This window comes from Schistocerca serialis, chromosome 3 (genome assembly GCF_023864345.2).
Source record: "Schistocerca serialis cubense isolate TAMUIC-IGC-003099 chromosome 3, iqSchSeri2.2, whole genome shotgun sequence".
In the NCBI taxonomy this organism is placed as follows: Eukaryota; Metazoa; Arthropoda; class Insecta; order Orthoptera; family Acrididae; genus Schistocerca; species Schistocerca serialis.
This window is the reverse complement of record NC_064640.1, coordinates 311,228,167-311,372,345: the sequence shown is the minus strand read 5'-3', so window position 1 is coordinate 311,372,345 and position 144,179 is coordinate 311,228,167. Positions and strand designations below refer to the sequence as shown.

Here is a 144,179-nt window from a genome sequence, read left to right as displayed (position 1 = left end):
CCATTAGAAACACTACTGTTACATTTTTAGAGGCTCAGAACTCTATCTGATCAGATCCTTCCTGGGTGACAGTAAACAAATTGTGCAGTTCAATAATTTGAAGTTAAATGTCTTGAATATAAAGCAGGGAGTGCCACAAGGTACTGTGTTTGGACATTTACTCTTCATAATACATGTAAATCACTTGCCTTGTATTATGTTGTGTAAATCCATACCCCTAGCACTTTTGTTACAGCTCGAAAAGACTTGGAAGCCAAAAAGATCAGATTGATATCAGTCGCTAGATTTAAGAAAACTCAGGATAATTACAGACACATGAGGGTTAAAATATTTAACTTGTTGCAGGCACATACTGTGTCACTGAGAATGTTTAGAAACACCACACTGAAATGGCTTAGAGAAAAAGCATTTTGTACAATCAAAGGGCTCAAAATATGCCCTAAAGATGATCTTAAGTACTAATTATAATTTCACTTACAATAAAGGAGATATAATTTCACTTAGACTAAACTTATATATTATGTTGAGTATATCATGCGTAGTATGATGGACAATTTTGTATCTTGACAGACAATAAAGATCTAAAATATCTGTTACACCACATATGTTATTTATGTAGGTGTGTGTGTACACAAAAGACATTTTTTTTACTGCTTAAAAATGCATAATAAATAAAAAAGTATTAGTTAGTAATTTACATACCCTGTAGATAATTTAAAATCTTGTATCAGAATGGTGTGAAATGAGTGAGTTTATGGGATACTTATACATGATTATTGTTAACATTAATCAACACATTATTTTTTAGTCCTACTCATGCAACTACACTTTGAAAGAAGGCTTTTTTCAGGCTGTCAGTTTTTACATCTACATGTACATGATTACTCATCAATTCAAAATCAAGTGCCTAACACTTAACACATCTATACCAGTGGTCATATAATGTCCAGAGAGGTAGATTTTGTCAGCTGGGCTTGATGACTGTGATTCATGAATGGAGATAATTAGTACATTAATTTTACTATTTAGTGCTCAAATATTTTGATGCCGTAAAGATAGCTGATATTCCCCACTGACTGAGTTGAAATTGGGTGGTAATAAAATTTCTGCTGACTGCTAAAAGTTTTGAAACAACAGCTGTTTGTGCTGATGCAATATGCCAGAATTACACTGATCGGCCAGAACATTATGACCATTGACCTACCATCGACATGAACCCATCCAGGTGAAGGCAGCATCACCTGATGAATGAATGCTAGTCAGAAATATGCACGGTGCATGTAGTATCTGTGATTGTGCTGTCTATGTGTAGAATGGGGAAGGTGTGTGATCTTCCTGAGATTGTCCGAGGGCAGATTGTTTTGGGCCAGAGGCTTGGCATGAGCATTTCAAAAACTGAAGGACTTGTCATGTGTTTGAGGAGTGCTGTGGTGAGTGTCTTCAATGTGTGGTGAAACCACATCCAGACTTGAGGGTTTGGGTAACTACTCCTCATTACAGATGTCAGAAGTCATAGGCTGGGGAGACTGGTCAAACAGGACAGGCAGTGAACTGTGGCAGCATTAACATCATACTTTAATGCTGTGCAGAGTACAAGTGTGTTTGAACACACAGTGCACCAAACACTCCTAATGATGGGCCTCTGCAGCCAACAACCCATGCATGTGCCATTGTTAATCCACAACATTGGTAACTACGATTGCAATGGGCATATGACCATTGGTACTAAGCATTGGAATAGTGACAGATTGTTGCATGGTCAGATGAATCCCAATACCTACTTCATCATGCTGATGGGAGGGTGTGAATTTGTAATCTTTTAGGGGAATAGCTCCTTGACACCTATACTATGGGACAGAGACAATCTGACGGCAGCTCCACTGTGCTCTGGGGAACAATCATGTGGGCATCCATGGGTCTAGCGGAGCTTGTACAAGGCACCATGATGCCCAAGGAGTATCACACACTGGTTGCAGCCCATGTAGACCCCTTCATGACAGCCATGTTTCCCAACAGTAGTGGCATTTTTCGACACAATAACGTGCCATTTCACAAGGCCAGGAATGTGATGTAGTGGTTCAAGAAAAACAGGGATGAGTTCCAGTTAATGTGCTGCCTCCCAGCTCACCAGATCTGGACCCAGTCAAACACATCTGGGATGTGATTGAACGTAGCATCAGAGCTCATTGCCCCCCCCCCCCCCCCTCCAGGAATTTGCAGGATTTAGGTGACTTGTGCCTGCAGATGTGGTGCCAGCTCCTTCCAGCGATCTATGAAGCCCTCACTGCTTCCATACCATGACATGTTGCTGCTGTTATACATACCAAAAGTGGACGTACCAGATATTTGTTAGGTGGTCATAATGTTCTGACTGATCAGTGTATGTTGTTTGGTTTCTTTCTCAATCTGAAGCTTTGTTTCAATCTTAACCTCTCTTAAAATTTGGTTTCTTGCTGTCCTCCCTACCCTTAAAATGCTGCTTTTTTTTTTTTTAACCCTGTAGCCACTGACATTTTATCACTCATTTAGTATACCAAGAAGAATTAATGAAAAGGGTAGACAGTTAGGTGTACATATTGATGGAAACATAAAGTGGGAAAACCACATAGTACACCAGCTGAAATGTTTAGTTCAGCTACCTTTGCCATAAAAATAATTGCATAATTTGGTGATACACAAGTTATTAAGTTAACATATTTTTATTCAATGGTGTCTTATGGGGTAATATTCTGGGGTAGCCCCTCACTTAGGCAAAAAGTGTTCATTGCACACAAGACATTAATTAGAATTATGTACAGGGTTTACAAACATACATCTTCCAGGTGTCTGTTCCAGCAGCTAGGAATATTACCCACAGCCTCCCAGCATATTTATTGACCTACAAAATTTGTTATCAACGGTCCATCTGTGTTTGAGAGTAACAAGATATCCACAAGTGCAACATTAAAAGGAAAATGACCTGCATTACCCTTCAAGGAATATAACTGTGGTGAAGAAGGAGGTGAAATATGCAGCTTAAAAAATCCTCAGCAATCTACCAATAGCAATAAAATGTATGGTGTAGGAGATTTTTTTTCATGCAAATGCAGATTAAAGATGTTTCTCATATTTCCTGAATAGAAATAATCAGTCATTTATACAGAAAAAACATGTCAATTGCCAGCATACAGTGACATCTATAATTTTTCATGTTTTTCTAAATGTGTGAGTAGCAGGGCAGTGATGATTCAGGCAAGAAAATTGAGGACATTGTGGGAGTAGTTGATTCCATTTCAAATATGTAAATGTTTTGTAAGTGATTAACATTTTATATACATATTAAATACATTCTGCATAGGGCAAAATACCTTGTCAACACAACTAAATGTGATATATATACCAGAGGAGAAATTTTATTTTAATATTTGCATTCAACCTTGGTAGGCTCTGTCTATCAAGGTCACCACATCAGCTGCTTTTGGAAAGCTGTGGCTCTTGTGGTCCTGCATCACATCACAAATTTGACCAGCACAGTTCAACTCCCTAACCTGAAAGGAATTAGAAAACCCAGGAGCTCCTCTAACCAGAAGGTATCTACAGTTTACCTACATGCTAGACTGTGAGAATACCACCTCGTTTCCTGAAGAATCTGGAACAGGCATGCATAATCTCACATGTGATGTGTCATGCAGTAAATTTTGTCACTGAGTTACAGTTCTGATGGGTCGCTCACTGCTGTAGACCGATTGTCTTGTGTGTAAGCAGGCTTGAGATGCTCATCAGATACAGTATCCCATTTACCATGCTTATCAATCACAAATGTTTTATCACTGTGGTCTATTACCTTAAAGGAGACAGTATATTGTGATATTGTGGAGAGAGTAGTGATTTAACAGTGTCATCTCTCAGTCACACAAAATCATACCTGACTAAATCTCAATGGAAGAAAATGTGTCTGTCACAATGTCAGCCTGGATTCTTTGACAAGAGCTGTTGCATGTGCTAGAGCAGTTTATGCAAGAATGCATTGGACTGCCCAATCAATAGCTCATGGTCAGGTGTGGAGGAGAAAATTCAATTAGGACTAATAACTGCTCGCCATAGATTTGCTGAACAGCCAAGCAACTGAATTCCCCTTTCAGGAAAATATGTAGCCCTAATAGTACTAAAGGCAGTACGTCCAATGAGACTTCCATACAGCAAGCCAATACCACCTCCAATGTGCAGTACATATGCTCTGCTATCCTGTTACTGGCAGGATGACAGCTTGTGGTTTGAATATATTTGCAACTGCACATTCTCAGAGCTCTCTGAACAGTAGGCTCTCAAATTGCTACTCCTGTCTGTGGTAATGGCCTGGGTGAAAGAGACTGACACCTTTTGTACCTCTCTGCCATAGTCAGCAAAATTGAAATCCATTGGTCTGGGTGGTGCGACCTTACCCATCTCGTCGTGTTCTGTGACCTTCTATAAACTATTCTGCACGCACCCATTGCACTGCCTAAACACTTGGTCCTATATGAGCAGCAATTTCCCAGATGGATGCATCATATTCTCTCATGCCAATAATGCGCCCTCGCCCCCTTTCAAACACACTGATTTGATGGTACAGTTCGTGCATACATCTGTGAGGCATCCTGCACATCTGCTCAAGTCACATTGATCCATTACCTTTGGTTTATAATTACAAAGAGATGCGCAAGCACATTCTACCAGTGGATGGTGTTGCGCCATGATATCGGTGTTGGCCTCGAACCCACGGACCAATGTGTTTCAAATGGTAATCATTTCTGCAGAACATACTAATGTACAGGTCTTGTGAATATGTATGTTCTACCTCGTTCAAGGTGTACTGTTTTTTTCTGACCATGAGTATACCTCAGCAAAATGTAACAAGTGTCACCTATAATAGTTCAAAATTCCAAGAAATCATCTATGGCCTTTAAATGTTGGAGTCAAGAGGCATCTGCACATTATTGTTGACCTTCTCAGGAAGAGGTGAAATGCCCATGAGAAAGGCTGCACAGTCTAGAAACTGTACCTCCTCCCAAGCAAAGAGGATTGTCACTGCAGTTTTATGCTCATCGTTTTGAGGCATGGGGATTTGTGAGAAAGCCCTTGCACAATCTGTTATGCTAAAAAAACACAAGTGTCCGCCACACTGTTGTTACATTTGGCAACATGGGAACCAGGTATCTGCCTGGAATGGTGCAAGCATTTAAGCCCCTATAATTGCCACACATTCTTCATGAGCTATGCTTATTCTGTACCATCTGTGAGATTGTGTCACATATCCATTATAAATCACCTTCTCAAACTCAAATTGTGCAGCATGTAACTTATTGGGATTAACCACCGAGGTCTGGCAGTGTCCAGTTGCCCTGGTGCTGTTAAGATATGGTGATGAGTTGTATGGCTTCTTTTGCTCTTCGCTAATAACTGGGTCCATTAGCACTGGGAAATCTTGCAGCAGCTGTTGGCTAAGGTCATCGACCACATTTGCCATGATGTTGGGGGCAGTAGTATGGGTAGCCACATGGTTCCGGTCTCCTGAAGTAGCAGTGAAGTGTAAGTGTCGTAACAGCTCAAGTGTTGTGTTCAACTCGTTATGCTTAGACACTTCCCTCTTCAGTTCAGAACTGCTATCTTGTAATATGTTATGATGAATTACTCCTCAGCACATAATACATTAACTTCACATATCTTTGCATTAAGTACCTTCCAGGTCTCTCAGCTCTGAAGCTTCCATGAGTTCACACAATGTAGAATGTGCAATCTTCTCACATAAAGCTGATGTGTGTTTTCTACATTTAGGCAATTGCAACACCGAGTATTCTACACCCGGCATGGAAGACACAGACAGCCCAAAAGTTTTCACAAGATGCTCATCAGCACTATCGTGCAATGCATGGCCTAATGTGGTAGAGAAGAGAGGAGAGAGACACATTTTGATCAAGCAACCATTTAATAGGCCCAGCATCAAAGAAATTTAAACTAGAACAGTGTATTAATCCCTGATTTATCCAGTGTTAAAGGTTATAAGTCTTGAGCTTATAACTACAAAATCAGTAGATGGGGAATTTATTGACTGAATACCTATGTATTTTGTGGCTCCTGCAGGCCTGAATATGATTCAAGCTGAATTTAAGGCATATAGAAAGTAATTATTGACTAAATGTTTCAGAATAAAGATGATGTGACTTACCAAACGAAAGCGCTGGCAGGTCGATAGACACACAAACATACACACAAAATTCAAGCTTTCGCAATCAACGGTTGTTTCATCAGGAAAGAGGGAAGGAGAGGGAAAGACGAAAGGATGTGGGTTTTAAGGGAGAGGGTAAGAAGTCATTCCAATCCCGGGAGCAGAAAGACTTACCTTAGGGGGAAAAAAGGACAGGTATACACTCGCACACACACCCATATCCAACCGCACATACACAGACACAAGCAGACATTTTACAAATGTCTGCTTGTGTCTGTGTATGTGCGGTTGGATATGGGTGTGTGTGCGAGTGTATACCTGTCCTTTTTTCCCCCTAAGGTAAGTCTTTCTGCTCCCGGGATTGGAATGACTTCTTACCCTCTCCCTTAAAACCCACATCCTTTCGTCTTTCCCTCTCCTTCCCTCTTTCCTGATGAGGCAACAGTTTGTTGTGAAAGCTTGAATTTCATGTGTATGTTTGTGTGTCTATCGACCTGCCAGCGCTTTCGTTTGGTAAGTCACATCATCTTTGTTTTTAGATATATTTTTCCCACGTGGAATGTTTCCCTCTACAAAAATTGTCCTTTTTTTGCAACCATATGAAAGTCCTATCAATAAAATGTTGTTTGGTCTATGCTCTGTAGTGAGAAGGTGAACCACAGAGTTATCCAGCCATAATTTATTGTTTAAAATACCCTTGAGGTACCACAAAGTTGACTGGGTGTTCTTCTGACAGGTATTCTTACTTTTCCATCTACATTTCTAATGCACACTTTTTTTTCTAGTCTCTGAGAAATGAATGAATGAATTGAATTGCTAATCCCATACTACCATAGTACTCAAAGCTTATTTATAAGTGTTCTGTGGTTTACCATGTCAACAGTTTTAGATAAATCTAAAAATACACCTGCTGTTTGTTGTTTTTCATCAATGGCTTTTAAAACAGTGGTTATATGTTCGTCGATTACCATCTTACTTGATTTCTTACTTTGCAAACCATACTGAGGACTGGCTAATAATCCATTTTTGTTTATAAACTGTATTAACTTAATGTACATTATTTTCCTAATACTTTTGAAAAACAGGCTGTTAATGTAATGGGGCGACAGTTTATCACTTTATGTTTGCCAGTAACTTTGAGAATTGGAATCACTTTGGATGTTGTTAGCTGATCAGGAAAGATGCCTGTCTGTAATGAGGAGTTGCATAATAAGTGACGGAGTCAGTAATATTTGGCAGGAAGAACTGCAAGTTTCTGCTGGGTATGCCATCAACTCCTGCTAGCTTGACTGTATCTTCCCTGCTTACATGATCCACAAACACTGATAATTTACAGCTGTTGATCTTGTTTTCTGTTGGCCACTCGATAACCACACAGTATGTGTTAGTAACAACCTGAGCACGATGGAATACTGACGAGTGCAATTAGCATATTCAACAAAATGGTGAAATATATTAACATAAGCTACTTTGACATTAAAGTTTGTGGTTGAATTGCTAGTAAGTAAGGCAGAAGACTTCAATATATTCGATACAAGGCATGGCACTGCTTGTAAATACACACACTTCGACACTGAGATGTATAAGTAAATACGATATCGTAAAATATTCTGAAAAAAGTGGTGATAAATATTGTGTGGTATATCCCCATATCCCATGTTAATCAAATAACAGACTAAAACCAATATATAGGTACTAAGTACACATTATTGGTGTGTGTGATGTCTTATAAGATTGACCGCGGTATCTCCGTAAATAAACGATGGAGAAACCCAAATAAAATAACCACAGACTTTCTAACTTTTGCAGATCACATGGCATTAATTACTGACTCACTAGATAGTGCCAAAGAACAAATCACAGAACTACAGACAGAAGCAGGCAAAATAGGGCTAAAGTATCATATGAAAAAACACACTTCATGAAAAACATCAATGATACCCTTCCACATCTTAATTTATCACAACACAACATCTAAAACAAACTTCTTTAAATACCAGTACCTAGGAGAACTGATAACAAGCAGTACAAAAGGAAAGATACCATGGAAAGCAGAGTATCGTATATAAAATAGTAAGGGCATTCCAAATGACAAAAAATATATAGAACTATAAATAGCTCTATTTGAAAGTGGAAATGCTAATTGATGTGATGAGAAAAAGAAGATTACAATTTTATGGGCACATATACCGAATGGATACTAAGAGACCAACGAAGCTGGCCTTCAACTTACTAACCAGCTACAAATCCAAACCTACACTGTTCACTGAAATTGACAATGATATGAAATACACTGGACTTAGAATGAATGTAATAGATAACAGAATACTTCTTAGGGAAGCAATAATAGATAACAGAATACTTCTTAGGGAAGCAACCCAAAAGGCAGAATTTCATGGGAAAAAAGATGAGGTCTGCAATCGGAAGAAAGTGGACTCAGGAATAAATGGAATAACAATCTGGAAGGATGAAGGAAGTCTGGAAGTAACGAAAATTAACACAAAGAAGCTGTCGACATTGATTTCCTTGAAGAATCTGCTTGAAAGTCCCAATTAGTAAATTTAATGATGTCATTCAACTTAAATATGAAAGTTATATGTCCTACGAGATTAAACAGCTGTCTTGATCAAGTTGCTACTAACACTGATTGCACAGTAAAAATTATATTGGTTTTTCAGATCACAGTGCACTAAAAATATATTTTAATCCACCATTCAATGTACTCCCATCAGGAGAAACAGTTATTAAATGTAGAAGTTATAGTGATAGCAACATAAACAACTTTGTACTTAGCTTAGAGAAAGAAGACTGGCAAAGTGTATTTACTTCCTCAACAACAAATGAAAAATATGACAATTTTCTGCAGATATTTGAATATTACTTTAATTGCCATTTCCCAGAGAAAACAAAGACTATCACTAACAAAAAACAGAATGTTTGGGTCACAAAAGGTATTAAAACTTTATCAGAAAAGATGAGGCTGCTGCAGAGACTTAGCAAACTCGACAGTGGCAAATCCAAAGAGTTCAAGGTATACTATAAAAATTACAAAAACACATACAGGAGATTTATAAAATGCGCTAAAAAAGCTCATCATGATAAAACAATTAGGTGCTCTTCCAATAAATGTTGGAAGAGCACCTAATTGTTTTAGCATTACGAGCTTTTTTAGTGCATCTGGGGTATAATAAATGAACAGACTGGTAGAAAGTTAAGGATAGAGGATAAAATCACACTAAATATGGAAGGACAAAAGACTGAAAATGCACATAAAATTGCCAATAAATTCAACTACTATTTTTCAGAAAGTTTCACAAATCTCCTAACCAACTCTTTACATACTGTTCACTCTCCTCCCACAAATCTCCTGACTAACTCTCCAAACACTGCACAGTCTTGTCTCAAAAATAATACTCCTCTGAACTCCTTTTTCCTATCTCCTACAACACCGCATTAAATTGAAGATATTATTAAAAAAAAGAGTCAAAAAGATTTATTCTGCAGGGCATGATTTGATACCCTGCTTCTTACTTCATAAGTGTTCAAATTACATCAGTGGACCCCTGTCAAATATCATAAATACCTCATTTCTAGAGGGAACATTTCCAGACCAGCTAAAACTTGCTAATATTATACCTCTCTACAAGAAGGGAGAGAAAACGGACGTGACAAACAATAGGCCAATTGCTATACTATATGCCTTGTCAAAAATATTTGACTACTGTATTTTAACTAGATTACAAATATGTTTAAATTCTAACAACATAATCACATCTTCCCAACACAGATTTCGGAAAAATAGGTCCACCACACATGTTCTGTATGCATTTCAAGAAAAGTGCTCAAGTTTCGTTGACCATAAACAACCTGCTGTCTGTATATTTCTTGATCAGTCCAAGGCCTTTGACATGGTCGACCACAAGCTGCTGCTTATGAAACTCCATAAGACCATATGTATGGGATTAGAGGTGTAGTCCACAATTGGCTCCATAGCTACCTTCGTCAAAGAAAGCAATATGTAGAAATAAGAAAATCAGAGACATTCAGGCACTGCAGGTCAGATATACTACATACAACAAATGGCGTCTCTCAGGGATCTGTCCTTGCCCTGTTCTTTTCATATTGTTCATAAGTGATCTCCCAGAACACATACCAAATGCCAGTTCCTTTCTGTATGCGGACGACACAAATATCCTGATAACCAGTAGAGGTGACACATTGCAAGATGCAGTTAATGAAACTACTTGTCATTTACAATCGTGGTTTGAAGCAAATAGACTACTCATAAATACTCAAAAAACTGTAAGTACGAACTTCCATACTAGACAAAATAAAACCCCCTTCAATGCAGTTATAGTTATCGGCAAAGATGACATTATGAACAGGCAGGACACCAAATTTCTTGGACTTACCATCAGTAACACACTAAATTGGAAACCACATATTGAGGCATTGTCACAAAAGCTTAGTAAAACCTGCTATCTATTATGATCATTAAAAGACACAGCCATTGTAGATACCTTGAAGCTGGTGTACCATGCCCTGTATGAGTCTGTCTTGATCTATGGCCTAATCTTCTGGGGAAAGAGCTCTGAGTCTCTCACAGTTTTCAAGTTACAAAAACAAGTAGTAAGAATAATGAAATGTAAAAAAAGAACTGAACACTGTAAACCACTATCTCAACACCTAAAAATCCTGCCACTGCCATGCCCTTATATATTGGAACTAGCTTGTTTTACAGTACAGCACTTGGATGCCCTCGACAGAAATGCAGACTGCCACACGCATGACATCAGAAACAAAACACAGTTACAAATTATAGCCCACAACACAAAATTATATGCGAATGGGGTTAAATGTATGGGCATTAAAATATACAACCACCTCCCAACAGACATAAAAACAATCAAAAACCCAGAAATAATGAGAATTAAATTAAGGAAATTGCTACTAAATCAGTTTCTATTCCGTACATGAATTTCTTGAAACAAAATTTTAATTATTTGCAATAAGCTGTTTATTCAGTTGTAGATGTTTCTACTTAGTAAGATAATTTAATTATTGTATCTTATCTATATTCTGTCTGTATCTCATATATGTATTCTGCTATGTGAACTATGTACAATATTTTAATTACCGGTACTTGTAATAAGCTGTATATTCACTTGTAGATATTTCTACTTAGTAAGATAATTTAATTATTGTTTGTCACTCATACTCTGTCTGTATCTCTTATATGTATTCTGCTATGTGAAGTATGCACCACCTCTTTTATATTTTGTCTATATATCCTATATGTATTCTACTATGTGAGTTACGTACCACTACTGTCATCTCTCGTCGTATACCTTATTAACAAAATTTTTCAAATTGACTTGTCCTATATCATGATGTGCTTTGTTGTACAAATTGTATGACCTACAGGACCAATAATAAATCATTCAAATCAAATCAGTCCATTTATCGTATCCTCAAGGAGAGCTATTCGTGCATATAAATAAATAATAAAAAGGCAAATAGAAAAATTTGCTGGACGTGTCCAGTGGTTCTTGTCTTTGCGTTTCATCTGGACGAACATTTATTTAAAAGATGTGGTAAATATCCTGAAATCCGATGAGCTCCGCGAAAATATAGTTGTACCACAGATGTACATTACGTCTGTTACTCAGTGATCTCTATACTATGGAGATCACTGCTGCTAGTTGTCAGAGATAGAGGACACTCGTGCTGCCATCTCGTGCAGACGTTACGAAACACGTAGTAACGAGTGCTTGCTGAGCTGTCATTGTAAAATTTTATTAAACTACTGAAGTACCACACTATTTCTGTAGAAAACTAAAGACAAAAAATAAATTATTTATGCCAGGAACTGGTACCGTTACGCCCACAGGAATAAAAGAGCTATAAGTTTCATTGCATTGGTTCCACACTCGTTTGTCTCTGCATTCTTTCTCCTTTAAATAACCGACTCTGTACCGCACGCGCTTTGAGAGGGAAATACAAATTAAATACAAATATGTAATATCTTTGTTGTTAAGCGTATAGATAAATGGTTGTTAACACCTTTAACTCCGCCTGCAGCTTCTGTACAGTGAGTTAACTGCGGAAGCTGTTGCCGGTCCCAAGCCCGGATAAAGGAGGAGGGTTGGCCATTAAAGAAAGCTGTAAAAGGGATGACTCAAGTTGTTTAGGGACTGATTTTGCGAGGGGAAGGTTGTAAGCAGTCATTGCCGCAACCATGGCTGCAGTATAGTTATAAAATTTAGAATTTAATAAGCAGCCAGCCACAATTATGGTTCAAAAAAGTTTATTGAAATCAAACCATCACCGATTTCGGATTTATTACAAATCCGTGTAAGATGGCGCCTACAGATTTTCTTACTTTCCTGCTAGGGCCTCGTTTCGCAGTGTACATTTTCTGCCATAAAATTAAAAGTTCTTCATTCGAAATCCGATTAACTGGGAAGAGAATTTTTTTCATTTTAAGCTACATATAAACAAATGGAATGATATTAAGTTAAATAAAGCATGCAGTGTGCCGAAAACTTACGCACACCAAGTATGTTTTCGATATCTTTCATGTTTTATTTTACTTTACGGTCATGTCTTGTGTGTTCCTATTACGGTTAAAAAGAAAAAAAATCTGTTGAAAGTTCACAAATACAAAACGTTTTGTTTATAGTGGTGCGCAATAACGATTGCAGAACGAAGCGATAGCAGAAAAGTAATAAAATCTTTCACAAACATCGTAATATGGAATTGTGACAAATCCAAACCGGCATTGATGTGCTTTAAATAACATTCTTTAAATTATGCGTGTGGCTGGTATCTGTTTTAAATAATAAACCGTATAATTAACAGAGGCATCCTCTAAGACTCGATACCATAATGAGATCGTTTACATTTGATTATCCCACCCATCTTCAACTTAGGAGCATGGTGGAAACCTTCGCAAATAAAGCATCTACACAGCCCCACAGCGGTGATAGCTATATGGAAATCGCGAATCAACTTGTGTGTTTCCTTTTGTTTCTTTAAATACGACTGATATGTCATCAACAATTGTTTCTAGTGAATGTAGTAAGGAATTTTGCGTCTTTCAGAATAATCCACTCAAGAAATTGACGTTGAATACTACTATAAATTCCGGGGTTTTTCATCTGCATGTTACGTAGAAAGTTAACAATAAGTATTTCTACAGATTTCCAAGACAAACTAAAGAGTTGCATCTGATGTGGAGTAGTCCTTGTAAGCTGTGAAGGCAGAGGGAGCTTTGGCTAGTGTAGTTTCAATAGCAGACTTAAGACTCAGATAATCGAAAAAGTCCAAGATTCATAGGAATGCTTTAACAGGGCTACCAGAACTTAAAACAAAGCTACATCATGGGAAAAATGAATGAGAACCGCTTAAAGCTTTGTATGATAGCAGCAACAAGAGCTAGGTAATGGACATACAAAGACAAGGTATTTGCTCTGTCCTTATACAAGCAAAACCCTTGCCCATACAGGTATTTGTTAGTTCATTTTTGCCTTCCTTCTGTGACTCATATGAAACCTCTGTTGTGTGTTGCACCTTCCAAGCCAGGATTGAGTCCTGCAGTGATGAATGTAATAAAAGCAGAAGCCAAGGTAGTGCACAACAATGATAAATATTTTGCTTTGTTCCTTGATGAAGTGTCTTTGGAGACAATTTTTTTTATTATGATGTGCATAAACAGCAAATCAGTGGGTTTCACGATATAAGAAGGGCAAATATATGTGCAGACCATGACGTGTTGGTAGTCTGGTCAGAGGCATATGCAAAATTTGGAGGCAGGTAGCCGCATATCTCTTCACTCAGAGCTCAGTTTCAGGTACTACTTTAAAAGTTCTTATTATCTATGTTATAAGCAACTGAAAATAGAGCTGATGGCAGTTCATACAATTTGTCATCAGAGTGCAGCCAACCGGGGAGCACTGAAGGGATTCTGCAGTCAGTAAACAAGTGAATCCAGTCCATTTCATTTTTTACCTATTGCAGTCATTTATGTCCCACACCTATTAAAGTATATTAGAAATACTCAACTAGAAATAAAGTTCAGTTTGGGTTTAAAAAGGAGGCCAGTTTTGAATTTATTCAGAGGACTTTTCTTCTGCATCAGGACAAAATGTTTAAGACTTGCCAAAATTGCAGAGGAGTCATTTTGACTTTAAGAATTCTTTTACTAAAATGGAAGTTACAACACATGCAGCCCAGCTTAGTTAGAATTGCTACTGTTATTGAGACATGCAGATGTTAATATACACTGCACAATTTGTTGAAAAGATAGATTGTCTCTTCAATTCACTAGACAGCTCCCATTATTATCCACAAGGTATTAAATTTTGTAAGCGTGCCCTGTCTCCAGGGGCACCACATACTGAAATGTGGTACAGTGTATTAAAGGAATTGGATAAATAGAAAGTGTTGCAGTTAGGAACAGGGAGAGGCAAGACAAAATATCCAGTTTCATAAGTGGGTGGCAAACTACAATAATCACTGATGTTCATTTAGTGCAGATTTTTTTTTAATGGCTTCAATTTTTTAAGCATGAGGACCTTTATCAAGACCCACTGGAGAATGTTTTCTGTAGTATGAGGCAACATGGTGTTTCAAACACCAACCCAACCTGCCTTCAGTCTGTAGCAACACTGAAAACAGTTACAAACAATTACTTATCCTTACCTATAAATTCATTACATAATTGTGAATATGTTAGTTGTATGCCATTATGCAATTTAAGGCAATTACATGACAGCTTTCTTGACTCCACAAAAGATGTTTTCATAACTGATGAAAATGTTTTATATAGTGTCCTTGCTGATAATGCAGCAGTGGTGTCAGTGATGGTGAAGAGGCTGATGTAAGCAATGACAGACAAGCATTAACGTATGTAGCTGATTACATTTTGCAAAACATGGGAGGAATACCTGAAATCAACTCTGTGATGACTGTGAAACAACTGTTTTCATCAACAATCACAGAGGATCACGTATTTAAAAATTTCTGGGCATCTGATACCTTAAACATAAAATTATTGTATGGAAGTGGCGGCCCGATATTCTTTTTAACAGATGTCCACAGTCACTTGTATGCATTTTTAGTGGACAACCAGAAAAATTGGAATACAAATTCTATTCACTGTCTTGATTTCCAGAAGGGATAACAATTTGTAAAGCCCACTTTTCTGAACAGTATATATTAAGTAAATTTGCACCAATTTTGATTTACATGTATCTCAAAAATTGAAAACAGACTATCTGTACTAAAAGAATAAATGTGGTTAAGGAGAAATTGAAGAACAAGTTTAAAGCTGTTTGACAGTTCAGAGATCAATTTTGCTGTGTACTTCGAAAACAAAAAATGTAGAAGTCAATGTTTGTCTTTATTAATTGCTGCTATCCCCATTTACTATCTGTGATACTTCTCTCTCAATCTTGATGTTGTATCTGCTATTGTGTTGAAGCATTTACTCTCCTTTTATGTAGGAACATTTTAGAGGAAGTCAGTGATTAAATAATGCAAGTTACCTGAAATAGGCCTACAGGTGTGAAAAATATTTGATAACACGTAGGTCTACATGCTTTGCCCACTTCTACTGGAAAGCTATAATAATCCTTGTGATTTTCCAGATGCAGTTCCCTCCGTGTCTAAGTATCTACATTACCTGGGAGAGAACATCCTGTAGACGTAGATTGTAGGGAATGCCTGAGTAGGCATACTCTGTTTAAAACAGCGATAACTTGAAGCGTAAGTATTCAAAGTGATTGTGAGTATCTGAACTCGAGTTGCCAATGTGATCTGAAAGAGATTATAGATAATGTTTTGCGTTACTTGTTCTGGTAATGAAAATTCTATTTGTCTTGTGAAACACATACAATCCCACAAAATCTTATGCCTTGTAGTAATTAGTAATGATTTCCTTATATGTGGTTGTAGATGTAGTAGATGCATTAAGACTGATTACATCCAGTCAGATGTATATCTAGATGTGTTGAGGTTGATTAGGTGCAAGGAAGAGAGTGGGACTTACAGATATTCCAGTTAAAAATTTGACAATTTGTATATTATGTTAGCTGAAGTGTAGGCCTAATACTTGAGGATATATTTAAAAAGTTTAGCTGTACAATTGGTTGTAATATTGAAGAAAATATCTTTCTTGGAAGTACTTTAGTGCAATAAATTTCATTGCAACTGCAGGTAAATAAGTTTGGGTAAAACGTCTTGCAGGTAAGACTGGCGCACTGAACTGCTGCAGAAACAAAGCGATGTATAGATGTCAGATGATAATCTTGTGTTCATTATCAAAATGAAAGTTGTAACACACTCAGGAAATGAGCACAGGAGAGCAGATGTAGGAATCAAGTGTCACTGCACTCGGTGAGGTTGTAATGGAGTTTGTTTGCGGTAGGATGAAACCCAGTGCTGGTCCATGGGCCTACTGTTCTCAAAAAGTACGTTGCGGCTGCTGAGCTTAACTCTAAATCTGAAGAACAGAAAGTGTCACATGCCTTCACATCAAGAGACAGTGTAAGAAGGTACAAATGTAATCCAGGACATTAGCGCAAAATGTGATCACGAACTTTACGCCATCACCTCTCATCCCTTTGTCACCCAAATACTGGCATTGAAAATTTTCCACCACCAGGATGACTTGCATCCAAGTTGAGAGCCACCACACAGAACTTTGTTAGCAACCTTGGTTATGAAGATGGGGCCATCTCACCACAATCGTAGAAATTTCAAAGCAATAGGCCTACTGCTGTGTTAACATTGCCAAGTTCTGTAAACATTCTCCTGTTTGTTTTTACCCCAAATGTCATATAAGAGTGGGATCCAACACACTCTCTACATCATTTTTCCACTAAATTCAAATGGTCGGTGGAGGAAAGATGTTTGTTTATGTTCATCCGTAAATAAACATTTATTTGCACTCAATGTCATCAAGATTAAAGCTGATAACTGAAGATCTAGCTGAAGCCTCTTCAGGCTTCTTATACTTAAATGCCAGTACATATATTCCCTAACGGTATTTGTGGACAACAGAAACTTTAATGAACTCGGCAATTCACAACCACAGTACTACAGGTAGAAATAATTTACTTCTCCTGGTTTAAAAGGGAGTTTTATATTCTGGTGCAAAAGATTGTAACAGGTGGACTGTAGAAAAGAAACTAAACATTCCCACCCATCCATATAAACGGCAAGTTGACATATCCTGAGCATGTGAATTTGTTGAAAACAAGTGACCAGTCAGTGTGTAAAAAAGAGTCGAGCTAAGACACTAAAAGTAAGTTGTCAGTCAGTGTGTGAAAATAATCAAGCTGTATACGGAAAAAAAGAGGAAGTATCCAGTCTATGTGTGAAAGCAAACAAGCTACTGCATGTTTGTTTTGCTTCACAATTGCTAAATATGTATGGGAATTGGACATACATCCTAATCTCCTTCTCCCCTACGTATCTGTTTCCTCCTATCGCCTACCATCTCCTTCCCCCTCTCTCTGTGCATCTCCTCCTCTGCCCTCTCTATATCCATTTCTTCCCTCCCTGCCAATGGCCATCTCTTCTCTCCCCGAGCTTGAGCCTTGCTTGTTATTACAATTTTAGTTTCCATAGTAGTATTCTAATCATAAACCATAAATACAATGTTCCTGTTTCCTGTGAAAACAGACTGCAAGGAATAAAACAAAACAGTATAGTTTTGTGTTTACAGTTTGCATTTAAAATATATATAATGAGGTAGAACATATATGGAAGAAATAATTTGTCTAGCAGTTTAAGAGCCCAGCTATCATAATTGAAACTGATTGTGAGAAAGAAAACAAAACTATACATTTTCACAGCAGAGCATGGCAAACATTTTCTTTGGCACAGTCAGTTTTAACAGAAAACTGGTAGTTGGTCTTTAAAAGAATATATGGCCTGTGTCTCTCTGAATGTTTATAAGGGTATCATGTAAAAATTTGAAATAAATTGGTCAAGACCTTTTTGAGATTTCTGCTAACAGTGTTTCCCATTACCATATACAATTAAAAAAATGTAGCCTATATCCATCTAAGCATTTATTAGGGTATTGTGCAAACATTTCAAGTAAATCAGTCAAGTACATTTCCAGATTTGTCTTTTTACAGTAATATAGATTAATGAACACTGGACAAGCGAATATCAATTGCAGTTATAATTATGTACAACCAGTGTTTGATTTAATAATAGTTTACTGTAGATGGATACAAAACTGTGAAAAGGGGGGGGGGGGGAGTGCTCAATGTATGTTAGTAGTGGCATAGACTTGCAGTGCCCTTGCTGTGTATGATTACTGTACAGAAAATTTACTGGAAACAGTAGTGTTGTTCTGTCAATGTAAAATCTTACAATTGTACGTGTATAACTGCACAACAGATGGTGATATTGGTATATCTGTGCAGGTTACAGAAACTGATTGTACACTTTGAGAAATGGCCTAAATATACAATTTTAATTTTTGGTGGCTTGAGTACTGATACAAGACTAAGGACACATACACATTAACCTACTCAGTATGCTATGATCACATGACCTGTTCTGTATTAACGATCACTTGACAAGACAAACTGCTTGCCTTGACAATGTAATTACTAATGTTGATACAAATCAGTTATCAAGTAGGGTTGTTCAATACACATTATATCAGTGCATAAAGGTGTTCAGTTAAATTAAATACTAAAAAGTCTATATCTGATTCCAGTGAAATTAAGTCCAGAACCTTGCTAAAGACAACAAACTGGAATGGCATTCTGCTTGGAAGCAGGCCTACTCACATTGAAAATGCATTTACATTAACTGTCAGTGCACTGTCAGATACATTTAAAACTAATTGCCCTAAAGTAGTGAGAAAAAATAAGGGAACTGACAGGATATATGGTCTCACATCTGTGCATTACCGGTTCACACACTATCTACGAAAGCTATTAACTTTGTTAATAATTTCCTATGACAAATCAAGGGATAGTGGAGCAGAAAGAGCAAGCCACATATAGTTAAAGAACAAATATAAGGCAGAAATCAGTCAGATTAAGCAAGTGCAATGTTAATGACGTTTATATTAATAAGTTGCAAAATAAATGTAAAGTAGCCTGAATTGTTGTCAGGACTTATGTGGGCAGAAGTAAAGATATTAGCAAAAATAATTCCTGTGATGCTGGTATCGCACCAGATGATTTCAACACATTCTTTGTTCATGCTGGCAGTATGAATAACACTGCTGCAGCCGAACACAATCGTAAATACGACAACATCCATGACTCAAAACATGAAAACTCTTTTCCTACAAAATATTGAAGATTTAGTTCCTGGCACTAAAAGATAAGAGGTAAAAGTAACCAATAATAAAAGTGCAATAGCAAAACTAAGTTACTCAAAATCAGAAGACATTTATGGACTCTCTATTTTCGAGAGAAAAAAACTGAGGATATAATAGCACATCCATTAAATTCTCTTATAAACTGGATGTTTGTTAGTGGTTGTTTCCGTATATCCTTAAAAATAACAGTCATTACTTTTCTGCTAAAAAATTTATCGTGTTTTGTTTTAATACTTACCGCCCAACCTGTGTTGCACCCATCCTTTTTTCCTTTCTGCACGACCGTGTGTGTAAGCGTACTAATTACCAGATTTGCAGAAAACTATGACTTTTTAAACCTTGTGTGTGTGTGAAACATAGTAATAAGATGAAATGTGATGTCAAGTTATGTTTGTGGTCCCAAAAATGGATCTATTGCAAATGTTTAAATACCTTAGAAGAGAGAAACATAATCCGTGACTGTGAAAATGTGCACTGCAATTTTCATGATATTCTATGTTTGCAACAGGAATACTGAGAGGAAAGTGTGACTGCCTTATTAAAATATGGTATATTAGTTATGCTGTAGTCTGATAAAGTAACAGAAGACTATTCAAAGTGTAGTGAAATTGTCATAACCGAACAAAATGATAGTCATATCAACTAAGTACTCTCGCCATACTTGCACTGTACATGCTTGAGCACTGTCCTGCAAAATGATGGTCAGGTCCTGCAGAAAGTGTCATTACTTCTGTCTGTAAGCTGGTCAAAGGTTGTGTTCCAAAAACGAACAGCACAGAGACAGAAGTGATGACACTTGATGCAGGACCTGACCATCATTTTCCAGGACAATGCTCAAGCACGTACAGTTCAAGCTGTTACTGATTTCTTTGACTGATGGGGCTGCTAAGTGGTATACCACCTACTGCACTCCCCTGACTTAAGCCCTCATAAGTTCAACTCAATTTCTAAACTGAATACACTTCACAGCATTTGCTTCAGAACTGCTACAAATTCGTTGGGCAATAGACCGTGCCGCTCGTACGGTCAACACAACTGGCACTGCTAAGAGTATCCTACAACTTCCACATCATTGGCAATGGGTTATGCACAATGCTGGTGACGACTTTGAAGGCCAGTAAAACTTTGAAACACATATCTATTTTGTACAAGCTGTAAATAAATAGTTGCCAGCATGTAAGTTCCAACCCTTGTATGTAGTTCCATAATGGAAAACGTTATAAGCCCATTCAACAATCTCTGGTGGCTTCTGATGTTTACCTGCTTAAGAGCTCTCGAAATCCCTAAATATATTTAAAACAGTTACTGTACAGGACAAGATACCGAGCAGAAAGCTGGGCAGTTATAGGTGAGCTGGTGCATTACTAAACTCTTCCCTCTTGGGACTGAACTGTATCCCCCTGTTGACATTGCTGGACAGGAATTGTAATGTAGACACAATTGCCACATATGAAGACACATACTGGATGTGGTCACAGGAAACACAAGAGAAAAGCTGGAGGCAAAAACAACAAATGTTATTTTGCTGATTAATGCAGATTCTTAGGTATTCTTGTGGATAATGAACTGAAATGGAAAAAACATATTAATAATGTCTGTAAGAAACTGGGCTCTGTCATATTCTTAATGATGCAGCTATCACAGTATTCAGACAAGAACCTTCTGTGTACAGTGTATCATGGACTTTTCGAACCATACTTACAGTATGGAGTGACTGTGTGGGGAAACTCAAACAAACAAGAGACAAAACGAGTGTTCACATTACAAAAAAAAGCAATTTGGACCATTTTAAGAAGAAAGACCTCTGAAACGTGCAGAAACTGTTTCAAGAATTTAGGTATCTTAACTTTTTCATCGTTGTATATATACAAAACAATAATGTACATCACAAAAGGTAGTGAGGACTGGATTACAAATGCTAGTGTACACACCCACAATATAAGAAGGAAGAATGAAGTACGGAGCATACCCACCGACTGGCAATGCTAGAAAAAGGACCCCAGTACTCTGGTATCAGACTACTAAGAAGTCTGCCCAAAAACCTGCAAGATAGTGTACTTCATAATGACTGTCCAAAAAAATTTAAAGGCTATCTCATTGAAAAAGAGTTTTACAGTGTTGCAGAATACTTATGCCATTAAATTTGTATATATTGTTACTCATTATCAGTGATGTAAAAATGTAAGCTAAAGGTGTAGAAAAATAAGTGATAAAGAATGTTAATACTTTGACGTGTCCTATACTACACGTACATTTACTGTACACAATGTAATCTTACAGGATCAAATAAAATTCAATTCAATTCAATTCAACAGAAGCTGTGCACAATATAACCTACTTACTACTGCTGGAGAGCTAGTCCCAAACAATAAATCCTACCACTAAAGTAGGAGGAATTTCAATTTGCTGGTGCCATGTGTGTTAATATTTTGGTCTATACTTTAACAAGAAAATTATTGTTTTATTATTCAAGTAAAGTAACTAAGAAAGCTTGCAAAACTGTGTATGAGGTAGCTCAGACTGAAATTGACATGAACTATCAATTCCAGTGAAAAGATTATATAGTAGCGCCATTGCTGTATTTGCAGCAAACATGCAGGCCAAACAGTTGCACAGTGATCATGCAAAAGGACACCTTGGACATATGCAGAGAGATGTGCTTCTAAAACTAACTGTAGCATTGGAACTACATCAGCAAAAGCATTATTAGTAACTTATTGTTGTTTTCTTTATATGATAACTTTAGTCAACAGAAATATACTACATTACTGAAACATCAAATATGAGGAAATTGAAGAGGTCGCATTTCACATGGACATCGTACTTTAATTCTATCAAATTCCACAAAAACAATGCATCATACAGATGATAAAACAAAAAAGAAAAGCAAGTTATGAACCACAAAGTATGTGCCAAGACTGTAGTTTTTCTGAGGCCAGCATAAAACCAGAGGACACTAGTGTTCAAGTTCATAGATGATGAAGGCTTGTACAAGGTGATTAGAAACAGTCTGAAAAGCTTGTAATGGTGTTTTAGTGCAGGTTGTGCTGAGAAATAATTGTTAAGAAAAAAATTCAATATGTTGTGCCACTTCAAAGTTAAATAGCATTGAGGTTAGCCAATCAAGGCATCATGCATGAAAATTCAAGCAGTCCACTAGTTACAATTAGTGTCAGTTGTTCCCAGAGTGCAGCTGATAGTGAATGTGACTGCTCAGCCTTTGGTTTGGGTTTGATCCTTACTACCATCCCATTTCCAATTTTTGTAAAGCTCTCTAGTTTGGTTTGGGGAAACCAAATGAAGAACATATTTTGTGACACCATCTCTGTTGGGCCACTTGAATTTGCACATGCAACAGCCTGATTGGCTAACTTCAATACTAATTAACTAGGAAACAGTGCAACACACAGAATTTTTTCCTTAATAATTATTTCTCAGCACAACCTATCCTGGGACACCCTGCAAGCTTTTCAGACTGTTTCTGACCATCCTCTGTATATTATATTTGAACATGTTTTTGTATTTTTAGAAATGTATTTACATTTTTATACTTTTATATTATGCTGAAAAAATTAGAAAAATTGTCAATGTAATATGGCATCTGTTATACAGAGTGATTATAATTAAACTTCCAAGTACAAAAAGTTGTAGAAAAAAAAAAGGACCAGTGCTTGGAAAGACGTCAAATTTGAACGGAATATTATTAAAGGAGGATGAAATGTTATGGGAAAAAAAATCTGAACGAAAATTTTACCACTATGTGTCACAGTAAGCAGCAGAATATGCAAAATAAAAGATGGGAGGTATACAGCTGTTCCCCAGTTCGTATCTGAGATGCTCTGCATGACTCTCAATGCAGGATCGTTTGCTGCTGGTAAAGCTCTTTTGTGACTGACCATACACCAGTAGTTCTGCAGAAACTTCAGGCGCTCAAGGGTATGAAAAAAAGGTGCAGGTCCAATGTCTGCCAAGGATGTGGAGAATATGATTGCCAAATTCATAAAGATAGGTTTGCTTGAACTGCAGTTTGCAACAGGGAGGAAAACAATTGATCCAACATCAGTAGAAGGTGTGGCCACAACATTGCAGGAGGGGCCGAGAAGTGGTGTGAAAATATGCAGTGCACAGGGAATTGCCCAAACTCTGGACATGCCTTTGAGCATGGTGCATGAAATTCTTCGATACTTCCTGCATTGCTATACAAAATTACTCATGTTCAGGAGTTGTTTCATACTGCCCTGGCAGTAAGACAAATGTTTGTTCTAGAATTTCTTACTTGCATGGAAGTGGACAGTGAATGACTATGGAACATTCTGTGGACAGATGAAGCCCATTTCCGCTTCTAAGGACGTGTCAGTACACAGAACTGCAGAATATGGCCAGTGGAAAATCTGCTCCCACATCAGCTGGCATCTCTTTATTCTGCAAAGTGAACAGTATGGTGCAGGTTGACAGCATTGTTTACATAGGACTGTATTTTTCTGAGGAGATGGGTTGTGGAGGTCCTGTTACCTGTACCATCACTGGCAAATTTCATTATGTCTCTAAGTTTGTCATCAAATATGTGAAGTCCAGGAATCCTACTCAGTTCACTAGAAAAACAATTCAAACAAATCATATTAATGAGTTTTATTACAAAAAATTAAAAGACAATACTTAAATCTGACAATTACACAGATGTGTCACAAGCAAAGAGTGACATACAAAATAAGCAATTTCTTCAGTATAACAGTTCCCATGTCTGTGTTACATAGAGTGTACAAGCAAAGTAATGAGCACTGACGCTTCTATCCAGCCGCTGGTCGTGAAGTGGCTATTCAACTGGAGCATCACCAGTCAGTCATGGCACTTATGTCCTCTTCACATAGGGGCTGCTGTTGTCGTGTAATCATCCTGGAGAGGGGTCAGTCAGCGTGCGACTGGCTGACGTCTTCTCACAGCCACCTCTTTTCTATCATTCCCAAATAGCATGCTGGTGCTTGACTTTATGCCGTTACATTGCTCCCCACCAAGGTGATGGACTGTCATTGTATATGGAGCATGAAAACAGTGGGGGAGGCAGCAGGGTGGACACACTAATGGACTGGAAGCTGTGGCTGCAGGGGACGTGAGACTTCCAGTCATACCCCACTATCTGGCCTGTGCACTGGTGGTTTGTCCACCTCCTGAGGCCCATACCACAATGTAGAAGGCGTTGGCTACTGCGGCATTTGTGGGTCCAGCTCCATTGGTAGGACGAGAGCAGGCAGAGGAGGCAAAGGCTCCATCTGGATGGGGTTGTCCTGTGGTGTTGTGATGACACCCTCTGGCAGCTGCTGTGGCCACACTGTCCTCGGGATCTGTGAATCTGGAGGAAGAGATACAGAAGGATAACCATGCACATGGCAGTGGCGAATTTTATTGTGATGTCGGTGCTGCAATCCGTCTGGGCCTGAAATGAGATACATGCATAGGCCAATTCGACAAAGGATCTCGCCTTGCACCCACCATCTGCTGCTCCTAAAAACCCCGTAAAACACAAAATCGTGCAGTTCGAAGTGATACTTCCAGCCTTCTTTTGATTCTGATAAAATGTTCCACTTCACAGTTCGACTGTGGATGGAATGGTGCACTAGTTAGGTGCTGTATGCCATTGTGTTCACAGAATGATTCAAATTCATTTGATGTGAACTGAGAACCATTGTCCAACACTATGAGTTTAGGCAAATCTTCAAAGGAAACAATTGAGGACAACACCTAAAAAGTGCTATGTGACGTCGTTGAGTTCACTGGCACAGCAAAAGGAAACTTGCTATAAAAGTCAACCCAATCAACCAACGAGTGTTCCAAAAAGATCCCGCAAAGTCTATGTGCACACATTGCCATGATGATTGTGACTTAGGCCAAGCAGAAAACATTTGTGGCTGAGCAAACTGATTTTCAACACATGCATGGCACTGTGACATAATCTGTTCTATTTGGGTGTCCATACCCAGCCAAATGCAGTGTCGACATACTAACTGTTTCATACAAGCAATCCCCCAGTGTCCTTGGTGAAGTAACTGCAATACTTCTTTTTGCAAAGCTTTGGGGATCAGCACATGTGACTGTCCACTGTCATTTTGAACAAGAATCACTCCTTTCTGTATAGCGAGGTTATGCCGACATGCAAAGTATCAGCGCGCTACTGCAATGAGTCAGGCCAAGATGTGCGAATATATTTTAGCAAAATGTTCAAATTTGAATGAGCTTCCATGGCCTGAGGAATTTTCCTATAATTCAGAGGAAAGGACTGAAGCAATTCAGAATTGTGAGCATTGATGTGACAACAAGATGCACCAGAAGCATCAAAGTCTGTATCAGGGTCAATCGGAAGACGTGAAAGTGCATTTGCATTACCATGTCGAGCTGTTGGACGATACACTCTCTCATATTGTTATTGAGGCAACAACAAAGGCCATCTTTACAATTTTTGGACAGTTTGTACAGGAACCAGCTTCATAGGATAAAACGAGGACTGCAGTGGCTTGTGATCCATTTACTAAGTAGAATTTTCTGCCATACAAATAGTGGTGGAATTTGGTGACACCATACACAATAGCCAATCTTTCTCTATTTGTGAATAGTTACACTGAGATCTGGACAGCACTTTTGATGCAAAAGCAATATGCCTGTCTTTATCACCAAATCTGTGCAAAAGCACTGCACCATTTCCATAGCACTGCACTATTTCCATAAGCGGAAGCGTCAACTTGCAACACAACAGGTAGGTCAAGATAAAAGTTTACCAAGCAGTGATCACTGAGAAATACATCTTTATATTTTTTAAAAGTTTCTTGGCGCTCATCTATCCAAACAAAGGGGATGTGCTTACGATGAAATTGATGCAATGGAGCTGTGATTTGTGTAGCATTTGATATGAACTGAACATAATAGTTCATTTTCCCTAAGACTGACTGCAATTCTGTGACGTTGTGAGGAACTGGCAGGTCCTGTATGGCTAACAAATGTGACTAAAGAGGATGTACACCTTGACTGTTTATGACATGACCAAGATACTGCAACTCAGGTTTAAAACTGTCACACTTGTCCAGTGTACACTCTAGTCCTGCATCAGATAACACACGAAACAAACTATACAAATTTTCAGTGTGTTCTTCAGGTGTATGACCTGCTACAACAGTATCATCCAAATAGTTTGAACAGTTTGGTACTTGAGCAGTCAGCTGTTCCAAATACTGTTGGAAAATGGTGGGTGCAGAAGCACTGCCAAAAGGCAAATGCAAATATTTAAACAAGCCCAAATGAATGCTCACGACACGTTTTGAGATGCTTCGTCTACTAGTATTTGAAGATAGGCATCGCGCAAATCAATTTTTGAAAAGTAATGACCAGTGCCTAATCCATTCGTGAGATCCTCTGGGGTGGCAATGGATAATTATCAATCACAGTTTGTAGGATGACTGTAGATTTAAAGTCAACACAGAGGCGAATGTGAGCTGAATGTTTGGGGAGCAAAACCAGTGGACTTGCCCATTGACTAGCTTGTATGGGCGCAATAGCTCCACTATCTTGCAATTCTTTAAGTTCAGTGGACACTTTGTCCCATAATGCAATGGGAACAGTTCTGCCCAGCAAAATTTCGGCTGAGCATTGTCTTTCATAGTAATATGTGCAATAAAATAACAAAATTGTTAGCCTTGAATAAAGCTTCAGAAAAAGTTCAGGGAATTTTTTCAGCAAGCTACCTACACTGTCTTTGGCACTGAATGCAGTCATTGACAACAGTGTTTCCTGAATGTTAACACCAAAAAAATAAAATAAATCAAGGCCAAATATGTTCTGACAATCGCATGATTGTAGCACATGAAAGTCATAGTTTGCGTACACAAGTGATACATGGCAGGCAAAGTACATTTTCTGAGAACAGGGATGTCTTGTCTATTATAAGCTGTGAGGTGTGTGCTACTTTTAGAAAGGTGAGGAGCCTAACAGTTCATATGTGTCACGATTCAGCAATGTAACAGAGGCACTCATGTCCAACTGAAATTTCACATGCTTCCCACTTATATGCAATTGAACAAAAAGTTTGTTGGACTGGCATAGCACTGAAGAAAGTGTTTGTTTGCTAGTTTTGCTAATGACTGCAGCAGGCTTTGAATACACTGCATTGATTACGTGAGTGGGCAGAATTCTTTTGTTTGTTCCGTTGCAAACATACGGATTGTACGTGACCTTTCTTGCTCCAAGTGCAACACTGTGCTTGTCTGGGTGGGCAGTCATGGCATTTGTGCCACGAATAGCACCGAAGGTATGACTTAATTCTATTTGCCAGGTTGGTTGGTTAGTTTAAAAGAGAGGGGAAGGACGAAACTGCTAGGTCATTGATCCCTTGTTCCAAATAAAACAATGCCACAAGAATGAGAATAAAACAAGCGAGACTGACAACACAAAACGAAGAGAAAGGAAAAACCACAAGGATGAACAAAGGGCGACAAACACTTAAATGGACAAAAGGGGACAAGAAAACCACAGAAACACAATAAATAGGTAGAAGATATTAAAACGACAAAGCAGATTACGAGATGCCAGCCACTCTGCAGCACATTAAAACCTCCACCCTATGAGCACTAGGGTGTAGGACACAGAGGGACAAAGGACATGCGCTAAAACTTAGATCAAATGATAAAACCCACCCTCAGGTATAAAAAGTATAATTAAATCACCCGATAAGGCATTGTGAGATAAAATAAGTGGCAACGAGTCCGGTAACCGAAGATTTCGTCACAGGGCAGTCAAAGTGGAACACTGCACCAGAATATGGGCCACTGTCAACCGGGTGCCACACTGACACTGAGGCAGGTCTTCACGGTGCAGGAGGTAGTTGTGCCCAAGCATGGCCCATGTGGAGCCAGCATAGAACCACAGAGTCCCTGTGAGAGGCCCGCATGGAGGACTGCCACACATTCATAGTCTCCTTAATGACACACAGTTTGATGTGGTTACTAAGACTATGCCATTCCGTCTCCCAAAGCCGGAAAACCTGGTGGCACAAAAACAAATGCAGGTCAGTAATTGGAATGCCAATCTCCATAAGTGGTTTCCGTGTAGCCTGTTTGGCCAGCCTGTCAGCAAGTTCATTGCCTGCGATTCCGACATGTCCTGGGGTCCACACAAACACCACTGAACGACCGGACTGTTCCAGGGCATAGATGGACTCCTGCATGGTTGCTGCCAGAGGATGATGAGGTTAGCACTGGTCGATAGCTTGTAGGCTGCTCAAGGGGTCAGTACACAGAAGAAATGACTCCCCAGGGCCTGAACAGATGTGCTCAGGAACACGAGATATAGCCATTAGCCCTGTAGTGAAAACACTGCAGCCATTGGGCAAGAAATGCTGTTGAATATGTCCTCCATGGACATATGCAAAGCCGACGTGACCGTCAGCCATCAAGCCATCGGTGTAAACCCCTTCATGGCCTCAGTACATGTCAAGAATCGAGAGGAAGTGACAGCGGAGATCTGCGGGGTGAACTGAGTCCTACGGGCCGTGCGAAAGGTCCAGGCAAAGCTGCGGCCTGGGTGTAAACCATGGAGATGTATGTGAATGGACCTTAGGTATAGGTGGTAAAGGCAAGGACTCCAGTTCAGACAGAAGGGATTGGACGCGAACTGCAATTGTAAGCCCTGACCTCGGCTGCCGATGTGGGAGATGAACCACCATTTGTGGGAAAAGGAGATGGTAATTTGGTTGAGCAGGAGAACTACAAACGTGTGCAACGTAACTGGCGAGCAGTTGCGCATGCCTGACCTGCAATAGAGGGACACCAGCCTCTGCCAGGACGCTGGTCACCAGACTCGTCCTAAAAGCTCCCACCACTAGTCGAACGCCACAGTGGTGCACTGGCTCGAGTATACACAATGCTGAGGGCGCCACCAAATCATAAACCAGACTCCCATAGTCAAGGCAGAATTGAACAAGGGCTCTCAGAGCTGCAGCAGCATACAGTGATCTGCACCCCAGTTGGTGTTCCTCAGGCAGCGGAGGTGCTGCCAGCACTTCCGCTTAAGCTGGCAAAGGAGAGGAATCCAAGTTAATTAGGCGTCGAAAACCAGTCCTAAAAATTGATATGTCTCCACTACAGTGAGGGAATCATCAGTAAGGTAGAGTTCTGGTTCCGGATGAAAGGTACAACGCTGACAGAAGTGCATAAAACATGACTTTGTGGCTGAAAACTGGAAGCCATGGGCTAGAGTCCATGACTGTGCCTTGTAGATGGGTCCCTGTAGGCGCCTCTCAGCAACACCAGTACCGGATGGAGCAGTACGAAATGCAGAAGTCGTCTGCATACAGAGAGGGTGAGACGGACGGCCCTACAGCTGCTGCTAGACTGTTAATGGCCACTAAAAATAGAGATATACTCAATACAGAGACCTGCAGGACCCCATTCTCCAGGATATGGGGGGGGGGGGGGGGGGACTATGGGAGGCGCCAACTTGGACACGGAAAGTACGAAGCGACAGGAAATTCTGGATAAAAAACGGAAGCGGGCACCGGAGACACCACTCGCATAATTTGGCAAGGATATGATGTCGCCAGGTGGTGTCATATGCTTTTCGTAAATCAAAAAAGACGGTAACAAGGTACTGGCGTCTGGGGAAGGCTGTTTGGATGGCGGACTCGAGGGACACAAGATTATCAGTGGTACAGCGACCCAGGTGGAAACAGCCCTGGCATGAAGCCAGTAGGCCACGTGACTCCAGGACCCAAACCAACCATCGACACACCATACATTCCAACAGCTTACAAAGAACATTGGTGAGGCTGATGGGCTGATAGCAGTCCAAATCAAGCAGGTTTTGGCCAGGTTCGGGGACTGGTATTATGGTGCTCTCCCGTCAGTGCAAGGGAAAGATGCCATCGCACCAGATCCAGTTGAAGATCACAAGATGTCGCTTGTAGTCAGATGAGAGATGTTTAATCATCTGACTGTGGATCTGATCTGGCCCCGGAACTGTGTCAGGGGAATGTGCAAGGGCACTGAGGAGCTCCCACTCTGTAAATGGGGCATTATTGGGTTCACTGTGGCGTGTAGTGAACAAGAGGACTTTCCCTTCCATCCATAGTTTGAGAGTGCAAAAGGCTGGGGAGGGGGAGGGTGTAATTCTCCAACACAGAGGCACGAGCACAGCGCTCAGCAAAGCACTCAGCAATCGCGTTTATGTTGGTAGATAACACGCCATTTATGTTGACACCGGGAACACCTGTTTGGGTCTGGTACCCAAAAACTCGTTTGATCTTTTCCCAGACTTGGGAAGGTGACACTCCTGTTTCTGTCTTTTGATAAGCTGGCAAATGTGGGACCGAAGCCGTTTAAAGTCTATGATGTGCTCCAGGGAATGGTGTCGCTTATGCCTCTGTAGAGCTCTCTGACGCTCCTTAATTGCCTCAGCGACTTCTGGTGACCACCAATGGACTGTCTTTCGCCGGGGGCACCCTGAAGAACGAGGGATCATGTTTTCCGCCGCAGAAATGATCACTGTAGTTACCTGCTCAACCAACACATTGATGTTACCATGTGGGGGAGATTCAGCGGTGACAGCACAGGTGAAAGCATCCCAGTCTGCCTTGTTTAAAGGCCATCTGTGCAGGCATCTGTGGGCCTGACGCTGGAGCAGTGACAGGAAGATGGGGAAGTGGTCACTACAACACAGCTCGTCATGTGCTCTCCTGTGGATAGATGGGAGAAGGCCAGGACTGCAAACCGAGAGATCAATGGCCAAATATGTGCCATGTGCCACACTGAAATGTGTGGGGGCACCTGTATTTAAAAGGCAGAGGTCGAGTTGTGACAGTAAATTTTCGACATCTCTGCCTTGACCAGCAAGCACGGTGCCACCCCACAAGGGGTTATGAGCGTTAAAATCTCCCAAAAGTAGGAAAGGCTTAGGGACTTGATGAATCAGTGTAGCCAATGCATTCAGGGGTACTGCACCATGTGGAGGAAGATATACGTCTCAGACAGTCATTTCCTGCGTCATCCTTATCCTGACAGCCACAGCTTCAGGAGGGATTTGAAGTGGCACAGGTTCACTGCATACTGAGTTCAGGACATAGACACAAACTCCACCTGACACTCTGTTATAGTCGCTATGGTTCTTGTAATGCTGGGGACCAGATTTCCTGGGGGGCATTGCAGAAAGCAGATGTAAAGCTTAAGAGTTGCTGTAGCTCAGCCAGGTGGTGGAAGAAACCGCTGCAATTCCAATGAAAGATGATTTTATAGTCAGGCTGGGAAGGCATGAAGAGCGCAAGGAGGCAGGTTATGTCTCAGGGTCACCTTCTGCCACCAATCGTGTAATTGTAGCCATTGTGATGGTGGATGAGGTGTCAGTGAGATCCAGGTCCACAGGGGATGCTAAGATCTCCACTGCATCCTCAGATGCAGAATTGGTAGGGAGTGGTGGTGCTGCGGCCACCAGAGAGTCCTGTTTCTTAGCAAACTTCTTCTTAGTTTGCTTGCTGTCTCGCTTCCCTTTAGGAGTTTGCTGGAAAGCTGTCTCCAAAGCAGCTTTAGGCATGGAGGAAGACCATGAAGCTCTTCATTCAGCAGCTTTTGGCTCCTTGAGCCACTGGCGAGTGTCCATCGTGGCACTATTGGAGACCTTGGGAGAGAGGGCCCCAAGGGACCCCTTCTGCACAACACAAGAGGAGCCGAAGGAGGCTGTCGCTTCTCTGGCAGGGGGGAAGAGACCGATATCCCCTGCGTTCAGGGGGGCCTTGATCCCGAAGTAGGTGCTTTGGGAGCAATGGAGGAAGATTTGCCACCTACCACAAAGGGGGCAGATGTATTCTGGTGGCTTAGAGGGCCCACTGTTCGTGGCACAGAGTGAGGAACCACTGGCACTTGGGATAGCAATGGTGATGTAGCTGCAGCATATGTTGACATCAGATGAATGGGGTGTAATCTTTCAAATTTACGTTAAGCCTCTGTGTAAGTCAACCGGTCCAGGGTCTTGTACTCCATAATTTTCCAGCCCTTTTGGAGTACTGGTCAGTCTGGTGAGCAGGGAGAGTGGTGCTCTCCACAGGTGATGAAAGTGGGAGGAGGCGCACATGGAGTACGTGGGTGCAGTGGACATCCGCAGTCTCGACATGTGGCACTGGAAGTGCAGCGGGAAGACATGTGCCTGAACTTCCAGCACTTAAAGCACTGCACAGGGGGAGGGGCATATGGCTTAACATCACAGCAGTAAACCATCAACTTGACCTTTTCAGGCAATGAATCACCCTCAAAGGCCAAGATGAAGGCACCGGTAGCAACCCTGTTGTCTTTGGGTCCCCTGTAAATGCGCCAGGTGAAATGAACACCCCACCACTCTAAATTGATGTGGACTCATTGTCAGACTGCAAGAGGAGATCGCAATGGAAAATGATCCCGTGGACCATGTTGAGGCTTTTATGGAAAGTGATGGAAACAGGAATATCACCCAGCATGTCACAGGCGAGTAATACTCGGGATTGGGGTGGGGATGCTGTCTGATTCACAACTGCACTGTTTTGAACCTTGGACAGTGCTATCACTTCTCAAAACTTATCCTCAAGGTGTTCAATGAAAAATTGAGGCTTCATAGGTAGAAAGGAGTCCCCATCAGTTCTGCTCCAGACTAAAAACCGAGGCGAATATGGCTCTGTCCGTTCTGTAGCCCTACGTTCTTCCCATGATATAGTGAGGGAGGGAAACGGTTTAGGCCCCACAGGCACCACCCAGCCACAGCAAAGGCCAACTGGCATGATGGCCATTGCCGGGAGTCCTGATGCCCCAGGAAGGCAGGCATCTACTCCTCAGCATACATAGGCATCAGCAGTGTGATCCCTCTGTTGTCAGAAGGCTACCACCAAATGGGTAAATGACAGCCCCACCACAATGGACTGGCTACCATGCTGGATATTGGGTGCAGAGAAATCCAATATTGTTACAGGGTGAAAGAGGACAGGAGACAATGGAAGAAGATGACATACTCCGGAAAGTGTCCACACCCAAATAGTTGAATCGCTGGTGGAGATGCAAAGCCATGACAAGAGATTCAGGAGATCGAATCTAAGGGCACTATTGATAACTCATGCACCACATAAGGCATCATTCCCCATATGGCCTGCACTTCTGTAGAATTTTGAAAGTGGCTGGTCAAACTATAGAAAGGGACCTCAACTCATAGGGCCGAAAAGTGTGAGACTCCTTTTAGTCACTTCTTACGACAGGTAGAAATACCTCGGGCCTATTCTAACCCCCAGACCCACAGGGGATCTATTAACCCGTTTAGAGAGCTGTTTACATGGCATGGTGCACATGAACTGTTTCTGCCTAAAGAGCCAGTCACGAGCAAGGGACGACTCAACCTGGCTGCTCAAATTTATCGGCAAACACGGTACCTGAATCATACTCATCTTGTATTTGCATGTGTTGAAATGATGGATATGACTGTTTCAAAATCTTTTCTCTAAGTCTGACATCAGTTACATTGTACACGATCGCATCACATAACATAACATCAGAATATAAAGCACCACAAGCACATTTGAATTTGCATTTCTTCGTCATACCCATCAAATCTGTTACACACTGACGATAAGTTTTTTCTGACCTTTTCTTGTAATGAAAGAATGGTACCTAGCTGCCACTACATTCACTTGTTGGTCATAATAGTTAGAGAATCTACAACCTGATCATAGGAAAGTTTACTCAGAGTGGCATTAGGGAACAATTTCTGAATGAAGCAAAAAACTGCGCTTCCTACTGTTGGTAAAAAGTAATGTAGTTTCACAGTAACTGGTACTTTCGTCTCTGTGGCAATTTCAAAGCCACTGTAAATGCTCAATGCCTCGACCTGAAGAATTGTTCACTAAACTTGACCTGTCAGAAGCTTATCATCAACTTCCTCTCGACGCTGCTTCCAGGCAGTTTCTGGTCCTTAACACGCCTTTCGGCCTCTATCAATACCAACGATTGCCATTCGGGGCTGCCGGCGCCCCTGCTTTCTTTCAGCGATTCTTGGAACAATTATTGCTCACTATACTTGGGTGTATAAATTACCAGGACTACATTGTTGTCACTGGCTCCACCACTGACAAACATCTTCAAAATCTCCGCACACTTTTTCATGTCTTACAGACAGCCGGCCTTAAGTGTAATCTTCAGAAATCAAAATTTTTTCAGGCATCTATCACGTACTTGGGGTTTCAACTCTCTCGGGATGGTATTCATCCGCTTCAGCAAACTGTCGCTGCGATCGATGCCCTTCCTCGTCCTACATCTGTTAAGGAACTGCAGGCCTTCTTGGGGAAAATAGCATACTATCACAGGTTTTCACCGTCTGCTGCTTCGGTGGCTCAGCCGTTGCATTGCCTGTTGCATAAAAACATGCCTTTTCACTGGTCCTCGCCATGCGATGCGGCTTCCCAGAAATTGAAGACTATGCTATGACTTATCGACCTGGCCAACGTCTTGTTCTTGCCACGGACGCCTCTCAATACGGGGTTGGTGCAGTCCTTGCGCACTGTTTTTCTGACGGTTCTGAACAACCCATTGCTTATGCCTCCAAAATGCTCACGGATGCCCAACAAAAGTATTCTCAAATTGAAAAAGAAGCTTTGGCCATTATTTATGCTCTTCATAAGTTTCGTGTTTTTCTATATGGATCCAAATTTCATCTTGTTACAGATTACAAACCACTTGTTTCCTTGTTTCATCCATCAACATCACTTCCCGACAAGGCTGCACACCGCCTCCAGCGTTAGGCTCTTTACTTGTCTCGTTGTAATTATGAGATTCATTTCCGGTCGACGGCTCAACATGCAAATGCTGATGCACTGTCTCGCCTTCCCATGGGACCTGATCTGGCATTTGATAGGGACGAACTTTTGTGTTTCCACCTGAATGTTGCCAAGCAGCGGGTTGTGGACGGATTCCCATCACTGGGGACCGGCTGGCGGCTGCTACGGGTTCTGACCTTACCCTCTCCCGGGTTTTACGCTGTATTCAGAAGGGTTGGCCAGATCGTCCATCCGCTAAGACTTCTGATCTTGCGGAACTACTACACTTTGCGTTACCGCCTCACGGCTAGGGATGGTGTTATCCTCCTTTCCACCGAAAATGCTTCTCCGTGAGTTGTGGTACCTGCGTCTTTGCGTGCTTCGGTCTTGCGCCTCCTTCACCAAGGGCACTGGGGTGTCTCTCACAGAAAATTTCTGGCGCGCCGTCATGTGTACTGGCCCAGCATCGACTCTGAAATTGCACACATGGTCGCTGCCTGCGGCCCTTGTGAGTCACAGGCTGCCACCCTGAAGTCATCTTTGTCACTGTGGCCTTCGCCTGAGAAGCCCTGGGAGCGTATTCATGCTGACTTCGTGGGACCTTTTTTCGGTACACCTACTCTAACTTTCCTTTCATTGTCCGTTGCATGTCGCCTACCACCGCAGCAACCACCAATGCCCTAGCTCGCATTTTCTCTTTGGAAGGCCTACCCTCTACTCTTGTCACTGATAATGGTCCACAATTTGCCTCTTCCGATTTTTCGGATTTTTGTGCCCGTCATGGCGTCATGCATGTCACGGCCCCTCCGTTCCATCCACAGTCAAACAGTGAGGCTGAATGACTGTTCGCACATTTAAAGCTCAGATGAGGAAACTCCTGACTTCTTCTGCTGCTGATGATGCCCTTCTCCAATTTCTGGCTTCTTACCGTTTCACCCCCATGGGCGACCACAGCCCGGCTGAGCTCTTACACGGCCGACAGCCCTGCACGCTACTTCATCTTCTGCGGTCTTCCACTTCACGTCTGCGGGTGCCTTTGCTTGACCGGTTCACCGCCAGCTACCTTGTATGGGTACGGGGATATGGCAAGCGGCCAAAATGGAGTCCTGGCTGCATCTTACGACACCGTGGCCGACGCCTGTATGAAATCCAGACGGACACGGGTGTTGCAGTGCGTCATTCGGACCAGCTTCAGCCTCGTGTGCCGACGACGCCTGTTCCGGATGCCACTACACCACCTTCGGCTCTACCTGACGCTCGGGATCCTGGAATCTCTCATTGCTCACAACGCAGTCCTCTCACCATCATATCGGTGCCAGCACAAGAACTGACGCCAACAGGAGACGTGCCCATGCAGGAACCAGATGACCATCATCTGTCGGAGCAACGCTACTTGCCTCCTTCTTCCACGGACGCGGACACATCACCCATGTCTCCTGTTATAACAACCGGACTTGCCGCAATGGGCAGATTGGTGCACGGGGCCCCAGCAGATTCGACCCCCACGTCTCCTGTCATCTCGACCCGTTATCATCGGGGACACTTCCGTCCGTATGGGAAGCCTCCTCCTCAAGAATTTACGGCTGGTCAAACAACACCTATGTACGTTAGCAATCTACAGGCCACCTCAATCAAGACCTGTGCAAAAACTTCGAAGGGGGGAAAGTGTTGTGACTCGCCGATCTTTCAAAGTGCCACCGTGCAGTTACACGCCTCCTCTACACACGGTGCTGTCTGCCAGCCATGCAGCAGCACTGCCACCTAAGCGGCCAGCCAGCCAGCGGCCACTAGACTCGGACTCAGTTTATGATTTGACTGTTAAAGTGACACACGTCTTACTCTGTTTACTTGATCTGTGACTTTCATGTATTGTGTCGTCCTTGAAATATATTTGTTCAACTTGAAGTTATAACACGACCCCTCACATGGTTCCATTGCTAGCAGTTATCTTTGCAGACATGTACAGCTGTGCCTGCGGTAATGAAAGAAGTGATGATTGACATAGATCAGCATATGAATCCTCTTCTGCTAATCACTCCTTATTCACAGTGTCTTCATCTAAACTTGTGTCATGTACATAATCATCATCTTCGTCAGTGAAGTCAATTTCCAATTCAACTTCATAATTTTCTTTGTTTTCCACTTACTGTGTCTAATGTTTGCTGTAATCTGTCATTCTAACCACATATGTGTAATGCAAACATGGAATATTACTTTAGTATGATTGACTGCTTTAATACTACCTATGTATATATTGTTTACTGACACACTCTATACCCTCATGAGTTTGTCACAGTTGGATCAATGAAGTAAGAAATAAATAAATAAGAGATGTAACACTTTTTCATCAGAAAGTCTACGCTGATGACGCATGTTCGAAAACGTGCTTTGTGGACAAAAAAGATATAAACTATGGTTGACTGGAATTTCCATGTGCCAAATTGCAACACTGAGAAGCAAATGCGCTGCATGACTGCTGACTGTTGCCACTCCATTGTTGGGTGATCTACATACATTAAAAAAGGAAATTACAGTGGGTTCGAATTGACCCCTTCCGCCATTCTAGGTATATCGAATGAAATGTTGAAAAAAATATAAATATTCTGCAAATCCTAATACATGACTGCAAAGAGGAGAAAAAAATTAGGAAAATTCATTTGATTTTGTTAATGAAGTAAATAAATCAGATACGACAATGAAGGAAAAAATATGACAGATGTCTTTTGACCACTTCCACTGTTGTACTGTCAAATGTCACACTTGAGAGCAGTGATACACATTGCACAGTACAGTTGGTTTAATGTGGAACTCACACCATAGCTATCATATTGCAATTCTTCTGTAATTTGTAGCTGAATCCATTTACGTTATGACATTTTCAGCACCATATAGTGGGAAAATTTTCATAAATTTTTATTGTTTCCATCACATTTCTGTAATAACTTCAAGTTGAACAAATATATTTCAAGGACGACACAATACATGAAAGTCACAGATCAAGTAAACAGAGTAAGACGTGTGTCACTTTAACAGTCAAATCATAAACTGAGTCTGAGTCTAGTGGCCGCTGGCTGGCTGGCCGCTTAGGTGGCACTGCTGCTGCATGGCTGGCAGACGGCGCCGCATGTAGAGGACATGCGTAACTGCGTGGCGGCACTTTGAAAGATGCAACAGGCGATGCAACGGCTGAGCCACCGAAGCAGCAGATGGTGAAAACCTGTGATAGTATGCTATTTTCCCCAAGAAGGCCTGCAGTTCCTTAACAGATGTAGGGCAAGGAAGAGCATCGATCGCATTGACAGTTTGCTGAAGCGGATGAATACCATCCCGAGAGAGTTGAAACCCCAAGTACGTGATAGATGCCTGAAAAAATTTTGATTTCTGAAGATTACACTTAAGACCGGCTGTCTGTAAGACATGAAAAAGTGTGCGGAGATTTTGAAGATGTTCGTCAGTGGTGGAGCCAGTGACAACAATGTCGTCCTGGTAATTTATACACCCAGGGATAGTGAGCAATAATTGTTCCAAGAATCGCTGAAAGAAAGCAGGGGCGCTGGCAACCCCGAATGGCAATCGTTGGTATTGATAGAGGCCGAAAGGCGTGTTAAGGACCAGAAACTGCCGGGAAGCAGCGTCGAGAGGAAGTTGATGATAAGCTTCTGACAGGTCAAGTTTAGAAAAATACTGGCCTTCAGCAAGTTTAGTGAACAATTCTTCAGGTCGAGGTATTGAGCATTTACAGTGGCTTTGAAATCGCCACAGAGACGAATATCACCATTTGGCTTAGCAACGAAAATGACAGGAGAGGACCACTCACTGGAAGTGACAGGAAGCAAGACCCCTGAAGCAGTGAGACAATCCAGCTCCCGTTTGACCTGATCACGAAGGGCCACAGGAATGAGTCACGCCCGAAAAAACTTAGGCCGAGCAGTGGGTTTGAGAGTGATATGAGCTTCAAAGTCGTTTGCATGGCCTAACCCAGGACAAAAAAGGGACGACGATGTCGTCAACAAGGAATCCAGTTGAGAATAAGGAATAGCATCAGAGATGATATTGACAGAGTCATCTATGGAGAACCCAAAAACACGAAAGGCATCGAAACCAAAAAGATTCTCCGTGTTACTATGGTCGACCACAAATATGGGAACAGTGCGAATGACAGATTTGTAAGATACCTCAGCATCAAATTGTCCCAAGAGAGAAATCTTCTGTTTATTGTAAGTCCGTAATTGCCTAGTGACAGGTGACAGGATTGGAGAACCCAACTGAAGATACGTCTGAGAATTGATGATAGTGGCAGCAGAACCAGTATCCACCTGCATGCGAACATCTTGACCAAGTATTTGGACAGTGAGGAATAACTTCCCTGAAAGGGAAGAAGTACAATTGACAGACAACACAGAATCAGAATCAGTGTCATGTTCATGAACATCATATATGCGGTCGGATTTGCAAACGGATGACACATGACCCCTTTTTTTTGCATTTGTGACACACGGCCCAACATTGTGGACAATCTTCTCGTGAATGTTTCGTAAAACACCACGGACATGAAGGAAGTTGCGGGTTTTGCTGTAGTTTCTTAGAGGTTTGTTTACGGTTAGGCCGAGGCTGCGTTTGGGAGCGTACTGCGGCCACGTCGGCCGGCGGGGACACGCCACACGTTTCGTCAACAGTGCACAGAGGTTGTATTCCCACGACGTCACCCCAGGCCTCTATTTGCGCTCCAGCAATGCGAGGAATTTCAAAAGACTGAGCGATGGATAGGACTTCATCTAGAGTCGGATTTGCCAACTGAAGGCACGTTGCCAAACTTCTATGTCGGGCGCCGATCGGATAATAGCATCCCGTACCATGGAATCGGCGTAGGACTCTTTGTGAACTTCAGTAACAAATTGACACTTTCTACTGAGGCCGTGAAGTTCAGCAACCCAAGCGCGATAGGATTGATTTGGTTGTTTTTGACAACAATAAAAGGCAACACGAGAGGCTACCACATGCGTATGCTTTTGAAAATAGGCGGACAGAAGTGAGCACATTTCAGCAAAGGACAAAGACGCAGGATCTTTCAAAGGAGCCGATTGCGACAACAACTAATACATTTGAAGTGAAGTCCATTAAAGGAACAGATACTTACAAGTTTGTTCGTCCGCGACATGAAATGCCAAGAAGTGCTGTCAAAGACCAGTCTGCCGCCATCTCGTCATAAGGAGGAAAAGTAGGTAGAGACATCGGCGAGAGACGCCCTGCATTTGATGCCACGACAAAATCACGAATCGCATTTGTGAGAAGCGTTCGCTGTTCTATAAGACCTAGCAATAGTTGCTCTAAAGTAGCCATGGAAACATGTGGATCAACGATGGAAAAGAAAAATCACTACCTCATCACCAATTGTAATAACTTCAAGTTGAACAAATATATTTCAAGGAAGACGCAATACATGAAAGTCACAGATCAAGTAAACAGAGTAAGACGTGTGTAAACTTTAACAGTCAAATCATAACTGAGTCCAAATCTAGTGGTCGCTGGCTGGTTGGCCGCTTAGGTGGTGCTGCTGCTGCATGGCTGGCAGACAGCACCACATGTAGAGGATGCGCGTAACTGCACGTTGGCACTTTGAAAGATCAGTGAGTCACAACAATTTCCCATTTCTTTGATAATATTCCATTCAAATTTGACATCGTTCTGAGTAGCTATTCTTTTTTTATGGCATTTTGAACCTGGAACTTTAATTATAATCACCCTGTCGTATGAAAATAAACATAAGTCTGATATGACCTGCTGATGACAAAAAGGGAAGAGGACATATACTTTCATAGGGCCAATCCACAGAACAACTTATAGGAAGCTACAGTGAGCATACTGTTACCTTCTCATAAACATGTATAATGAGTGAAATTGTTTGCAAATCTGTGATGAGGAGAACAAGTAAGACATGATGTTCATCACTTTATTAATAAAGGTATTACCTAACCAGGTAGCTGAGCATATTAAAGCAGCCCTTCTGGGATGTGAGGTGGTGAGCTTGATCCAGATTTAATCTGACTTGTGGATTAATGATGAGGACTGCTGAGTTGGCCAGACAGGATGTGGTTTTTAGACTGTTTCCCACATCGGATTAATGATGAGGGCTGCTGAGTTGGCCAGACAGGATGTGGTTTTTAGACTGTTTCCCACATCCAATGAGGTAAATGCTGGTCTGGTATGCACATTCTGCCTCAGCTACATGCTATGCAAACTTTTAGCAAACATTCTTACACTTGAACATAAATCTAGATGCAGGTGGTAGGTGGGGTACACCAATTCTATCTTGGTGGGGGGGGGGGGGGGGGATGGGGGGGCATTTGGAAGGGCATCTGGCCAACACTTACCACTAACATTGCTCAAACACTTATAAATACTGACCCTGTAGAAGAAATGGGAAAAGGGGAAAGAAGAAGAACAAGAAAAGTAAAGCTATTAACCCTTTAACAGCTCTCTTGTAAGTAAGTTAATCTTTTTTTGTGGATGGTGTAAACACTCTCCACAGGAGTGTTGCAATACATCTCTTGGAGACAAATGCAAGGAGATTTTACCTGCATTTGTATCCTCGCTCCTTCCATATGGATCTCGATCCTGTTCGTGTTGAACGGTAACACTGGAACAATCTTATTAATGTAGTCTAGGTATCATTCTCCCATTTACTTTGTGCTTAGGAACCTGTTGCAGTTGGGGGAGGAATTTGCAGAACTAAGAGATTTCTGGGAAACCTCTAAAGCCATTCAACTTGTATTTATTGAACTGTGTTCAGCATATGGTAAAACCTCAATTCTGCAATTGGACAATTTATGCCCTGGTCTCTTTGAAGTACCTTTCTACAATTTTAAGCTCTTTCATAGTTGACTGTTTATTTCTAGATGGGAACACACTGTTTTATACCATTCATGTGATAGTGGAGGAATTTGCACAGTTTTACTTTGCTCATCATTTTATTGGAGAAGACAGAGTTCTTTCAATGGATACATTTTTTGTTGGTACATGTACATATTTTACTACTCAATCCAGAACACTCTGTATTGCTGAATTCAATGTGGAAGACTGTACCTTATAATTCCTTTTCATGTGCACTTTATATTTGATGGGTAAGTTTTACCTCTTTTATCTTCTGCCTTACAATATAAAACAACTATCCAATTAAAACCACTATCTCTACTTTACACTGTTAATTACTTGGACAGTTAAAACAAGTAAGCTACGTTCTCTTCTATATTTATGTAGGAATATACTATATTTACTTGAAGCTGCATGTCAAGACAATATGGTCACTGAGCTAGAACAGTTTGTCGTAATACAAGCACAGAAGAAACAGGCACAAACAGATGACACACAAAATTAATATGAAGGGAAAAAGTGCAAGTACTAAGACTGGTTGCTTACAGGCAGAATAGAATAAAATGCAAAAGAATGAATGGGAGATCGAAATAGTAGTAATTGTTCCCTGTCACTCAAGGAGAAGGAAGGCTAATGCAAAACAAGGAGATGATATAAATAAGAAAAAAGAAATGAAGATTAGGTTTTAACATCCCATTGATGACCATAAAGAGGGATAATGTCTGGGGAAGAAACAGAAAGTATGAAGACGAAAATATAAGAAAGAATTCTGTAAAAATTCAGATGGCAGTAATCACATCAGCAAAGAGTCTAAAACACAGTATGCATCTGCAAAACATTTTAAAAATGTAGGAAACCTCAAGTACGCAGCTGGGATGTTCAACAGAAAGTAAGCAATTCAGTAGACATGAGAGGAGGTCTGAAGGAAGAAGCGCAGACGGAAATACGGAAGCGTCCGATCCCGCCCGTTTGCTTTGACCCATGACGTCACAAATATGGCGGAAACGACCGTAAACCACGATTCCAATATGGCGCATATAAAGTAGTTACGTACACATTATGAGGACGAAAATACATCGAAAAGCAAACATACACACGTTCCACAAAAAGTCTGACACTAACGGGACAGGCGCGGGAAATAGGGGGTTTCTGGGTGGGGACAAACTAAATATAAACAAATTTAGACACCCACCCCCATACAAAACCACACAAAACGAGGAAAAAAACCAACATCACAAAACTCCCCAAATACCACTAAACACAATATTATCTGGAATCGGACACTTCCCTTGACCTATATAGCTCAACAGCAGCTCCCGATCTCATAAATTAGGACCTAACACTTCCCTTGACCTATCTAGCTCAAAAACATCTCCCGATACCAAAACCAACATTCCCAGCCACACATTGGGATCGAACACTTCCCTTGACCTGTTATCCTTACAACATCTCCACATACAGCTGTCCCTAGTCCGAGACGCCGGAACTTTAAGTAAGCCTCATTTCTTCACAGCATACCGAACACTTCACGACTTCATCCAAAAATCCGAATAGTTGAAGAAATTTTATTAGATACAACGCACTGTCCCCCATCGTAGCTGACAACCAAAAACTGTTGACCCTGTCAGTCATATCCATACCTACCAAAGACATAAAAAAGCAATTTACCAAAATTCACACGACGCCACACTCGCAAACTAAAACAGAAACATCACCTAACACACCACCAGAGAGCACCACCGATCGCATCAAAACAACACCTACAAACACGCCACTCTCACTAAATTCCGCGCCATCGTGACGTCATACCCAACAACAGCCTTATGTCACAGGTCAAAGCCGACGGGTGGGATCGGACGCTTCGGTCGACTCGTGTAGACTGGTAAATCATGATTCATGGAGTTACAAATTTCTTGATAGTAATTAAAGCACCGATTGTATGAGACAGCATGGCACATTAGTAAGAATGCATCACTTGCTGACAAGATAGAAGAGGACAAACCATTCCATCCAGCTAAATGTCAAAAAACTAATTGAGACTCTTACTGTCTCAGAGTAATGCTTGTAGTATGTGTGACTACATACCGGTGTGACTGTGCTATAGAGAGTAGTTTATAAACAAAAGTGAAATTTTATAAACTTTATTTATTTGTGTAGTCAGACCACATTGGACTACTGCAGCATTGGAAGACCTAGTGACAGGAACAACCAAATGAAAAAACAATTGATTCAGTTGGTTACTGGAAAACAGTCATCTAATTTGGTTGTAGTTTCACGTGTCAGCAGAATTATTCATTCATTATTTTGAGCAAAACTACTCTATGTGAGCAAACAAATGAAAACAATTTAATCAGTCGGTTGTAGCTTTACGAATTGATTGGACTAAACATTCAGTTTTTTGAGTGAAACCAGTATGTGGGAGCAACCAAATGAAAACCGTCATTGCAGACCAGCATATTCAGTTCTGAACAGACACATTCAATCAATTTGCCATTGTTAAAGCATTATTGTTGTGTTGTACCCTGATGGAGGTTGCAACATACATACATGAATCCCTCAGTTAGACAGCAAGTGGTGTGGGATTTTTCAGATCCACCAATGCTTTGGCACACTAGAGGCTTCATGCAAAGGAATAAGTTGACAACAGGGTTCAGGGTTTAGCTGAGGTTTATCAGGTCTCTATGGTTGGAGACAGCATACAAACTCGGGTATAAGGCTAGGGAGGTACAAATGAAGAAATGAGCTTCTGGTTTGGTACCTTGGTCTGATTTTATTGCTTCTTCCTGAGCTTACATGAACATGCTGAAGAGCACAGTCACTGGGTCACAATTTTAATGAGTGGAGAACATAGATGAGGCTTACTAGACACTCAAATTACTAGAACAAAGAACCTGCCTGCCCTATCACTTAGACTAGAATCATGAAAGGAAGCCAGTTTCTTATTGCTCAAATTGAACCCTCAGGTCCTGCATACATCACACTGTAAATGACAATAGTCATAGCTACAAGTAAGCCATGATAGACAAACTACCCACAGGTATGTACAGGCAAGAATGCAAGTCTTTCTTAGGGGACAAGCTTAATTGAATACACGTATTTCCCTTGCATAATTCTCTGCTGTCAGTTGTTGGTCACCCAAGACTCATCTGCTGTCAGGAACTCTTGAATCAACTCCGTCCTACTCGTCAACTGGTGGCATCTTTATACTGTGTTGTGGTTGTTTGCTTATAGATGGTACGTGATCATGTCACATTTTTACCCACAATTTGCAACCATCCAGCTTGAAATTATTGGTTTCTTAATGCTCGTCACCTCATACTGATATCGCTACAGTTTCAAGCACTGTACATCTCTGCCTAGGTTTCCAGACTGTAATTGTTAAAATTGTTACCAAGTGACTTTTTTGCTGGCAATCCTTTCATGATTTAGTCATTACTCATTTCTTAATGCTTGTGACCTCATATTTGTCTGGTGAAAGCATTAAGCCCGATACATCTCCATCTAGGTTTCCAGGCTTTCCTTGTTAAAATTCTTACCCAGACGACTTATTATATTTTTGTTGATCATCCCTCTATGAGTCGGTTATTACAGTTGACTGAACTCTGTTATTGCCTCACACACACACACACACACACAGGATTTAACTTTTACAAGCTTTAGGGGCCAGTGGCTCCATTTTCTGGCAGAAGAGTTGAAGAGGAAGGAAGAGGGGTGAAGGAAAAGGACTGCAGAGATGTAGGGAAACGGGTGTAGTTCAGAAAAGTCACCCAGAACCTCGGGTCAGGGTAGACTTACAGGACATGATGAGAAAGAAACACTGATTGTTGGGGACTGTAACGGGCAAGATTTGAAAATCTGGGAGCTTAAAGATGGAAGACAGGGTAATACACAAGACAGAGGTTACTACGAAAACATCATGCATGCCTTAACAAAAGTGAAAAGCTAAGTGCATTGTATGTAACAGAGGTGGCAGGCAGGACAGCAAAAAATAAACAAGCCAGAAAATGGAAGATGTAGAAAACTAAAATGGAGTGAAGAAAGGACAAGTTAAAGGAAAGAAATGCTGAGATGGAAGGAATTAATGTAAATTAAGGCCAGGTGGGTTGCGACAACCAAGGACATGTACTGCTAGTTCCCACCTGTGGAGTTCTGAGAAACTGGTACCTGTGTGGTGCAACAGGCACAGAGATCACGATTGTCATGTTGTACAGCACACTCTGCAACAGGATATTGTTTGTTGCCTGTATACACCCTCTGCCTGTGTCTATTCATCCTGACTGATAACTGGGTAGTAGTCATGCCACTGTGTAAGGCTGAAGAGTGTTTAAACAACATCTGGTATATGACATGTGTTGTTTCACAGGTGGCTCGCCCTGTGATAGTATATTTTTGCCAGTTACATGGTGGGAATAGGTGGTGGTAGGAGGGTGCATAGGGCAAATCCTGCAGCGGGGACAGTCACAGGAGTAGGAGCCACAGGGTAGGGAGATGAGTGCAGAAGGAGCATAGGGTCTGACAAGGATATTGCGGAGACCAGGTGACGAAAAGCTATTCTAGGTGTGGCTGGCAAAATCTCACACAGAATGGATCACACTTCAGTCCATGATTTTAGGAAGTCATGGCCTTGGCGAAGAAGCTGATTGATACATTCAAGACCAGGATAATACTGGGTGACAAGTGGAGTGTCCCAAAGTGTGACATACAGTATTTGCAAGGATGATTCATATTATGAAACTATATTAACTAAAAAAATTCAACGAAAATTAATTAATGATGACACATTTTTCTTGCTAAGAAAATACTTCCAATAAGTTACAGTATATGGTTTAAAAGCAAGTGAGTAAATCACTAAACAATTAAAAAAATGTATCTTATATGATTTGTCCTCATGTCACCTCAGCATTACCAAAATAGAATTATCGGTGGTGGGTGTAAATCAATAGGAAAAGGAGAAGAGCTTCAATAAATTTAAACAGAAAAGTAATTGTTAATTTATTTAAACATAGATTTATAATGTAGTACCAATTACTAAGCTCTTTTAAAAAGTCCCAATTGATTGAAAGTAGAATGAAAAAGTCATATCCATCTTTGGTTTGCAGCTCCTTGTAATGGCCATGTTTGCAGTTAACATTTTTGGGATTTGAGGTCCGCCTGTTACGCAAAACACCGTTTTTCTCAGTACCCAAACATGTTTCGGCACCACTGTGCCATCATCTGTGGGTTTTCGTTTTTATTTATTCTGCAATGTGAACATTTTTGTTACATGATTATAAAATTAAGTGCATTTTTAGTTCAAACAACAGATCGTTTCTTTTTGTAAATACCTTTACATTTGGTGAGCATGAATTTACTGGACCACTCTTGTGTTAATTATTACAGGTAGCTTGTCATCTGCAACCAAACGATGTTGATGAGAAAGTTTTTTGCTGAGAGTTAACCTATATTTTAGAGTGTAATTTAGTTTTTCGCGCCTATTTTCGTATTTACTTACGTTTTCGTGTGACAAGCACTTCCATTCTCCGCATCATGCTCAGATGTTGTGATGCATACGTGACTATAGTAAGTATTTTCCACAAATTACGTAGTAAAACGCTTTTCACTACACCAGAACACAGTGTGATTGTGATGTGTTGTGTGTCCCAGCCCAGTCAGTGTTCATTTGTTTACCAGAGAGTTTGGCGCCAAATTTGAATTTTATTTGCATTTTATCTTTGTGTGTGTTTCTTAGCTGTGCTTGTTGTCTTTTATATGGTATTCCTATTTGTGTGCAAATGGTGCGTCTTTGCAGATTTTAGTGTATTTATTTTTCGTGTGTGTGTGTGTGTGTGTGTGTGTGTGTGTGTGTGTGTGTGTGTAGGATTTATCTGTTTGTGCTGTTTTCATTTGTAAAGTTCCTTTTAATGTGTTAAATAGTGTGCCCTTGCAGAGTGTAGTGTATTCGTTTAAGACCTGTTTTCCTTCCACTATTGCCTTCTTTATATGGAAGTTTTCCTCAATGGTCAGTTTGCTGTATAGGCTGTGGCTGGGTTTTAGTATTCTAAGTCTGTTTCTATTGTGGTTGGGTGGTGGTTGTTGGCTATAAAGTGGTCAGCAAATGTGCTATGGGAGCTGTTGCTTTTTAAAGCTCTGAGATATTCTGAATATCTTGTTTTGAAGTTTCTGCATGTTTGTCCTATGTATACTGACTGGCAAGTGTTGCATGTGAGTTCATATATTCCTGACCTGTTAAATTTATCCAGGAGTGTTTCTTGTGTTCTGGTCTTTTTCTGTCTTGTGTTCTCCATCCTGTATCCTATTTGGAGTCCCTGTTTCTTTAATATGTTGCCTATTCTGTGAACAATCTTGTTATTGTAGGTGAGTATGTGCCATTTTGTTTTGTGTGTGTGTTGTTGCTCTTTTGTGGCTTGTGTGTGGTCATTGTTTGTGTTTTGTGTTGTTCTGTGCTGGGTAAGGATTTGTGTGTGTGTGTGTGTGTGTGGTGGGTTCATTTTTGTACTATTTGCATGTTTTTGGTTTAACTTGCCTACCATATGGGTAGTGTAATCATTTTCTACTGCTATTTGTTTTTTTGTGTTTAGTTCTTGTGTTCATGCAGGCGATGGCGTGATGAACCATCCCTGTTTCTTCTTCTCTTCCTAGCAAATCTATTAATCAAGAATCAGCAACATTAATGGCCATGGGTCTCTTTGAAGTAAAATATTCCGGAGGTAAACTAGGTTCCCATTCGGATCTCTGGGCGGAACCTACTTCGAAGAGATTCAGGCCGAAATGAACTTTCAGGTTGGGAACATGGAACGTTAAAAGTTTGAACAGGCCAGGAAGATTCCAGACATTATTAGATGAATTATATAGATATGATGTAGACATTACAGCTATTCAAGAAACTCGGTGGCAGCGGGAGGGTAGCATAAAGAGGGGTAACTATACATTTTTCTAGAGAGGTGCGGAAGCTCACAGTTTTGGAACAGGTTTCGCAATACAGGGAAAAGTGCTTCACGCAATCAGAGATATAAGGTTCATTAGTGACCAACTATCAGTTATAGTGTTGTCCGGCAGGTGGAATGGACTAGTAGTAATTAATGTACACGCACCAACGGAGGACACTGAAGAGGTTGTTAAAGACAGCTTTTATGAAGCACTAGATCAACTGTGGGATGAGTTCTCCTCGTATGATACAAAATTAATCATAGGTGATTTTAATGCGAAGATAAGGAAGGAGGAAGCATTCCGGCCTACAATTGGGAAAGAAAGTTTGCATAACATTTCGAATGATAATGGCACAAGGGTGGTTAATTTTGCTGTTTCAAAAGACATGATTGTTGAGAGCACATATTTCAAGAGGAAGGACATTCATAAAGCAACTTGGGTCTCTCCTGATGGACACACCCGAAACCAAATTGATCATGTTCTTGTAGATCGGAGATGGCACACTAGTATAGAAAATGTTAGGACTTTCAGGGGAGCAGACTGCGATTCTGATCATTTGCTTGTAGTTGCCAAAGTTCACCAACGGCTATCTACAGCAACATCAAGGTGTCACAATGCAGAACTTGTTAGGTTCGACACTGACAAGCTAAATGATGAAAACTTTAGAAGAAGGTACATGATAGAAATTACAAATAGGTTTGATGCTCTCAGGACACACGAAGATCAAGACAAGGATGTAAATAAACAGTGGATCACTGTGAGGAATAATATCAAAGAGGCAGCAAAGATCACAATAGGTACAATTAAGAAGAAGAGGAGGAAACCGTGGTTTGATGAGGAATGCAAGAAATTGGTAGAGGAAAGGAGAAAAGCGCGATTAGATTGGGATAGAATGGGAGACAGAAAACGAGAGGAGTTCTTGAACTTGAGAACGGAAGTTGGTCGTAGGCTACGGGTAAAGAAGAGGGATTATTTGAACAATCAAGTTACAAAAATGGAAACAAACAGTAAAACAAAAAACATTAGGGAACTTTACCTGGACATAAATGGGTATAGGAAGGGCTTCAAGGCTAGGACAAATGCACTTCGAGGGGATGCTGGGGGAACACTGACAGACCCCATTGCTATATTAAGTAAATGGAGGGCGTATTTTGAGCATCTATTAAATGTACACCAGGAAGCAGGAAATGAGCAGGCATACGAAACACATACAGCAGAACCTGAGCCAACGTTAAAGGAAGTAAGAGATGCAATCAACAAATTGAAAAACCATAAAGCACCAGGATCAGATTGCATAACTGCAGAATTAGTTAAAAATGGGGGACAGAAATTGGTGGAAGTAGTTCACAAAGTGCTAACTAAAGTATGGAACTCAGAGATGATACCTCAAGAGTGGCAGGAGTCGATTCTGATCCCAATTTTTAAGAAAGGTGGCAAAATGGATTGTAGTAATTGTAGAGGGATATCACTATTACCAGTATGTTCCAAAATTTTCTCGAATATTCTGCTAAGCAGCCTTACACCATATGCAGATGAAATTGTGGGGGATTACCAAGCCGGCTTTCGGAGGAACAGATCAACTATAGACCAAATATTCACCCTGCGTCAAATTTTGAAAAAGAAATGGGAATACAATAAACCAGTTCATAATCTTTTCATAGATTTTACAAAAGCATATGATTCAGTATATCAGTCAAAATTGTACCAAATTCTTTTGGAACTTGGAATACCAAAGAAGTATGTTAGACTTATAGAAGCGAGCTTGAAAAACACAAAAGGTAGAGTAAACATGGGGAAATTGAAGTCAGAAGAATTTGTAATAAAGAACGGACTTAAGCAGGAAGATGCCCTGTCTCCGCTACTTTTTAATTTAGTCCTAGAATATATTGTACGAATGGCAGCAGATAATTCAGAGGGTGTGGAGTTAAATGGAAATATTAAGATATTAGGATATGCAGATGATCTAAACATCATTAGCGATAGGAAAGAATCTGTAACAGCAAATGTGAACGCGTTAAACAAGGCTAGTGAAGATGTAGGTCTAAGGATAAGTAAAGACAAAACTAAATACCTGGTTACTACTAGAATGCCAACAGCAGTAGATCAGGAAATGTTAAGAGTTGGAGACATGCAGTTTGAAAAAGTGAACACATTTAAGTATCTAGGCGTGGACATCACTTCGAGAAATAAGATTGAATCCGAACTGAAGAAGAGATTACGGGCGGGAAATGCGTGCTACTTCTCACTGAATAGATCACTTTCATCACGGATATTGTCTAGGAATTTAAAGATTAGAATATACAAAACTATTATTCTACCAGTTATGCTGTATGGGTGTGAGACTTGGTCTCTCACTGTGCAAAATGAAAAGCCGTTTCGAGTATTTGAAAACAAAATTTTGAGGAAAATTTTTGGAGCAAAAAGGGATGACATTAGCGGAGAGTGGCGAAAACTGCATAACGAAGAGGTTCACGAACTCTATTCAAGCCCTGACATAATCAGTATTATTAAATCACGTAGGCTGCGATGGGCGGGTCACGTAGCTCGAATGGATGAGGGCAGGGCAACGCGCAGAGTACTGGTAGGGCAGCTAGAAGGAAAACGTCCTTGGGAGGACAATGTGAAGGCTGATTTGAAGAGCCTAGGTATTGAAGGTGAATGGAAGGAAATAGCCCAAGACAGGGACAGATGGCGAAAATACGTTGCTGCGGTAATGGACTCTCGAGTCCGGTATGACCAGTGAGTAAGTAAGTAAGTAAGTAAGTAAGTAAGTAAGTTCTTGTGTGTAGTTCTGTTTGTTCATGGGTGTTCTGTTTAATCTGTGGCGCATGAATCTGAAGTTTGCATGCTTATGTGTCAATAGGTGGTTGTGAATGGTGGTGCTTGTGGTTGTCGGTTTCCTGAATATTGTGAAGTTGTGTGTGTTGTTTGTTTTTTGTATGGTGAGATCTAGAAAGTGTAGTGTGTTGTTAGTTTCTGTTTCTAATGTGAAGTTAAAAAGTCATATTTAAGTAAATACACATAAATTTTGAAAATACTTCATTTTTAGAAATATACTTTTTATTCACCTCTCCACAAAATAAAATATGTTATCTGTCTCTAAAAAAAAAAGTCGGCAACATGTCATGGTTCATATATAACTGAAAAATTGTGTAATGATATCACTCAAACTTGAAGACTGAGTGAAAATATTCATACAACTAACGTAGCTGTCAGAGAGTTGTGTCAGTTGGCTGTCTGACACTAAGTGAAACCACTCAAACCCAGAAAGAGAGTGAAAACATTCATACAGCTTACATGGTCACAGAGGTTAGTTTCATTCGGTTGTTTGATTTGACTGAAAAAACTGACTGAATGGGGGGAAAAAAAAACATTTGGCCAAACAGTTGCTAAAAACAGTCTGTTGTCCCATCACTAGGTGGACCACTACTCAGTGAGCAAACCAAATAGATGGGCAAACATTGATTTCCCAGGAGCATAATATTATCTGTGTTTGTTTTGTTTTGTTAGGTATTTTACACCAAAGACCATGAAGATCTACAAGGGACACCTAGAGCATCTGTGCTTGATTATTTACTCAGAACTGCACAGCCTCACTGAACCCATGTCACCATCAGCAACAATGACAGCTGTGACATTGGCCATCTGTCTTCTCAATGACATGAGCAACTGGGCACATATAAGGGCATTTTTCTTTAGATGTGAGCTGGCATCAGAGTTTATTTTCATGCTGTTTCTTAAAATATGTCCTGATTATTCTATATGAGGTCAAAAGCAGAAAAAATAATATATTTGTGCTGTAAAAGTAAAAAAATCCATGTTTATATTATTTATACCATCAGATATAAATAACCATTTGATTCTAATCTGATCATATAAAATGTGCTTATTTGCTTCCGATTTTCCCTTTTTGTATGTTTTCAATAACTGTTATTGCTTCTTGTGTTTTGGTAGATGATAAATAACAAAATGAAAGAATTGACTGAGACTTAAGGTTATATGCTTGATGTTCTCTATTTAACCGTAGTATTTGGTTAATGCAACTCCTTGATCATTGTGTTGTTTTAAACTATTGTTAATTACATTGCAATTGTGATCAAATTGTTCCAGTCTCCAGTTATATCAGTGACATCAAAGTAATCATACACTACGTTGCTGCAGTTCACAGAGCACAATCTGGTGTAGACACATTTACATAAACTGCTGGTATATCTGAGACTGAGAATTATATTGGGGCACACAGTCAAATGAATGTTAAGCCTGATAGTAAAAGACAGAAGGTTTCATTTGGATGCTAATTTAAATGTGCCTTTAAATTGGCATCTCACAGTATTGAGACATGTACAGCAATTTCTGAGTGATCGACAGAAAATTCAAGTTACACCGGATGTGTGAAGAGTAGAGGTCACAAGAAAGATTCACTTGAATGATCAAAAATGATGTACAACAATTTAAAGTTACTACAAAAGCTGAAAAATTTAAATCCTGATAGCCACTGTGTTACATACGCATTTTAAATACCATTTGAAGGCTATTGAAATGTTTATTAACACACTGCAAAATGATCATGCTACAACAAGCGAAAAATCTGGATTTAATACTGAAATGGGAAATCATATATTTCTTTGATAAAAATCCATCTCCTCATTGACAGTCTCATGAACAGACACAAAATCTGCCCACTGAGCTCTGCTTGGGACCTATTACTGGCTATAAAATGTTGCAAGTGCCTCTAGCAGAGGCACATCCACATGTCATGCAAGGAGGAGCCAAACTGACCACAGTGGGACTCAAGAATAATCCCTCCCTTCCCCACCCCCACCCCTCAATTCAGTCATAGCCATCCTGTGGCCTTGGGAGGGACAGATTGTCCCCTGTCAATTTCAATATAAAGACGACCCTGACACTTTACAAATGGAATTGCAGAACTTTAGAGACTTTACTGGTCTCATACAGATACGATTTCATGTGTACAGACTGAACCAGTGAGTGAAAATTTGTACCAAGGCTGGGAATCGAACATGGGTCTCCTGTGTACTAGGCAGGTCACTAAGCCACCTTGGCACAGCAGTTCTCTCAACTGCAAAGATTACCCTGGCATGCCTCCCTCCTCAATCCAGATTCTCAGTTCTGCTCCAGTATACTTTAAATTCCCCATTACACATGAACAGAATTGCCGAGGCTCTCCATGTTCTGGAGGTGCTATTCCAGAACATGGAGAGCCTCAGCAATACTGTTCGTGTGTAAGGCGCAAGTTAAAGTATAGTGGGGTGGCAATGAGAATTTGGATTGAGGAGGGGGGTGTGCCAGGGTAATCCGTGCAGTTGGGTGAACTGCTGTGCCAAAGTGGCTTAGTACCTGCCTATTAAACAAGAGACCTGGGTTTGATTCCTGGTCACACCGTTTCAACACTTCCCCAAAAGATAATGGGATTGACACACATCAAAATATCATGTCATTTCAGTGATATACCACGCTGGAAATCCAATAGCTTTAAACTGGTATCAAAGAATATTGTGCACGAGTTTCCTGATTACGTTTTGGTAGTATGGGGAGATTTCAACTTGTTAGCTACTGACCAACAGTCACCTAGCTCAAATTTCAGAGACAAGGATTCATGTGAGATTGTTCCAAGTATCATTTATGAAAATTCCTTTGAGCAGACTAGAGAACTGACTCATGAAGGGCACACACCTCAAATCTCCTGGTAACTAAACACACTAATAAAAAGGAATCTGCTCATAAATTTCTTCTTCTTTCTTCAAGTGTCAGGTATTTGTTATATCCTCTTGTTCAGTGCCTTCTTCATCTGTGGTTAGTTTTATTTGAACTCTCCAGCTATTTCTTGGTCTAACTATTGATATTTTCCCTGTTGGGCAATAATTTACTATGATTTTACACATTCTGTTTTCATTCATTCTTGAGACATGTTTCTTCCACTTTTTATACTCTTTGACTTGTTTATATAAATTCTTGTCCAACTGTTGTATTCCTTACCATATCAGACACACTATAGCCAGCTGCCCTACTTAAACCTCATTACTGCAGTTTGTATCCTTTGTTCAATTACAGCTGTTATTGCCCATGTCTGATTGCCATTAAGCAGGTGTGGGCAAATAGTGACCCGCAGGCCGCCCACTAATAGTTTTTTTTTTTTTTTGCCCACCAAGACAGTCAGAATTTTTATGTAACAATTTATACCATGTTTGAAGTGCAAATTTAACTAATGCATGTTATCATTTTAAAAGGTGCAGTCTTCTGCTTACCTCTGTTCATACAAAGTGGCCCCTGAGCCAAAACTATTGCACACCTCTGCCATAAAGTACAGATGATATTGCCATGAATTCATAGAACTTTATTAGAGCTTCTTTCCTCTCCTTTTTGTTCAGTAATCTGCATATGTTCCCAATAATATAACTGTGAAGGAGATGGTATTTCCTAAGTAGCTGAATTCCTTCCTCTGCTGGTCATTTACTACAATTTTTCTTGGGACCGGGTATCAGCAATCAGAAGCTATGACTTTTGGTATTTGGGGAGAGATTGTTGAGTTATAGCTCTTGTCAATTATATTTAGTTAAAAAATCACTTTTTGAATTTGCTTATCAACATGGAGTGTTGTCACTAAATAATCAGGTGTTACAACTTGTTCCTTTAAGTTTCCATTTGCTTCACTCTCTTTCTAAAGCTTCTTACAGTAATCTAACAATTGTAATTTACTTATCATTTTGATGTCCATATTTTGTATCCTAATGTAAGTGCTTCATTATTTTACAGGCAGAAGCTGTTACAGCATCTACTACACACATTAGAAGGAACAGAAATCAGATTGTAAATTATCTGAGCAGTCAACATTAAACATTCCGCTCTGAAGATAAAGATCTGGAGTGTTAATGGATAAAATCCTAGACTATTCCACATTATGTTATAAACATAAATGTGCCTATACTGAGCATAATTGTGAGGGATGGGAAAGACCTGCCATTTGTCAGTAGCTCATTGAAAAAGCAAAGATTTGTTACAGGTTAAAATGAAATCAAAGCCTCATTGACAAAAAATCAGTACAAATCCAAAATAAGTTTAATAGAAGAAATGTGAGAAGCAGTCAATGAATTTGAAAGTAAAACCCTAGGATGTACTGATCCACTAAAAGGATCAAACTCATTTATAGCCACTCAGTGACCATCATGCCACTGAACTGCAAGACGACCAAGAGAAGACCTAAATAGTGAATCCAAAACTTTTTTGTTGTGAAAGATCATAATACAACCCTTCTATTACTCATACCATAGATACCAAAATGACACATATCAAGAAGTGATTTTGTATTAGAAAATATCTCAAGTGGGCCTGATGAGATACCTGTATGATGCTATATAGATTATGTGAAGGAACTTGTTCCTCTTCTAGCAGGAATTTATTTAAGGTTGCTGGAAAAAGTTGCAAATCATTCCAGTCTCCAAGAAAGATCATTAGACAGTTGTCTATAGTAATAGATGTATTTCACTAACGTTTATCTGTAATACAATCATAAAATGTATTATACTCGTGCATTATCACATCTTCGGAGACCCAAATCCACTCAGTAAAAAAAAACAAAATGGATTCCTTCAATAGAGATATTGAGAAATGCAGCTCACTTTGTACATGAGATCTGGACAACAGTAGATAATGGCACCCAGGTTAATGCTGTGTACCTCAACTTTGGGAAGGCCTGCCCTGAACTCAACATCTCTCTCTTAATGGGGTGAAATTATCAGGCACAAACGTTGAAATAACAGATATTGAGATAAGTGATTGTGGATCAGAAAATCAACTTAAATCACTCAACAGAGGAAAGGCAATGGGACCTGATGGGACACGTGTTTTTGGGGCCACTATAGTTCACGACATATATAAGCATTTGGTGGAAGTTCTGTGAGGCTGTTTGCACATGATGATGATTTATACAAGAAAGTTGCTATGTCAGAGAACTGTAGAAAAATGTAGGAAAAGCTGCTGAAGATCAATGCTCATCGCACAGACCGGTAGTCGACCTTCGACACATGTTGAGTGTAATGTAGCACACACAAACAGGTGGAAAGACCCATTACTGTTTGATTGCAAGACTTGTGAGGCATAAATGGAAACAGAAACAGTTGTAAAATACCTAGGAGTAAGCATTCAAAATGTTCTGTACTGAACACAAAACCTAGTTGTAGGAAAGGTAGACGCCATGAAAGGTGCAGTTTATGAAACCCTTGTTTGATTGATTCTTGAGTACTGCTTATCTGCCTACACCCCTTCAATGAGAGATTTAATAACAGAGAGAGAGAGTGCAAAGCATAGCACCACATTTAGTCATGGGTTTGATTTTTAAGCTCATCAGTTTCCAATGGCACGCACTATTAGAGAGGAACTATTCATCACAGAGATGTTTCCACGAAAATTCTGAGCAGGTACATTCTGAGAAGAGACTGACAACATATTACTTCCACATACACACATTTCACAAAATGATCATGACAACAAAAAAATAAAAGAAGTCTGAACACATACAGAGGCCTAGTGGCAGTCATTCTTACAATACAGTATTTTTCCTATTTGTGAAAACCGTCAATGTTCATCGTCCAGAACTATTGGAATTCAAGGGATGAGAAAATCACTACATTATATTATCAAAAGATAGGAATAATAACTCTATAAATGATTAAATTTAAAATGAAATGTTTTTATGATAAAAATTCATGGTCCCTCTTTGTCTGAAGTTCTGTTGAGTCTTGGAGGGATGGAGGAGACAAGGGTGTTACAAAAATTATGGTATCACCCACCTAAAGCTCTTGAACATGACTAGAATATGGATTATGAAGGTTCATGTACACGCCTGTTTCAATTTCTAGTTACCATCACACACCGTACAGTGGTTTACAGGTTATAGATTTAGATATACAGTAATGATCAAATGTAGCTTTTTGTGTCAGCTAGCTAAAATTGCAACTGTGGACCACCCTTATCCCTGCTCAAATTTCTCTCATTACTTCCAATACTGGAGTGAGAAAATTCCTTAAGTATTACATATGAGTTGCATCAAAGCAACACAAAAATGAAGAAATGAGTAATAGGGAGCAATACCTTTCAAATCATGCCTTACTTGACTGAGGTAACTAGGGGCTGCATTGTAAGTACATGATACTGCGGTCACCTGATTGCCCATACTGTGAAAGCAATTGGTATCTCAGAGGTAACAGCAAAAATGTGGGTGGGAAGATGTTGAGAGGAGGGCAAAGAAGGTGATTGTACTTTGTAAAGTGCATGGAGGCCAAAAACAACAACTAGGGACTTACATTGAGAGAGTTTAGATGCCTGTGTCAAGAATACACGCACAAATGTAGATCAAAGCCATATCTGCCAGTGAGTGTGATTACTGTTTGCCAGTGGCAATATGCTGGCAGCTCATATAACCAGAAATGCACACAAAATTGAGACACTGTATGTCATCATTGAAATGTGGCCATAGCATTCTGTCCCCAGTTCCTCCCAGCTAGTAAGTACCTGTGGGACTTTTTATGCCCTAAAGACAAAGATTTTTTTCTTTGGACAAGGATGGAAGATTTTCTTCACAGAGATAACACTCACTGCTGTCCAAATTGCACTGTCGCCCAAGGAATGATAAGTTTGGTTGTTTGGTAGTGGGTGATTGCATCTGAGGTGAGAGAACTGGATTACTTCATCCACAATGGACTCCAAAGAATACATTCAGATACCAGCTGCTCAAAATATTTAGCCAGCATATGAGATGCCTAACCAATCACTTTGTGCACGACAGCAACATGCATAGTCTAAAAAACAATTAGGCTGAATAGGTACTTAGATGCATTAGCATTTGAAACTGGCTGTAAAGTCTCCAGAGGTAAATCCATTCAAGCATGTATGGGCAGTGATGGTTCAAGACTAAGTATTGAAACAGGGTTGTACTTTAACCTTCACACTCTTATTTCAGCCATGTAGGAGAGCATTAGGTGATTTTTGTAACTCCCTTGTCTCTTCCATCCCTTGAAAACATTGGACAATGAATTTTATACTAAAAGCCTTATTTCATTTTAATCACATGCACAATTACTTCTTAGCTTTTGATAAAATAATGTAATTATTTCCACAGTCTTCCAACTACAACAGTTCTGGACAGTAAGGTTTCATTGTTTTCTCTCAGACTAGAAAAAGATGTAACTTTTAGTTTCTCACAACTAATTTTTGTTATTGTTATAGTTCCATAATGACGTCTCATTAAATCTCAGACAAAAAGGTTATTTTACTCATTGATTTTATGACTGTATTTTGACATATCTTTCAAGAATGAAGAAAAAGTTGCTCAATGGATGCCCATTTTTACTTTATGATTACATATTTCAGATCAGTATAACTGAGCTCAAAATTCAAAAGCTTATTGATTCAACCCACATACAGCAAATTTATAAAATATATAAAACAGGCATTCTAGAGAAAAACTTTGCAACCAGTTGCTGTTGACAATTATTTATGTAAAACCATTATCATAGGTTAGGTATTTTATTAACGAGCTACCACACAAAGTGGTACAGTGGTTAAGATACAGGATTTGTATTCAGGGTGGCAGTAACTGAAATTTCTGTTCAGTTATTCAAGTTTCCATATTTTTTGTGGTTTTCCTTAAGATGATTTAGGCAGTGCAGGGAAGGTTCACCTCACCTGAAAGAGAGAGAGAGAGAGAGAGAGAGAGAGAGAGAGAGAGAGAGAGAGAGAGAGAGAGAAACAAACTCACCAATTAATTCCCCAATCCTAGTTTGCACTCCATCTCTAACCTCTAACCACTTTGTTGGTGATGGAATGTTAAATGCTAAACTTGCTTTTATTCTTCCTTATTCATAACCTCTTTCTGATAGATGCAATTGGAAATTCTGTCACTAAGTGTCAGATCTAGGGGTTCACTAGAGTAAAAATAAACAGAAAAAAATCATTGATGTAATTTAATATTAAGATGTGACTACTTTGAACAAAGATTTTCTTTTTGTTTTGAAAATTCAGTTCAGTAAACTTATGTTGTCATCATAATGTTTTCAATGAAAGAGTATCCCAATATCAACAATGGTGAGTTCAAAGGCTTCTAGAAAATTTCACAAGATTTATGAGACTTTTTAGTAAATAACTTGGCAATAGCAGATCTCACTCTTGTATTTGCCACATAAAAAAAATGCCTGGTGGCAATGCAGGAAGCAGACACTTATGAAGCTTGTGCTGTGACAGTGCCATCAAGTCCTAAGGGGTTTTAAACTGCTACATCAAGTGCCTCATATATTCTTTTGAACATGAATGAAGAAATTAAACTGGAGTCGAAGAAGTGGGCAGATTCACACAAAAACAATGTGGAGTTAAGTTCAACAGCTGGAAAAGTTGTCATCAGCTTCTCATCAGCTACCTTTTCAAATGATACAACCATGACTGGTGAATATTACACCAATATGCCTGCCCAACTGGATGAAATAAAATAAACTTTTATCATCTTTCATTAGCACAATTCTTCAGCTCAGAAAAGAGCAGTGGTAGTAGGAAAACTGAGGAACAAATTTTTAGTGTATCCACCATATTATTTAGATTTTGGCACACACAATTCTACATATCCCACCATTATAGAAAGTTGTACCTGGAAACCTGGAAAATATTTTCAGTGAAATGAAGTAGTTGTGATGACGATGAATGAGTATTTTCAGACAACCTCCGAATTTGTACGTCAGAGACAGGACATACGTGAACACGTGTGCCCCAGCTGTGCCACTCATCCTCCCTATCCCAAGTGCATGGCACACATTCACAGTGGTTTTCTAGATGTAACCTCAATTTAAAGCAATTGTCTCTCTACAGCTGCACTGAAGGAAATTGGCATAGGTGAGACCCAATGCACTTGAGCAGGTTCTAACAGGAAAACCATTGACACAAATTGCTTTACATGCACTCAAAATGTTGGGTGTTATTTTACTTTGTGATACAATTATTTCCCTTCAATTTACAATTTTCAGTATATTACAATTAATTTAGTTGTCAACAGCCTCCTTGGCACTTTTAAAAATGTAATTCTGTGTAATTCTAATTACTTTTTTTATAAGAAAACTTTAATTTTTAGCTTCTCACTTCATAATTGTGATAAAATATTCTCAGATTGAAAATTAGATTTGTCAACGAATCTTGAGAAAGAAGAAAATAAAGGCTACATTAAAAATACAAACAGATCTATTTAACTTCCAAATAGATTCCCACTCAGATACATCATGTGGTGTACCTTGGTAGGACTATAACAGCATTTCATTTTACTACACACACACACACACACACACACACACACACACACACACACACACACACACACACACCTCTGAATACAAGAAAGATATTAATCACAATGCAATATAACACTGAAATTACTTAGTCTGCTATGAAAATTGCTTTAATAAGCAACATATATTACTGTACAGCTTAGTTACTTCCTCAACATATATGTTACATATCATTTCTCAAACATGCACATTCACAGTTACTGAGACAGTGGAAACTGAAAATATAACTCTGAGGCGCTCTCTGAGTAACTCTCTACATAGTTTAACATTCTGCAACATGTTAAAATATTGTTGCTTTCACCACTTACATCTTGAAGTTCTAACATTCTCCGCAAATCAACAGACACAATATAATTATTCTTGACTCTTCCACGAGTATTAACTGCAATGATGACAAGCTAAAACATTATTTACTTTACAATTTCATCTTATTTATGTTCTCAACCAATTACGGGGCATAAATAACATATTTAGAATGAAAGAGAGATAAGCATAAAGTACAGACAAAGTAACAAAATATTGAAAACAATACATTTTCAATAAAACATACAGAACTCTTTCAAATAAAACAGAGAAAAACTACCAAAATACATAAACACACATAAAGGACATCATCATCATCATCACATCAGCAACACTGCAAAAAGAAAGTAGTGCCAGACACTGGTATAAAATAACACTTCAAAAAAAAAAAACTACTTTCATAAAAGGCTCAATTTTTCCTTTTTGAATCATGATGTCATTCAATATGTATATATTGAATCATAATGTTATCCAGAATGTATAAATCCCACTTCGAGTTATAACATTTCATTTCAACAGCAGCACTGATTTGATTGCTGTCTTTTCACATAACAAAATATTTAGAGAACAACATTCTTTTACTAAAAGCTGCTTTGTAAAAGACTATACAGACAGATTTCACATCTCCTGAAGATAATGGCACATATATGCAATACATCATACAAGAAAAACACAGTATTTGTAGGACAAAATTGATACATACTGCACACTGAATATAGTTACAAAAAATGTGTGCTATGTACAGAGTCACTGAGTAATGAGAACAGCACTCCCAGTAGTAAATACTCGAAGTTCTTAAGCACAGTTACATATTTCACATGACCATGTGCATCAGGAATGGGAGCATGTGAACATATCTGCATAGTACTTTACACAATCTGGCTTTTGTGCAGTCAGTCATCAGCCTTGTCACCATCAACAGCCGCTTTCCTTCTCAAATCATTCTCAGCACCTGACACTGTACCCTTGTCTTCGTCTTCTCGTTTCATATCTTCAATTGGTTGGTTGGAGGTGTGTTCCTGAGTTCCTGGAATTGCATGAGGCAGTTGGGGTGATGTCCTTGAGGATGTTTGAAGATTTTTTCGAGTTTTTTCACCCTTTCGCCATAACGTTATTTCCTGTAAAATGGAGAAAACTAGTTTTTAACTTTGATGCCAATATTTATCTGGGTAACGCACTATACCATTATATACTGATGCCTAGTATGAAGCATTCTACAAGACAAATATTTAAACCAGTTTTTACACACCTCTTGTGAGAACACAAAATTAAGATCACTGCTAAATTCAAATACAGTTACTTCAATGGAAGTATCAAATCACTGGGCAGGTCTTACGTGGTCCTCATATTGGAAGTTCCTGTTGTTGAACTGCACTTCATGTCTATGATAGGGGTTCATGTGAAGGACATGGGTAATGTCTTTGCACCTTTGTCTCCTTGATGTAGGATCATCACCCGTGACTTTGGACATTACGGAGGATTCATTAAAGACTAAAGTAGCATTTTAATAATTTTTCTATTAGATTGACCTCCAGCACAGGTGTAAAAATCCAAATTAATGTGCTTGGTTTATAACTTATAGGTCAGTGTTTGGAGTTTTAACATTCACAGTCCTTAGTTTGGGCAGCCAAGTTCCATATGTATACCAGCTACCTTGCTTCATCAATTGTGGTGATGAACTGTTCGATGTAATCCTCCTGAGCACCATAAGGTTGAAACGGAAACTAAGTATCCATTGCTATTTCAGCCTCAAGACCATGGATCAGGAAAAATGGCATGAAACCTGTGGTGTCCTAAGATTTGATGTGTAGTTTGTGAAAATCACAAGCATCATCATACCTGAACATCTATCTTCAATGTCAACATACATAAAGAGAATATCTGCCAACAGCTTGAAATACTTTTCCACAAACATCAATCATTACACATGGTGCTCTATGCTTCAAAATTACCCCTTCTACAAGGATTCTGGCAATTTCTGGAGCTTTGGCACTCTTGATGACAGTAGTGGTTGATGTAGTCAGCACACACTATTATCCATTTATACCCATTTGTCAACTTTGAAAACCACTCCAAAAATTCAGTTTCATTCCAGTGAAAGGGAACAACTACAAGACAATTTGGTATCAGATGTCCTGGGGGCAACTGAGACACATGCTTCCACTGTTGACAATAAAGTGGCTTACTTAATGTCAGACAGATTGGTGGAGACCTGCCTACTTCTGATTCTGTCAAGGATATTTGCAAATCTGAGATGACATGATGGAGTATCGACAAAAATACTTCACTATGGTGGGCCACAAAGGAGTTTTGATGACAAGCAAACATTTCCATCCCAATGGGCCCTAATTCCATTTATACCATGTTCCATCTAAGAATCTGAATTCTCCTGTGACAGTTTCTTCCTTCATTAAGGCATCTGTGGACTTCAGGAATGCTGGATATTCATTTTGTTTGGCTGCAATGTTTGTCAGTGCAATAATGAGTGGGTTATCGTCAGCACCAGGAGATACTGTGAAGGGCAGTCGATATACATGTGTTTATGCCCATTTCTGTATACAACTGTGATTACGTATTCCTGAAGCTTTAGTGCACATCTTGCCAATTGTCCTGTGGATCCTTCATCCTTGTCAGCCACCATAAAGAAGGGTGCTCAGTCAGAACACTGAATGGTCTACCACATAAATAGGGGCAGAACTTACTGATTGCCCAAACAACAGAAAGACACTATTTCTCTGTCAGAGTAATTCTTCTTGGAACTGGAGAGTACTCTTTCAGCACTGCATTAGAATTGTACCTTGCCCATGATCACTTAAATCATTGTGTAGTTCCATCTCTGTATTCACATAAAAAGGGACAGGACTTGGGAAGATTTCAGCATCTCCTCAACCATAAAGAAAATCTTCCTTGCTTCAAGAATATTTGCCTTCTATCTGTAGCAGTTCTTGTTGTGGCTATGCCATACAACTGAAATCATTTATGAAGCAACAGTAGTAGCACATTGGAAGAAAGCCTCTAAAGTCACTAATATTCTGAGGAGTTCGAAAATCTGTTACCGCTCTTACTTTTTTCAATTAAGAGGAATTTCATTTTTATTAACTAGGTGCACAAAGATTTTTATTTCTTGGGTAACAAAGAGGCACATTCTCAGATTCAGATGAAGCAGTTCAATTTACACATTTCAGCACAGTTGTCAAGAGGCTTAGATACCCTTGAAATATTTCAGAGAGCAACATCTTCATCCTGGTAACAATGACATAATACATTTAGACACCAGAATGGGTTGTCCATCATGCTCTCAAAGATGGCTTGGGTGTTGCGCAGACCAAATGGCCCATCTCTGAACTCAGAGTCAGTCAGGTACTATGAAACCAGTCACTTCTTGGTCAGTCTCATCAACCTCAATTTGCCAGTAGCTAATCTCCATATCTACAGTGAAGAAATACACACATAAAAAGAAAGTTTTGCATCAGCCCGGTTCCCAGAACTCCTGAAGATAGACATTGACTGTCGGTATTGTATCACAGACGCAGTCCCTTTGACTGTTCAAAGATGTCACTAAACCCGCCCAAAGATGTAAACAATCATGCGTGAGCAGCGCCTATTAGACAAAGGAGGTCCGACAGCCGATCACTTCCAGTCATTCCAGCAGGAAGGAGGTACACAGCTCATGTTGTCTGTAGCTCATCCATGCCTATCCAGTCAATACCGCGGTTTGATCGTGTCCACATTGTTACTTTTTGCCACAAAGGGCTCTCACCAAGGTAAGTGTCCACGCGTCTGAGTGAACTAAAGCGATGTTGTTCAAATATGGAGGAGGTATAGGGAGATAGGAACTGTCAATGACATGCCTCGCTCAGACCGCCCAAGGGCTACTACTGCAGTGGATGACCGCTACCTATGGGTCATGGCTCGGAGGAACCCTGACAGCAATGCCACCATGTTGAATAATGCTTTTTGTGCAGCCACAGGAAGTCGTGTTATGACTCAAACTGTGCGCAATAGGCTGCATGATGCACAACTTCACTCCCCATGTCCCTGGCGAGGTCCATCTTTGCAACCATGACACCATGCAGTCATGCAGCGTGGTACAGATGGACCCAACAACATCCCAAATGGACCGCTCAGGATTGGCATCACATTCTTCTCACCGATGAGTGTCGCGCTTGCCTTCAGACAGACAATCGTTGGAGACATGTTTGGAGGCAACCCGGTCAGGCTGAATGCCTTATACACACTGTCCAGCAAGTGCAGCAAGGTGAAAGTTCCGTGCTGTTTTGGTGTGGCATTATGTGGGGCCAAGGTATGCCGCTGGTGGCCATCGAAGTCACCGTAACGGCTGTATGATATGTGAATGCCATCCTCCGACCGATAGGGCAACCATATCGGCAGCATATTGGTGAGGCATTCATCTTCATCGACGACAATTTGCACCCCCATTTTGCTCATCTTGTGAATGACTTCCTTCAGGATAATGACATTGCTCGACTAGAGCAGCCAGTGTGTACAGCAATCTGGACCACCAACTCTGAAGGACTCACTGTATGGTGGTACAACATGCAATGTGTGGTTTTCATGAGGAATAAGAAGGGCAGAAATGTGGTGGTATGTTGATCTCTATTCCAATTTTCTTTACAGGTTCCGGAACTCTCGGAATCGATGTGATACAAAACTTTCTGAGGTGTGTACTTTTCACCCTTCAGTGCAGTGCAGCCATCAGTGCAGTGCTACCCAGCAGCCATAGGGAGGCTGTTACACACACACACACACACACACACACACACACACACACACACACACACACAAGGCGATCTGTTTCACTGCAAGAGCTTTAATGATTGAAGCAGAAGCTTCTCTTAAGCTGTGTGCTGTATATTGAATTGCAAATTCGCTGTGCTTGTTGCTTTTAGAAGAAAACTGCTGTGTTTTTGCTGTTCTGACAACACCATAAATTGTCAGTGTTACATTAGTATGCAGCATGGGAGGTACCAACCGCAAAAAGCCGAAGAAGACTATAATATGGCCAGAGATGTCCACCACTCAAAAACCAGAGGAGGCAGGGTGAGAGAAGACAATAGTGAGGAGGAGGAGGAGGAGGAGGAGGAGGAGGAGGAGGAGGAGGAGAGGTAATATTTGCTGGGGTATTTGGTGTTCATCTGTTATACTGGAAACAACAGAATAAAGACCTACCATGAACTGACTGACTAACTTCAATAATGTCCCAAGGTCACACCAATGGATAATGATACTAGAGACCTGGACATTCACTTTGAATGACCAGGATACAGTGAGGAAGATTATGATGGACTACCGTATTGAAGAACCAATTAGAACAGCACTTCAGAAGAAAACACCACCATTTATGGATCTGCTACGTGATCTACCATGGAGGTTCGATGTAGAATCAGTGTGTCACGCACTGCTGAACTGCAGATTTGCTGCCATGGTGAAACTACACAACTGAACAAACAAGAACAGACCACCATCATTTGTTCTGGCTGTAGATCCATCACAAGAAGCGAGTTTCAAGAAGGCTAAAGAAATCTTCAAGGTGAAGAACCTCGTGGGATTTGACACCAAGATCGAGCCTCTCCCAGCAGGATTTGACATTAGACACAAAGTTGTAAGTGTCAAAAATAAGGACATGTGGCAAAATATTGTTACAATTAAGCAAAATGCATTAGGTGTGCTGGCAGTCATGACAGTTGTAACTGTACGCAGAGAGAAGAAAAGCCAACATGTGTTCACTGTGGGGGGTCACACATTGTGAGCTAATGTGGCTGCAAAGCCTTCAAAGCCCACAATAATGCTGGTGAAAAGAAAAAAACATATTCAGAAGAAATTGCTAAGAAGAAGAGGCAGTGAAGAAGGCATAGGAAATGCACAACATTAACTCCAGAGAAGACAGTGCACTGGAAGCAGCCCATCGACCTTGTAGCCAGCTGGCACCCCCCCCCCCTTTTCTCCACTAGTGACGGTGGAAGGGGAGGCCAGCCCCCACAGTGTGGAGTCAGGGCAGACAGCACTGAGACACGGAGGAGATAAAGCTGCTGCAGTGACAGCAGGTAGCCCAGAATCCTAAGACCAAGAACCTGGAGTGGAGCTACTGGTTAGGATCAAAGCACTTGCCAATGCAGAAGTGCAGAAGTGACGAGACTCTACAGCTAGCTTGAGAAGAGATTTTTGAACAGGATTGAGGTGGCAATTCATGCCACAGTGAAGGCTTTGAAACAGCGCAGAAGTGCACTACCAGTCCGAGCCTAGGTTTTAGCAGAGGTTTTCCTTTGGCTGTGAGGCAAATGCCGAGACTTCCATTTCTTCCTCCAGCCAACAAAGGGTGTCCTCACAAAAGATAAAATAAATTGTGTCCCCACAGATGTACCAAATATTCTCTGGCCCAAACTACATTATTTTGAAAACAGGCCCAACATCCCTATCAGCAATGGAATGAAGATGATAAAAAAAGACAGTCCAAAGTGTCAAATTCCTGACAATAGGTATATATTTTTGGTAATCAATACATAAATGCCACATGCCATCTTTCTTCTTCACGAACCTTCTGACAGCCGAATAATGTCTTGCAGAATTTTCTCCACTTCCATATGATTTATTCATCATTCAGCTGGAGCCACCATACCGAAGTACTGACTTAATAGGGGTATGATACCCAGTGTTGCAAATTGTGTTTCACATTAGATTGTTTCTTTGGTATTGCCTGTACTCCAGACCTGAATTGGTGCAGAATGGTCGATGTTGTTTCTTAGTCATTCTGGGACCTATTGGCAGCTCATAGTAGAAAATACCTAGGGGTAGTCAGTAGTCGTATGATTCTCCATGAATGACGCCGAGTAGACCTACCTTGACTGGTTTGTCTAGTGTACACACATACCCTTCACAGCAGTTGCTGCTGTCCATGGCAACTGTTGACCCAAAGCTCTCATGGGCGAAGGTTATGACTGTCACTGACATATAGATTTCTTTTATGAGTCTGAATATCTTTCTGCACTTGACTAGAGCTTCACAGTTTAACTGTGGATCCAGGTTGTCAAGTAGAACTCTTTTCATTGATGATGGCATAAGTATGCTTTTAAAAGGCAGACAATTGGCCAGAACAATAATCATTACACGAACATTTTCTAGCAGCTTTCACAATCTGGAGCCGCAGTCTTCTACAGTCCATACCATTTATGATCCCTGCAAGAAGTTCCATCAAAGGATAACATTACAGCTACGCATTCCGGAAGAACAGCAAATATCTCAAATATCTTAAGGGTTGTGTCCCATCACAGATAGTTATTCCAGCAAAATAGGTTACTGTTGGTTGGTTGATTGATTGATCAAGGGAAAGAGGGGGGGGGGGGGGGGGGGGGGGGGGAGTGCAGCGTAGTCATCGGTCTCATGATATAAGGTGGCAGAAACCAAGGGAGGAACAACACAAATGGCATAGTCCTGTCAAGGGGAAGGGAAAACGGGGCAAACAAAGAGTGGCGGAGGGTACTTTGAGTACCTCTATCGGTTCTCCCTTCTATTCCAGTCTCTTACTGTTCATGGAAAGAAAGACTGTCAGTATGCCTCTGTGTGGGCTCTGATCTCTCTTATTTTATCCTCATGGACTCTTCGCGAGATATACGTAGGAGGGAGCAATATACAGCTTGACTCCTCAGTGAAGGTATGTTCTCGAAACTTCTACAAAATCCCATACCGAGCTACTGAGCGTCTCTCTTGCAGAGTCTTCCACTGAAGTGTATCTATCATCTCTGTAACACTTTCGCGCGCTGCTCTCCATTGGATCTTCTCTATCTCTTCTATCAACCTTATCTGGTATGGATCCCACACTGGTGAGCAGTATTCAAGCAGTGGGCAAACAAGTGTACTGTAACCTACTTCCTTTGTTTTCGGACTGCATTTCCTTAGGGCTCTTCCAATGAATCTCAGTCTGGCATCTGCTTTACCGACGATTAATTTTATATGGTCATTCCATTTTAAATCACTCCTAATGCCTACTCCCAGATAATTTATGGAATTAACTGCTTCCAGATGCTGACCTGCTATATTGTAGCTAAATGATAAGGGATCTTTCTTTCTACGTATTTGCAGCACATTACACTGGTCTACATTGGGATTCAATTGCCGTTCCCTGCACCATGCGTCAATTCGTTGCAGATCCTCCTGCATTTCAGTACAATTTTCCATTGTCACAACCTCGTGATATACTACAGGATCATCCGCAAAAAGCCTCACTGAACTTCTGATGTTATCGACAAGGTCATTTATGTATATTGTGAATAGCAATGGTCCTACGACACTCCCCTGCGGCACACCTGAAATCACTCTTACTTCGGAAGGCTTCTCTCCATTGAGAATGACATGCTGCGTTCTGTTATCTAGGAACTCTTCAATCCAATCACACAATTGGTCCGATAATCCATATGCGCTTACTTTGTTCATTAAACGACTGTGGGGAACTGCACCAAATGCTTTGCGGAAGTTAAGAAACACGGCATCTACCTGGGAACCCGTGCCTATGGCCCTCCGAGTCTCGTGGATGAATAGCGCGAGCTGGATTTCACACAATCGTCTTTTTCGAAACCCATGCTGATTCCTACAGAGTAGATTTCTAGTTTCCAGAAAAGTCATTATACTCGAACATAATACGTGTTCCAAAATTCTACAACTGATCGATGTCCCTTCTTGAAAATGGGGATGACCTGTGCCCTTTTCCAATCCATTGGAACGCTATGCTCTTCTAGAGATCTGTGGTACACCGCTGCAAGAAGGGGGCAAGTTCCTTCACGTACGCTGTGTAAAATCGAACTGGTATCCCATCAGGTCCAGCGGCCTTTCCTCTTTTGAGCGATTTTAATTGTTTTTCTATCCCTCGGTCATCTATTTCGATATCTACCATTTTGTCATCTGTGCGACAATCTAGAGAAGAAACTACAGTGCAATCTTCCTCTGTGAAACAGCTCTGGAAAAAGACATTTAGTATTTCGGCCTTTTGTCTGTCATCCTCTGTTTCAGTACCATTTTGGTCACAGAGTGTCTGGACATTTTGTTTTGATCCACCTACCGCTTTGACACAAGACCAAAATTTCTTAGGATTTTCTGCCAAGTCCGTAAATAGAACTTTACTTTCGAATTCATTGAACGCCTCTCGCATAGCCCTCCTCACACCACATTTCGCTTCGTGTAATTTTTGTTTGTCTGCAAGGCTTTGGCTATGTTTATGTTTGCTGTGTGGTTCCCTTTGCTTCCATAGCAGTTTTCTAACTGGATGTTGTACAACGGTGGCTCTTTTCCACCCCTTACGATCTTGCTTGGCACATACTCATCTAATGCATATTGTACGATGTTTTTGAACTTTGTCCACTGATCCTCAACACTATCTGTACTTGAGACAAAACTTTTGTGATGAGCCGTCAAGTACTCTGAAATCTGCTTTTTCTCACTTCTGCTAAACAGAAAAATCTTCCTACCTTTTTTAATATTTATATTTATGGCTGAAATCACTGATGCAGTAACCACTTTATGATCACTGATTCCCTGTTCTGCGTTAACTGTTTCAAATAGTTCTGGTCTGTTTGTCACCAGAAGGTCTAATATGTTATCGCCATGAGTTGGTTCTCTGTTTAACTGCTCAAGGTAGTTTTCAGATAATGCACTTAAAAAAATTTCACTGGATTCTTTGTCCCTGCCATCCGCTATAAACGCTTGAGTCTCCCAGTCTATATCTGGTAAATTAAAATCTCCACCCATAACTATAACGTGGTGGGGAAATCTACTCTAAATATTTTCAAAATTTTCCTTCAGGTGCTCTGCCACAACAGCTGCTGAGCCAGGGGGCCTACAGAGACATCCTATTACCATGTTTGAGCCTGCTTTAATCATGACCTTCACCGAAATTATTTCGCATTTCGAATCTCCATCAATTTCCTTCGATACTATTGCACATTCTATCGCTATAAACATGCCTCCCCCTTCACTGTCCAGCCTGTCTCTGCGGTATACATTCCAATCTGAGTTTTAGAATTTCATTACTGTTTGCATCTGGTTGCAGCCAACTTTCTGTCCCTAGTACTATGTGGGTATTGTGACCATTTATTAATGAGAGCAGTTCTGGGACCTTTCTATAGACGCTCCTGCAGTTTACTATTACCACATTAATATTGTTATTCCCTGTTGCATTTTGCCTACTACAACCTTGTCGCATCTCAGGAGGCATCTTGTCAGGCCTAGGGAGGGAATTCTCTAACCTAAAAAACCCACATGTACACGCCACACGTACTATGCTACCCTTGTAGCCGCTTCCTGCGTGTAGCGCATGCCAGACCTATTCAGGAGGACCCTACATTTCTCCACCCGATAGCGGAGGTCTAGAAATTTGCACCCCAGATCTCCACAGAATCATCTGAGCCTCTAGTTTAAGCCTTCCACTCGGCTCCAAAACAGAGGACCGCTATCGGTTCTGGAAACGATACTACAAATAGTTAGCTCAGATTCCACCCCGCAAGCGAGGCTTTCCGCCTTCACCAACTCCGCCAACCGCTTGTATGAACTGAGGATGACCTCTGAACCCAGACGGCAGGAGTCATTGGTGCCGACATGAGTAACAATTTGCAGTCGGGTGCACCCAGTGCTCTCTATTGCTGCCGGCAGGGCCTCCTCCACATCTCAGATAAGACCCACCGGCAAGCAGACAGAATGAACACTGGCCTTCTTCCCCGAACTTTCCGCTATTTCTCTAAGGGGTTCCATCACCCGCCTAACACTGGAGCTCCCAATCACTAATAACCCTCCCCCCGCCCGTGTGCCTGCTAGGACCTTCCTGAAGGAGCGGCCACATGTCCATTCACAGGCAGAGCGGGCCATGCCATGAGGCCAGCCTCCACACACTGACCCTCCGTCTCGTGTGACGCGAACGCCGCTGAACCCGCCACTCCCCTTGGGGAGAGGGTGGCCCAACCGCGACCGGTACCCACGAAGATGTCTTGACAGCAGGGACCATGGGTGAAGCATGTAACACCTGGGGTGTATCATGTGATGCACCAGACTCCCCACTGCCGCTACACTCCCAAGGCAGCAGCCTGAAGACAGCTGACCACGGCCATCAACACGGTCAGCTGTTCGCAAACAGAGGCCAGCTCCTCCTGCGTCTGTACACAGCAGTCACACATCCTATCCATCCTAAGAAATCAACAATTTACTGTAGAGAGTTAATCAACTTTTAACTAGACTGCTAATTCACTAAAGGCGGCTGATAGCTGACTGAACTGTGGTTACTAGACACTTTTTGTTGGAAACAATGAAAATAAGCACTACCTGTCTCTTAACTGTATTCTAAACAAACACGAAATCTATGGAACACTATTACTAGTACTCGAAAATTAAAGCTTCCTAAAAGCAAAAACACACGGAAAAAGAAGTGACAAGTAAGAGAAACACAGTTAATACTTAAATTTATGTAGCTCGCTGTACAGCAGATGTGAAGCCGACGGCAGTTACGACGACACTGACACATCTGGGACAAGAAGTTAGGAAGGCGTATTCAGTGCCAAGAGCCAAAAGGCGAGGGCAGTCTAGCAAAATATGGATCACCATGGGGGGGGGGGGGGGGGGGTCTCACTACTACAACGGGTGGGCCTCATTGTGGAGTAAAAGCCATGGGTCAACCTAGTATGGTCAATACAAAGACAGCAGAGGATGGTAGACTTCTATCAGGAGAGGCAGAGGGAAGAATGCCACATGGTGGGAATCTCTTTGATTACACGAAGTTAATCAGACAGGATCCAGCCACTCAAGAGTTGGCCCACAATTGAGCGAAAAGGGATTTGATGTAAAGCCTCAAATCTTCCTCCAGAGGGGAGACAGAGAACCGGGGGTATGAACACCATTCTCCTAGGTCTACGGGGTATGAACACCATTCTCCTAGGTCTACAGAAGGCTGAAAACAAGGCAACTCGGACTCCGAATGACTGGTGGGACATGAGTTTGCAAATAAAAATTGGGAGGAGTCCCCAAAGACCCCATTCGTGGAGCATAAGGAGGATGTGATGGTGCCAAGCTGTGTCATAGGCCTTACAAAGATCAAAGAGAACTGTAAAAAGATGGCGCCGCTGACAAGAGATCTGATGAATTACAGTTTCCAATCAAAGCAGATGATTGATCAGAGACAGTCCCTCCCAAAAGCCGCACCTTCAAGGAGACTAACAGGAACCACTGAGAAGGGAAAATACCTTGGCAACAAATACAGTTGAATACCTGGAAGAGATATTGTTGCTGTGAAGGATTGAGGTGTTGAAGCAATTGGTTATGGATGAAATCATGCCCAAGGGCTGAATTGTGGGAAGAAGAGATGTCCAGAAGAAGTTCCCAGTAGTAAAAAGTTCACTCTAGGATTCCACGTGACAAGGAGTACAACATAAGTGGAAAGCTCCAGCCTGCTGTTTCCTGATGAAGGAGACTGTATAGGAGGCCGACACTGATGCCGCCACAAAATGGGTTGCATGGTGTTATGTGAGAACTGACAGAGCCGTACAAAGGCCACTAGGAAGGGCAAGGCTTGGAATGTAAGACTGCCACACACAACCCTGGAGTGTGCAGCGAGGAGCCCACACCCATGACGAAGGGACAGATGAACCTAAGGAGGAGACAATGCAGTCCCAACACCCCCACTTGCTCTGTTTTAGTAACAGGCTTTGATGCAAAGATGTTGAAAGGCAATAGACCAGATGGGTGCCACCTAAGATGTTGCAAGGCATGACAAAGATCACAGATGGTGGCAGCAATGGCTGTACTCAACTGCGGAACTGGCCAGTGGTGAACGATGCCTGTCGAGTGAGGAAAGGCAATGCCGGCAGCACAAATTATCTTACTGGATGGATCATGAATGACTTCATCAATACAACCTAAGAAAGCAGGTGTGAACACAACCTGGGAAGTACACAGAGGCCAATCAGCACGATAGAAAGCCTATTGGGGTAACTTGGCCATTGGAATGGAGAATCAATGGAATGTGGTCAATGTCACAGAGGTCATCTGTAGTGACCAGTGCAAGGAAGGAAGAAGGGGAGGGGAGGAAATCGAAAGAGCAATGGTAAAAAAAAGTGCTACACATGGCACTAAAATGAGTAGGGGAACCATCATTAAGAAGGCACAGGCACACAATAAATTGGTCAATGAGGAGCCACTGCGTAGATGAAAAAGCACTGTCCTACGAAGGGTCATGGACATTCAAATTCCCAAGGAGGAGGAAGGGAGGGGGAAGTTGCGGAAGGAGAGCAGTTAAGGCAGCAGATGTAGGCAGCAGGTCAGGAGAGAGATAGTAAGTCCGTCAAATTTCTGACGAGTCTCAGTTCTCCTCATACTCTTATCTTCTTTTCTTTCTTGTAAGCCGGGCAATCTGGTGAGTGTGGAAAATGATAGTCATGACAATTACCCACATACGTGGTGGAAAACAGGGGCTCCCCTCATGGAGTGGGTGTCCATATTATCTGCATAGAGGGTCGGCCATACAGTGGGAAGACGTGCCCAAAATGGAAGCACCGAAAATACTTCATGGATGGTGGGACATATGGCTTAGCGTCACAATGGTAACGCATAATCTTGATCTTCTCTGGGAGGGTATCTGCCTCAAAAGACAGAATAAAGGCGCCTGCATCAGTGGGACTGTCCATACACCTTTCTGAAAATAATGAACAAAATGACCATTCAGTCATTATAGACTGGCCTGGAATTGTTCTTCAGTTTGAAGGATGAGGTCCCCATGAAAAAGGACTCACTGGACCATATTCATAGACTGGTGAGGTGTAATGGACATCGGGATGTCACCAAGATGACCACAAGCAAGAACAGCTGCATATTTGGTGGCATAAGAAGTTTTAATCAACAGGAAACTCGACTGCATCTTACTGAGAGACTCCACTTTGTCAATCTTGTCTTCAATATTTTCCCAAAAAAAAAAAAAAAAAAAAAAAATAAAATAAAATAAAATAAAAAAAAAAATAAAAATGGTTTGGTGGCAGTGCGTTGTCAATGCTAGTGCAGACCAAGTAGCAGGTAAAGTATTTCCTCCCAAGCCGGTGAGCCTGGCCCCCTTCTCCCAGGGTGTAGCGAGGGAAGGGAAAGCCGCAGGGTCACAAGAAGCAGCATTAAATGATCCATTGCCAACCAAAGAGATGGCTGTAGAAGAGCAGTCAGTTCAGTTCATATGCAGAGCATCTGCCCCGATACCACTGACCCAGACACAGTAAGCGCCGTCTTGCATGACAGCCACTGCCAGGAGTTCCCTTGCTTCAGTACAACACACAGCCACCCCTATGCATACATGGGGAAGGAACAGCTCATTATCAGAAGTGTGATCTCTGTGTTGTCAGGGGGTTCAGCCAGATGGGTACATAATAGCCCCGCCACATGGACTGGTTACATGTGCTGGTGACATGGGTTACAGAGGGGTATCAACACTATAGATGTCAGTGAGTTCTTCCCCAAATGGCTCACACTATGGAGAGAAATTTTAGAAGTGAAGGCCAACCTCCAAATGATGACCAAAATGCCAAAAAGGAAGGATGAAAACAAAAAAGTAATGGGAACAAAAACTGGAAGGAATACAAGAAATCAGTTGGATAGCAGAGCTGACATAAGTAACAACACAGAGAGAGGCAAGCAAGGGGCAGAGAGGAAGGAGTGAGGACAGGAAGGGAGGCAGGGAGGGAGAAGAAAATGCAGCCCAAGAAGGAAGAATGGACCACAATACCTTGCGGACTCATGTGCGCCAAGCATGAACTCATGAAAGACCCATGAGGCCCCTGGGGGGTACTGTCAGACACATTTTCCATTTGCATGAGCGCTTTTGTATTTTCAGTTGGTGATGAAAGTCCTCAATATCACACAAAATGATACCCCAGAATTAACTATTGCTTGCATACGTGGACTGTCAATAACGTGCGATTTCCCAACATCTTGCCACCTGACATTCATGGAGAATTTTCATCTGTGACAACCTCATCTAGACAGATAGTAGCCTGACACAGCTTTCCCAATTTTGGCAGCTGGGAACAGATGGAACCTCATTATGATGGTCCAACTACTTCACACAGAATCCAGAATCTATACTCGGTTCATCATAAGAATAAACCTGATGTAAACAAACACAAATGCGATGATTGGTCAAAATCTGTAGTGCACCTACACTGGTGGTGCTATGCTCTTGAAAGGAGGTTATACTTTCATATTAAATATATTACTACTAAGCTGCATTAAATGAAACTTTAAGATATTCGAATGTATTAACAGCCATCAATGTTTTTCTTAATCATGCTTTAGCTATGTAGTTTTTATTTCAAAAATCGTGTACAGTCACAGCCTCTGCATTGTTGTGCTCTGATTGTTGCGCTGTTAATATAGCAGTATGAAAATGGTTGAGGCTGCTCCCTGTTCCGTAGTGAAACCTGCGTGTGGAACACGGTTAAAAAGTACCAAGAAATGGGTTATTCTTAATATTCGTCATAATTTCACAGAGATAAACAACTTTGAAGTTTTCTGAGGGACTGTATTAGACACAACTGAGACAAGCGCATATTCATTATAAATCAGAATTGGTAGCGTGGTGACTTTACAACTGATTGCAATTTATGGTTTGGTGGTTGAAGCCTCGGCTGTGTCAATTTTTTTTTCCTTGTTCAATTTCAAATACCTACACATCATAAATGTAAAATTCATCATTTTTTATGCCACACATGTACATATGTGTTATAGAAACATGATAAACAATCATCTTCACATCATCGAGCACTCCGTACCAATGTCGTATTTTTACATTTGCCACTGTACCATTACAATGTGAACCTAACAGAACTGATCTGGAGCCAAGTTAAAGGATTTGGCAAGAGAAATAACAAGACCATTAAGCTGCCAGACATACTGGAACTAACGCACACAACTTTTTCACACATTGCTGTCGAACGCTGGGGGGCTATAGAAAGGCACGTCATAAAAGAGGAGGAGAAAATGTGGCGCATGGGTGGCTTCATGGATTATGTTGCTGATCGACTCATTATCAATGGAGCAGATGGCAGTTCCAGAACTGAAATGCATTTCTCAGATTCGGATAAGGAAAGAGCTAAGAGATTAGCAGATGACTGACTAATTAATACCTTCAGTGCCTTCAGTATTCAACAGCACACTGAAATCCCTGCAGTATGCTTTTGCATCAAACATAGCTCATTCAGAAAAATTACCCTGTGCTTAAGTTAGGAATTTTCATCACTCTTGATTGTAATCAGTCGGGGGACAACAAGAGCATTTTATGCTTTCTGTCTGATCATTTAACAAGCATGCGATAGTGCTGGAGTTTTGCCGAATACTATTTCATTCTCTTTAAAAGTTAAATAACATTTGAAGCTATACTGTTTCTTTGCCTGTCTCTTTTTACGTCTGAACTGCAACTGCTCACATCATTGCAGGTTGGGTGGACCGCTGGTTGGCCATGGCTGTCCAAGTTTAATGCACCAGTAAAGCTGTTGTCCCACACATTACGCTCAGTCTGTGTGTGTGGCAAGGCATAAAATGTATCCTTATGATTGTACTTGACTGTACTGGTCACAGCTTGGCTTCCACTCCACATGAAATCCAACGAGATTCAAGCAAATGCAGAAGAATACATGGCTTAATGTTTACATCAGGTTTACTCTTATGGTGAACAGAGTATAGTACCAGTTATGAGAGTGAGGTCACATACAAACTAACACTTCAGACTGAAAACATGGTTATTGAGTGCACATGATGATGGTGGAATTGTTTGGATATACAAAACAGAGATCTTTAGTGCCCATAGCACAATCAGACAAAACAGCTGCCATTACAATGGCTAAACAGATTAAAATAACTCTTAACATTTTCCTTAAAGTTCAAAATGTTTCTTATGTATATTATTCTCCCACAGCTGAACGGCATTCTGACTCAACAGCAAGACAGCCCTCAGGGGAATGGCACATTGTATCACACTGTTTCCTACAGGCCTAATTAGTCTGCTTGCTCACAGATTTCTACATGACCTGGTATCCAGCACAACAATTTCTGCTTCCCCTGCTGTTGAAGTAGAGCAGTTTTCCCTGTATTGATGAGATTATTTCCTCTGTTGGGTAAATTTGTTGCAATGCTTGTAGAGCTCTATGGCACTTAGAGCAGATGATTTATTCTGTTTAGTTATTTCTTTATTTATCTGCTTAAACAGCTCACTCTAATGCCTCCAGGAGTACACACAGTTCAACACTAATAACTGTAAGCTGGTTGGGAAGTAGAAACCCAAAGACACGGTCATAGAAGACTGTCTTTTGAAGGATATCTCTTGTTTCATGTCATTTGTATAAGCTATTGTAAAATTGCAGTGCTTATATAAAATATTGTAAAAACAGACATACAAAATTATATTTTGAGTGCATTCTTTCTTGAACAGTAATTCTAAAACATTTCTGGGCCTATTAAGAAGACGCGTTTTTTACTCCAACCTTGGCATAATATATAAATATCTACCACTCCAGTTTCCAAAAGGTAAGCCTTTGCAGTAGCCAAAAGGGCCTAATTACTCTCTCAATGGTGTTAATGTGTATATGTTAAGATTGGCAAGCAATGGAGCAACATGCAGATCACAGGAAATATAAAATACTTTGCATGCTTGTCACACGACAAGCCTGCTGCTTCCTCCTCAGAAGGCAGCTGCATAGGAGGCTGATGCCATCGCAAAATGGGTCACAAGGTGTTCTGCAAGAACCGATGGATCTGTACAAAGGCTAACAGAAAGGGCAAGGCCCTGAATGAAATATTCCACAGACAACCATGGAGGGTGCAGAGCATAGACCACATCCGTGGCATAGGGACACAAGAACCTAGAGAGGAGACAAAGTATTCCCAACACACCTGGTTCCTCTACTTGATTACATAATAGGCTTTGGCAGGAAGACATTTAAAGGTAATAAGACTAATAGAGGATGGGTGCCACTTACGATGGTGCAAGGCACGACGACGATCAAAGATAGCCACGGCAATTGCTGTGCCCCACCATGGAATTGACCAACTGTGAATGGGGCCTGTCAAGCGAGAAGCGGCAATGCCAGCACCACTGGTTATCGTATCAGATACATTGCGGACCACTTCACTTCATGAACACAAACTGACAAAGGAGGAGGAAACATGACCTGAGAGGTATATAAAGAGGCCAATCAGCACAATGGAAAGCCCAGCAGGTAACCAGGCCATTGGGAGGTGGGAAGGGAAAGAGAGAATGAACGGGAAGTGGTCACTATCACAGACTTCATTCTGTGGTGACCTGTGTAAGGAAGGAAGAAGGGGAGGGGAAGAGAGCGAAAGATCAATGGCATAGATAGTGCCATATGCGGCACTGAGATGAGTAGGGGAACCATCATTAAGAAGGCACAGGTTGTGCGCTACAAAAAATTGGAAAATGAAAAGCCACTGTGTAAATGAAAAAGCATGGTCCCACAAAGGGTTGTGAGCATTAAAATCCCTGAGGAGGAGGAAGTTGCTGAAGGAGAGCAGTTAGGGCAGCAGGCTTTTGCCAGATCTGGAACTGAAAGAGTCAGTGAGCTTGGGGTGCTCAGCCTCTTTGTGCCACAGTCGAGTTGTGGTAGCAGGCCTCCGGCCTGAGAGACACCAGGAGGAGGGGCCCCGGGAGCGAGCCCAATCACCGGTAGTTGCCGGAAGAAGGGGGGCACCCCAGGCATGGGAACTGCAGGGGAGGGGGAGAGGGGAGAGGAGAGATGGATGGGACCGGTGTAAGGAAGAGGGAGGAGCGGCAAAGGACGTACCAGGGGGAAAAGTAGAAGTCATCGACACAGGATGAAGTCCGTCAAATTTCTGATGAGCCTCAGTTCTCCAGGGAATCATACTCTTATCTTCTTTTCTTTCTTGTAAGCCAAACAATCTGGTGAGGGTGGAGAATGACAGTCATGACAATTAACACACATGCATGGTGGATCACAGGGGCTCCCCTCAGAGTGGGTGTACATTCACCGCATAGAGGGTTCATCGTACACATCAGGAAGACATGTACCCGAAACTCAATCACTGAAAGCAGTTCATGGGTGGCGAGATGTATCAATTCATGTCAAACTGTTAACACATAACCTCGACCATCTGTGGAAGGGTATCTTCCTCAAAAGACAGAATAAAGGTACCAGTATTGGTGTGATTGTGCTTACAACCTTTCTGAACATGCCAAAGAAAATAAACTCCCCATCATTGCAGATTGACCACGAGTTCCTCACAAATTTGAAGGATGAAGTTCCTATGAAAAATGACTCACTGGGTCACATTCAAAGACTGGTAATGTGTAATGGACACCGGGATGTTGGCATGGTGATCACATGCAACAACACTCGCACACTGGGTGGCATAAGAAGTTTATTGCACAGGGAACTCAACTGCATCTTACTGAGAGACTCCAATTCATCAATCCTGTCTTCGTTATTTTTCACAAAAAATAATGGCTTGGTGGCAGTGAACAATTCCTTGTCAGTGCTAGTGCAGACTATGTAGCAGGTAAAGTATTTCACCCCAAGTCAGTAAGTCTGGCCCTGCTCCCAGGGTGTAGCCAGGGAGGTAAGGCTGCTTAGTCAGAAGAAGCAGCATTAAATGATCCATTACCAATCGAAGAGCCGGCTGTAGGACAGCACCAAATGTTTTGGAGCTTACTACATTTCACATGCAAAGCATCTGTCCTGATACCACCCACTCTGATTAGGGGCTCTTCCCATGGGCGCCACCCAGCCACAGCAAGTGCCGCCTTGCACAGCGGGCGACCATTGCTGGGAGTTACGGTGCTCCAGAACGACAAGCAACCACCCCTACACAAACATGGGGAAGTAACAGCTCAGTACCAGAAGTGCAATCCGCATGTTGTCGGGGGCTCAGCCAGATTGGGACATAACAGCCCCGCCACAAGGACTGGCTACATGTGCTGGTGACCTGGCAGTGGGGGAGGGGGCCTACAGCCTACAGCGAAGAAGGAAGATGGGAAGGGAGTGAGGGAATGCATGTTGTAGATGCCAGGGAGTTCTCCCCCAAATGGCTCACATTATGGAGAGAAAATTTAGAAGTGGAGGTCAAACCCCAAAGGTGGACCAAAAATGCCAAAAAGGAGGGATGAAAGAGTAAAGACAAGCGGAACAAAACTGCAAGGAATACAGAAAACCAGGTGAATATCCAGGTTAACATCAGTAGGAACACCAAGAAAGGTGAAGGAGGGATAAGCAGGGAAGGAGCGAGGATTGGGGAGGGAGGGGCACAGGGAAAGAAATGCAGCCCGGGAACGAAGGATGGGTTGCAATAGCTCTGGGCCCTGTGGGCACAATGCACGGACTCAGGAAAGAACCATCAGCCCCCAGAAGGGGGTCAAGCCAAACAAATTAAAAACAGTGTGTGAATGGTTAAAAATGACACCTACAAATTTTTCAGTCAAGAAAACCTAAAACTGATTTTGGGGGTGGTGGTACTACTTTCCTCAGAATTTGGTGGGTTACGTCAATATTGCAGCTACACATTACATTCCACAGACACGGGGAAAATGCTTGCTGAAGTATGCTGTCACTTTACAGTTATAAGTGACTGGCAGTAATGACCAGCCAGTCCCTAATTCAGGGTCTCAAGGATTGCTATTTCTGGCCCAGTTTCTTGGGGACAACCTCCTGAATTTGGTAACAAAGTATGAATTAGCAAAGTAACAAAATGTCCCAATTTTTCTGTGAAGTAGAAACCTATCTTCCTAAAATATGTGTGAAATAAAATATAAATATCATGCAAGCAAACAAACCAAGCGTGTCACTGCTGTTTATTACAGACTTCTCATAAGTTGGAAGATTTCTGACTGGCACTATAGCTTTAGAAACAAAATACAACAAAAGGACAGTATTCCAATTGCAGTAATTCAGATAATACACAGAACAAATTCACCTGGAATTTTAACAAAAGTGTGCTTACATTTCTCAATCTATGTCTAAATGTTAAATAAATTGTATAAGTTATCAAATTAATTCAAGATCACCACACCTGTTGCTTGAAATAACGGCGATCTTCTTCATCCATAAGCACGAGATTCAAATAATACCGCACTGAAAATTTTTTGTTAATATCTCTCATTGTAGGAGTAAGATCATAGCCGGCAAGAAATACTCTTATTGGAATGCTCTCTCCTCTGACTGGAGCTCCATCCATTATTTCATATTTTGCTATAGTTTCATTTTCTGTGAATGTGTTTGGTCCTACAACAATAATAAGAAAAGGACATAATAAAGGATTAACACTTTTTATAACAACAATTTACTAACTCTAATCCACTTATTCCCACACAGAATGAAAGCAAATATTCAAATATTCCTTCAATTATGTGCATATGCAAGTACATGTCATTCCTAAATTTAAAAAAAAATAAGATAATTAAAAATGTTGCTGCTCTACATTCAGTAATGTTAACCACTCAGACTGGAAAACAAAACTTTCAGTTTTTATGCATACAGGTTTCGGGATCACACTGTTGATGCAGAGCACGCATCAACCTACCTCTGAATGGGCATGTCTCATGAATACTGCATATATTTCATATTTGGGTTTTATGTCACTAGTCCTCACACTGTGGTGTCTTCAAAATTGTTGTTTCTACTGAAATCATTTATATAATACTTCTACTGACACTTCAAGAATATTTAACTGAATCCACTGAACGTCAATATCACTATATTACACATAGATTGCAGATTATGGCACTTCCGGTACTTGTGATCTTCAGATTTTTATTTTGCAGGCTTTTTCCTGACAGTCTCACAATAACAGAAAAGTCTGCTTAATATCAATATATATTACATTAACAGATCTGAGACAAGGGCCAAGAGTGGATATTTATGACAATGTTTACTTACCAGATCCTGTGGTTTCCCTTTTGATTATTGCAATCTCCATATGTTTGATTTTTATGCGCACAAGCAAAAAGTATATCTTTCCCACTATAACGTCTTTTAAATGATACCTGTAAAATAATTACAAAATAACCATTACCAACTATAAAATCATTTATTTATAGTTCAGTAATGCAGACAGTGTCAAAAACCAACATTGACAAATTTAGGTTCATTATGACTGAATACTCTTGTAAAAACAATGACATTTAGTTGCCTTTCAAACACTCTGAGATCTTTGTCAATTTAGACTTTAAATTTGATTATAGAGAAATGTTTAGTGAATTATTCTCGAAACAACTGTTGCATTTGTTGTGAATAGCCACTGCTTCTGATGTTGTAGGTGACAAATATTACATTAACAAATGTGATACATCATTTACAAAATACGAGCTTCCTTGAAGATATAAGCAGTAAACAGTGGTCTGATTTAGATGTTGGCTTGTCCTATAAATGTACTTCAAATGCATATGGCATCAGCATGAGAATCATTGAACAGATTGCCCAAGGAGGTAGTTTACCTGTCTAGAATTGTGAACATACATTTTTTTTTAATCTCTAGGTGAAGGTCATAGTTGTGAGAAGTCCCTAAAAATAGTCAGAAACCTCAAGAAGGAAACTGAGCTACTGCTCTTTTTTTTAATTTAAGTACACATATTCACACAGCATTCCAAATTCACTCAGTCACTAAGCACTGTGGATGTGTGGAAGAGTATGTACAAATTAGCAAGACTTTAATAACATTCTCTAATTTAAGGGGACATTTATGTCCTATGCTGCCAATGTTAAATTACTGAATGCAAGTTTCTAGATACACTGAACAAGAATTATTACTAAAATTGTATTCTGGGGCATGGTTTTTTTTTTCTCCAGACACTAAATCTTTGACACAATTTTGTAAATAGATGAACGTAAAAACAAAACAACTCAGGATATTTTAATTATTCTAGTTCCATATGTGTTGAATCTCACATTTGGCATTCTGTGAAAATTTTGTGTCTCTACCATCAATACTTTTTTAGAAAATGGGTCATTTATTGCAAAAAATGTAGTTTAGAGATATTGAGGTTTAAAACTTTTTTTTACTACAAATTCTTATACAGACTTACATTTCTGCATCTTTTATGCACTAGAATTGCCCTGGCCCATCCATAGTCTGTGTCTTCTTCAGTGTCACAACAGCCCAGCACTTGTCTCCTCCTTTTCTTTCTTGCTTCTTTTGTCATTTGCTGAACAGCTAACTCTGCTTCACGTACACGAAACTAATCCAGTTCCCGTAGTCCTTTAGCTGTGTTCTGTCCAAATCTTACACCTAACTTCTCCAGAATCTTAAGTGTTTCATAGTTCCCACCATTACAAGTTATTACAGCATCAGACACTGCTAACTTTAGAGTCAAAGGCCAACAAATACATTTTTAGGCACATAGCACCACACAACATTATTGAAAGACTCATTCACATTCTGGGTCCTCCCATGTTAACACTTCTTTAGTAGCTCAGGATTTGCAAAATCTCTGTAAATAGGATTGATTGCCTCCATTACTGCCAAAGGAAGAGAATGTTTATGTGTAAATTCATGCAGGGTGCCAGAAAATTCAGCTTGCCTATATTTACACCAAGCATTTGGTGGAGGTGGACACAAAGCATGACATGGCTTTTCATCAGTTGATATTCGTATTTTCAAGCACTTCAGAAAGAAAATGCAGGTCTCACATATTTGTTACCTGCACATTTGCATTTCTTGAAGCTACTTTTATGCTTAGTCATTTTATTTATGTATAAAAAGCAATAGAAGCTAACTTACTACAAAAATAGCAGATATTCACACTACTTTCAACGAAAACTAGTATCAGAAACAAAGGACTGATTTGTTTATTCGTAATGCCAACTTTTAAGATGTAGCAGTAGGCATAAAACAAAGCAATTCACAGCCTTCTAGACTGTGTAGTTCCTAAGATATGACTGCTCAACTGTGACAGTATATGAGTAGCCACGAAATTTGATAGTCTCACAATTGTCCGATTTTAATGTATTATATACCAAAATGCTCAGAAAAGTCAAAGTACATTATGGAATAGAAAACAGAAGATGTCAAATTTCAATGAATTTCACAGATGTCCCTTAATACGTACAACAAAAATGAATTTCGAACTACTGAAAAATTATGCTGTAAATATCAAAAACCTATTAACTTCAAATGCAGTATTGCCGCACTGTAATGAATATTATGTGTTTATGATTCAAATACCAAAATACAAACAAAGGAAGTAAAATTTTAATGGAGCATAATGACATTGTTGTTAAATGGATACAGGGATACTGACAAAGATAATCCAGGAATATGATGTCTCATCTGCTGTGTAAAACATGGCTAAACCAGAATATGGGGAAAAAGTTAGGCAAAGAGCAATGGTTTGGGCCATTTTAAAGTATACCAGACTGGGCTGGAAAAATTGTCATATTAGCTGGTCGTACTTTGGGATATGTTATGAAAATCAGTATTCCAGGTCAAAAAGAGCTATTCAGACAATTACAATTAATCTTGAGTCATCAAAAATATGGTTGATGAAACTGTGTATTTCATATCGTCTCAAATGAAGTTGTCATGGAAAACGAGCATTATCCTTCAGGAGTAGTTGGTGATGAGACACCCGACAATGAACGCAAAGAGAGCCAATATCATGCTGTCGATTCTCTGACTCTCACAGAAATTCTCAAGTTAAACATAAAATGTTATGAAATCAACTGTATTGCAAATGTACAAGTACACACAGTTCTGCCACTACTACATTTTCAACACAACACAACTTCTATGGGCACAAATCACAGGGTATGTTGCACAATGAGACATGTTTTAAAACTACCGACATACTAATATTTGCATTAACCAATTGACGGCTTATGTTCTTCAGAATAGGCTGAATGCATTCAGCATGGCGAATGGCTACAAGTGGAGGACATGGAGGAGAAAATTTTAATCTATTCTCTGCTAGATCTGATTATCACCACGAAGATCAGATAAAATCAATGACAGCAGAATAAAGATTATAAGATGAACAACATAAAAGTAAAACAAGGGTAACTGAATGCAACCGAATGAAATCAGGTGATGCTGAGGGAATTAGATTAGGAAGTGAAACAGTAAAAGAAGTGGAAGAGTTTTACTATACAGGTAGCAAAATAAAAAGTTTATGGCCAAAGGAGAGGGAATATAAAATTAAAACGTAGACTCACAATAGCAAGAAAAACCATTTCTGAAAACAAAGTGTGTGTTAACAAAGAATATAGATTTGGAGATTAGATGCCTTTTAGGAAGGCATTTGTCTCGAGTGTCCCTTTGTATGAAAGTGAAATGTGGATGATAAGCAATTCACACAAGATAAAATAAAAGCTTTTGAAATGTGGTGCCACAGAAGAGTGCTGAAAAAAATATGAGTAGATAGAATAACTAATGAGGTGGGGTACAGAACCAAACTGGGCAAAAAATAAATTTACGACATAACTTAACTAAAGGAAGGGATCGGATGATAGGACACATTCTGTGACATCAAGGAATAGTCAATGAGGTAGCAGAGGAGAGTGTGAGGGGTAAAAATTGTAGATGGAGGAGACCTCGGCATGAATACAATCAACAGGTTCAAACGGACATAGGTGCAGTGGGTATTCAGAGATGAGACTAGCATAGGACAGACTTGTGCTGCAATCTGAAACAAATCACTCTTTGGACTGAAGACGATGAAATTATTTACATTACTTATGATACTTAAACTGCTGTGTCAGACGTTTATTTAACATGTGTGTCCAAATTGGCAGTAATTACTTGCCCACCTCACTGTACACAGGCCTAATGCTATATGGAAGTTGAGTGTAGGCAGCTTTGTGTAGTGTAGCCTTTCTGTTTCAGTTCAAAGGTCTTCAGAAATTTCATGAAAATTGTTTCAGTTCACACATCTTCAGAAATTTTACAAAAGTTATGACATCTGTAGGTCCACAAGCATTAACCTGTCATCAGGAATAGGTAACACCCCAATTACTGCCACTGCCCCTCTCAGTATGGCCCATTTTTGTTCATAACTCACTGCAACTACAGTAGAAAAGGTAGTTTGTCACAATTATTAGTGCTCTTAAACAGGGTATTGGGTCACTGTCTGGCAGTCATAATGCTTTGCTGTTTTCTTGGTCTCCCAATCCATGGGCAAAGTAGTCAAAGTAACTCTTATTCTGAATATTGCCAGTGATTGTACAATAAAAAAAATAGTTGTAAATTCTGTTATGGATTCATGTAATATAATACGTAAATCCGAAAACATGGATTATATCACCCCACAACTGCTGCAGGTGTAGCAGCAGCAGCAGCAGCAGCAGCAGCAGCAGCAGACACTTCAGGAAATGGCAGAACAGCAAAAGCAGCAATAATGATATTTCAGTCACTAGTGCTCCACTAGCAGAAATAACTGCCACTGCTATCATAGTGGAACATCAACACACCAACCATATCACCAGGGCCACATGCATTTTCAAAGAAAGAAAGAATAAATAAAAGGAAGACTACAGTGTAGTGTGCTGTTGATGATAATGTCATTAGAAATGGAGCACAAGCTTAGATGACAAACAGATCAGGAAGGAAACCGAGTGTGTCCTTTTCAAAGAAGCCAACCTGGCATTCAGCTCTATGAACATGGACAAAGAGGGTAACTGTACGCTGCTGCTCCTGAATCTCATTCCAGGACAACCACCATGCCTTTTCACTAAATGCCTTCCTTTTCAGAATTCTGCCCAGCAAGGGATGATAGGCCAAAACATTAAATGACTGTCCTAAAATTTTTTAGTTCACAACAAAACTTTTATTATGCATTCTTTCTACCACAGGCAGAATTGAAAGTATTTACATTATTGCATCAGAAGCAGAATAAGCATTTTTGACAGAATAATGCCATGTCAGTGAATTAATTTTTCTTTTGAGCCAATAAATGTCCTCATGAGTCAATAAACTGCCGGTCACAGAAACTCGTGTCCTTGCCAAGCAGTGTTACTTCAACTGTGCACAGCTATGCTAAACTGGTACGTACTAAGTTCTGCAGCTTGAAGGGGTGTTTATTAAGTTTATAGGCAGAAAAGATAAGTCACCAGATGAGTATATAGAACTGCCAGTAAATGATGCCAAACAATAAGTAGTTGTCAATACAATTCTTGGCATATACAAATATCTGCAGCTTCCACAAGAATTCATGTGCCTGAACAATTTTTCATTGTTTCTTACAACAGATTACTCATCATATGTTCAGTTGTGCATTACAGGGGGCACAAGCAAAGACCACATGGAACATTTTAAACCTCTTTTTTCACATCTAGCAAGAAGTCATGCTTTAGTGCAGCCTCTTCAATTCGCATTTTTTTTCAACTCCAAGTCAAATACTTGGACATATCCTAGACAACATTGGTATATGGCCAAAAACGACACATCTCCCAACTATAAACAAAATGCCACAACATCATACATCTAAAGGAGCTACACCCATTTATGGAGGAGGTATTTAGGTTTCAATGTGCCGGATTACTGTCTCAGACATGCCATGAACATAACATGCACTGCTGCTGGCACTGCTTTGATGTTGTCAGAAAATGCTGTTCTGTATTCGAAATCCTTAGAACTTGATGGCATAATACCAGCTCAAAGCCCAATTCCAGAATAGCAATCTCACGAGGAGGCTTACTGGTAGCCAATTTGGCCAGCTTGTCAGTGAGTTCATTCCTCAGGATCTCTACATGAGCCGAGGTCCAGACAAAGACTACCAAGGTCCACATTGTTTGAGGGCAAAAAGGGAATCTTGGATAGCCAGGAACAAGGGATGGTGAGGGCAACACAGGTCAAGAGCTTGAAAACTACTCAAAGAGTTGCTACAGGTGAGGCAGGGCTCACCGGTGCAGGAAAGGTTATGCTCAAGAGCACGAAAGATGGCTACTAACTCTGCAGTGAAAACACTGCAGCCAACCGGCAAGGAGCAGAGTTCATTACAGCCTGCACGAATGCAAGCAAAGCCAGCATGACTGGCACCCATTGAGCCATCAGTATAGACTACTTCTGGATCCTGAAACATGCCAAGAACAGAGAAGAACTGGCTGCAGAGGGCTTCAGGATGAGCCGAGTCTTTTAGACCTTGTGATAGGTCAAGACAGGGCTGTGGATAGGGGATGCACCACAGAGGTGTATGTGAGCTGGCCCTGAGAAGTGTTAGTAGAGGGGAAAGCTGGAGTTCAGAAAAAAAGGGACCATATGTGGACAGCAATAGTAACCCAAGACCTGGGCTGCCTTTGTGGGAGGTGGATCTCCATATCTAGAAAGCAGAGACAGTAATTTGGGTGCTCTGGAGAGCAGCGAACGCACAATGCATACGTGATCAATTATTGTTGAAACACAATCTGAAAGGGTGGAACCCCTGCCTCCACTAGGAAGCTGAACACGGGGCTAGTCCAAAAGGTGCCGGTTGTACCCCACAATGCTATATTAGGTCCACCATCTGTAATGTCAAAGGTCATAGTGAACCACATGCAAGACTCCCACAATCTAGATGGGACTGGACTGTAGAGCTGCATCAGAGTAGTCATTCGTGCCCCCAGTTGGTGTCGCTGAGGCATCGAAGAGCACAGAGGTGCGACCAACATTTCCACTTTAACTGACGCAAGATGGGAAAACCATATCAATCGGGCATGGGAATGGACTGTATGGCAATGACAGAATTGCATTATGCAGGTCTTCACAGCCAAAAAATTGAAACCATGAGTGAGAGCCCAAGGTTGCACTCGATGTATTGCTCCCTGCAGTCTGCATTCAGCAACTCCTATTGTGGTCGAACAAAAATAAATGCAAAAATGATCAGCATACAGAGGAGAGGAGGAGGAGGAGGAGGAGGAGGAGGAGGAGGAGGAGGAGGAGGAGGAGGGGGGGGGGGAGGGGGGGACGACAAAGAACCCTCAACTACCACCAGACTATTGATAGCCACTAAAAAGATAGGGACCGTCAAAACAGAATCCTGCAGGACCCCATTCTTCTGTAGATGGGAGGCGCTCTGGGAGCACCAATCTATAACTGAGAAGTGTGATATGAAAGAAAGTTCCAGATAAAAATTGGGACTGTATCAAAGATGTCCCACTCATGTAAGGTGGTTAGGATGTGGTGGTGCCATGTAGTACTGTAAGCTTTATGCAGATCGAAAAAGACTGCAACAAGGTGTTGATGCCAGGCAAAATCCGTTCAAAGAGCAGACTCCAGATGGACTAAATTACACGCAGTCAAACGGCTTTGGAAAAAATCACCCTGGGCTGCATTCCTAGGATTCTAGGATAGAATACAGCCTTTGACTCACTATACATTCAAGTAATTTGCACAGGATATTGGTTAAACTAATCGGATGATAGCTGTCCATCTGAAGAGGTGATTTAAACAATTTCAGAACTGGAACAATGACACTTTCTCATAACCGGGAAGGGAATTCCCCCTTGCTCCAGAGACAGTTAAAAAGGACAAGTATATGACGATGGCTAGCCACCAATAAATGCTGAAGCATTTGATTGTGTACCTGGTCTGGTCCAGGAGTCATGCTGCAGCAGAGAGCAAGGACACTGGCATATTTCTACTCGCTAAATGGGGCATTATAAGGCTCCAGGCAGCGGGGAACGAAAGATAGAAGGAGTCATTTTAGATGGTGTTTGAGAAGATGGAACGTGGGTGAATAGTGGGCTTATGCTGAGGCCTGGGCTGGTGAGGATAATCTCATTCAGGGAAATTTCTGGGATACCTGTAGGACAGCAGCCAGAAATGCACATGATCTTTACACAACCCTGCGAAGAGGGAGTATGTGTCCCTGTGGCAAGTGCCATATTGTTCCCAAAAAATCCATTTCTGGCATTTAAGAAAAAAAGATAACAGGCCCGGGCACAAACCTGTTTGAAGGCCATGAGATGGTCAAGAGATGGATGCTGTTTATAATGTTGGATGGCACGAGGTTGGTTGGTTTGGGCGAAGGAGACCAGACAGCGTGGTCATCGGTCTCATCGGATTGGGAAGGAAGTCGGCCGTGCCCTTTCAGAGGAACCACCCCGGCATTTGCCTGGAGTGATTTAGGGAAATCACGGAAAACCTAAATCAGGATGGCCGGACGCGGGATTGAACCGTCGTCCTCCCGAATGCGAGTCCAGTGTCTAACCACTGCGCCACCCCGCTCGATTGATGGCACGAGGGTAGCCTTTACTAGGCACAGCAATTTTAGGCATCCACCAATGGACAGTCTTCCATCAGGTTGAACCTGGGGAAGACAGATTCACCAAGGCAGATGCTGAAAGGATAGCATCGGTCAAAGTCTCTTCAGACTCATCAATGCTGTCATGTCGTGGAGTGGTTGGGATGGCAGCCAAGGAAAAGCAATCCCAACTCATATTAAAAAAGGCCAACTGGGAGGGCATCAAGGTGAGCGTTGCTGAAGGAAAGATAATTGGAAAATGTCACACAAATTGTCATGAACTCCCTAATGAACTGCAGGGAGGAATCCAGGGCTACAGATGGAAAGATCAATGACTGAGATAGTATTGTGCACCACACTAAATTGTGTCATGGCTCCAGTGTTGAGGAGGCAGAGATCAAGCCCTGCCAGCAGGTCTCCAAAAATTTTTCACTGGTCAGTGGCCGCAGTCCCATCCAACAGAGTGTTATGGTCATTAAAATCCCAAGGTGAAGGAAAGGGGAGGGGGGCCAGGAGTTGCCTACAGAGTGCAAGAATAGCAGGAAGCATAGGAGGCTTGAGTGGGGGAAGATAAGGATTACGTATTGTTACCACAAAGTGATCCAAACGGCCACCACTTCCAGTGCAATATGAAGAGGAACTGACAGTTTCTGAGTGGACCAAGGTACAGACACCACTGGAGGCTCGCAAAGGGCTGATTTGGTTCCAACAGTAGGCTTGGAAACCACGAAGAGTCAGCAAATGAGCACCCACAAAACAATATTCCTGCAATACAACACAAGCTACAGAGTGTAGAGAAAGAAGGGACCGCAATTCTGGAATGTGACAATTGTTAACATTACAGTTCCACTGGGAGTGAGTAGTAGAAGATACCAGATGGACACTGAATGGGCCAGAATTGGTCACTGTGCCAAGTCCATGTCCGTCACTGGTAAGGATGGAGTGACATCCATGACTTTGGGGGGGGAGGGGGGGGGGGGGGACCCTCATCCCAAGACTTATGGTTATGCATCTCCTCCTCCTCCTCCTCCTCCTCCTCCTCCTCCTCAGGACGAGAGGAGGTGTAGTCGGGAAGAGAGCAAGTCACAGTAATATCAGGACCCAAAAGAGAATGAGCAGCATTGAGCCTCACAGAGCATGTGTCCCATGTCAGACTCAAAGTAACAGGCTTCTTGTTCTGGAGACACCGGGGAGGAGTAATCCTATAGGGAAGGGAGTCACATTCCTGGCAGGTGTCAGAGGAGAAGGTTTCTTCTCCAGCTGTGGAGAAGGAGTGGTTCCGTGAGGAGAGGGAGTGTGGCCACCACCAGGGAGGAGGAAAAGGAAGGGGTACAGGACAGAGGTAAAAAGGAAGTGGGAAAGAGACGACAGAAGCAGAGGAAACCGTTAAAGTTACAGGGTGGAGATGGTCGAGTTTCTGTCAGCCTCAGAGCAGGATAGACAGTTGAGAATATTGAATTCCTGAATCTTCCTTTCCTTTATATAGATTGGGCAGTCCAGCGAGTGAGGAGAATGTGGGCCTGAGCAGTTCACGTACTTGGGCGATGGGGTGCAATGACTCCCCACGTGATGAGAGTGGCCACAGTCCTCACAAATAGGATTTGCCTCACATCACGGAGATGTGATCGAAGAGACACCGGAAACAGCGCACGGGATGTGGAATATAGGGGCTTCACATCACTACAGTAAAAAATAATTTTGACTCCCCCCCCCACAAAAGCCAGGATGAAAGCACCAGTATCAACATGATTGTCCTTAGGACCTCTCTGGACTCACTGGACAAAACGAACACCACACTGTTTCAGGCTAATCCCGAGTTTCCCATCAGACTGAAGGAAGTAGTCCCTGTGGAAAACAATGGCCAGGGTCATATTTAAGCTGTGGTGAGGAGTAATGCTCACTGGGATGTCTCCTAAGCACTTGCAAACACAAAGGGAACCCAAATGACCAGCAGAAGAGGTTTTAATCAGTAGGGAACCAGATCGCATCTTAGTAAGTGAGCCCACTTCACCAAATTTATCTTTGATATGTTCACTAAAAAGAATGGTTTGGTAGTGGCAAAAGTCTCCCCGTCTGTCCTGGCACAAACCATGTTACCGGGGAAAGGGTTTTGCTCCAAGCTGGCAGGCCTGGGCGTCCTCCCAGGGAGTGGGCACAGAGGTGAAGGCCATGAAAGCAAAAGTAGGAGCAGAGAGAGAACCATTCCCGTCTGAAGACACGGCCATGGAAGAGCACCCACAAGTATGGAGCTTAGCACACTTCACGGGCTGAGCATCCACCCTGGTACTGGTACGACCCACTCCAATCAGGGGCTCACCCGGTGGGTGCCACCCAGCTGCAGCAAAGGCTGCCTGGCATGGCAGTAGTTGGCAAGAGTTCTGATGCCCCAAAAATATGAGCAATCACACCTAGGCAAACATCAGGTGGTGACAGCTCTGGTACCAGAAGTGTGATCCCTGTGTTGTCAGGCATCTCAACCAGATGGGTGCACAACGGGAAAGGGGTGGGGGGGGGGGGGGGGCAGGAGGAGTGGGAGGAGAGCTAGGATGGGAAGGGGTGGATATTGGGAAGGGTATGCAGCCCAAGAGAGAAGAAAGGCTGCAATAGCTTTGGGCCCTATGTGCACCACACTCATACCTGTGGGAGCCCTGGCAGGTACATTATACACCATTCGTTTAACAAACATTGTCAATTCAGCACTAAGGTGCAGAGAAGCATCAAAAACTCAGCGGTTAGTGCAAAATGTGAGAGATTAATTTCCATTCAACAGTTGCCATCCCACCCTATGTGTCTCAACAGCCTTTGATCTAAATTTTGTCATAATGGTGTGGGTGAAGTTTTGCATTTATAAACACCATGTGTGTGAGCCAAATGTATAAATCTCTTCAGCAAAAAATGGCTCTGAGCACTATGGGACTCAACTGCTGAGGTCATTAGTCCCCTAGAACTTAGAACTAGTTAAACCTAACTAACCTAAGGACATCACAAACATCCACGCCCGAGGCAGGATTCGAACCTGCGACCGTAGCGGTCTTGCGGGTCCAGACTGCAGTGCCTTTAACCGCACGGCCACTTCGGCCGGCATCTCTTCAGCATTTCCATGTTTTGCTTAAGTAACAACACCTTTCCTGTAACTCAGGTGTTTTGTGTAGTTCTGCAATTATCAAAATTATCCCAAATTTTTAGCTCACTCAACACTAGTGAATGATTTTGGAACTTTGCAGTGAACTTAGTCACCAAATACCTTCTCAGTGTTTCAAAAATCCCATCAAGCCTCTTGAGACCCTTTCACACAGAATGGAGAAACATCTGAAAATGTCTTCACCTACATTTTGGCTCAACAAACTGGTTCTGTGATACCATACATGCCCTCTACTACCAACGGATTTATTACCGAGTAAAGTGGTACAAATGAAGAAGGGTTAGACTGCTATTCTGGAAAAGAAAGGTACAAATCTAGAACAATCAATTATTTTTTGTGTAGTTTCCTGAATACCATTCAAGTGACCACAGGAAGTTCCTTCAATATGGGCACAACTGACACTGCCTCTTCATTCTCCTCGAAACACTTGTCCAGCAGAGCTACTGCATAGTCTCTAATGAATTCAATCAATGTTGTTGACAGTTAAAACTCTTATTTAAAAACAGTATCTTACCAATTAGGTTATTATTTTATGGTGTCTGACCTCACCAGCTGTCTTATTTGTTTGAATAGTAAATCATTTATCATCAGCCTGTGCCATTGGCAAGTAATGTTCGCAAAACAGCTTCATTTTTGTCTCAGGGGCCAAAATGATATGCACTGTGAGTAATTATAGGCCAACTGTTGTAATACCGGTTAGATTGTGCATCAGTGAATGTTTCATCTACACAGCTAGTCATCACTTCAGCAAGTTGCTCTACATTATGCCTGAAAGGCAATTCTGAAAGAATGGATGCATTAACAAAACTCCTAAAACAGCGGTAGGAACGAGCAGATTGTTTTGGTATGCAATAAATTTCTAGCTAGTTGAAATATAATGCCATATGTATCACTACTGTTTCTGACTGAGATGGTCTTATTCTATTTAAATTTCCCATCTTCCCTTTTTTTTATTCAAAATATCCCATCTCTCTTGTTTGTCATTCTTCCAAGTTCTATACTTCTCATCTTTATGTTTCTTATACTCTGTTCTATGTTCCAAAGCACAATTCTGTGCCATGGGTTCTTATATTTGATGCTTTAAGTTGATCAGAACTCCTTCCATGTCATTTTTAACCTTCACAGTCCACTGTCTCATTCACTTTGCTTTCTCTCTCCTTTGTTGCTGTCCAACTAACTTATCTACCTGGAAATAAAAGATGACCCTACATGGTAAAACATACTATTGTAATAAGGGTGTCAAATAGACAGACTTCGTTGACATAATGTGAAGTTATCGTAATTTGTCACACAGGCTTATTAAAAGAGCCACAAAATATTATTTGAACCTTTGTAAATTATGCTGTTTTAATTAGGTAAAAAACAGACAAAATGTTAGTTGTTTTTTTCAGAAGCATTATTTTACCCTAAGACGTCACATTATTTTAGCTGTCTCTCAACTCATGTTTTATATACATGAGCAATGCGAGGATACAAAGTTCTCAAATACACCTTCATACATTACTTACTTTGATTTATTGTACTCAAATTCTATATGTAAGCAGTCTTCTATGCCAACTTCCATTTTTATGCTGTTGTTCATTTCTGGGTAGCAAGATAAGGTGTGAACAACAATATCCATTTCCTTAATTATGTCTGAAAGCCTTCTCACAATAGTAACTCTCAAAAAATACCTGTAACAGAAGTGATATTAACATTATGTCAGTGAACTATGGGAAAAAATCTGAATTTAGCCCCATGACATCAAAAAACTAAAGTACAAACAAATAAAAAATTGACATTATTAGCTTGTATAGAAGGTATTCATGATTCTGTCCACTTAGTAGAAAATCTTATTACTTTATGATCGCATTACATCACGAAATTTTGAGACGTTTCATTAACTCTTTTGAAAATAAATACAAGCAATAACTTAAAATCATCTTACCGAAGTCGTACATTTGAACCAGTGTACGACTCGAAAGGCTTTTCAACGTTAAGGAACTCAAAAGCATAGGACATATTTTGCATAAGTTCACCAGGACGAGCTAGTTCTTTGACTAGAGATGTGAACTCATGATGATTGCCTCTGTCATAATAGAGTTCAATCTGACCAATGAATTCTATTTTTATTCCTTGGTGTTCCAGCTTTGAGCCATACTTTTTCAGGGTTACATTCACCTAAAAACAACAAAAGAATCTTGTGAGAATGTGTTAAATATACTGGGACATTTATACTCACTATTCACGGCCTACAAATAAACAATAACTTATGCAAAATTTTATCTTCATATTGATGTAACTTCAATCTGTCTTCTTTCTTTGTTTCCTATTTTTACAGTGCTCCAGCTTCTCCCAAATTGTCTTTTCCTTTCTTCTGTCCATTTCGTGCCCGATTTCTTATACATGATATATAAATTGGTATCCACACATTTTTTTAAGGTAACAACAACCACTCTCTATGTTTGTGTTACGTTTTCTACTTTTAATTCTTGTTATCTTTTTTACTGTGGAATACCATAGTTCACAAGTCATTCACAATTTCAAATGAAACTGGAATACAGTGTTCCAGAAACACAAATACACAACAGATTTTACAGCTGCTACTTGCTGATGGTTACATACTCCACATTCAACAACACAAAGATTTAACTTCTGCTACTGATTATTTTGACAACAAAATATCCACCTTAATACCTTTCAAATAGCTCCAATATTATTGTGGTCTTTACACATGTGTTATTGTAGTTGCAAACTCCCTAAATAGTCAAAGATCCTACATTTATGTAAACAGAATTTCTCACATCAAACACAAGGCTGAAGAAGTTTTCTGTCATTCTGCCTGTCATGTAATGACACCAGCAGCAATCTGCAGGACCTACTGCCACCTTAAAAAAAATAGGTGGTGACAAAGGGCGATTTGTGGGCAAGGCACTGAGGAAGAAGAGGAAGTTAGTATAATGTTGCAATGATGTCAAGGTCATTAAAAGCAGCTCTGGGTCTTTCAGAAGTGCTACTAGACAAAAGAAAACCCTCAGTAGGACCTTAACAATTTTAGTGGTGGTTTGTCTGGACCCTGAAACTACCTTTGTTTTAGTTGCATAATGGAAAGAGCATAAGTAACAAAACACAATATGCCAATGTGAGACTGGGCAGTCAACAGGTACAAAAAAAAAGAAGCCTGAAACCTACCTATGCTTTCAGTGCTGCCCTCCACAGGTATCAAGCACAAAAAAAGACTACATTGTATATGCACACCAACTTGAGTGGGGTCAAGAAGTTGTTCCGATGAAGTGGAAGAGGGATCAAAAGAGCCAGGCAGAGGGAGGGAGCATAGGACAGTAGGGTAGCTGGAAGCTGGCAGAGAGTTGTGTGTGGCCCACAATGACACACAGCAGTGGATTGGAAGGTTGAGCAAGTGTAGTAACCCACCAGTTACTACACCTACAGCCCACAGTGGTCTTAAGTCAGGGTACTACAGCAAGCACAGTGTGTGCTAATATTCAAATGATGTTCCCACAACTACCTGAGGCCGCCACCAGGGGCAGCATGGTCACCGACTGTCATCACCAGATTTGCTGCGTGCAAGCAGCACTACACCAGTGATATCTGATGAGGACAGCATCTCTATATGGACTTGCAAGGGCCTCCGGACCCTCAGTTGTTAAATGTTTTCGAGACATGTAAACTACTTTAATTGTATTCTTGTTGATGTCTCTCCATGACCCAATAAATTTTATCTTTTTTACAGCCATGTGTTTCCTTGAGTTCCTAGTTAGAGCACAAGTAGCAACATCAAGGGTCAAATTTTCATGTTTTATGGGTTTTGTGGTTTTGCCGATGTTCGGCTCTTCCATGGAGATTCTACTCCAGTCACTTGTGCAACACCAGCAGGCACACATGGCTGTGTTGTAATGGTTGTTGACTATGTTGATCCAGGCTCAGCTGCTGGATTTTTCACACGTGGCCATCCTCCTCCCCCACCCCCCCCCCCCACCCACCCCCCATCCAGCCCCCCATTTCCCGTGATGAATCCATGGAAGACTGGAACACTGACAAAAAGCAGCTTTGCCAACATTTTGTGACATTCTAGGTGGTTGATATGAAGGTTTATAAGACTCTCTTCTTGTCATGGATACCCCCTCATATTTATCACTTACTGTGGCAGTTAGCTCCTCTGCAAGAACCAGCATTGCTTTCTTATGACAATATCTGTAGTTTGCTCTCCTCCTATCACTGCAAGTATATGCATGTAGCAGCTGCACCATTGAATTCTATGAATGTCACAAACAGCTGCAGCAACTGTATTGAGCTTGGGTGTCCAAGCTCCACGGCCGCAGTCTTAAGTGTCGGTTCATCACGGATAAGACTCAGGAGTCTTATGTGCACACCATAGTCATAGAGGCAATTATTTGTTCGGCTCCAGATAACAAGGTGTGTTGATGGGCCCTTCAGTCTGAGAGCCCTATGTTAGAATTTGTTTTGAATACCAAACAGTTGTTCAAGGTTTCCTGCATGGTGGGCTGCCAATTAGAGGTTTGGAGTGATGACATCATTGTTGACAAGTGGTGGGCCTCTTGCCACAAATGTAAAAAAAGATGTCATATAGCAGTGGTATGTCCATCTCTACCGTCTATCCTCCTCTTCTTCCCCCACCCCAAGGAGTCATTGCCAAAATCAATGGGCGTCTATATTCATACTGTTTCATTGTTATGTTCACTGTTCTGTTCATGGCTGTAAGCAGGCCAGACCAAACTTTTCATTGAAGTATGGGTGACAGATAAGCCATAAAGCCTACAAGTCGACACAGGGGCCACTGCCTCTCTCCTCAATTCACAGTAGTACACCTGGCAAGGGTCCCCAACCATTGGTATGCACAAGAGTTGGTCGGTAAGCTAGCATAAACAGCAGATTCCAATTCATGGTCAACACAGTTTACAAGTCAGCTTTCCGTCCCATTACATACTTAGTGGTTAACAATGCGAGTACTAAAAATTTCTTTGATCTAGATGTCTTTGCTGCTTTTGGCTTTTCTACTCCAGATGCAGTGCATCTGGTGTCAAATCAAGTGCCTTATCATGAATTGGATTCCTTTTGTTCCGAGTTTTTGGATCTGTTTGCCCCAGAGTTAAGTTTTGCTTTTTCTGTGTGCAGCCACTGTCACTAGCTTTATGCATCTAAGTTAAGAAGGAGCTGGACTGCTTAATGTCACTTTGAGTAATTGGACTGATTTCCTAAAAAAGATTACTGATCATAAAGAAGCCGCTCCATCAGCTTTGGCTCTGTGGCGACTTCTAGGTCACTATTAATGCACAGGTAGTTATAGACACTTACTCCCTGCCTCACCTGGAGGAGTTGCTCACAAAGTTGTCTAGGGATCAATTCTTTTCGAGAATAAACTTGGCCCAAGCCTACCTTCTGATTCCATTGGACAAGGCATCAAAACAGATGCTTGTTGTTAATACACCTTTCAGCCTCTTATCAGTATCAAATGCTAGTGAGCCTGCCATCTCTTAACCTTTTTTTAGAACAGGTTACAATGGCTGTCCCTCACTGCGTTAATTATCTTGATGATATCGTCACGATACGTGCTTCCTCAGAGCACAACTTCCTCTCTCTGTTTACTGTTCTACAAGCCAAGAGCCTCAAATTTAATCTCAGTAAGTCTCACTTTTCCCTACCTTCCATTTTTTATTTTGGTCATGAAATTGACTGGTAGGACATGTACCTGATGAAACAACATGCAGCCGATATTAAGGTTTTGCCCCCATCCCTCTAATTTATGAGAATTTCAGAAATTCTTTGGCAAAATTGCATATTATGACAAGCTTATTCCCGCAGCAGCTGCTACTGCCCACCCTTTGCATCTGCTGCTTCGGGAAAGTGCTACTTTTGTTTGGTCTGCAGCCTGTGAGCATGCTGTTGTGCAGCTTAATGACAGTCTTCGCTCTGCACCATGTTTGCAACATTTCAATCAGGCAAGCATCTGGTCCTGGCCACAGAGTGGCTGTGGCCTTTCGTCATTCAGATGACTCCAAACAGCTCTGTGTCAAAAATACTCAACTTAGAAACATTATTCTCAGGTGAATGAAGAAGTGCTTGATATTGTCAATGCCTTAAAAAAAAATTCATTTAATTGCCGACCATAAATACTTGGTTCGCCTGTTTAGTCTGACAGCACCCTTACTGGACAAAGCCACTTATTGTTTTCCACATTGGGCTCTGTACTTGTACCAATACAATTATGAGATCCATTTTCATCCTACACTGCAATATGCGAACACTGGTGCTCTGTCCCAGCTCTCCATGGGCCAAACCCCTCATTCGACTAGGAAGAACTGCTTTGTTTCCAACTGGAGACAGAGGTGAGGCACTAGGTGGATGGCTTCCCAATCACCAGTTCCTGTATTGTCTCTGCTGTGGTGACAGATCAGTGCTCCGACAGTCATACCGTCATACCCATGATACAACATGGGTGGCCTAACCATCCACCAGGCTGGGCATCTGAACCGCTTCAAAATTTGTGTGTGTTGTGCCATCACCTCTGCCTCTTGGATGGTGTTATTCTCCTGTTAATGGAAGGGTTTACTCCCCACACCGTGGTTCCAGTGGCTCTGTGGTGGGAGGTTCTACACTTCTTATACCAGCGTCACTGGGGTCTCTCTCTCTCTCTCTCTCTCTCTCTCTCTCTCTCTCTCTCTCTCACACACACACACACACACACACACACACAGCAATAGACACTCCACTACATGTTTTGGCCAGGCATTGATCGGAAGGTGGACTACCTCATCCAGCCTGTCGGAAGTGTATGAGTCAGCAGGTGGCACCATGCACTGTTTATCCACCATGACTGGCCCCAATGCAGGAAAGGGTGCACACTGATTTCACTGGGCACTTTTTAATCACTTCCTGGTTATTGGTAAGGGATGCTTTTTCTCATTTTTTAAGTTGACAATCACAAACGCAGCTGTTAAGGTCATGTTGAAGATATTCTCCACAAAAAGCTTGCCTTCAGACAATGATCCTCTGTTCATGGCACAGTCTTTCAAGGACTTTTGTACACAAAATGGCATTTGCCACATCACAGTACCTCCCTTCTATCTTCAATCAAATGGCAAGGCAGAACACCTTGCCTGAATGCTTAAGATGCACATATGCAAGTATGTAGATTTCCTAGCTGAAGAGGCGCTCTCACTTTTTTTAAGCTCTCAGTATGACGTCAACTGGGACCAGGAGCCCAGTGAGCTCCTGCATGGCTGTCAGTTGCAGACACTGCTCAACCTCTTGCTGCTGGGCAGGCATCCTCAGAGGCACCTATTTTGTCGACATTTGTGCCTACAATAGGCCGGGCCAGGCCAGGGCATTTGGGTATCAACAGTGGATTCCAGCCATTATCTACAGCCAGGGCAGTGGCCACATCTTCATGGTTCACGCCTATTATTGCCTTGTGGCACATCACTGGGATCAGTTGCATCCCAGGCAGAGCACAGGGCCCCGTCCTTGGGCTGTTGGCCTGATGCCTTGTTCTCTGTCAACTCCGGTTATGCCTGCCTGCCCTGGCAGTTTGGTCTTTGTAAACAATGATGGCAGGTTTACTATCTGTGGCTGGTGCTGGCGCACCTCACTACACTGAGCAGACACCGCCATCAGTAGGGACAGAAGCTGGGTCTCTGTCACCAGAGTCTCTCCTCTCCAGTCTGCTGTAACTGCTGCCATCCCTCACTGTGGACTGAAAATGAGAAAGCTCTGTCACTGGTAATGTCTACCCGTTGTCCCAGTGTTCATGGGCAGTGGGGGTGCCCTCATCCCATATTTGACTGTACATGCCAGTTCAGGCTGATTTGAAACATCTCGAGCCTTTAGCTGCTGTCCCTGTCATCACCACGGATGGCATGGATGTGTCTTCATTCACAGTATTGTGACTAGGAACACCTGGTCTTTCCGACCATCAGGAAGGAGGAGTGTCATAACAAGCTGGTTACTACACCTACTGCCCACAGTGGACATAAGTCTGGCCATTATGGCAAGCTTAGCGTGTGCCGACATTCAAACGGCATATACAGAGCTACCCGAGGCAGCTGCTAGGGGCAGCCCAATCACCGATCGCCATCACCAGATCTGCCATGCATGCATAGCACTACACCAGTGACACTCAACATGGTCAGCATATTTATATGGGCATGCATGGGCATCTGGACCCTCAGATGTTAGATATGTTCAAGACGCGTAATCTACTTTCACTGTATTCTTGTTGATGTTACTCTGTGACCTAATAATTTTATCTCTTAAATGGCAGTGTGTTTCCTTCTCTTCCTAGATAGAACATAGGAGAAGGGAGACCGGAGAGGAGAGCTTGAGTGTAGAATGTGTGAAGTGCGGGACATACAGACAAAGGTGGAGGCGGGGATGGTGGGACAGTAGTCACTGGCAAGAGAGACCAGGGCAACTGTGGGATTGAAGGATGTGTGATAAGCACAATTCCCATCTATGTAATTCAAGGATACTGGTAATGAGCAGGGGATCCAGGCAGCACGAATTGTGAACTAGCCACATCCAGCTCAGAAGCATGTTCAGCCACCGTGTGGTCAATTTTGCTCTCAGTCGTAGTTTAGTGGCGGCCATTCATTTGAGTGGACAGCTTCGTGGTGGTCGAATCCACATAAAAGTATATGGTTACGTGATGTCACTCTGGGGTGATGCTGGGTAATGATGGAGATGCTCCTCTGCATCCAGTTTACAGGGATGATCATAGGATTAGGGGCACACATGTACAGCGACACACACTTTATTGGGGCTTCGACTACCTTCGTGCCAAGAAATGGGCAACTTCCCATCCAAAATCCTTCCCACCTCTCACAAAATGGTATTACATCACTTACCCAATCCACAAAATATCCCGGTTTGCCCACACGCCACATTTAAACATGACCCCTTACTAGACAGGACACACTTCTGTGGAAAACTCAGGTCAAAGACCTGGCCTATGTACCGAAACACTCTCATGTAGGCACACTACCAAATAGCAGTTCATCCAAATGAATGGCCACTGCCAACTGTGGCAAATAGCAAAATTGACCATCTAGCTGGGGAACACACTGCTGAGTTAACCACGATTTCAGTGGTGGCTTCACAACCTCCGTCACTTGGATACCACCTCCTCCTCCTCTTCCTCAATCCCTCTAACATCAGTTTCTCCAAACCGCAAAGATGGAATTTGTCCTCATAACACACCCTTCAATTCCACAATACTCCTGCCTTTAATTTCAGCTAGTCCTTGTCCCACACCCACTTCCATCCCCTGCTCTACACTCCCCACTTCACTTGTTCTACACACACACACACACACACACACACACACACACACACACACACACACACACACACACCTTCGAAGTCTCCTTCTTCCTCTGTTCTATCTGCCCCTCCCAAACCATTCCTCTACATAATTATCATCCATACATGGCTCCCCCACTGGCACCAGGACGAGCTCATCTTTGCCACATTTCTATACTATCCACTCGCTGCCTCCTCTTCCCAGCTAACAGCTACCCTTCCCAACCAACAGCTAACATACCGTCTGACTCTCCCAGCCGTCAGCCACGTTTGTCTCCCACACTATGTCCTCCACCTTACCTCACCTTTCTCCTTGGCTCTTACCACTTGACAACACCTTACCTACTCAGGCTCCACTGCCAATATGATGTAGTTGGCCAGAACAGTGTAGCCATGATAGTTTTTGTGTATTCTATTAGCTTTGAAGGACAAAGTCCAAAACCTTAGCTACATTTTCCATCTCATTAATGTGCAAATCAGCCACATGGTATCTCATATGTTGTTGCTTTTACTACTTCCATTACTTACATTCTCACCAGGACTTCCAATTATCATACTTGGTTTAGATACGTTCATTCAAAACTTTCTTCATTCAGAATATCCTAGATCTGACACCATTTAATAGTGTAGATGAGTTATGAAAGAAGCACACATCACTTCTATTTCCCATTTAGTTAGGTTGTACAAGGAGCTATCTGGTGCACCTAACATTAAAGCAGACAGTAGTACCTCAGTTATGTCATGCTAGGCCAGTACCATTTCTTCTCAATAACAATAATTTGCACTAGACAACTTATGAGGATTAAAATGGTGAGACACGGAATTGAAAAACTCCTCTTGTATGCAAATCGAATGTGTCACTTAATTTCATCCTGTTAGGTTGGTTAGCTGATTTGAGGGATGGGACCAAACAGCGAGGTCACCAGTCCCATCAGATTAGGGAAGGATGGAGAAGGAAGTTGGCAGTGTCTTTTCAAAGGAACCATCCTGGCATTTGCCTGAAGCAATTTAGGGAAATCAAGGAAAACCTTAATCAGGATGGCCAGACGCGGATTTCAACCATCATCCTCCCAAATGAGAGTCCAGTGTGTTAATCATTGCACTACCTTGCTCAGTTTTCATCATGTTATTTGAAATATTATTCCAAAGATGAGAACACTCAATAGCAACTGAAGAGATAGTCACAGTATTTAGTAGAGCATCTCAATACACAGATTAAATAATTGATATTGTTAACTTCTAAAGTATGGGAGCAAGTCTGTACATACTGTCTGAAGGGCATCACGTTTCGCTTATGGTGTATTCATTTGTTGAATCAAATCACAATTTCAACATTTCTGTCATTCTTCAGCACAATCAATTTGTGCCATTGCACAGACTAAATTTGTGTTAAAAATTATGTGAACTTCGACATACCACATACCACTTCGCATATCCAAAGGAAGCGACAATTGAATCTTCCAACACAATGAACATAATGGGTCTCATGAGCATTTGTATATCAATCCACATGTGAGCCACCACAACTGATCTAATGATGTCTGTTATATTGATATTTTTTAAGTTTACACTTTCTTCGGATTTGCAAAGTGGGACATGAGTATGCCACAGTTCCAGTCATTTATTAAATAAATTTATACAATGACGAATGTTGAAATTCGAACATCACTTAACAACAAAGGAAAGTCATAAGAGAAACAGCAAGTGTTTAAAACATAACAAAGACTGACAGAAACCATCACACAAAAAAGCTTTGAATCTACTTTTTCTACGAGTTTAATATGCTATATCTACATATACATCTGTATTTAAAAATAGAAAATGTCAAGATCTGTGCTCGCTGTGCATAGATGCAGAGAGAACTGATCACAATCAACAAATGTAAAAGGAATCAGACAAATTTCTACATACTGCAGGCCTTGTGGTCAATATGTTTGTGTCACAAAAGATGAGGGATGAGAAGAACCCACCACAGTTCGATAACAATATTAGAAAGTTACTACAAAAGTAAAGAAAGCTGAATGGCACAATCAAACGAAATCTCTGCTGCTAAGAACAGCTGAACTACATTGAAAAGTGCGTAAGACAGCTACGTATGAAGCGTTCAATGAATTCAAAAGCAGCACGATCATAGTTTCTACATATCAATTGCTGAAACGAAGTCATCTGTCTAAATGGCCACTGACCATGACACCATCCAAATGGAAGATGATAAAATGAAGCCTGAAATACTAAATTCTGTCTTCTGCAATTGCCTCACAAAAGATGACAATGCATTTCTTACTTTTGCCATCACACAGATGAAAAAAAGTGACCAATATAGAAATAACTGAACTGATAGTGAAAAGGCCACTGGTCCTGATAGGGCAAAATTTTATATCAAATATGCAGAAGAACCAACTCCTCTTCTAGGAACAGCTCACCATAGATCATCAATCACTAGAACAAAGTATGCCAGGTGACTGGAAAAAGGTGTATGTCATTCTTATGTACAAGAAGGTTATATGTCATTTCTATGTACAAGAAGGTTAGAAGGCAACATGTATCAAAATATAGACTTATCTCGCCAATGTCAACAAGTTACAGTTATTCTTTTTCATTTCCAGGATGGAAATTTTGTAATTTTGTATTGAAGCCAAACTTATTTTTAGAAACTTCTTCACATAGCATACACCAAAATTGGATTATTTAAGTTATGGATCATCCACTAAAGAGGACACTGTGACTTACAGGTATAATTTTTCATAGTTTTTGGAATTTTTTTTTGTGTACTTTTAATCTCTGAAATTATTGTGACATCTGCTTTTAATGGACTGAAACATTTAAATAATATGCTTGCAAAATGGTTACGAAAATTTATTAGAAAAAGCTTTACAAAAGTAAAACTATGCTGGTGACAATGTATTTCACGCAAAATTTATTTTGTCCAGAATTGCAGAAAGCTATTGTGCCCTCTTGCTATTCAAAGTTGGACCTTGAATTTGGTGTTTTAGCTTAGCACCCAAGGTTTCTGTCTCTAGATGCCAATCACTGCTGATCAAAACATGGTAAATAGTCCACAGAATAATATCTGGTATGCTCCACTGGTTTCAGTTCATTGCTATGCTTTGCACGTACATACAGATGGGTATGCTTCATTTGAAGATTTGCCTCTCTTCTTTATAGTCTGTATTCATGTCATAATCCACAATACTGCAATATACTTGTTCAACAGAGGCATTCACTCCAAGACTTCAGAAAGAAATATGTTCTTCCAAAATGTTATTGCTAGTAACTATTTCAAAATCAGCTCATCAACATGATTATTTCACCTAAATCTTCCTCCTTGAGATAACCCACTGTCTGGAGGAGTTCATCATTGCTGTCAGCCACTGAAGGAAAACTGATGTGATTTTGAAGTTCTTCAATATCAGATATCACCACTTTACAGAATTTCTAAAATCTCTTCCACAGAGAGTAATCACTAATAACACACTATTGTAAAAATGAGAGTAATGCTTAGAACCAGCACACAAGCAAAACGTGGATTGTCATAGAAAACCAAAGCCGAGGCTGGCTAGAGAAACAACATGTCCATTGTCGTTAACGAATTTTTGGAACTTTGCCGTGGCAACTATAATTATGCTAACTTAAAACAGTAACTAGTTCTGAAATTATGGAAACCTCTTTCAACAGGAAAAAATATCAAAACTACATTGAACATTTAGAAGGAAAAAATGTATACAGTTCTAAAGGCTAAGTAGTTACATTCAGCCACAATCTTTGCACGACTGACACTTTGTGCATGTCTTGGAAATTCAAACATTGGTCATTATATGGCAGTGAGGTTGGGTGGTTGGTTTAAAAGAGGGCAGAAGGGACCAAATTACAATGTCATCAGTCCCTTGTTCCTAATAAAACAATGCCACAAGTGTGAGAACAAAACAGATGAGATATATAACACAAAACGGAAAGAAAGGAAAAAATCATAAGAACGAAGGAAAGGCAACGAACACTAAAAGGAACCAGAGAGGAAAAGAAAACAACAGAGAGACTCTAGAAACAGATGAGAGTAAAACAAGAAAGCAGATTACAGTGGCTGCCCACGAGAATAAAAAGGAAAAGCCAGCCACTCTGCAACACATAAAACCTACACCCTAAAAGCCCTAGGGTGGAGGACACAGAGGGACAAAGATCAAATGATAAAATCCACTCTCACAAATAAAATGTAAAACTAAATCAGCCAATGAGGCATTGTCAGATAAAATGAGCAGCAACAAGTCCGGTAACCCAAGATTTCGTCGCTGGGCAGTCAAAGTGGGACAATGCACCAGAATATGGGCCACTGTCGACTGGGCGCCGCATCGACACTGAGGTGGGTCTTCACGGCACAAGAGGTAACCGTGGGTCACCCAAGCGTGGCCAATGCGGAGCCAGCAGAGGACAACTGATTCCCTGTGCACGGCCCGCATGGAAGACATTCGTAGTCTCCTTAATGATACACAGTTTGTTGTGCGTACTGTTATGCCAGTCTGCCTCCCAAAGATGAAAAACGGAGTGGCGTAAGTCAGAACGCAGGTCAGGTTCAGAGATGCCCATCCCCAGAAGCGGTTTCCGTGTAGCCAGTTTGGCCAGCCTGTCGGCAAGTTCGTTGCCTGGGATGCCGACGTGTCCTGGGTCCACACAAACACCACTGAACAACGGGACCAGTCCAGGGCACAGATGGACTCCTGGACGGAAGCCACCCAAGGATGGCGAGGGTAGCACTGGTCGTTAGCTCGTAGGCTGCTCAAGGCGTCAGTACACAGAAGAAACGATTCCTCATGGCATGAACAGATATACTGAAGTGAGATATGGCCACCAGCTCTGCAGTGAATACACTGCAGCCATTGGGCAAGAAATGCTGTTCAATATGGCCTCTGTGGAAAAGGCGAAGCCAACATTACCATCAGCCATCAAGCCGTCAGTGTAAGCCACTTCAAAGCTCCAGAACACTTCAAGAATTGAGAGGAAGTGACAGCGGAAAGCCACAGGGTTAACGGAGTACTTAGGACCACGCGAAAGGTCCAGGCGAAGCTTCAGCCTACAGCTACGCCACGGAGGTGTACGTGAATGGAACTCGAGGCTAGGTGGTGAAGGGAAGGACTCCAGTTCAGACAGAAGCGATCGCACGCGAACTGCAATCGTTAGCCGTGAATTGAGCCACCTATGTGGGAGGTGAGCTGCCATGGTTGGTAATTACAATGTTCAGGAGAGCTATGAATGTGTGCAACGTAACTGGCGAGCAGTTGTGCTTCTCTGATCTTCAATGGAGGGACTCGGGCCTCCAGCAGTACGTTTGTCACTGGACTCGTCCTAAAAGCTCCTGTCGCTAGTCGAACTCCGCAATGGTGCAATGGGTCGAGCAAATGCAATGCTGAGGGTGCTGCAGAACCATAAATCACACTCCCATAGTCAAGGCTGGATTGAACAAGGGCTCTGTAGAGCTGCAGCAGCGTGGAGCAATATGCACCCCAGTAGGTGTTGCTCAGGCAGTGGAGGGCATTGAGGTGCTTCCAACACATCCATTTAAGGTGACGTAGATGAGGAAGCCAAGTCAAATGAGCATCAAAATCCAGACCTAAGAATCGATGTATCTCCACTACAGTGAGTGGATCGTCATTAATGTATTAAAGTGCTGGTTCTGGATGAATGTTATGATGCTGACAGAAATGCATGACACCCGTCTTAATGGCGGAAAACTGGAAGCCAGGGGCTAGAGCCCATGACTGTGCCTTGTGGATGGCTTCCTGCAGGCGACACTCAGCAACTCCAGTACTGGAGCAGCAGTACGAAATGCAGAAGTCGTCTGCATACAGAGAATGTGAGACAGAGGGGCCTGACAGCTGCTGCTAGACTTAATGACCACTAAAAATAGAGAGTCACTCAATACAGAGCCCTGCAAGACTCCATTCTCCTGGATATGGATGGAACTAGAATAGGCACTAACTTGGACATGGAAAGTACGGAGCGAAGGGAAGTTTTGGATAAAAATCGGGAAGGGCCCCGGAGACCCCACTCATACAATGTGGCAAGGATATGAGTTTGGCAGGTCAGTTTGTATGCTTTACGTAAGTCAAAAAAGATGGCAACCACGCGTTGGCATCTGGAAAAGGCTATGAGGGTGGCAGACTCGACAGACACAAGATTACCAGTGGTAGAGTGACCCTGGCAGAAGCTGCCCTGACATGGAGCTAGTAGGCCATGTGACTCTAGGACCCAACCCTACCGTCGACACACCATACAATCCAGCAGCTTACAAAGAATATTGGTGAGGCTGCTGGGCTGATAGCTATAGACATAAAGCGGGTTTTTACCGGGTTTGAGCACCGGAATGGTGGTGCTCTCCTGCCACTGCGATGGAAAGACGCCATCGCACCAGATCCGGTTGAAGATGACGAGGATATTTCGCTTGTAGTCAAATGAGATATTTTTAATCATCTGGCTGTGGATCCTATTAGGCACAGGAGCTGTGTCCAGGCAATGTGCAAGGGCACAGAGGAACTCCCACTCTGTAAATGGGGTGTTATAGGATTCACTGTTGCATGTAGTGAATGAGGACTTTCCCTTCCAGCCACCATTTGAGAGTGCGAAAGGCTGTAGGGTAATTCTCCGACGTAGAGGCTCAAGCAAAGTGCTCGGCAATCGCATTAGCATCAGTAGATAACACGCCATTTATGTTAACATCGGGAACAACTGTTTGAGTGTGGTACCTGAAAAGATGTTTGATCATTGCCCAGACTTTGGAAGATGACATATGGCATGCAATGGTCGAAACATATCTATCCCAACACTCCTGCTTCCGTTGTTTGATAAGTTGGCGAACGCGGGCATGGAGCTGTTTAAAGGCTACGAGGTGCTCCACGGCAGGGTGCCGCTTATGCCACTGTAGAGCTCGCCGATGCTCCTTAATTGCTTCAGCGACTTCCGGTGACCACCAACTGACTGCCTTACGCCAGGGGCACCCTAAAGAGCGAGGGAACATGTTTCATGCCACAGAAACAATTGTTGTAGTCACCTGCTCAACCATCACATCAATGTTACCGTGTGGGGGAGATTCAATGGTGACAGCAGAGGTGAAAGTTTCCCAGTCCGCCTTGTTTAAAGCCCATCTGGGTAGGCGACCGTGGGCCTGATGCCGGGGCAGTGACAGGAAGATGGGGAACTGGTCACTACTACACAGGTTGTCACATGCTCTTCAGTGGATAGATGAGAGAAGTCCTGGGCTGCAAATTGATATATCAATGGCCGAGTAACTACCATGAGCCACACTGATTTGTGTGTCGGCCCCAGTATTTAAGAGGCAGAGATCGAACTGAGACAGAAAAATTTCGACATCTCTGCCTCGGCCAGTAAGCACGGTGCCGCCCCACAAGGGGTTATGGGCATTAAAATATCTCCCAAAAGTCGGAAAGGTTTAGGAAGTTGACCAATCAGTGCAGCTAATACATTCAGGGGTACTGCACCAGCTGGAGGAAGATATACATTGCAGACAGTTATTTCCTGTGTCGTCCTTATTCTCACAGCCACAGCTTCAAGGGAGGTTTGAAGGGGCACAGTGTCACTACAGACTGAGTTTAGGACATAAACGCAAACTCCACCTGACACTAGACAATAGTCACTACGGTTCCTGTAATATCCCTTATAGCTGCAGAAGGAAGGGGTCCGCATTGCCAGGAACCAGGTTTCCTGGGGGGCAATGCAGATAGCAGGTGTAAAGCTTAACAGGTGCCGTACCTCAGCCAGGCGGTGGAAAAAACTGCCGCAGTTCCACTGGCGGATGATGTCACCGTGGGACTGGGAAGGCATGGATATTCAATGAGGCAGTTTACGCCTCAGAGTCACCTGCTGCCACCAACTTATTGCCTGAGCAGTCTATATCCATTGTGTCTGAGGATCTGGCAAGATCTAGGTCCTCAGCGGACACCAGAATCTCCACTCCATCCTCAGATGAAGAGCTTGCAGGTAGCAGTAGTGTGAGTGCCACCGCAATTTCCTTGGTCTTAGGGGACTGCTTTTTGGGTTTCTCTCGCTGCTCCTTGGGTTTCTGCAGCTGGGAGGACTTCACTGATTCAGTCTCCGGGACTGAGGATGAGCATGAAGCCCTAGGACCAGCTGCTTTTGGGTTCTTCAGCCACTGGTGGGTGTCGTCTTTCCCACTAGCAGAAACATGGGAAAGGAGTGACCGAAGGGACCCCTTCCTAGCGAGAGGAGCCTAAAAAGACTTATGCTTCTCCAGTGCAGAAGTGTGGACTGATATCCCCGATGGTTGTGGGGGGAGAGGGGGGGCTGTTGCTCCCGAAGTAGGTGCTTTAAGTGCTGGAAGTTCGGCCATATGTCTTCTCGCTGTACTTCCAGCATCACATGTCGAGATTGCAGACGTCCATCACTTCCCAATACTCCATGTGCCCTGCTCCCCATCTGTGTCAACTACGGAGAGCACCATTTGCTTTGCTCGCCTGACTGCAGGATTCTCCAGAAAGAAGCAGGAGCAATAGGGAGGGAAATGCCCCACACCATCAAGGGGGCAGGAGTAGTCTCCCGGCTCAGAGGTGACTGGGTTGGCGGAGCTGATGGTGCCAGAACTGTTGTAGCGGCGGCGTAAGAGGATTTCATACGTACATGATGCTGGCGTTCAAATTCTCTCTTAGCCTCAGTGTAGGTCAGTTGGTCCAGGGTCTTGTACTCCACGATTTTCCCTTCTTTCTGGAGAATCCTGCAGTCAGGTGAGCAAAGCAAATGGTGCTCTCCGTAGTTGACACAGATGGCAAGCAGGGCACATGGAGTATTGGGAAGTGATGGGTGTCGGCAATCTCGACATGTGATGCTGGAAGTACAGCAAGGAGACATATGGCCGAACTTCCAGCACTTAAAGCACAATATTGGGGGAGGGATAGGACTTTACATCACAGCGGTAGACGATCACCTTGACCTCCTCGGGCAATGCGTCACCCTCGAGGGCCAAGATGAAGGCACCGGTGGCAACCTGATTATCCCTCGGACCCCGGTGGACATGCCGGATGAAATGTACACCTCGCCAATCTACATTGGCGCGCAGCTCATCACCAGGCTGCAAAAAAAGGTCCCTCTGAAATATGATATTCTGGACCATATTTATTTAAGCTCTTAATAGGTGTAATGGTTACAGAAACATCCCCCACCTTGTCACAAGTGAGTAACGTCCATGAGTGGGCAGAGGATGCTGTTTTGATCAAGATTGACCCAGATCTCATTTTGGACAATACCTCCACCTCCTCAAACTTGTCCTCTAAATGCTCAATAAAAAACTGAGGCTTCATTTTCATGAAAGATTCCCCATCAGCTCTCGTACATACAAGGTACCGGGGCGAATAAGATACGCTGCCATCCTTAGCCTGACGTTCCTCCCATGGTGTGGCCAGGGAAGGGAATGATTTGGGGTCTTAATTCTGTGCGTTGAATTGAGCTTGTGAATGCATAGAGACTGCTTCATCGCGTGTCTTCTGCCCTGTCGCCACCCAGCCGCAGCAAAGGCCACCTGCTGGCAATTCTCCAAACTATACCCATGAAAACTGCGAAGTGATGCTGTGTTTCTATGCAACGTTTTGTTCATGGATGATGCATCATTCACCAATGTTGCACAACTTGTTCTTCATAATAAAACCCTACTGGTCACTTCCATATATACTTTGGCTGAAAGGACTTGATAAACAACAGCCTCAATCTGTCAATGCGTGGTGTGGGCTTTCCAAGAATCCCTTCAATGATCCTTGTTTTGTTGATGGAACTCTAAACAGCCACAAATAGCTATAGTTCCAAACAGATATGTTGCCTTGACACACACAAGACAATCCATGTGGTACCAACCTGACAGGCATCCCACCCATTCCATGCAAATATTTACTGATTTTTCTATGAAAACATTTGGAGATTGTTGGATTTGTTGTTCAGGATACAAAAAATCATCTACTTTTCACACTTCTGGACCTGCATGTGTGGAAAATTTATACCCACGTTCTATAAGACCACACCGACGATGCTTCAACACATGAAATGCTGTACAACACTTGCCTGTGCTGCAATAAGCCCAGATAAGATTCAGCAATCAGCATCGTCTGCTTGGAATCACTTTATGATGTATATCAACACCCAAGGTCAATATTTTAAGCATTTGATATGACAGTCACAACAACAAACATACAAACTGTACTTCAGTTAACTTTTTGCTTCCATTTGGTGCAACAGAGCAGATATTTGTGGGTCCTCTTCTCCTGGTGGCAGGATGGTGGCATTCCGCACTTATCCTGATATTATTTTATAAAGTTCCACACAAGTTAAGACGTTGAAGGCCTCGTTGGAAGGCTCTTTCCAATGCCAAAGGAAAAATTATACAGTTTATAAAAAGAGGTCAGTATCATAATTTGGCAACTACAAATGTAAAAAATTACTTGTGAATGTCAGGAAATTAGGCACACTGTCCACTACGACTCAACAAAAACTGAACCTTGACATTTGCTCCTTCAGAATATATTTTGGGTAGTCTGTCTTAGAAGCCTCAACCTGTGCAAATGACCTGTCAGACAACGCCTGTGGCTCTACAACACTGTTCGGAGATAACATAGATGTGTACACTATAAGGAAACATTACTGATGATCCGTGTGTGATGCAGCTGATCCTATACATAATGAAATCTAATGTGATGTAATGATGCACTGATCCTATACATAATGAAATGTAATGTAATTTGTATAAATATACAGAAAGACCAAATATTACTAGACTTTGTGATCAGTAATCAGTCACTGTCATCTGTAAAACCAGCATATATTCCACAGTAGCCACCTGGGATGATTTAAGGTAAAAGATCCACATCTACATGTATACTCCTCAAGACACCATTCAGTACAGGGTATAATTGTCATTCTGTTTCATGTTCCACTTGAAAAGGAGCAAGGCAAAAAAAGTAAGAGCCTTGATTTCTCTTACCTTTCCTTCGCGTTCCTTCTCGAGATGTTTGTTAATGGAAGTAGGATTCTTCTGCAGTCAGTGACAAATGCTGGTTCTCTAAACTTTCAACAGCATAAAACAAACACACACACACACACACACACACACACACACACACACACACACACGTGTTCCTCCCTGTACGAATTCCCATTTCAGTTCAAGAGCATTTCCATAATATTTGCACATTAATCAAACCTATGTACCTATCCATAACAAATCTAGCAGCACACCTCTGAACTGCTTTGATGTCTTTCTTTAATCTCACCTGGTGCAAATCCCCAACATCCAAGAATGGGTCACCCCAACATGTTCTATACACTATGTCCTTTACAGATCAGCTCCACTTTCCCAGAATTCTCCCAGTATAATGAAGTCTAGCATTTTCTTACAACTGACACATGCTCATTTCCATTTCATGTAACTTTGCAATGTTACATCTAAATATTTAATCAATGCAACTGTGTGAAGCAACACACCACTAAAACTATTCAAACATTACAGGATAGTTTTTCCTAGTCATGTGCATCAGCTTGCATTTTCCTACATTTAGAGCAAGCTGCCAATAATTACACTGAAGATAAACTCTGGCCAAGTTATCCCGAATTCTCCTACAGTCACTCAATGACGACATTTTCCACATACTACAGCATCATCAGCAAACAGTTGCAGATTGCTGCTCACCCTATCCATCAGACCATTTATGTATATAGAGAACAAGAGTGATGCTATTACACTGCTCTGAACACTCAAGAAAATACCTTTGTCTCTGATGAACATTCACCATCCAGAAATACTGTGGTCTATTAACTGAAAAGTCTTCGGGCCATTCACATATCTCAGAACATAGTCCCTATGCTGTGACCTTCATTAACAGTCTGCAATGAGACACTGTGTCAAATGCTTTCCAGAAACCTAAGAAAATGGAACCTGCCTGGGACCCTTCCTCCACAGTTGGTGTTCGCCGAATTCTTCTTGGGCGGATTTCAATATCTTCCTATGATTCTGCTTCACTTTCATTTTTTTGAGATCCAATGTCTTTTTCCCAATTGGCCAAGTCATCCGGAACATCAGACAAGACGTCCGCGCATTCGTCATAAACAGCCCTATTGTCTCTTTCATCCGCCATGATGAAAGGGCACAGGTACTTACAAAAACAAAAAACTTGTTGACGTGTGAAACTTATTGTTACCTAAACAACACACCAACAGAATGCAAAAGATACTAAAGTGCAGTCGCCAGCCACTGCGCGATACTAAGCTCACGACACCACTGTAGTGTCGCCGGCTGTTGACCGCTTTTTTGCGCACGACATCACTGTGGTTTCGCCGGACGACAGTGTTAACTTGCAAACTGCTAAGGTATCATCATTTGTTGGAAACTTTAGCAGCTCTCCAAGTACTTTTTCTTTTGCTTTTTGTCGCAGATTTCACTTGGAATGCATCAGAATGGTAACAGATCAGAAGAAGGTACAATTTGTCACCTCACAGAATCCATATCTATGACAATGGTACTGTAGAATTATCGATATCGGTATGGGAGGGCACCATTGGCAAAAACAAGCTTAATGAGCTGGTTCCAAATTTTTGAAGTGACAGGTAATGTCCGACTTTCATCAATGTGACATCCCTGTGTCTCATGCATGTGGTAACAAAAATCAAGCTGAATTTCAAGATAGCCCCCAGAAGTCAATTTGCCGTGCACCATGCAAATTGTAGGAAGCAAGATCAATTGTCCATAAAATGGAAACTGTAGTGTCACATTAGCATTACAAAGTGCAAATGGTACAAGCATTATAGCTGAACGATTGTCCTCTGCGATATGCACTTGCGTGTCATATGCTGGCCTCCGTAGATGATGACAATGTCTACTTGAAAAAGTACCCTTTTCAGATGAAGCAATGTTCCAACTTCTGGACATATGACTCATCATAACATTACAATTTTGAGCTCTGAAAACACGTGAGCACACCGATGATAGCCCAGAACTGGCCCTCTTCTTTTTGTAGAGCAAATTGTAATGGGAAATGTTTAGCTGGAAATACTCTAACAGTTCCTGTGACCACAACTGAAGAGCTGCAGCCATCCATAATCAAACATGATGGCACCCCAATGTCAGAGTTCGAATGTACTGGATGTGCCGAATGACAGATTTCCTGACAGGCAGATGGGTCATGATGGTCTCAGAAGATGGCCATGTCTCTAATAGTTTTCAAGTTACAATTTTTTTTTTTTTTTTTTTTTTTTTTTTGAAACAATAGAGGGCTTTATGGATACGCTGCAGTTTTTTCAGCCACTCAGGACTTTGCACTGGGTGAGACATTTGCGATACTTCCAAGCTAAGTAAGGTGCCAATGGCGAAGAATATTCTTTGCAAAACCGAACTGGTATTCCATCGGAACTGGTGATTTATTTGTTTTCAACTTTTCCAGTTGCTTCTTAATGCCAGGGATGAATATTTCTATGTCCTCCACATGAAACTGTCAAACGGTGGTATATCTGTATGATCCTACTGTGCGAATGATTTTTTTAACATGAGATTTAAAATTTCAACTTCCCTTTTACTGTCTTCTGTTGTTACACCAAATTGATCTACAAATGGCTGAATTCTGTGGGGAATGCAAAACCCAGAGTTAGATTTACTGGAAGAATGCTAAGTGAAGTAAAACCTGCACATGTAAGAGGTCACTTGCAGAGGATTTGTTTGGCCAGTTCTTGAATACTGTTCAACAGTCTGTGAACTTTACCAACTTGGATTACTAAAAAAGAGAGAACAATCAAAGAAGACAGGTGCAGTTAGTCAGTCACTGTGACAAAACCACAGATATGCTCAATAAGGTATAGCAGGAAAAGGAAAAGCTTCACTCACAAAATTTTTAGGACACCCGTTCCAAAAACCTATTACTGCCTTCAATACATCTCTTGTAATGATCACAATGGTAAAACTCGAGAAATTCAGGCTTACGTAGGGAGGTGTCAATAACATTTCTACTCACATACGATCCGTAAATATAACAGAAAAGATGGAAAATTATTCAAGTACACTATGTATTCTTTACCACTCATCTTATTGTTGGTTGTAGAGTAATGATGAAGTTATATGCATTAATAATAATAAATTAACACTCAATTTATGATAAATGGAAACACTGTTGACAAAATTAAGTTTAAACCATTTTAAGGATGATTGGGTTTAAGATCTTTTACACAATGGGACATTAAGAGATGGAGCAAAATTAGCAACGATATTGATCATTTCTAAGCAGAAATTTATCCTGGCAGTGGGAACAAACTAGAGCACCTCTAATACAAATGTCTCTACTGAAGAATCATGGGTAGCATAACTAGTGTGTGTTTATATATATTATAAGAGGCAAGCTTTTGGAGCCAGTGGCTTTTTCTTTAGGCAGAAGGGTTGAAGGGGAAGGAAGAGGGGTGAAGGTAAAGAACTGGAGAGGTCTAGGAAAATAGGTAGATTTCGGGAAAGTCACCTAGAGTCGTGGGTCAGGGGAGACTTACCGTACGGGATGAGAAGGAAAGAGTGATTGTTGGGGACTGCATCTGATGAGATTTGAAAACCTGAGAGCTTGAAGGTGGAAGACAGGGTAATATTCAAGGCAGAGATTACTGCTAAAACATAATGCATGAGTTAATAAGAGTGAAAAGCTAAGCGCATTGTATGTAACAGAGGTGGGAGGGGGCCGATGAAAAATAGATGCGCAAGAAAATAAAATGGAGTGAAGAAAGGAGTAGTTACTGTGAAGAAATGCCGAGACGAAACGAATTAACGTAAATTAAGGCCAGGTGGGTGGCGAGAGCCAAGGACACGTTGCAGTGCTAGTTCCCATCTGTGGAGTTCTGAGAAACTGGTGGCTGGAGGAAAAATCCATATGGTATGTGGGGTGAAACAGGGACAGAGGTCACGACTGTCATGTTGTAGAGCTTGCTCTGCAACACGATATTGCGTGTTTCCAGTATATACCCTATGCCTATGCCCATTCATCCTAATTGATAATTTGGTGGTAGTCATCCCGGTGTAGAAGGCCGAACAGTGTTTAAATAACACCTGGTATATGATGTGTCATTTTACAGGTGACTCTCCCTTTGATAGTGTATATTTTTCCAGCTGGTATAGGTAGTGATAGGAGGGTGCATAGGGCAAAGGCAACTCTTGCAGCGGGGACAGTCACAGGGGTAGGAACCATTTGGTAGGGAGATGGGTGCAGAAGGAACATACGGTCTGACAAGGATATTACGAAGATTGGGAGGGTGACAAAAAGCTGTTCTGGGTGTGGCACGCAAAATCCCACACAGAATGGATCACACCTCAGGCCATGATTTTAGGAAGTCATGGCCTTGTCGAAGTAGCCGATTGATACATTCCAGACCAGGATAACACTGAAACACCTTCAGTGCACACCACTGGTCACCCACCTCTTATTAACTCATGCACAATGTTTAATCTGTAATCTCTGTTTTGCATATTACTCTGTCTTCCCCCTTTAAGCTCTCAGGTTTTCAAATCTCGTCCAATGCACTCCCCGACAATCAGTCTTTCCTTCTCATCCTGCCCAGTAAGTCTCCCCTGGCCCATGGTTCTGGGTGACTTTCCTGAAATATATTCCTTTTCCTGAACCTCCAGTCCTTTTCCTTCAGCCCTCTTCCTTCCTCTTCAACTCTTCTGCCTCAATAAGGCGTCACTGGCTATAAAAGTTTGTTGTATAATAACCTTCATTAATTTAAGTATCAAGTGTAATTGCATATGCTATCCAACCCAAATTTAGTTTCTAATTAAATTTGGCTGATATCTCGTGTAACTCACCTTCCCAGATACAGTCTCTCCATCGTAAAAAAGATAATGTCTCTCTTTTTTCCCATCCTCCGACTTGATATCTGCCATTTTACGGTTCTCTGTGCCATCTAAAACAATGTCAATCTCAGCACTCTGCCCAAATCCAAAGAAGCTCTGAAATCAGTAATAAATCCACTATTAAAGAGAACAATAATAAACTGTAATAGATCATGAAAACACTACAGGTTGAATTAAAGCTCAAAACAATAAATTTCAATGCACTGTACAATATAGGGTCTTTTTAGGTAGTGGTGAGGGCAGCGAAACTCTTGTCTCTATGAATCAACTAGAAGAAATTTTTGAAGAAGTTCCACGTAAAGAACAGGTACAAAAAAAAAAAAAAAAAAAAAAAAAAAAAAAAAAAAAAAAAAAATCAAGTGGCAATTTCAAGCATATGGTTACACTGTTTGTGATTTGCGGAAATCAGCAGTGAAGGAATACAGCCCACCACTCCCCTCTTCCCCATCATTTGACAAAAAGTGCTTAATTTTTGGTCTTCATTACTGGTCAATCTGTAGCACACATCCACAGGTTGCACCAAGAACTTACCGACAGCATCTATTATAAATACTTGTCCACATGCAAATTTTTGCAGTTTCTTTTACTGTAAAGTACCAGTAAGACAAAACATGGCCAAAGACCTTCATATGTTCAAAGCTGATCTTACGCCCTCTCACAAAGCTATGCTCTGCTATGGCTGACTTTACAACCTTTCTTAACACACTGTGGCACTTGTGTTATGTAATTTGACAGCACATGCATTGTTTTATTTTTATTACTTTCAGTGCATTCATAAGTCGCATTGCACATGTATGCCACACACTCTTAAACCAAGGTTGTCTTTCACTGAATGCAACATTTCTTTAATTTTCGATGCTTGCTACAAAAGTTTTGCACTGTGTGATCAAAAGTACCCGGTACCTGGCTGAAAATGACTTACAAATTTGTGGTGCCACAATCGGTAATGTTGGAATTCAATATGGTGTTGGCCCATCCTTAGCCTTGAAGACAGCTTCCACTCTCGCAGGCACACATTCAATCAGGTGCTGGAAGGTTCGTTGGGGAATGGCAGCCCATTCTTCATGGAGTGCTGCACCAAGGGAGAGGTATCGATGTTGATCGGTGAGGCCTGGCACGAAGTCAATGTTCCAAAACATCCCAGAGGTGTTCCATAGGATTCAGGTCAGGACTCTGTGCAGGTCAGTCCATTACACGGACGTTATTGTTGTGTAACCACTCTGCCACAGGCCGTGCATTATGAACAGGAGCTCGATTATGTCTGATGATGCAATCGCCAACCCTAAATTGCTCTTCAACAGTGGGAAGGAAGAAGGTGCTTAAAACATCAATGTATGCCTGTGCTGTGATAGTGCCATGCTAAACAACATGAAAAACAGGACCATGCCATAACACCACTGCTTCCGAATTTCACTGTTGGCACTACACACACTGGCAGATTACGTTCACTGGACATTTGCCGTACTCACTCCGTGCCTTCGGATTGCCACATTGTGTAGCGTGATGTGTTACTCCACACAACATTTTTCCACTGTTCAGTTGTCCAATGTTTACATGATGGGTGGCTTATGAGCAGACGCTCAACTATGAAATCCAAGTTTTCTCACCTCCCACCTAATAACTGTGAGAGTACTTGCAGTGGATCCTGACGCAGTTTCGAATTCCTGCGTGATGGTCTGGACTGATGCCTGCCTATTACACATTACAACCCTCTTCAACTGTCGGCAGTCTCTGTCAGTCAACAGACGAAATCGCCTGTACGTTTTTGAGCTGTACGTGACCCTTCAAGTTTCCACTTCACTATCACATCAGAAACAGTGGACCTAGAGATGTTTAAGAGTGCGAAAACCTCGCGTACAGACGTGTGACAAGTGACATTCAACACCTGACCACATTCGAAGTCTGTGAGTTCCGTGGAGTGGCCCATTCTGCTCTCTCACGATATCTAATGACTACTGATGTCGCTGATATGGAGTACCTAGCAGTAGGTGGCAGCACTTTGCACCTAATATGAAAAACGTGTGGTTTTTGGGGTGTCTGGATAATTTTCATCACACAGTGTATAATGTCATTTTTGCTAAGCAAACATTCTACCTTACTTGGAGTTGCTCAGTAAAATGGAAGGAGTGCTGTGGGCCTATTTTTATATGGAATGAATGGGTTCACACATTTTTTTCTTTGCTAAGGGACATAATTTGGTACTGCTTGTATACGTTCTTTTAAACACAGCCTTCAAATATTTTAAACCAGATTTCAGGTTCATGTGACAGAAAATTGTCTGAATTCTAAATACGAAATGATCAGGTCAAAATTATTCTTTGCAGATACTGGGAACAGCATTTATTTAGATAAATAAGCTATAGGTTGGCTTTCTGTACACACAGTAGTCCAGTGATCATTTGACTCTCATTCAACCAACATGTCCAAGATCAGCAACTCCTTTTTCTGTTTACTTCTATCATTAACCTGCTGTTTGGATGAATGGAATTAATGTGGAACAAGAACTGGTGTAACGTATCCACAAACTAATAGGAACTGGTTAGATGGGGTGAAACTAAATTTAAAGTCCATTCTTCACAATCTTTAATGTAGAAGTTGTCAATTGCTGGTGATTTGAGTCTATGACTGCGATATCAATCGTTTGGGTAATGTTTCACACTGTAAAGAGAATAAATCGGCATCAAAATGTGTCAGGAAAGTTTGACAATGGCAAATGTGAAGTGGTCTGCTAAAAGAGCCAATGCGTCGATATAAAAGATATCACATTCATGATCACTACAATCTCATTTAGAAATAGCTGCATGCTTTTGAATTAATGGTATGATGGTTACAGAGGGCGACCACAGGCACCAGTACCTCAGTAACATATTTTGCCAACCCTTAAGTAGAAGGTGCAATAACACTGACGACTGAAGTGGGTGGTACGCCACCATTGCATAATTTTGGGAAACTGTACATTCTTGGTATAAGGCCTTTAACTACATTGTCAGCGAGGCAGGTATTCTTCAAAAGCAGCTCCATCTTTCTGATGATTGGAGATGTTAACTGCCTTTTGAGTTACTGATATGTACTGTCAGACAGTAAAATCGACATTTATTTAGGCCTACAGCAATCTGCAGCATTCAGGACCACAATGTCATTACCTTACACTCCAATTAGTTGTATTAACTAATTCATTATTACTATGCACAAAATGGAGCCTTGCCTCTCCAGCTAATCATAGGAATACCATATTATTAGACTATTAGTTTTATAGTTACTCTGGAGTAGCTTCACTGAGATATACTCCAAATTGCCCTATCACTACGATTAAAGTGAGAAATGACCCATAGACAAAAACACACTCTAGTTCCCATCACCCAAGTAAAACACGAAGAAAGTTGTCCATCAGATAGTTCCTAAGAAATACATACATTAATGGCACCACAGAGTAAACGGACTGGGAAACTGATGTTGCAATCAACGATCGAGAGTGATGGACCAGAGTGGAGCAAACCACTGAACAATTCAATGCCATAAAGTATGGAATTAGTGTCTCAGTCACTTGCAGAACTAAATTCATATTGTAAAGTGTTACAGGAAAAAAGCACAGGGGAGCTATAGTTGCTACAGAAAAGAAGCACAATGATTCACATATCAGAAAGAGGGACAACAAAATGAAATCAATGTGGAAAGTTACTAATAATTATTGATGCAAGCATGAAAATGCAAGTAATAAAATCACCATAAAACACAGAAAGGAAATTGCTGATGATCCACTTCTAACAGCTAATATATTTAATGATCACTGTATTAATGTAGCACAAAATCTTATCACAAGTAAATATAATCCAAAGACAAAGGAAATAACTCCAATAAATGAAAGGACAATGTACCTATATCTTGTGAGACCCGAAGAAGTACAAAGAGCTGTCAGCAAACTAAAGAGTAAAATGACCTGTGGACTTGTTGATACCCTTGACAAAATTATTAAATATAGTACCGATAATGTTCTCTCGCAACTTGCGGACATAATCAATGACTCGTTTGAAAATGGTGTGTTTCCAAGCAAACTTAAGACGTCAACAGTAATACCAGTTTATAAAAGTGGTGACAAGTTTTTACATTAAAAAATTCAGACCACCATCACTACTATCTGCATTTTCAAAAATAAGTGAAAGAATGATGTATAGCCGATTGCTCGATTTCCTAAACAAAAACAAAATTCTTGTAAATGCACCGAATGGTTTCAGAAAAGGCAAATCTATGCAAATGGTTCTCTTCAATTTCCTAAAACTCTTTTACGAAGCTACTGAGGACAAGGAACTGACCTGTGGGTAGTTTTCGGACCATTCCAAAGAGTTTGATCTTATAAATCATAATGTACTACTGTCAGAACTACATAATTATAGTGTCCATGGTGTTTCTTACGAGTGGTTCAAACCATATGTAACTGATATGAAACAGACAGCAAATTTCTCAGGATGGTAATGTGTGTCATTCTAATTATTAAAAAAAAAAAATAAAATAAAATAAAAAAAATTTAAAAAAATTAATTATGGGGTGCCCCAGGGCTCAGTATTGGGAACATTGTTATTCTTGGTTTTATTAATGAACTGCCACAACAATTTTCAACCACCGATACTGTACAATTTACTGATGATACCAGCTGCTTTATAAAAGGTAATAATGATTTTGAGATGCAGCAAAAAATTGACAAAACAGCAGAACTGGCTGGAAATTGTTAAACGATAACTGTCCAGATGTCAATGACAAGACAACTGCATGAACGAACTTCAACCATATAAGGAACAAAAACAGGACCACTGTGAAATTCATGTTACCAAACTGCCAAATTCAGTAAAAGAATCACATAAAACTTTTTTGATTATGGGTGGATGAGCATCTAAGGTGGGAAAAACATGCAGAAACGCTTAACAAAAAACGAAGCAAGTACTGTCAGATATTAAGACTATTCACGTTGGTGTGTAGAATATATGAGTCTGGCGATATACCATCTGACTTTCGGAAAAGCATCATCCACACAATTCCGAAGACGGCAAGAGCTGACAAGTGCGAGAATTATCGCACAATCAGCTTAACAGCTCATGCATCGAAGCTGCTTACAAGAATAATATACAGAAGAATGGAAAAGAAAATTGAGAATGCGCTAGGTGACGATCAGTTTAGCTTTAGGAAAAGTAAAGGGACGAGAGAGGCAATTCTGACGTTACGGCTAATAATGGAAGCAAGGCTAAAGAAAAATCAAGACACTTTCATAGGATTTGCCGACCTGGAAAAAGCGTTCGACAATATAAAACGGTGCAAGCTGTTCGAGATTCTGAAAAAAGTAGGGGTAAGCTATAGGGAGAGACGGGTCATATACAATACGTACAACTACCAAGAGAGAATAATAAGAGTGGATGATCAAGAACGAAGTGCTCGTATTAAGAAGGGTGTAAGACAAGGCTGTAGCCTTTCGCCCTTACTCTTCAATCTGTACATCGAGGACACAATGATGGAAATAAAAGAAAGGTTCAGGAGTGGAATTAAAATACAAGGTGAAAGGATATCAATGATACGATTCGCTGATGATATTGCTATCCTGAGTGAAAGTGAAGAAGAATTAAATGATCTGCTGAAAAGAATGAACAGTCTCATGAGTACACAGTATGGTTTGAGAGTAAATCGGAGAAAGACGAAGGTAATGAGAAGTAGTAGAAATGAGAAGAGCGAGAAACTTAACATCAGGACTGATGGTCATGAAGTCAATGAAGTTAAGGAATTCTGCTACCTAGGCAGTAAAATAACCTATGACGGACGGAGCAAGGAGGACATCAAAAGCAGACTCGCTATGGCAAAAAAGGCATTTCTGGCCATGAGAAGTCTACTAATATTAAATACCGGCCTTAATTTGAGGAAGAAATTTCTGAGGATGTACGTATGGAGTACAGCATTGTATGGTAGTGAAACATGGACTGTGGGAAAACCGGAACAGAAGAGAATCGAAGCATTTGAGATGTGGTGCTATAGACGAATGTTGAAAATTAGGTGGACTGATAAGGTAAGGAATGAGGAGGTTCTACGCAGAATCGGAGAGGAAAGGAATATGTGGAAAACACTGATAAGGAGAAGGGACAGGATGATAGGACATCTGCTAAGACATGAGGGAATGACTTCCATGGTACTAGAGGGAGCTGTAGAGGGCAAAAACTGTAGAGGAAGACAGAGATTGGAATACGTCAAGCAAATAATTGAGGACGTAGGTTGCAAGTGCTACTCTGAGATGAAGAGGTTAGCACAGGAAAGGAATTCGTGGCGGGCCACATCAAACCAGTCAGTAGACTGATGAAATAAGAAAAAAAAAAAAAAGGCATCCATGCATAGTATACTGAGGTATAGTACAGTACTCTGGGGAAATACATCTTTTGCAAAGCAGTCTTTTAAATGTCAAAAGAAAGTTGTAAGATTAATAAGTGATGTTGCTTACAGAGAATCATGTAGAGGTATCTTTCAGGAATTAAAAATCATGACCTTACCATCAATATTTAGATCTGAAAGTATCTGTTCCATTAAAAACCACCAAGTTTCAGCTTGGAGTAGTGAGATCCACATTTATCAAACAATGAACAGGAATGATCATAGGGATGTGCACAGAAAATCAATATATCAGGACAGTGTTGTTTATAGTGCAGTGCCGTATAACATAAAAAAATACCAAACATTAAAATATTTAAAAAAGAACTAAAAAATCTACTAATTAACAACAGCTTCTACAGCATCAACTAATATCTGGAATTTTGCTCAAATCTGTAGGTCTGCCTCATAACCTCTCTAAACAAAAATTCATAATTATCTAAGTATTCCTACATAAAACTAAACTACTGTCATCAATGTACATATATATAATTATGCACCCAACCTTCGTACCATATGTTCCTATGCCTGTTTAACTACAGTATTGGTATTTAAAAATTTTAGTAAAATCAACCAAGGCATTATTTTATCTGTAAGTACGTATATAATTTTATAATCTAATTAAGTAGAACAAGGTTTTTGTTATAAAATGTGTAGGTAAGAATGATAAAATTTTGTATATGGTGTAAATATATAATATTTGATGCTGTTTTGTACTTTTACATGTCCAGTATTGTGCATGTGATAATATGGACACTAAATAAATAAGTCCTGGGGGGAAATAGCTAAAATCCACTTGCCTCAGACCCAGGTTTAACATTTCTACTCTACAGTTCTGTCTATTTAAAAATTCACCCAGATGCAAATTATTTTAATGGATTCGGTTTCAGATGACAACTGGAATGTTATAATCACATTCACGTGGAGAATTTAAATATTTTTTTCCCCTACAGTTTCATCAATTTTATAACAAAAACCAGTCAGTATACATATCTATAGTGGCTCAGATTTCAAACAAGGACTGGTTCTTCTCACACTGGTCCCCAGTTATATTTCCTACTAACAGAAATATTTACAGCATGTTTTAGTTATTTCAAACAACAGCTCCCTGGATACCAAATGAGAGGCTGCATTGGTATTCCAAGATGTGCGACAACCATAATCTTCCCATAAGATAAATACAATATTCAATAAAATGTCATGATCTGACACAGCTGTTACTCTCCAGGAACACAATGAACTATGCACCCGTCTCATAGTTAGTTTCATATCCCATGAATCATTTGCACGATGAATCTTAATCTAAATATTTTACATATTATCACAACAATGTGACTTGCATCGGAACTACCACAATTATGCTCTAGCTGACTGAAACAAAATCAAATCTCACAGTACAAGTTTACTCAAGAAATAAATTAGGTGTACCAATTAATATATCTAATAGACCAACAGTTTAGAAAGTCAATCTTTTCAACTTATGTATGATCACAAATTACGTTATTACTATCATCATCTACAGTTGACATGAATGGTGGTCAATTTTTTTTCTCTGCGTGAATACTTTACTCTTTCTGGGTCACAACAACATTCAGTTTAATACTGAATAACTTCTTTTATTACTAAAATTACCTGTACGTTAATGCTACGGTTAACAAACTGAAAGCAGTCATTAACAACAAGCTTCACAAGTCAATAGTTTTCTGTGTCCACTTTGGTGAATACAACATTAGGTTATTATTATTATTATTATCTAAAAATATAGCAAAAATTTTGAACTAAAAATTACACATTTCTTAGTGAGATGATCTGCAAAATTATCAGGAACCAATATTCACAATCAGCGATATTAAATTTTCAGTTGGTTCAATTGTCAGAAGCTCCATGGAATTTTATTGTTTGTGGTGATTCCAGATGTAACAGGAATAAATGTCCAGTTAACAATTTTAAGCTCATTTCATTAAAATACGTATCTGCTGCTACCCAAATGTGCTCTCAGACGTGCCCAATATTTATTCTCACTAACTGAGAAAAAGCACATAAGGGGCGACAGCTCTGAAGCAGCAAATAAAGGAAATCAACCTCTTTATCCAACATATTTGGACCACTTATCGGTGAATTTTGTCAGTGAAGCAGTTTCAAAATTATGGTTACATCTTATTTATTTTTAGAAACAACTCAACAAGTTCTGTTTACTATCTTGAATGGAAAAGAAATTATATCGTAGCAAGAACACACCTATTTGGGCACTAATGTTTTATTTTTTGACTGATAAATTTGAATTTTTTTGTTCGGGTGAACATAAGCTTACATGACACTATTCATCTTGTGCATGTCTGTACTGTTACTGGGCTGTACCCATTTGCACATGACCAACCAAAATCTCATCACGGTCAATGTTTAGCCCACTGCAAATTTACAAACTCTCAGCACTTTATATTCAATTAAAAACATAAGGGGACAGGTGTCACTGAAACATAAAATTGAAATAACTTAGTGCAAGTTACTAAAGGTAATGCATTATGTAAAAAAATGTAAATACCACCTATAATAGCTGTGGTACCTCATGTCAATATTGCATCTAAAATATTAATGGACCACGATCAGTTTCCACACAAAAATTTTACTACACCATTTATACTGTTATGCACCACATTACTTTTGTAGTAAAATTTTGATAAGAAATTTTAACTCATCCCACAGCTACATTAACAATACTTACTGCTCCATAAAATTGTATGCAGTCATACATAGTTTTATTGCTCAATACAGAAAGAAAGTACTATTTTATACCCTACAATTAAGTGTGAATATATTTATGACATAATTTTTGAAACAGTTTTAATATAGAAGTTTTAACTGAAATTATATTAGTCATTTTAATTGAAAATTACATTCCAGAAAGCAAAATAATGACAGCTTGCAACAAGTTTTGTGTTGCATCTTCAGACAACAATGGCAAGACAAGTTGTGTACACCATTAACAATCTACTTTTGTTCTGAAGATCTGTTGACACCACAGTGCAACAGCATAACAATACATATCTTCTGGTGCTGCCAACAACTCATCTTTATAGTTGGCCATTAATGTATTGAGAATTCTGTTTATAACCAAATCATCTTGCGTGTTAATCCAAAATTTGCCACATAACTTTATATTTTAGTCCAACTCTTATTTTCCAAAAAAGGTGTGTATGAAACTACAGATTTTTCATAATAAATACTTTAATATTTTGGTGAAAAATAAATCACTAGCACAGCTGTAACACATATATCACGTATTATATTTCAAATACATATACAGGAAATAAATTTTTAATTACTGATAATTCACAGCCCATAATTTCCCCCTAAAAAAATTATCTTGTACTGAGTAAAAAAGTATGTATACTAAATGAAATTGACATAGACAACATTTTTTTAATCTTCTGTGTAATGTATGTGAGTAGTCGTAACTATATCTGTGTCATCCATCGACGTAACACCAGCACACATGATAGTTGCACATCTGTCTTCGAGCTAAATCAAAACACTTGAGAAGTCAGCCAGTCTCTCTCTCTCTCTCTCTCTCTCTCTCTCTCTCTCTCTCTGTCTGTCTGTCTGTGGATGCTTGGGAAAATTATTTACATGCTTCTGTTGCATTAGGGCACACACTTCGACTTTCTTTTCCCCTAGCGGTTAACTGTTATTCAAAATAGCAAAGGAATTTAATGACATTCCAGTAATAATTTATAGTCACATACAGTTCAAAATGTTCAATATGTGAAGTAAAATTTCATATTGCTGAAAATGTTTAAGAAACTGTAATATGAAGAGGAATCGCTCACAGCTGATTTTGAATAGCTGTCATCACATTGTTGCCATGCATCAATAGAAAAGTTGTCCAGCCACAACTCAATATCACGAAGTAATAAATGTTCTAGAACATATAAATAAACAAAATGCAATCAACATTGCACATACCAACACAAATCGAAAATTAAATCGACCTGGCAAATCTTAATTGTGATTGTATCAAGTATGTGAAAGCAATGTACGCAAATGCAATGGCATCAGGTAAATATTGCGCGCACACAAGTTTATTACTTTTGGCAAAACACGTCACTTACTTTGGTCTCAAGACTTCAAAACTTGGAGTATCGTTAAACTGCAAAAAATAAAGCTCAATCGCACCAAATTCCTAAGTGTTGGGGTGTATACATGGTCACAAAACAACAGCAACGGATGACCGAGAACTTAACGCAAATGAAAGCACCAAGCAGCAGGAAATAATTCGAATACTGCTATAAGTGCGTCCTGTTGCCATGGTGAGACACATAATGGGCAGGCACGCGACTTATACTATTACATAAATATGGTAAAACACTATTAACAATCTGATGCGCAGTTTGTGCCCGTTTAAAAGACTGTCGCTTGATTATTTTTCCCAGGAGATATTCGACATAATGTAGATGTGATTTTTGCCTGTGACACAATCAAAACAATTTAGTAATAACCTCTTCCAAACAGTTGTTTACTTCCAGGGATTACAAGAAGAGCGAAAAGGTTATAAACGAAAAAAATACGTGTACGGTATATCGAAGACACTGGCAACACACATTTACCATTGTGATTCCTGCGTTGAATTCAGTGAGCAGGAAATGAAAAGCTTGGGAATCGAGACAACTACCGCTTCGTAAAACTTTGCAAGTACATAACTACATCAGCCACAACACCCTCCGCAAATGTCACAACTGTGGTGCAAAGTTCTTATACACGTTGATTCCAGAGTGTTTCACATTCGAAGATCTATTTAACAAACTTTCACAAAAGTAAGCATCACTCTTACGTGATGTAATTCCGTGCCACTTACTAAAGTAACATTGAAACTTATTATCTAGAATCTTTGAATTAAATCAATCATCACTTAAGTCGATAAATACTTAGGTTTCTTAATCCAGTAGTGACGGAGTCTATGCAAAAAAAAGTGAAAGCTTTAAGGAATATAGGTTTAGGACAACAGTCAAACATTAATTCTCTTTCCACTGATCTGACAAACACAGTTTTCATCAAGGTGATGAAAACTTCAAGCGAAGCTTCTTTCGACTAGGGGACTTCAGTTACTTTCCCATGTCATTCGTAAATCCTCTACAGTTGTAATAATATATTATTTACGTTTTGGCACAATAAACTTAGAGAATCCCACTTAATTCTTCTGTTTTTCTTTCCGACAAATTAATCTGATCTCATTCATTCACTGTTAAGTTCTTAATTTGGAAAGTCGCGCAAATCTTAATTTGTTTGATTTAGAATCTTTCGCACCAGTCTGCTGTTTACGTGCAGTTTGCATACAATAAAGTTACATTCTGTTGTGAGTAACATAATTCAAGGTATACTGCAGTTGAGTGAGTGCTAAGTTCTTGTTGTAAGCGGAAATAAATAACTTTTTACGTTATATCATAGAACTGAAGCGCTAACCCGTAGGCCTAATTTTTGCTGCTCATGAGTAACGAAAATTCCTATAGCGTAAAGTAAGTTAAGTGATTTAATTCTATTTGTAAGCGTGTAATCTGTGTTGCAATGCGTGATAAGTCTGGATTTTGCAGTAGGATTGTGTCAGAGGGAGAGGCATGTGTATAATGTTGGTACTGGTAGGAATTTCACAAGCGTGAGTGTAGTGGGGGACCGAATGGGAATCTCAACGAGGCCTTCCCATGGAACTGTAGGCTCTGCAAAGAAGATTAGGGAATCATTGAGAAGGAGGCAAATATTTGTGCCCCTCAGGCTCACACGAATTTTGAACAAGATAGGCTGAAGGGGTTAAAATATCTGGGGAAATTCTGTTGAAACCCTAATTAGTCACTTAAAGAATAACCCTATGCCGGCCCCTCTTTCGAGCAACTCTACTACTTCACTGTTCTCATCACCAACCTCAGAAGCAGAAATCGAAAATACAGTCGGCCAAAAAATAAAAATGGTTCCTTCTGCTGGACAAGGTGAAATCTCTTGTTTCCTTGTTGAAAGATGTTCAAGTATAATAAGTAAGTCTCTCTCACATATCATTAATTCTTCATTTCTGGAAGGTGTATTCCCTAAATTACTTACCATAGCAAAAATTATACTGATACACAAAAAAGTCTCTGAACAAGATCCCAATAATTGTCAGCCAACAGCAGTCCTCTCTGTGTTCAGTAAAATATTTGAATATGTAGCAGCTGACAGACTAAAATCATTTCTGAATAAATATAGTGTCTTCCTCCAGCTCAATATGGATTCCAGGAGTGGAAAACAAAAGCAGATGCTGTTTATAAATTTCTAGATACAACTCTAACTCTCATAGATAAGAAACAGCCAGCTGTGGCGTTGTTCTTTGATCTTTTAAAGGCCTTAGACACTGTAAACCACAGTATACTATTACCATAACTATATAACTATAGTATATGTGGCACTGCCTACGATTGGTTTGCAAGCTACCTACTAAACAGAGGCCAGTAAGTGCAGTTATGTGAGGTCATCCCTTCAGGAATATCCAGTCTCATGCTCTGATATGCAAACCATAAAACATGATGTTCCTCAAGGATCAATTTTAGGCCTGACCCTATTTCTGCTGTTCATTAATGAACTTCCTCTTCACCTACTGACTTGTAATACCTTCCTTTTTTATGATGACACCAACATTCAGATATCTGACTCAGATAATCACATTGCAGCTGCAGTCAACCAGTGTACAGCTCTACTGCAGTCATGGGTTACAGCTAATAGACCACTTCTTAATGCAAAAAAAGACTGTAGGCCTAACATTTCATACAGTCCAAAATAGAAATCTGACCCTCCCAACTATACAAATATGTGGAAATAGTATTGAACTGAAAAATGTAACTAAATTCCTTGGAATATCTATTCTGACACTCTAAGCTGGAAAAGGCACACTGACAGCTTAGCTACGAAGCTATGTAAAGTATGTTTTATGCTTCAGACAGTCATGGAAGTGACGAGTATAAAAATCCTAACGACAGTGTGCCATGCTCTTTTGCACTCAATCCTAACATATGGCCTCATATTCTGGGGCCACAGATCTGAGTCCAATAAAATATTTAAGCTACAAAAGAAAGCTGCCAGGATACTGTTATTTAAAAAGCAGAGAGACTCATGTAGACAACTATTCTGAAAATTAGGTATTCTTTCACTTCTGTGCCAGTACATATTGGAGACACCAAGTTATACCAAGCTTAATTTTTGGCACCCTGAAGCAGAATCTGGGCTATCATCAGCACAACACTAGAGGGAAATACTTGCTGACACAGTTTCCCCATTCCACCAAATTATATGCTGAGAGTGTAAAATCCATGGGGATTAAACTTTATAATCTCTCTCTCTCTCTCTCTCTATTCGTTTAGTCGGTTTCGACTCTTCATGACCCCATGAACCAAATCACGCCACTTTTTCCTGTCTTGCACTTTCTCCCGTAGACCTTCCAGGTTGGAACACATTGCTTCTGTGATGCCATCGATCCATCTCATCCTCTGACGTCCTCTTCTTCTAGTTCCTTCAATCTTCCCCAGCATTAATGTTTTTTCCAGCGAGGCATGCCTTCGCATTGTGTGTCCAAAGTAGGTCAGCTTTTGTTTTAACATTAGACCTTCCAGGGAGAAATCTGGTTTAATTAGCTCCAATATTGATCTGTTGGTTCTCTTTGCAGTCCATGGAACTCTAAGAAGTTTCCTCCAACACCACAATTCGAAGGAGTCAATTCTTGGCCGTTCAGCCTTTCTAATGGCCCAGGTCTCACATACATACATCACAATTGGAAAGACCATAGCCCTCACAATACGGATCTTTGTTGCTAGTGTTATGTCTCTGGACCTTATAACCTTGTCAAGGTTTGACATCGCCTGTCTACCGAGCAACAGGCGTCTCCAGATTTCATGGCTGCAGTCACCGTCAGCAGAGATCTGGGAACCGAGATAACTGAATGTTTACTTTATAATCATCTACTACCAAACATACAAAAAACATCAAAAACCTAGCACATTTTAAAATAAGGCTTAAATTGACATTATTAAAATACTATTTTTGTAACTTACATGAATATTTTGAATGTGATTTTTCTATGTAATATATTTGCACACTTATCCTTCTGTACCATAATTTATCTTCAAAATGTAAATTTTAATAAGGCCTAACAGACTGTTAAAATTGATCTACTTGTATGTACTCATTATATTTATCTAGAAAATCTTAACTGTTGTATAAATTATGTAATGCTTATCTGTACTTGATTTGATTTTAAATATATCTTCAAATTTTAATTTTAATTAGGCTTAGCTGACCTTAATTTTGAACTACTTGTGAGTATACTAATATTATATCTTGCAGTCTATAACTATCATACAATTATGTAAGTCTAGGTGTATTTAATTTGGCGTTATGTATTTTTAAATGTTTAACAACTATAATGACTAGTCCCATGTCATGTACTACTCACTGTACACAAAATGATTCAGTGGATCAGTAAAGAATGAATGAATGAACTCTGTAAAGGTAACAAGCTGTGGGTGAAAGGAGAACAGCTCTTCAGCTTCATCTACATTAGAATAAATTTGACTTGGTACCTGAAGTAGGAGAGGAAGAGCCTCATTCGACTGTAGGTTACAGTAGGATGCAGCAGACTTCTAGCAAAGAAACTGAATGTAGGTCAGTACTGAAAGAGACTAGTTAGAGTCCTGTTGTTATTTAGTAATAATGAGAGAGGTGTAGGTCAGATGGTACAGGGCAAATTAGAGACAGGGTACCAGGTCACAAGTATTGCGAAGCAAAGTGTTGCCTTAGCCAGGTGACAGAGGACATTGGGAATTTGTGCAAAGGTTTTGGCAAAGAGGATCAGGTTATTATAGTTGGTAGAGTAGGGAACAGCGTGGCTAAGAACACTAATTACAGCATTAAGTGTGACCTGGATGAAATGTGAGGAGAAACTACACACACAAGTGTGAGTTTTGTGGAGGTCCTGCAGCGCCATGACGAACCCTAGGTAAATACAGCTGTGAGCCACGTGAACACTGAGTTGAGCAGGCTGTTGCTGACTGAAGCGAAATCTCATGTGGGTGTAGTGTCAGTTGTTGCAACCAGAAAATGGGAATATGTTTGATATGGCCTAAACTGGAATAGAAGAGGAAAAGACAGGTTGACTGAGCTTCTTGCAGATAACATATGGGGGCCACCATCACACATAGCAAGGTCCCAGTGATTACTGGTGTCAGAGGGGCATCTTTTTTAGGTTAGACTCAGGATTCAAGTACCTTGTTTTGAAGGAAATGAAAATAAGAGAAGAGTCCCATAAAATGATTAATAATGCACAGGAAAGTAAGGATGACTTATTTCATCAAAATATTAGAAGATTGGGTAGTACAGTAGAAGAGCTTCTTGATTGTTTGGAAAATTTAGAGAGCTCTGAAACGATAGACATTCTGTGCCTGTCTGATCACCACATAACCACAGGGTTAGATAAGTTACATATAAAAGATTACACTATTGCAGCTTAATCATGCAGGAATAACATAGTAAAAGGAGGAGTTGTTACTTACATTAAGATAGATCACAAGTTCAATAACGCTGCGATTAGAACAGAGAAGTTTGTGCTTCTGAATTAATGCCGAAAAATAGTTCATTTTTAGTTGTAACAGTACATAGATCCCCACTGGGAAATTGTAAACTATTTATAAGGAAACTGTATTCCTTACTGTGCTATCTGTCACACAGCAGCAAGCAGTTAATAGTCTGTAACTTCAAAGTAAATTCTCTAAAGGATTGTGATAGGAAAAATGATCTGGAAACCTTATTTGGATCCTATAATTTGGTTTCAGTAGTTAACTTTGCAACACAGGTGGATAAAGGCAATAGGACCCTAACTAATAATGTTTTCTTTAATGAAGCTCAAAGCAAGAAAATGACAGTTTACCCAGTAACAAATGCTCTCGCTTATCACGGTGCACAGTTAGTTAGGATAAAACGTTGAGAATCATCTCAGAATTCATCAACCGACCACGGCATAACAGCCCGGATAATTATAATGGACATGATATTTCCGGCCGTGAAAGTCTACATTTTAGTATCAGACGCCTCTACGTGGAGGAGATGTCAAGAGAAGTGCGACGCCTGGAAGGACTCCAGAAGAAGAGAGTGCAGCTTTTGTGTTCCCTCACATTCCTGTCTCGTTGCAGAGCCGTCGGCGTTATACCGAAGTTTCTGAAGATAAAGCGACTGTCCTATTCGGGAAAGGCACAACGCATTTTCAAACGGACTGAGGAGGCCTTACCACGAGAGCGCATTCAGCAGACCCGACGGGACTTGGCAAGCACAAACTGTAAGTTAATGTCTCTCCATATTACGATCAGTAATAAACTGTGCAGCGGTGACTGGGATAAAATTGATAGACTACTGCATGATACCATGGGGAAGCGTATGTTGACAACGTCTAGTAGACAGAAGAAGAAGTTTGATAATTTGCTACCTAATCAGTCTGTTCGGCATTTAGACGTTTCCCGGACGGTTATCAATTCGTCCAAACGTTCGTTATCTGACGATGAGACACCTGTGCTTACCAAGGGAGGAAATGTTGCTGTTAGTCCGCGTTTTGTGCCCACGGAAGAAATTATGGCCAGTGTAGAAGCAGGAATTCGCAGTGTGGATTCTGTAACAGCTGACGAAATCCGTATAGAAACAGTGAGAATATTAGCCAATGCAAAAGCGCCGAAAAGTGAGTGAGAGTGGGTGAGAGAAGAGCTTTAAAACTCCTGAATGACGACGATAGTATTTTGGTTCTCCCAGCTGACAAAGAAAGCGTAACGCTGGTTATGGATGTGGCCGACTATCAGAGTAAAATTACTGATCTACTGGATCCGCAAGCATATAGGAAGCTGAATAAGGACCCCACTAACAACGTTCTCAGAACTGTGTCGCGGTTAATAAAAAAGTCCTCCATTGAAGAGAGTGTACAGAAAGGTCTCTGCAATTCGGTTGCGCTACCACCGAGGCTTTATGGATTGGCCCAAAATTCATAAAGAAAATGTGCCGTTAAGACCTATACTAAGTGCCATTGGTTCGCCCACCTACTCGTTAGCCAAGTTTTTGACTACGCTGTTAATACCACATGTGGACCGTTCGGACTCTTATATAAAGAATTCGACACATTTCATCAGCAGATTGAATGGCATAGTAGTCCAGCTGGAGGACATATTGGTCAGCTTCGATGTGGTATCGCTGTTTACCATGGTTCCACTTAATGATGTATTGGAACAGCTGGATCGAATTTTTCCTGCCGATATTTTAGAACTGTTTAAGTGTTGTTTGACGACCACATACTTCAAGTGGAATGAACAGTTTTATGAGCAAACTGATGGCGTGGCTATGGGAAGCCCCCTAAGTCCCGTAATTGCAAACTTCTTTATGGAGAAATTCGAAGAACAGGCCTTAGGTACTGCCAGCAAAAAACCAAATGTATGGTTCCGATACGTGGATGACAAGTTTGTGCTGTGGAGACACGGTAGGGAGGAACTAAGCCGGTTCCACGAACATCTGAACATTATAAACTCGAGAATTCAGTTTACAATGGAGGAGAAGGTAGAGGGCAAATTACATTTCCTCGATGTGCTTGTTTTTAGAAACGAATATGGTAGTTTGGGCCACTCAGTGTACCGCAAACCCACGCACACGGACCGTTATTTGCACCGGGATTCGAACCACCACCCACAACAGAAGCGGGGTGTTATCAAGACGTTAGCGGACAGAGGTAGAAATATTTGTTAACCTGAGTTGCTCGACGCTGAGATGGAACATCTCCACAATGCACTAATGAAGAATGGATATTCGTCTGCCGAAATAAAATGTGCGTTGAGGCAGCCACGCAGAAATCATACTGACGTACAGGCTACTGCAAAATCTAATGTTTTCCTGCCGTTTGTTAAAAATGTAACGGAAAGAATAGGGAGGATCTTGACGAAGCGGAATACTACCGTAATTTACATGCCCACCAGGAAGATACAGGAATACCTTAAGCCTGCCAAGGACGCTCGCAAACCATTGGAAAAAGCTGGAGTTTATAGGATCCCATGCAGCTGTGGTGATGTTTATGTAGGTACCACCAAAAGAACTGTTTCTAAACGTTTGGAAGAGCACAAGGGAAATTGTAGAAGAGGAGAAACGGAACGATCAGCTGTTGCGGAGCATGCTTTTCAGCCGGGGAACCACAATATTCGTTTCGAGGAGACGCAAGTACTAGCGGCCACAAGCGGATATTACGAAAGGCTCTACAGGGAGGCAATCGAAATCGCTAAACACCCAAATAATTTCAACCGAAAGGAGGAGGGCGTGAAATTAAACGGTATATGGATGCCGGTGTTAAAAAAGATGTGTACCACCCGTCCACTACTGGGTGATGGCAACGACGATCGACGGCGACGGACAGCGGCCAATTGCAGTGACGTTTTCAAAACACGTGACGTCACGCCGCGGCGCGGGAGAGCGCAGACACGGAATTTAGCGGTAGTCAGTAGCGAGCAAGTGGGTGCGTTGGACCTTCCATCGAGCTACGGATCCCCTTGAAGATGTCTCCCGCAGTCCCGACGAAACGTTGGGAATCATCACAGAATTCATCAACCGACCACTGCATAACAGCCCGGATAATTATAATGGACATAAATACCATAACACCTTATGATATGGATACTCCTCAGAGGAAATCAGTTAGAATAATTAATGACTCGAGGACAAATGTTTTTAAGAATAGTTTACTGGAAATGACATGGGTGTGATTTATAATGAACCAAATGCTAACATACAATTTATTCTATTCCACGATAAATTCCTATCATTATCTGAAAATAGCTTTCCACATAAGCTAATCATAAAGAATACTAAACAGGCAGGTAAAAACCATGGATTACTAGACCAGTTAAAATATCTTGTGAAAGGAAAAGGGAAATGCATTTTTGGGCAAGAACAAGTAGGGATCCTACAGCAGTTGCACACAACAACTCAAAAATATTAAGAAAGGTTATTAAAAATCAAAGAACGTGCACGTAACGTCAGAAACCCATAATTAAGGCTATATGGAATGTAGTAAAACAAGAGACAGGACAACCAGTCACAGAACAAAACAACATTACTATTGAACTGAATGGAAGGGCTGTAAGTGATGAATAACAGGTAGCAAATGTATTTAATAATCATTTCCTAAATATACACTGACGCGCCAAAGAAACTGATATAGGCATGCATATTCAAATACAGAGATATGTACACAGGCAGAATATGGCACTGCAGTCAGCAACGCCTATATAAGACAACAAGTGTCTGTCACACTTGTTAGATCGGTTACTACTGATACAATGGCAGGTTTTCAACAGTTAAGTGAGTTTGAAAGTGGTATTATAGTCCTCGCATGAGTGATGGAGCACAGCATCTCCAAGGTAGCGATGAAGTGCGGATTTTACCGTACGACCATTTCGCAAATGTACCGCAAATATCAGAAAGCTGGTAAACCATCAAATCTCCGACATTGCAGAGGCTGGAAAAAGATCCTGAAAGAACGGGACCAATGATGACTGAAGAGAATTGTTCAACATGACAGAAGTGCAACTCTTCCACAAATTGCTGCAGATTTCAATTCTGGGCAATCAAAAAGTGTCAGCGTGCAAACTATTCAATGAAACATCATCAATATGGGCTTTCAGAGCCGAAGGTCCACTCGTGTATCCTCAATGACTGGCGACACAAAGCTTTATACCTCGCCTGGGCCCGTCAACACTGACATTGGACTGTTGATGACTGGAAACATGTTGCCTGGTTGGACAAGTCTCGTTTCAAATCGTATCAAGCAGATGGATATGAACAGGTATGGAGACAACCTCATAAATACATGGACCCTGCACATCAGCAGGGAACTGTTCAAGCTGGTGGATGCATGTGAGGCGTGTGTGATTGGAGTGATATGGGACTCATGGTATGTCTAGATACTACTCTGACAGGTGACACATTTGTAAGCATCCTGTCTGATCACTTGCATCCATTCATGTCCATTGTGCATTCCGACAGACTTGGGAAATTCCAGAAGAACAATGCGACACCCTACATGTGCAGAATTGCTACAGAGTGGCTCCAACAACACTTTTCTGAGTTTAAACACTTCCGCTGGGCACCAAACTCTCAAGACATGAACATTATTGTGCATATCTGGGATGCCTTGCAAGGTGCTGCTCAAAAGAGATCTCTATCCCCTCGTACCCTTATTGTTTTATGGACAGCCCTGCAGAGTTCATGGTGTCAGTTTCCTCCAGCACCACTAGAGACATTAGTCTAGTCCATGCCATGTCGTGTTGCAGCACTTGTGTGTCCCTGTGGGGGCCATACACTCTATTAAGCAGGAGTACCAGTTCCTTTGGCTCTCCAGTATAATAGAAAGCTTAGAGATGAACAGTTCAAGAGCAAAATATCAGCAGTACATTGAAAATGTAGCTTCCATAAAATTCAATATCATTATGTATCACCCGCTTCTTCTTCTGAAATTAAGAAGATTATACATTCTCTCAAAAATAAAAGCTCATCTGATTTTGATGGTGTTTACAATAGAGTAATAAAAATTTGTTCCCAAGTAATAATGCCAGTCTTATCTGAAATAGGTAATGCATCACTGACTCACAACACTTATCCAGAGAGACTAAAATATGACACTGTTAAACCCCTCTTTAAGAAAGATAATAAGAGAGGCGTCAATAACTACTGAGTTGTTCCACTGCTGATATCATTTTACAAAATATTTGAGTAGATGATGTATTCTAGAACAGTCTCTAACCTTAGCAACATTAGTATCCTTAGAAAATCACAGTTTGGGTTCATAAAGGGCTGCTCTACTGAGAATGCCATTTACACTTTCACTCGCCAGATTTTACAAACATTAAATAACAAAATAGTGCCAGTTGGAATTTTCTCCGACCTATCAACAGCATTTGACTGTGTGAATATAGTATTCTCTTAGATAAATTGATGTTTTATTAGATTGGTTGTATAGCCATCCAACGGATAATGTCATATCTAACGAAATCTATGAAGAAAGTTGTACTCAGTAATTTATGCAATATAGACCAGGGATACAACATGACTTTGGAGAAATCACATATGGGGCTCCCCAAGGTTCAATCTTAGGTCCACTACTATTCTGTATATACACTCCTGGAAATTGAAATAAGAACACCGTGAATTCATTGTCCCAGGAAGGGGAAACTTTATTGACACATTCCTGGGGTCAGATACATCACATGATCACACTGACAGAACCACAGGCACATAGACACAGGCAACAGAGCATGCACAATGTCGGCACTAGTACAGTGTATATCCACCTTTCGCAGCAATGCAGGCTGCTATTCTCCCATGGAGACGATCGTAGAGATGCTGGATGTAGTCCTGTGGAACGGCTTGCCATGCCATTTCCACCTGGCGCCTCAGTTGGACCAGCGTTCGTGCTGGACGTGCAGACCGCGTGAGACAACGCTTCATCCAGTCCCAAACATGCTCAATGGGGGACAGATCCGGAGATCTTGCTGGTCAGGGTAGTTGACTTACACCTTCTAGAGCACGTTGGGTGGCACGGGATACATGCGGACGTGCATTGTCCTGTTGGAACAGCAAGTTCCCTTGCCGGTCTAGGAATGGTAGAACGATGGGTTCGATGACGGTTTGAATGTACCGTGCACTATTCAGTGTCCCCTCGACGATCACCAGTGGTGTACGGCCAGTGTAGGAGATCGCTCCCCACACCATGATGCCGGGTGTTGGCCCTGTGTGCCTCGGTCGTATGCAGTCCTGATCGTGGCGCTCACCTGCACGGCGCCAAACACGCATACGAACATCATTGGCACCAAGGCAGAAGCGACTCTCATCGCTGAAGACGACACGTCTCCATTCGTCCCTCCATTCACGCCTGTCGCGACACCACTGGAGGCGGGCTGCACGATGTTGGGGCGTGAGCGGAAGATGGCCTAACGGTGTGCGGGACCATAGCCCAGCTTCATGCAGACGGTTGCGAATGGTCCTCGCCGATACCCCAGGAGCAACAGTGTCCCTAATTTGCTGGGAAGTGGCGGTGCGGTCCCCTACGGCACTGCGTAGGATCCTACGGTCTTGGCGTGCATCCGTGCGTCGCTGCGGTCCGGTCCCAGGTCAACGGGCACGTGCACCTTCCGCCGACCACTGGCGACAACATCGATGTACTGTGGAGACCTCACGCCCCACCTGTTGAGCAATTCGGCGGCCTCCCGCATGCCCACTATACGCCCTCGCTCAAAGTCCGTCAACTGCACATACGGTTCACGTCCACACTGTCGCGGCATGCTACCAGTGTTAAAGACTACGATGGAGCTCCGTATGCCACGGCAAACTGGCTGACACTGACGGCGGCGGTGCACAAATGCTGCGCAGCTAGCGCCATTCGACGGCCAACACCGCGGTTCCTGGTGTGTCCGCTGTGCCGTGCGTGTGATCATTGCTTGTACAGCCCTCTCGCAGTGTCCGGAGCAAGTATGGTGGGTCTGACACACCGGTGTCAATGTGTTCTTTTTTCCATTTCCAGGAGTGTATTTGTAAACGATCCTCCGTCTAGTATACAACAAACAGAATTAGTTCCTTTGCAGATGACTCTAGTATTGTAATCAGTGAAAGCATACATACAGAAACAGAAGAAATGATAAACAAAGTTCTTAAAAGCGTCATTGACTGGTTTCCTGTGAATGGTCACATGTGCAATTTAAAAAAGACACAAGATACTCAGTTTTGCACACCTAGAGCTACTACACCAACGATAAGTGTAACACATAGTAAAGAAATAATAAATAGGGTGGTAACTTCAAAATTCTTAGGGATCGATATTGATGAGAATTCAAATTGGAAAAAAACAGATTCTGGAACTCCTAAAACAACTTACCTCAGCTACATTTGCGCTTAGCATCATTGCAAATCTTGGGGTGAGACAAGTCAGTAAGTTGACATGTTTCACATATTTTCATTCAATAATGTCATATGGAATAATGTTCTGGGGTAACCCATCTTTGAGAAAGAAAGTCTTCATTGCACAAAAACATGCTGTAAGAATAATATATGGTGCTTGTGGTGTCACCGCCAGATACCACACTTGCTAGGTGGTAGCCTTTAAATCGGCCGCGGTCCGTTAGTATACATCGGACCCGCGTGTCGCCACTGTCAGTGATTGCAGACCGAGCGCCGCCACACGGCAGGTCTAGAGAGACTTCCTAGCACTCGCCCCAGTTGTACAGCCGATTTTGCTAGCGCTGGTTCACTGACAAATTACGCTCTCATTTGCCGAGACGATAGTTAGCATAGCCTTCAGCTACGTCATTTGCTACGACCTAGCAAGGCACCATTATCAATTGCTAATTATCTTGTGGTACATGTACCGTCAGACCGATGTTCACCAATTATGAACTGAAGTTA

At 41.1% G+C, this 144,179-nt stretch overlaps 1 protein-coding gene and 2 long non-coding RNA genes across 7 annotated transcripts; 1 reads left to right on the top strand and 2 right to left on the bottom strand.

Annotated features, from left to right (window-relative positions):
* The first annotated feature begins 12,288 nt into the window (after positions 1-12,288).
* On the top strand, positions 12,289-17,936 carry LOC126470117 (uncharacterized). Of its 4 annotated transcripts, none has more exons than XR_007586131.1 (3): positions 12,289-12,400; positions 15,835-15,952; positions 16,433-17,936. It is a non-coding gene; the product is annotated as an uncharacterized LOC126470117 (long non-coding RNA). The 4 variants fall into 4 exon arrangements; XR_007586130.1 differs by lacking the exon at positions 12,289-12,400 and adding an exon at positions 12,697-12,743; XR_007586129.1 differs by lacking the exon at positions 12,289-12,400 and adding an exon at positions 12,789-12,908.
* Positions 17,937-24,155: 6,219 nt separating this feature from the next.
* On the bottom strand, positions 24,156-47,842 carry LOC126470116 (uncharacterized). Of its 2 annotated transcripts, XR_007586128.1 has the most exons (4): positions 47,696-47,842; positions 47,529-47,595; positions 47,227-47,443; positions 24,156-24,888 (listed from the first exon to the last, which is right to left on the bottom strand). It is a non-coding gene; the product is annotated as an uncharacterized LOC126470116 (long non-coding RNA). The 2 variants fall into 2 exon arrangements; XR_007586127.1 differs by lacking the exon at positions 47,227-47,443.
* Positions 47,843-59,827: 11,985 nt separating this feature from the next.
* On the bottom strand, positions 59,828-131,564 carry LOC126470114 (vacuolar protein sorting-associated protein 26B-like). Its single transcript, XM_050097719.1, has 7 exons — positions 131,306-131,564; positions 120,258-120,401; positions 97,044-97,276; positions 96,625-96,789; positions 83,702-83,808; positions 82,836-83,047; positions 59,828-62,893 (listed from the first exon to the last, which is right to left on the bottom strand). The coding sequence occupies exons 1-7, from the start codon at positions 131,306-131,308 to the stop codon at positions 62,669-62,671; spliced, it is 1,089 nt and encodes a 362-aa protein (XP_049953676.1). The 5' UTR covers positions 131,309-131,564; the 3' UTR covers positions 59,828-62,668.
* Positions 131,565-144,179: the final 12,615 nt, after the last annotated feature.

Coding starts and splice junctions, on each gene's coding strand:
- LOC126470114 (XM_050097719.1), bottom strand. Junction 83,809..96,624: donor TTTGAGTACAATAAATCAAA/GTAAGTAATGTA, acceptor ATTATTTTACAG/GTATCATTTAAAAGACGTTA. Junction 62,894..82,835: donor GCCGTTATTTCAAGCAACAG/GTGTGGTGATCT, acceptor TCCATTTTACAG/GAAATAACGTTATGGCGAAA.